Source organism: Ambystoma mexicanum, chromosome 1q (genome assembly GCF_040938575.1).
Source record: "Ambystoma mexicanum isolate Mex_15411 chromosome 1q, UKY_AmexF1_1, whole genome shotgun sequence".
In the NCBI taxonomy this organism is placed as follows: domain Eukaryota; kingdom Metazoa; phylum Chordata; class Amphibia; order Caudata; family Ambystomatidae; genus Ambystoma; species Ambystoma mexicanum.
In genome coordinates this window covers 973,658,052-973,802,230 of record NC_090922.1, presented here as the reverse complement: position 1 = coordinate 973,802,230, position 144,179 = coordinate 973,658,052, and positions in this window count along the sequence as shown.

Below are 144,179 nucleotides of genomic sequence, written 5' to 3'. Positions count from 1 at the left end.
TGTTGGGTGGAAATGCCATATATGGTGTTGTTGTGAAGGCCCGGCCAGACTAGCTGGAGCCTTCCTGGTGATGTATGTTGTGGGTACCTCCTGTGGGTGGGACCTGGGTGAATAGAGTGTGTGACAAATATGCATTCTGTGTTGTGGATGTCTAGTATCTGGTGGTTGACACAATGACTGAGACAGCCCTGCCCGAAACCGGTATGAATGCAGCTTGGAGTGTTGAATGGCTCGGTACTTGTCCCAATACAAATAACTTGTTGTGAGTGTCTGGAGAGAAGTGAATGGCCTGAATACCTTGTGTGCCTGATTGGCTGCCTGCCTGCATGAATGCCCGTAGTCGTGATTGGATGCTTGAGTGTGACCCAGCGGAATGAATGGGAGATCAACAGTATATCTGGGGACCTCTCACTGCTAGGAATCGTGTTCAGAAGCTGAAGTCCACTACGACGAGTAACTGGAGTAACTGACGCTTGACCTTGAAACCCTGCTGGATGAGAAGGAGTGCTGTGGCTCCCCCTCGCAATCTGAAAGCTGCTGTGTTTCCAAGGACTGTCCCAGAGAGGACCTGGTAAGGCGCCCTCTTCCCGAGCTATGAGGGACCATCGTGCACAGCTGATCTTTGCCTACGCTCCCTGGTAGATAGACCTACGACAGGCTGTCGACCCAATACGGGGACTGCTGCGGAACTCCAAGGAGAAGCACTCAGACTGTTGTCCGCCACTGTCGACGACCGCCGTCGCCGACCAGAGCTGCCGTGCTCCTGTTTGCCTAAGAACTTCAATTGATCATCGGACGCTCTTGTCTGCATCGTCACCCGCTTGTCTCCCGCTGGAGAAAGCCGGACCATTGACGCGCCGAGGAGCATCCACCGGTGGGTTTCCCGCCCCCTAACGACCACAGAGACGCCGACGACTCGACGCCCTTGCTGGGCCACAGTTCTTCATTATCTCTTTGCGGTCCAGAACTATCGTCACCGAGGTGCCCCGCACGCCTCTTACCTGCAGGACGCCAATGCTCTGTCGTCGACAAGCACCGCTAGGAACAAAGCTGCAACTTCACGGCCATAGTTCAACCTGTTCACCGTCGGATGTTTGACGACCCGTGACTCCCGCCTTAATGGAAGGGCACTCAAGAAGGGCCGTCGATTCCCTGACACCGAACGCCGAGGTCCTCAACACCTCTCGACGATCCGTGGCTCCTGCCTGAAAGGGAGTCACTCAAGAAGGATCGGTCGACGCATCATCGGAGACCTCTACTCCACCAGGTACATTGGGGGGGTAAAACCTTAATAGGAGGAAGTAAGACTATCGGACAATATATGGACTGGGCTTGTGCTATATATCTTTATTTACAGGTTGCCCAGGTGGGGGGATCTCTACACAGAACTGTGTCTCGGTAACAGGGCCAGCATTCTGCCTATTGTTTCAACCATTTTACGTTCCTGCCTATCTCTATTGCTGGTTTCCTCGTTATTAATCTGTGTGACATTTTAACCGTACAGTTGATGCACTTTAATGAGATTTGATAACATTAGTGGTACCACTTTAGAATTGTATATATTTATCATTATTGACTTCCGAGTACAAAGTGCGTTATTGTGATTGTGTGCATACTTTTGAATATTCATTATATAAAGACTGTGCTTTCAGTAATACAGTGTGTGGACATTCCTTTGTGGGGGTTTGGGGACTACACTGTACTTAAGAACCAGCCCGCATCACCTCCTGAGAAGCTAGGCCTTGATTGCTCGTCCATTGCTACCTTATAAAGAATCTTGGCTGGGGTCTTCTGTGCCTCTCCTCTACCATATAGAGAGCAGAAGTACAGACACCCCCTACCTGTCTTTACATCTATCCACCCAAAATATTGGGTAGTCGCGGCTACCATACATCCACAAACACACAATGTGCTTTTGTGACAGATGCACAGGGTACCACACCTACCCATCGGTTGCAGTGGTGCACACCGAGTGGCTGCTTGATAGCCATGGATAATTACAACAGTACTGTCAACCAATCACAAACTCGAAAACACACACATCATACATACCCAGCTCATTCAAACTACTACAAATTCAAGCTAGGAATGATTTTTCTATAAACAAAGAAAGACTGCAGATATGGCTGGTTCGAAAACTGTGTAGCTGATTTGAGACATACACATAATAGATCCGTCTTAGAAGGTTCTCTTTCGGGTACAAACAGTGTACTTGTTTGCACATTGAGGCCTATAGCTGGGGTATGATCCAACAAACCCAAAGCTACAACCCTTACCAGTCATTGATGTGGGCTACAACGTAGCTGCAGTTATTAATATACGTTTTCAAAAAAATGATATCCAATCTGATCAAAAAGAAAACATAGATGATGAACATACGGTGTAGAGGTGCACTCACACTTTCTTGAGTTACTGATTGCTCCTATAAACGGTGAATTACTTAATTTGATGATGTGATTTAGGTGCTCCTGTGTTAAGTCTCGGCTACATGACCTGTATGACTAATGAAAGAAAAGAAGGTCCACCTCAGAACTGGTGGGCAAACACAGGGCACAAGTTTGTCTGACCGTAGTCAGTGATGACAGTAAAGCTTTTTTGGAAAGATCAATCATTAATTTACAAAACATTCCACATTGATATAGTTCAGATATATGGATTTCAAAATGTGCACATTTTAATTTAAACAGAATGTGCCTCATTACGAGAATGGAGGTAGTCATGGAGCTAGTAGCTCCATGGCTGCCTCCGTTCCGGGCTCCATTACCGGGTTCCTGCAATGGGGACTTATCGGGTTAATCCGACATAGGAGGTCCCGGTAAATCCTCCTTGCAGGAACCCATCCCCATTCCCATTCGAGCGCCCTTAGGGCTCAATGGGAATGGGGAGGGAGGTAATAACAGGCAGATTACATTTGGCCCGTTATTGCCTCCCTCTTCCCCTCGCGGGACCGGGCGTGCGATCCGGGACCTGCGATGGAAGCTCATAATTGGCGCCACTGGAATGAAGGGGGATGGTCCCGTACCGGCCCCTTCATTACGGGAGCGGCAGCCTTATAATGAGGCCCAATGTCTTTAAAAAAAGTACTGTTCATTGGATATACTCAAAATAGACTATTTCAACATTCAATAATCATTGTACAAGGTACTGAAAATTCATTTCATTTGCATTTTCAAAAAAATGTCACTTGTATATTCAGTTTGAAAGAAAAGACGTTGTATGATGCGTTTCGGGACTAGCACCTGATCAGGTACAGTTTTCAACTTAATTCCCTATAAGTAAACAGAGTAAATAGGTTTAAGAATCGAGTCAAATTTCAATGTTGTTTAGTTTATAACTATTGGTCATTTGAGAACCAAGAACTGACCTGTTTCCTTTTAATGTCAACTTGCAACTGGAATTAGTTTTGTAGTGTGTGGTTCACTCTTGTGCTATCTGAGGCCCAATAATGTGTTGGGCTGCATCCTAGTAGAGAAATGTATATTTATCAAAAACCTGTCATGAATCCGATTTTTCAAACCCGTGTGTGAGACACAGTCGCTCAAATTAAGCGCTAGGTCCCACCACACAGTAGTCTCATCTGTATTTCTAAAGAACACAATTCTGGCTACTCACCGTCTTCACAGTGGTTGTTGGCTTAATGTTGGGTGTAGTTTGTGATCCGGCGCTCAGTCTGTGATTTCTTCTCTTTGCCTCCGATGGATTAACAATCTGTGAATTGTTATGTGACAATTATATATTTGAATGGCTGCATCTTTTATGACTGCATGCGGTTTGGTGGGCAGTGATTACTTTAACTGACTTACTTTATGCATGAAGGAGTGGCGATCGGCTGGAGCTGAAAGTTTTCCTTTATCTGTGTCTGCACGAAGTGTACTTATCTTCCGATAATAACCAATATTTCCATCTAACTATGAATGGGCACAGCGACTGTTTTTTCTGGCTTCCACGTTCTGTCACAGTCACTCCCGTGTATTACGTAATGAAGCCGTGGGTGTTCTCCACTAGTAATGCCGTTGTCTAGGCAATGTGAAAGGCTGATGGGTAATTCAGTATCCATTGTATTGCACAGAGCGCCATCTTGAAGTGTAGCTCACATTATTTGCAGTAACACATTAGATGTAGTTTTTCTTCGTTAGCCCAGCGTCAATGGTTTGTGGATCAGCTTAATTTCGTTATGTTTAGTTATGTGACCGTAAATAGTATAAATCAGCAATTCAGATGATCTTCTATAGTTATCAAAAATGCAGGTCTATCTTTGATATAGTTACCCCCAAAACAAGGTGTGGTCTGCTGTTTGTCACATTATGCATTATTAAAAAACCTTTGGGTTTCTTAGTTTGTCGCTCCATGATCAACTAGTGGATTTTTATTCCAAATTCTTGGAAAAAACATGCAAGTTCTTTAATGGAAGCGGGTGTACCATGTTAGAATTATTGATGACAGCTCATATCCCAATCAACGTTCATTCCTTTCGGGTACATGGAGTTCAATTGATCAATCCAAAATAATTCCCATTGTAAAAGTAATTTTGCCATGTTGCCTCCTCTTCTTGACAAGGTTACATGTTCCAAATGATGAATGAGATTCCTTCAAAAAATGTTGCGCTACAGGTGAGCATTCATTCTTTAACCTGATGTTTGACTTGTGTTCAGACCAGCAGGTTTTTGCTTTTCTTGTTGTCATTCCTATGTAAAAGATCCCAGAGGGACATTTGATCGCATAGATGATATTTTTAGTGTCACACGTTGACGTGTGTCGTAGTTTGATTTTATATCCTCTGTCAGGATGATTGATGTATTCCCCTTTTATCAGATTATTTCAGTTGTTGCAGTTATTACATGGGAGAGTCCCCTTATATGTCTGATTGGTTGTCCTTTTAGCTGAAATGTCTGCTTTAATCAAATTGTCTCATATGGATCTGCTCTTGCTGTAACCAAATAGGGGAGGGGTTGGAAACAGTTTTTCCAGTGTTAAGATTTTGCAATGTTTATTGACAATCCTCTTTATTTTGTTGCTCTGATTAGAGTAGGTTGTCACATATACAAGATTTTCTGTTTTGTGGGTTGTCCTCTGCCCCTTTTATTCAGTGTTTTATTGCCCGAGGATGTGCCTTCTCCTACATCATCTGGGTCACTACTATTGTTACTTGTGCTATAGGATGTGTTGCGAAACCTTACTCGTCTGTTGTGTCTTGTCGGTCACAAGACGGCAAAGTAACGGAGGAAGGAGACACAATCAGGGTCGTTTTTTATACCAGGCCCAGAACAGAAACAACTGGGACGACGGATTGAAGCAAACTCGAAGCGGGAATCGCTTCTAATCAACCTATCGAACTACATACCAACAGTAACGGAAGAACAAGTCCTTAATAAAGGACTAGGATATGTCATGACGAAAGAACACGACCCCTTCGAATTCCAAATATAATTTAAAAAGCTGATGAGAAAAATCCATCTGAAGGAGTTCTTTTCTTCAGCCCATGAAACTATCGAGGAAGGACCAAATAACTGTACAGAATTACGTAATCGTTCTACTTTCTACCCGCCCTCCCAGAGTTTCTCTCCTGAATCTCTTGTTTTTGAAAAGAAAGTCATTGCAGAAATCAACTCCCTGGCAGATAAACGACAGAGGCCATTTCACAACCTATCCAATCAGGAACGTAAAGCTCTTGACTCTCTGTCTACTAATCCATCTATCATTATAAAGAAGGCGGATAAAGGTGGAGGCATCGTGATTCTTAACCGCACTGATTACGTTAAAGAATGCGAGAGACAATTGAGTAACACTTCCTACTACTGTTTACTCACACAAGATCCCACCCTTGAACTCCAGCGACTTGTAGCTGACAAACTAGGGAAGGCGAAAGATCGGGAATGGATTTCTAAACAAGAAGCGGATTTCCTTGTCAACAAGAAACCTAGTATTCCCACGTTTTACACCTTACCCAAGGTGCATAAAACCCTTTTGAATCCACCTGGATGCCCGATTGTAGCAGGGATCAACTCAGTCCTGGAACCCCTTTCTACATTTGCTGACCACTACTTGAAAATATACGTACAAAAAATGCAATCTTACCTAAAGGATTCCAGAGATGTCATCAATTGCTATGAAAATCTTAATTTTGACCCCACGACCGATCTACTTATAGGTTTGGATATTGTCTCCCTGTACACGAACATACCACAACAAGCCTCAGTGGATACCATAGAAGAAATACTTCTTACACGAGAAGACAACGTTCCGGTACCCACCTCATTTATCCTATGGTGTGTGGAACTCGCATTAAAACGGAATTACTTCGAGTTTAACGGGAAATTCTATCAACAAATCGAGGGTACAGCTATGGGGGCCACCATGGCTCCTAGCGTGGCTAATCTTTATGTTGAGACATTTGAGAAATCTCATATTTATAACGAGCGTCACCCCTTTAGCAACAACATCACCAAATGGAGTCGCTACATTGACGACATTCTGGTATTATGGAAGGGTACACGGGATGATGCCAACAATTTCTTCACTTGGTTAAATGGTCTTAACCCCCATTTACAATTCACGATGACTTCAAGTAATGATTTCACTCATTTTTTGGACCTTACCATATTCCCCCTCAATGGGGTTTTGAAAATAAAACCTTACCATAAACCGACCGATAAGAACTCCCTACTGGATTATTCTAGTCATCACATTAAACATCTACGTGATAACCTTCCATTTGGCCAATTTCTACGTCTCAAAAGAAATAGTTCTGATAAAGAAACTTACGAAGCTGAAGCTTCCACACTCAGTAAAAAGCTCAGACAGAGAGGCTACCCCAAAAAGCTAATAAAAAAATCAGCCAGAAGGGCATTTAATAATAACCGTGAATCCCTATTAGAACCTAAGACAAGAAAACCTAAAGAGGACCGTATAGTCTGTGTGAACACCTTTACGGACCAGAGTTTTGAAATCACCAACATCATAAAGAGAAACTGGAACATTTTCAGAACTGCTACACAAGCTATGCCTATGCCCATATTCGCTTACACAAGAAGCACCACCATTGGCAATAGAGTCAGTAACAGCAAACACAAATCGGTCCATACTCCGGAACCTAAATTGATCACCCTCTCGGGTCTCCCAGAAGCCACCGGACATTACACCTGCGGCACATGTGGGGTCTGCAAATTAACTGCTAGAACTAAAGAAGTTGATGTTGGCCTATCACAACTCTGGACCCAAAGGAACCTCACTAATTGCAATACAGATTTTGTTGTATATATGATCACCTGTATATGTGGATTGCATTATGTAGGCAAGACTGTTAGATAAGTAAAAACTCGCATCATGGAACATCGGAGCTGTTTGAAGAACAGAACTGAGAATGCTCCACTTGTGAAACACTTCAATCTTCTGAAGCACAAATATGAAGACTTCACATGGACGGTCCTGCTTGCCTTAAAAGGAACGAATAATACAGCACGCGAAAAGAAACTGTTGAAAATGGAACAAAAGATGATCTTTACCCTACATAGTGATGTTACAGGGCTCAATGAATCAATTGACTGGCATAATATCTAGTTTATCGGGCAGGCACTAGTCGTTGTCTTTCTATACCTTTAGTCACAACGCCAAGTACTACACTAATCACTGAGGAGACAAGGGTCTTTCCCACTTCGTTTGGGTCTCTTAGTCGATGGACTTCCCCCCGTGTCCTCCCCTTTTTTGCCTTTTCCGTCTTTATGAGCTTGGATGTATCTTTTTTATGAGCTCTAGTGTACTTGTTATATGGGAGACCTATGCTTATATGCCTGGCATTGCCCAGTGTCCACTTTACACTTCCTTTGACTCCGGTCTAAGATGGCCGCCGTCTTCCCACCTTAGTGACCGTCTCCTGTCTATCTTACTAACATAAAAGAAGGACTATCTACGTTCCCTTGACTACCAGCCAGCATCGGCCGCTTCGTGCTACACAGGACACACTGTGTCGCTCCTACGAAGGCGGTAGACTGGTCCTCCGCTCACCTTCTACATTCGGTAAGCTATCCTGCTATTCTTTCTCTGACTATTCCTTCCCTGTTCCATTACTGCCTAAGGATCGATCGACTATATTACTGATCTTACCTTTATTTATTTACTTATTTTTCAGTGCGGATCGTAGTGATTCGTTCCGGCTCTTACCCCTACGGGTGGACCCTCCCTTTAAGGTATCTCCTCCGTCCACCTTACTATTAACCGGCACGCTGAACACTATGGGGGTGTCTCGTCATGAGCGGTTATAGCTGCCCAACACGATCCCTCACCATTTTTCTAGACATACACTATGGCATTACCTGACTGTCACAGTACGATCACTGCATGGACCTGACATTTTCACGATCTCCACGGGAGATATGTCCTTTTCACCGATAACAGGTTCCTTTCTTTAGGCAGGATTCCCAGTTAACGGCCCTACTCTCACATTCTTCGGAGGTTTGTCTTATGGATATAGACGGGTTGTCCCATTCCTTGTATTTACTGCTGTACTGTGTGTACTTATAGGCTTTTCCAGTGGCAGAATTGTATACTACAGATATTTTTTATCTCTTGTAGGGCCGTAAAGGTCGTCAATCTACACCTACTTTTTTTAGTAGAGAGCCCCCACTGGCACCTTGATAAGTAATTATCTCCCTTGATAGGATGCCTTTTTCATTGATTGAAATTTCCAAAGTATTCAGTTATTTTTGAACTGACCCTTTGATGTCTGTTGTTTTTAACTTTTGCAGGTGCTATGATACTGTAATAGTAATGTTTACCACTCCAATTGTTAAATAGGCTACGTTGTAAAAAGTCCCTCCTGATGAATGTTCCACACTTTTTTCTAGCGGAACAGAAACATGTCGAGACAATTCTCGGGACTTTAAACAGAGACTAAAATCTATGACACACCTATCCAAACCTGGTTGGGTACTATAATATTTGGTTGATAAGTACCCGCAGTGTTTTTTTGTAACACCTTTTTCATCTGGGCATCTCAGCCTGTTACGTATTCCTTGTTGTTGCCTTATATATTAGATGTGACAATTGTTGTATTGTGGACCAATTTATTTAATTGGATGTTTTAAATTTTACGATTTTTTCGTTATTATAAATTGAATCTGTTATTTTTAACCTTGTCTGGTCCCACCTTTGGATTTACTCAGAGTGGTAATGTTAGACACCTCTGGTACCTGCCTGATAACTTTGTCTCTCTATACAGTGACTATTATCCCCCTGGATATAGACAAAGTATACACACATTTTTGATTAGACAGCTGTATACCGGGTTTCCTCTCCTTGTATGTAGTGATTTAGGTACTCCTGTGTTAAGTCTCGGCTACAAGACCTGTATGACTAATGAAAGAAAAGAAGGTCCACCTCAAAACTGGTGGGCAAACACAGGGCACACTTTTGTCTGACCGTAGTCAGTGATGAAAGTAAAGAAATGCTTTTTTTGGAAAGATCAATCATTAATTTACAAACAAAATACACATTGATGTAGTTCAGATATATGGATTTCAAAATGTGCACATTTTAATTTAAACAGAATGTCTTTAAAGAAAAGAAAAAGAAAACATAATCAGTTAGAAAACACACACACTTTAAGAAACACAATGTAATGCACACGTGTTTATGACCCTTGTATCTTGTATACAGTGCATCACATGTACTACATAAGATACAACATTTGTGCATACAACACAGTTATTTTCTTTCCACACACTAATCATTGGGTCATTTGGAAAAAAAACAGCCAACTTGGATTTTTTTTAACAAACGCAAAAGGCTAGGTGTGAGCAGTGTTTGTGCATAATCCACATATTAAAGGTGCTGCCACCAACAATAAGAGACTTGTAACACCTGCAGAAATGCTAGACAGGTTAAAAAAGAAGGCTTTCATATTCTGTGTGCAAATGTGATACTCTCATCTCCTGCAATACCATTATGTTTTGAATATAGGTTGACTTTTCACAGAAGTTAACTGTACAACATCTGGTGTAAATCCATTGGGATCATGAGAACAATAGAGCTAAAACACAATACAAAGATAAACATGGACTAAAATTAATTTACAAAACACCATCAATTGTATTACCTCACATAAAAGTCAAAACAGCTAAAAGTACTGCATAGCTCAAACTGCATTAAAATGACAACACATACAATCAAATAAACCTTGAACATCACTAACATGATTACGAAAGCAAAATGCCTATATGTAAATAGCATTGATTGACAGATCTAATTTTGTAGGTCCATGTTAGTGAAAGTTCAAAAAAAGACATAAATGAATACTTGCCACACAATCAGAGCAGATGAACAAAATGATAATAAACACCATCTGATAGCAGTAATTAATATAACTAACACACACAACACTGCAAATACACCTTCCAACATGGAAATATGTATTAACACTGAGTTCACATCAGCCACTCTCCTGCCATGAGCACAGAGGGAGTTTTGGAATCAAAAGGATAACACTGCATAAAATGGTGGCTTCTATATTTTCCAAAATAAATAGCAAAAAAAGACAACAATATACCAATACAACTACTGAAATTAATGACACATTTTCACTACAGCAAATCCAATCCAAAAATATAACAGTAACAACAACCAATAAGAAACAATGAAACTCGCAGAAATCTGTTTAATCATGGTCATTGTTTGTGCAGGAGCGCAGGAAGAGAGGATGTGATGTTTCTTTTCTTTTTTTTTTAACTCAGGAAGAAACGATGGCCAGGAATGAAGCTTTCCAAAAACCAGGGGGCATGATCTGAACCAAAATTGGGTGAGAGGGATGCAGAAGGCACTGGACGATTCTCAAATGTTCCAACATGTGATAAGCTGGGAGTGACTTCATGAAAGGGGAAGACTGGTAACATTTGACATCATCAGTTATTTGGGTAACATTTTCAGAATCTATATGTGATATACCAGACTGGGCTGGATTCTTGAAAAGAGATATAAGTTCCTCTCAGCCTGAAGAAAGGTTTTTTGGGAGGTTTCTGCTTTGGGCTACTATAGAGTATGTGGATACTCTTGGGCTGACTGAGACCTTAAAACTGGCTGAGCCTTAACAAACTCTGACTTATAAACATGCCTGGTTGCCGGACCTTGAAAGAGATCTAAGGCTTGTCAGAAAGCTGTTGCCAACTCTGTTTGCATCGAGTGAGAAAACTGAGATGACTAATTTGGTGCACTGTTCAGAGCACACACCAAAGACTGAGGCCTTGAAACTTGCGGGGAGATGTTATTAAGCTGACGATATTTGGTTAGCTGGCAGTGCAACAAAGTTCCAAGCATCGGGGTATCTTGGGATCCTGTCAGCTGGAAGGTGGGAGCTGCTACCAAGTGGAGCCCAGACTTCAGACAGGCCAGAAGGAGTGGGTTAACCAAAGTCTCAAGTGGAGTAGATTAAATATTAATAGGGAACACATTAGCTGGAATCTCTTGCAGAGGTAATCTGGCAAGGTATCAAACTGACCCAAATGGCAAAACTCTCTTTAGTTCTAAGTTACAGAGGGATACAAGTAGTTTCCTGAATCAAAATTAGTTATTGGGGTTCTTCTGCTATGCAGGAGAGTCCATATTTTATAATCCCATACTAACATAACTTAAGATAAGGAAAGAGGGTAAGTGGGTATTCAAGCTGTACCTACAGTACATTTTCTTTCATAGCCAATGTGCTGGGTAGGGTGTCTCCCAATCTGTTCCCTAACTTAACAGTAAGTGGGGGTGAGAGCAACTAAGGGTGAATTTGTTTCATGCCGTGTTACAATCATTATTAATGAATGCTAGTGAGGGTTGTTCTAGAACCAAGAGAAAACTGTCAGTGTTGAATTGTATGCTTTGTTTTTCCTTCTCTTCAACATCAGGCACTGATAAAAAATGACATGTTGCTTGTATTTAAACATCACCATGGCAAATGGCTGAAATGTGTGCTTTTTCTTCCTATGAGGTTTAAACCTTTTCATATAAAGAGTAAAATGATGAGCATGTGTGGAGGGCTTATTTTTTCTAGTGTCTGTTCAATTTATGGTATACAGTGTTACACGAATCTGGTATGTGCCAGGAACAATACTAAACCTTCTGGTGCAGAGCCAGAGAGCCCACAATCTAATATAACTGTGGTAACAGAGATCAGAGAAGTGTCTAGAATTAATCTAACAATGCACCTCATTAATATTAATGATATACATTTGCATACAAGGATTCGAAATGCATCCATGTTTTATCTCATAAATATTCATGAGGGGTATCCGAAAAACCTGTTACGATACCAAACAACGCGACCTGAATCTGGTTACCCCTGTTATAAAAGAAAACAGCCTTTGGCCTCGCTCCTCTATTTGGTCAATTAATCCTCAGTGACTAGCAATATCCTCAGAACATATGGTAGTTTTCACTATTTTATTACTGCCAAAGTTAGCATAAAACATTTGGGACTGAATTTGTCATTTGTGGGATATGTTTTTGGCCTCCTGAAAAACCAAAGTTTTGTAAACAATTTCTAGTTGTTAAATCTAATGCACGTGAGCCATAGATTGAACCGTGCAATGACACAAACCCCTGAGAGAAAAGCCACTCTTACTGGAAAAGCCTTTCACAATGTATATTCTGTGATAGCAAAAACAATCAAATTGGGAGAACACGAGCAAAAAAAATAAATCCATATTTTTTGTATCAGTGGCACTTGCACTTTAATTTAGCTGAAACATTTGATATATCTTTATTCTCATTTATTTCCCATTGACAGATTATTTTGAGTAAATGGAAACATAAGGAGTTTGATTTGACGAGCTAAATGACCAAACCAATGGGACAGATGCTGTGCCTTAATTCCCCATTAAATAAGCTTGATTCATTTACTAATGATGTGCACATCCTTTTAAACCTTACAACATTAGATCACAAATGATCAACACCATCATCTGTCTTTTATTTCTACTCACTTCAAATTGCAATTTGCATATTGATAGAAGGAACAGATGGATTCTCAAGCCTATTCTTGGCAAACGAGCATTACAACTGGGCCTTAATCGATTTCATATTGTTTATGTGCGGGTGAGAAACACTATATAATTGTTATAGAATAATCACTATCAGTAACAGGTCAGTCGTGCATTTTTTGACTCCACTTCTTACATTTTCTGGTGCAGTTTCAAAAGTACCTGAGAATAGAACTAATTTCCCATTGTTTCACTTCCTAAAAATGCTTCAAAATAAAACTAATTTTTCATTGTTTAACTTCCTGAAATGACTTCATAATAGACAGTTTAGCATATAATTAAACATCTTTTGTCAGGAATCTGCTTTTCTTACTGCATCAGATGGCATTTGTAAGGGATGTTCAGAAAACTCATAAGTGACATGAAATAAAGCCGATTACATCTGACCAGATTCAATTATTTAAGTGGAACGCTGTTTTGCTCCACCACATTTCAAATGCAGTCTGAATGTTTTTTTCTGTAGCAAGCATGGATACATGGATATTGGCGGAACATCTTTATTGAATCAGGAAATATGACGAACAATAACTTAGTTACATGTACAGAATCAGAGGATGTTCCAACTCGGATCACTTGTGTGGCATGCACCATAGCTTTGAGGGCTCGAATATTTTTAAACATATACCATAAAATAACGAGATTGCCATTGAACTACGTCTATCCTTTTTGAGAATCATGAACATCATATTTGATTGCCAGATCCGTATGAATGAATCAGTCAATGCCAGGAAATGCATGAATTTGCCAGGCCTCACCTGGCGGGCCGGACGGCACCCGTCCACACACTTTGACGGAAGCACCGGCACTGTTGTGCACAGTGACGGTGCTTCTTCCGTCCTCCCCATTCCCATTGAGTCCTAAAGGAAATTCTCTGATTCTGTACATGTAACTGAGTTATTGTTCGTCATATTTCCTGATTCAATAAAGATTTTCCTCCAATATCCATGTATCTATGCTCGCTACAGAAAAAAACATTCAGACTGCATTTGAAATGTGATGGAGCAAAACAGCGTTCCTCTTAAATAATTGAATCTGGTCAGATGTAATCGGCTTTATTTCATGTAACTTATGAGTTTTCTGAACATCCCTTACAAATGCCCTCTGATGCAGAAAGAAAAGCAGATTGAGTCCTATAGGACTGAAATGAGAATGGGAATTTACGAATACTGCCGCCTGACTCACCAGACTGCCGGGGCTGTAATGCCCCGGTTTTTCCAGCAAGTCAGGTGGCGATAAATCATCATGAGTCCGGCGGCAGCCTGCCGGTTTTACCGGCACGACTACCGCTAGACTCGTAATGAGGCCCAATGTTTCTAACCAATCAATAAAGTTTTTTTTTTATCATATTAGAAATGATGTTTAGTATTTAGAAATTAGTGACAACCAGCATCGAGGACAATCCTATGTACACACAATAGGCCTCATTATGACCCAGGCGCTAATGGGTTAACAGCGCCGTAAAAGGCTGCAGCGCTGTTAACCTATTAGCACCTAATTACGAGGTCCCTTTGCGGGACCCGACCTTAACGGCTGGTGTAGACCAGCCGTTAAAGTACCCGACCTTAATAGCTGGTGTAGACCAGCCGTTAAAGTAGGGACCCGCAAAGGGACCTTGGTGCTAATTACGGTGCCGCAATTTGTGGCACCGTACTTAGCGCCTTCCCCATTCCCATTGAGCCCTATGGGGCAAAAATGGGAATGGGGAAGGGCCATGGAGGAAGGGGGAATTACCGCCCCGCCTCCCTTGTAATGGGGTGGTAATTCCCCCTTTCTCCATGGCAGAGTCGGTAATTTACCGTCATGGACCATGGTGCTAATAGCACCATGGTCTTCCGCCAGGGTCGTAATGAGGCCCAATGAAATAGAAAGACAATAATTGATAATTCTTTTAATTTAGAAACACATACAGTGTATGCATGGTGCTCTTGTGCCTACACATCTCTTTGTTCAAATAGGTTTTGTTTCCGCCTATATTAAGTTGATGAACGGTTAAAAAATCCTTCAAAACAAGTTTTTGGAGAAAGTCACTGGCGTTAATAAAGCTACCAAATGCTGATTTATTTGTTTACCAATTTCAGCTACTGCCACAGATCTGTATGAGTGGGAGGGCTAGGCGCTGAAGTGGTGAGAAGATTGAGAGGCCGATTCATGGAATTAATGTGCGCTGAAAATTCCCACGCAAGCGTGCGAAACCGTGCGAATCGCAGTGCAAGTGCGAAAATCGCAGCGAAACCCGCGCACATCGATTCATGGAAGTCTGTGCGTGAGTAAAATCTGGGATGTGCGCTGAAAATCTGCGTGGCGCACGCCGGCGCACAGTTCATCTAACGGCGTGCACTACGGCCACAGCAAAAGCGCACATAGCACGGCACACATAACAAAAGTAGGCGTAACATGGGGCGTGACACGCGGAATGGGGAACAACTTGTGAAAATGTGGGCGGCACGGGGGAAGTACAGGAGGCAAGTGCGCGGAATGCCCACACGCTCGCCTACAACACGTATTCATGGAATCAAATAGGGAAAAACAGCGCACGGGCAAAGACGCGCACAGGCCTAAACACGTCCGCCACACGAAGGCAGGCGGTAGCGTCCCTGCGCATGAAAAAAATGTGCGCCAAAATGTGCGCTAACAAAAAGCACATATATACAGCTCTGATGAATGTCCCATACTGTGGCCCTCTGGGGTTCGCGTGAAGTTTCACACGCGATTGGCCTGGGTAGGTGTAAATCTGGGGTTCGCAGGAAGTTTCACACACGATAGGCCCTGTGCGAGTGGGGTGTGTGTATTTCTGGGGTTTGCGTGAAGTTTCACAAGCGATTGGCCTGGGTACGTGTAAATATGGGGTTCGCGGGAAGTCTCACACGCGATTTCAGCAGGGTACGTTTATTTCGGGTGTGCCGTGGAGTCCTACATGTCAATTGGCACTGTGGCTCCTCCCAGGTGTTCACTCTACACCCTCCACGACCCCTGCAGGCAGCCCACACCACAGGGGACTACCCTGCACCCCTGGTCATGTCCCGCAGGCAGCCCATCCACCATGGGCATGCCCCCCAGGCAAGCCACATGTTAGCTTGCACTACTAATCACCAACGCATGACCCCCTCCACCCTCACCCCCCAGCACTGAGGGGCACCTGTCAGCAGGCCCACACTCATGTCCCCCAGCACCCCCACCCCCAGTAATGCAGGACACCTGCCAGCACAGGGTGGGTGACGTGAGGTCATCCTCCCACTCACTGACCAGGTCGAGTATTATGTGAGGTGGAAACCTGTACCTCCCATACACCTGGTCATCAGGCATCCCAAAAAGGCTTGTTCTGGTGTAAAAATTCTGGCCCTGACTATCCTCCTCCTCCTCCTGCGGTATACCACGGCCACTGCTGCTAGCAACAGTATATTCATCCTGGCGTCTGAGCTTGTTTGTTGTTTGCGTGCACTTTTATGCTGCGCGGGTCGATGTACGCCTACTGGCGTACCTCTTTCCGGATTGGTGTGTCTTTTTTGGCGCACGCTTAATACGTGTTGTAGGCGAGCATGTGGCCGTTCCGCACACTTGCCTCCTGTACTTCCCGGCCCACCCCATTATACACGTACCCCGCTCGCCCAGGCCCAATCACGTGTAAAACTTCCCGCGGGCCCCTGAAATACACATACCCCGCTTGCCCAGGCCCAATCGCGTGTGAAACTTCCCGCACCCCCCTGAAATACACGCACACGCTATTTTTGACACAGCGGGTGTCCGTGTTTGTCACGTACCCCTTTGCACGTCATTTGTCCTAGAGGGCCACAGTATGGGACATTCATCAGAGCTGTATATACGTGCTTTTTGTTAGTGCACATTTTTGTAATGCGCAGGGACGCTACCGCCTGCCTTCGTGTGGCGGACGTATGTTGATGTACATAGTTGACTTTTGCTTTGTGTCATGTGATCACCATTTCACTGCTGGGGGGTGGGGGTGCTGGGGGACATGAGTGGGGGCCTGCTGGCAGGTACCCTGCACTTCTGGGGGGGTGGGTTGCTGGGGGACATGAGTGAGGGCCTGCTGGCAGGTGCCCGCCATGCACTGCTGGGGGGTGCTGGGGGACATGAGTGAGGGCCTGCTGGCAGGTGCCCCTCAGTGCTGGGGGGTGGGGGTGCTGGGGGACATGAGTGGGGGCCTGCTGGCAGGTACCCTGCACTTCTGGGGGGTGGGGGTGCTGGGGGACATGAGTGAGGGCCTGCTGGCAGGTGCCCACCCTGCACTGCTGGGGGGTGCTAGGGGACATGAGTGAGGGCCTGCTGGCAGGTGCCCCTCAGTGCTGGGGGGTGGGGGTGCTGGGGGACATGAGTGGGGGCCTGCAGGCAGGTGCCCTGCACTGCTGGGGGGTGGGGGTGCTGGGGGACATGAGTGGGGGCCTGCTGGCAGGTGCCCTGCACTGCTGGGGTGGGGGTATAAGAGGACATGAGTGGGACATGAGTGGGGGCCTGCTGGCAGGTGTCCTGCAATGCTGGGGGGTGAGGGTGCTGGGGGACATGAGTGGGGGACTGCTGGCAGGTGCCCTGCACTGCTGGTGGGTGGGGGTGCAAGGGGACATGAGTGGGACATGAGTGGGGGCCTGCTGGCAGGTGCCCTGCACTGCTGGGGGGTGGGGGTGCTGGGGGACATGAGTGGGGGTCTGCTGGCAGGTGCCCCTCACTGCTGGGGGGTGTGGGTGCTGGGGGACATGTGTGGGGGCCTGCTGGCAGGTGCCCTGAACTGCTGGGGGGTGGGGGTGCTGGGGGACATGAGTGGGACATGAGTGGGGGCCTGCTGGCAGGTGCCCCTCAGTGCTGGGGGGTGGGGGTGCAAGGGGACATGAGTGGGGGCCTGCTGGCAGAAGCCCTGCACTGCTGGGGGGTGGGGGTGCTGAGGGACATGAGTGGGGGCATGCTGGCAGGTGCCCTGCACTGATGGGGGGTGGGGGTGCAAGGGGACATGAGTGGGACATGAGTGGGGGCCTGCTGGCAGGTGCCCTGCACTGCTGGGGGGTGGGGGTGCAAGGGGACATGAGTGGGACATGAGTGGGGGCCTGCTGGCAGGTGCCCCTCACTGCTGGGAGTTGGGGTGCTGGGGGACATGAGTGGGGGCCTGCTGGCAGGTGCCCTGCACTGCTGGGGGTTGGGGTGCTGGGGGACATGAGTGGGACATGAGTGGGGGCCTGCTGGCAGGTGACCTGCCCTGCCGGGGGGTGGGGGTGCTAGGGGACATGAGTGGGGGCCTGCTGGCAGGTACCCCTCACTGCTGGGGGGTGGGGGTGCTGGAGGACATGAGTGGGACATGAGTGGGGGCCTGCTGGCAGGTGCCCCTCAGTGCTGTGGGATGGGGGTGCTGGGGGACATGAGTGGGGGCCTGCTGGCAGGTACCCTGCATTGCTGGGGGGTGGAGGTGCTGGGGGACATGAGTGGGGGCCTGCTGGCAGGTGCCCCTGACTGCTGGGGGGTGGGGATGCAGGGGGACATGAGTGGGGGCCTGCTGGCAGGTGCCCCTGACTGCTGGGGGGTGGGGGTGCAGGGGGACATGAGTGGGACATGAGTGGGGGCCTGCTGGCAGGTGCCATGCACTGCTGAGGGGTGGGGGTGCAGGGGGACATGTGTGGGGGCCTGCTGGCAGGTGCCCCTCATTGCTGGTAGGTGGGGGTGCTGGGAGACTTGAGTTGGTGATCATATTGCAACGTGACATGTGGCTTGGCTGGGGGTCATGGCCATGGTGGATGGGCTGCCTGCGGGAAATGACCAGGGGTGCAGGATAGTCCCCTGTGGTGTGGGTTATCTGCAGGGGCCATGTTGGGCGTAGAGGGGACACCTGGGGGGACCCACACTGCCAATTCACGTGTAGGACTCCCCGCGCACCCCCGAAATACTCGTTCCCTGCACTGACAGCAAAATTGCGTGTGAAACTTGATGCACAGCCCACTAATACATTACCCAGCCCAATTCCGTGTGAAACTTCCCGCGCACCCCTGAAATAGAAGTACCCAGGCCAATCGCGTGTGACACTTCTCGCGCACCCCTGAAATACACGTACCCAGCCCAATCGCGTGTGAAACTTTACGCGCACCCCTGAAATACACGTACCCAGGCCAATCGTGTGTGAAACATCCCACGCACCCCTGAAATACACGTAGCCAGGCCAATCGCGTGTGAAACTTCCCGCGCACCCCTGAAATACACGTACCCAGGCCCTTTCACGTGTGAAACTTCCCGCGCACCCCTGAAATACACGTACCCAGCCCAATCGCGTGTGAAACTTCACGCGCACCCCCGAAATACATGTACCCAGGCCAATCGCGTATGAAACTTCTCGGGCACCCCTGAAATACACATAGCCAGGCCAATCGCGTGTGAAACTTCCCACGCACCCCTGAAATACACGTATCCAGGCCCTTTCGCCTGTGAAACTTCCCGCGCACCCCTGAGATACATGTACCCAGGCCAATCGCGTGTGACACTTCCCGCGCACCCCTGAAATATACGTACTCAGCCCAATCACGTGTGAAACTTCACGCGCAACCCCAAAATACACGTACCCAGGCCAATCGCGTGTGAAACTTCCCGCGCACCCCTTAAATACACGTACCCAGGCCCTTTCGCGGGTGAAACTTCCTGCGCACCCCAGGAATACACGTACACCACTCGCACAGGGCCCTTTCGTGTGTAAAACTTCACGCGAACCCCAGGAATACACGTACCCCACTTGCACAGGCCCATTCACGTGTGAAACTTCCCGCGCACCCCTGTAATACAAGTACCCTGCTGAAATCGCGTGTGAGACTTCCCGCATACCCCAGTAATACACGTTCCCCGCTTGCCGTTTGCTGTTTGGCAGCCCTTTAAACTGGTCCAGGGTTAGCGCAGCCCTTTGCGCTGAATTGGGAATTTTGATGGCTTTTCCTTGCGCCAGGGTGTTCTTGGGGGCGTAACTGGCGCTGCTGCAGGGTCGCTGCGCCACTCTGCGCCCGGCTGGTTTTGGAGGCTAACATCCATGAATACGCTGCGCGCAGAAATCGATTTTAGCGCTCGCGGCTAGCGCAGACATTCGCACGCGCACACTGTGCGCCAGCCGCGTGCACCACTTTTGTGCGAAATTCTATGAATTACCCTGTGAGTTTTTAGCAGAACTGGTCTATACCACTTTGCAAAACAGACTTTTACAATTCTTGCTCTGCTAGCTCCATTCCGCTGTATAATGAGATTAGCTGCAGCAGTAAATACTGAGCCAGAATCTGTAGAATGCTGGGTAGGTGCTATGGCATTTTCATCGTGTCTGAGTTATCTTCAACAGCGTATGTGTCTTTAAAATAAGGTGGGAGCAACATTTCTTCAAAATATCTACCAGCAACAATGACACTTCACTCTTTCAATGAAATGCAACTCCGCCATTTTTAACGAGGCTCGGCTAACATGTTGCTGCAGCTAGCTTCAAAACAGGTGTCCATTGCACTATACCATCTCTCATGTGGCACACTCAGGTTTACATCAATTGAAAAACTGTGCAGCTGTTTTGTAACAGTATGCTTTCAGAAGATGGCTAGGATCTGAGGGGGGAGTGCCCTGTTGTTTTCGGCTCCTTTGGAGGTCCACACATGTTTAGTTACATTGTTGTTACTTCGGCAATTGGAATAAGCATCCTTTGTGACACCTCTGCTTATCCTTTTTCTCACAAGTGCATCAGACCGATACCAAATATGGACAGATGTTCTGGCTCATAAGGATGTGGATAACGGCATGCTGATACTAAGTTAGGGCCCAGTGCTCTTGGCAGGTCGGGAAAAGCTGTATTGTTGGTGTCACTTTCAAACTACAATCCATCACCAAACATGCTATGCTTTGATTTGAAGTGTTTCTAAATACAGGATCATGGGGCCACTGGCAGCAAACATGTAAGAATATCCAAACCACCAACTTGTTGTCATCCCCTGAATACCAAGCACATTGCTTTGTGAGATTAAGGCACAGCAGTCTAAGAATGTCGTAGGAATGCCATCCCATCAATCTGCTAGAGGCATTCAATGGATAGCCCAAAACCCCCAGTGTACAGAAATATTCTGCAAGCCTTGAAAGCAGCTACCACTAAACAACTCAAGTATGGCACCTCTGTCTCACACCAGATAATCTGCCTTGAGCAACTTCTTGAAAACTGCAGACAGCAAGCCATAGAGGAGACACAAGCTGATGTGGTTGTGCAAATCAGAGATTGAGTACAAGGTTACAGAGGTCCAGTCCTTTGCCCCCAACAAATTCTAAGCTTGAAGATTTCTTCAAGAGCTCAAAAAGAATAATGGATACATCAAAAACACAAATAGAAGCTATACGCTATGGCGGATTGGCCTTCTTGAGGGCTGTGCAAGGCAGAATTCAGTTTGTTATCCACTTTGAGAAATAAGTTGTTCTGCTCTCCTACAAAACCAAACTCAATATATTTGATTACTTTTTTAAGTAGATACCCAACATTAATAAGTACTTTCATATGCAAATGAAAGTGGGCACATCGTGTGCAATGTCAACAAGTTGTGGTTTGTTTTGGATGTCCACAGCATACCAAAGGCGGGAGATTGTCATGTCTTGAGGCAGCAAAATATCTGTTTTGTCTGTTCCATCCTCATGTATTATAGGCTACTGCAGACCATGATGACCCTCAATACCTGATGAATTCAATTTAATGACTTAATCAGGAAGAGATGGAAGTTGGTTAATTGCACCCCCAACTATTTGCTCAAAATTTCTCTTACACCACTAAATCTGTACCCTTTTCCTGAATTTATGCTGTCTCCAGAGTCAGACTGGGCTATACAATTGACTCGGACATCAATGAAAAAGTGTCCAACATTCACAAATGGGAATCAGTTCCTTTTGTGTCACATTATTAAAATAGTAACATAGGCGGAATTTGTGGTTAAAAGTTTCGTATATTGTACATTTGAAAGAATAAAATATCACTGGTCAAAACTACCCACTGCACAGTGAGGTGATTCATTAAAACTGGCCTACTGTGGTGAAAACTGTCCAAAAAAAACGGATACACTCTAACAAGTTGAGTCTACACTTCAGGGATTGACCTATTACCCTCTAGGCCAGTCCGAGCCTGGCTGCCTCTTATCCAAACGGGATTCTGTTGTTTTCTGTTCATATTTCCAATACCGGTTTGCAGTTATCTGGGGTTTCACCCAATAGGGTCTGACTTTTCCCCACCTAGGTCTTTGTGGGTTCCAGCAGACATCTATTTGGCTAAGCCATACATATTAAACAGTCTGATGATTTACAAGGTGCAAGGCTTTAGGTGGGCTTGGTGTAGTCTGATGGAGCGGAACAAGTGTAAATCCTGTTCTTGCTTAGCCATTTGCAGTACCCTACTGCTCTCAAGCTAGGTCTGCACTGTATAGAATTCAAACAAAAATATATGGTTAAATGTATATTTAATATGTGTTCTATGAGAAGCAGTGTTGGGGGCAGTGAAGATCCTCTTTCCTGCTAACAAATACATTTTCTTCAATGCGGTCTCTTCTGACTTTATACCATGTGATTGCTTTAATCATGTAAAGATAATCTTATCCTGATCACATACATTGTCCTTGGTTTATATTTGCTCACTTCCTTTGGAGATTACAACATGCAAACCTCATATTGGTTTTGGTCATTAAAGACTCATGGCATTCTGCATATTTTATGATATGAAATGATATGGGATTTATAACGCGCCTGTACACAAGTGTTTCAAGGCGCAATAAGCAAGGGAGGGGGAACAGCGGGAAGACAGAGACAACGAACTTACTAGGCCAGGTGACAGTGAGATTGAGCAAGTGCATGGGGAGGAGAAAGGGAAAAGTGCGGGTGGGGAGAGGGAGGGGTCAGTGCAGTACATATGATCAATAGTAAAAGAAACGGAATAAATAAAAGCAATAAGTAAAAGGTGCGGACAGCTGGTGGCAAGTGCAAGGGTGAGTGCAGATATCAGGTGTCGAGTGCAGGTAGTGGACTGTAGGGATACAGAAACAGTCCACAAGTGCGGGGGTTGCCAGGGAGGCACTGCAGGTGTGCAACTGGTGGGGGAGGGGAACTGGGCTCGAGATTAGAGGGTGGCCAGGCGACCAGTGCAGTTTCAGTTTCAGCCAGGAGTTCAGCAGGGGCGTCGAGGAGATAAAGCAGAAGCAAATAGGAAGGTGTTGAGGTGCTTCCGGAACCAGAGTTGGTTCTCCTCAAGTTGCAGGGGGGCAGGGAGGCTGCTCCAGAGGGAGACCCCGGCCGTGCCGAAAGTGGAATTGTGATTATCATTGTTTTATGGGACATTTTGGGGGCAGAAATCTCTACAGACTAAACGGATATAATTACACCTTTGAACAAAAGAGCAACTTTTGATATCTGTTTTGCAAGAAACTCACCTAGTCATTGCAGAAGAGATAAAGCTTAAATGCACACAAAAAAGAGTCAGTGCCCCATTGATGAATTTTTAATCTAATTAAGATGGTAGAGGAATTCTCCCTAATTTGGTGATGAATCATGTTCCCATCATAATTTTAAATAGGAATGATCCAAACAACTAAACCCCAGAATTCTGATTTAGGAGGAAGTGTCTAACATTACATGTTAATATGTTTTTATACCTGCCGATTTAAACTAACCCAAGGGAGACGGACTCTAAAGTAGTTCTCTAGAGCAATACGCTTTAGGAAGCAGTTAGGGGTGCAATCAAGGTGCCGGGCATTTGAAACATGTGAAGATTGTCATATCCCACCTATGCCACACTCCTGTACAGATTGTATCTTTATGTTTAAAGCACTTCGCTTCAATACCGACTTCAATTCTTTTGTAATATTGAATATTGCACCTTTTGTCACCCCCTTGAACTCAAGCTAAGATATAAAGATTTTAGTCTATGGGCATTATATCCATTAGAACCTACGGATAAGGAGCTCAAGGAGCTCATACACATTTCCACTCATGAGTTATTTGGTCTTATTGGGAATATAATACACGGTTCCCAACCTAAAGTAATACATACAAACAAGGATTACTGGGACTATTAAATAATATTTGGCTGGAAAGAAGAGGAACAGGGAGCAAGCAGCATGTGTGGAGCAGGGAAATACAATCAAGAAGCTGGGAACTGAGTACACCAAGAGTTAAAGTGAATTAATGTATCCAAACATGAAGAAGATTAGGATAAACTACAACCCTCACCACCACGACCGCAAACAACATATGAAGCTTCTCAATCTGAATGCTAAATGTTAGGGTGGGGTTAATAAAATGGATGCATTACTGACTAACTTTCATCAGGTTGCAAAGCAAAAAATAAGGAATGAGTGGATGGTTAAATCCAATATTGCGATATCTAACACATGTGCCTGTTATTGTCACGACGTCTGAACCATACATATCACTCCAATAGAGGTTAACATTTATGATTTTTTGAGGGTTCTGGAATAGCCAGTACCACACGAGTGTATGCTCCTCACACAAGAATGGCCAGGATCTGTGGAAGAAATCAGGAATGCGATAACGTTGACAGCAAATCTACGTCCCTGGAGTCACATGGTCGGTCTGTGAATGGTTTCAGTTATTTTTATGAGCTCCCTTCTCGTAAACATATACATATGTGCAACCATTTTTAGGGAGGACTGCAGTAGTGGCAATGATCTCAAACTTACTCAAAGCCTGGAAGAGAGACATAACTCACATAAACCATCATCCAATTACTAATAGCAAATGTAAAATATATGACAAAATACTAGCATCTAGACTTGAAAGGGTCCTACCACATTTTTGCTAAGGGGAGACTCTCATGTGAAACTACTAATTGGATGTGCTTTGTCCGCACTAAGGGCACATGCAATAACCAGTAATGGGCAGTTATTGTGGTTTCCTTTGAAAAAGCCAAGAGCAGAGTGCGATTGAAGTATTTAGACATAGGGCCTCATTACACGGTAGGCGGTGAGCCATGGCGCTATTAGCGCCATGGCTCATGCTGGTAAAATACCGGCACCGCCTTGGCGGAAAGGGGATTTACCGCCCCATTCCAAGGTTGGAGGGGCGGTAAATCCCCCTTCCACCATTGCCCTTCCCCATTCCCATTTCTGCCCCATAGGGCTCTATGGGAATGGGGAAGGCGCTAATTACGGCACCGCAATTTTGCGGTGCCGTAATTAGCTCCGAGGTCCCTTAGAGGGTTGGATTTTAACGCCTGCAAAAAGCAGGCGTTAAATCCCCCAACCCGCAAAGGGACCTCGTAGTAAGGCGGTAAGGATTTACCGGTACCGGTAAATCCCTACCGCCATCCGTGTAATGAGGCCCATAGTTTCTGAATCATACAACCTGGGACAATGGAGTCTTTCCACAATATTATGTACTAAAAGACGGGTACCAGTCAGGAATGACCCTTGTTACTCTCGTTTAGTGTTATTTCTCTGGAATCACTGCCAGAACTAGGTCTTGTAAATGTATTCAAACTATTATATCATGAGTTAGAGAAATACAGCTGTTTGCATACGTGGTCAAGGTCATGGCATACGTCAGCAATCTATACAGCCCTCTGCTTCATCTTATGGTGCAATTGAAGCATAACAACAATTATCTAGCAAGCACTGCATGCACACATGACCATGCCTTTTTTCCAGGGGTGCACCAAGTGAGATTTTGGTCATTCTGGAATTGACTAGCTATCAAAGAAAATTAGGTTTTCTGGATATTTGTGTTGCTTTCCAGACAAACAATGAACCTTAATTATCCTTGATAAGAATAATAACTTTTTGGGAAGCTCATACCCGTTATTATTGGGGCTATTACAATAATGGTGTGTCTTGAATTCTGTATATGATAATATTATTGCATATCCGCATAGGCTTATCTTTTGATGAAACTGCAAATTTAGGGCCCTAACATTTTCCCATCTGAAAATAGATGGGAAAAGGGTGGGTCCGAATTTCCGGAACTATCACTAGACATGTGTTCGCAAAACAAAGCTGATGTTCTGCATACTATTATTAGACCCAAAACCTGTGTGCCTGGAAGGCGAGAGAGTACTAACAAACCACCTCTCTTTCATTCTAAGATTATACTCAGATTATCTTTTTGTGGACAGATTTCGATTCGAATGTCTCCTTTTTCTGTAAAGATTCAACTATTTAATTTTACAATGACAGCATCAGGCTCACAAACATTAAACTACCTTTGAAAATAACGGATACATTAAGGTGGCATGCCATTTGTTTGAAACATTTTATATGAGAAAGGAATCAGACCCATTAACTGTTTGGAAATGGGTACTTTTTGATGTTCGAATTTAATTCATATCTTTCACATTTTAAAAATAACGTTTTTACACTATATTCAGTTTAGAACATTGCTGAGTTCAAGAGATTGTGGGCCTCATTATGAGTTTGCTGCTCTCCTGCCGGTACTGCTGCCATGATGCTGTCAAACTGTACTACCGTTGCAGGCACTCAGGACAGCAGAATTACCAGTGGATTATGAGTACTGGCAACAGTTGTAAATTCCCATTTCATGGATCCCATTGGACTCCATGGGATGGAGGTGGATTTACTGTTATTTCCGGTGCTGGTAAAATGTGGTGATGTTTACCCTTATTTTTGTGGTAACTCTGTTGCCCCACCGGCAAACGTGTCATTTTCCAGTGCAGTCATGTGCCGGTAAGCAGAATTACCAGCACGTTATTACTGCACCGGCAAATTTAAAATAAACCCCTCTGTCCTAGTATTAATTAATCCTTCAACCTTAACTGGCAATGGACTGTTCTAGGCAAACTCAGAAGACTACTCCCACTTCCAGTGTTTAGTCCATTAAGACATGCAGGGAGTGTGATCAGTGGCAAATAGCAACCACAGATAAAAGGAAAATGGGTGTGTGCCTGCCCCAAATGGCTTTCAAACCAACTCAACTACTTAAGTCACTTCAAATGGCTGCAAAACCCATGGAAGTGCCTTTAAAATTCTACTCTTTTGGACTCACTTTAATCTGTTTTGAAGTTCTAACTCAACCTAATCTGCCTGTTCCTCAGCAACTTGAAACAGACTACTGCTATCAAACAGCAGTGCGTAATTGGATTCAGTGCCCTAAGCAACCGTCTCAATGCTTCCTCGACATATTGGGAAGCACACAACTCGGCCTTTTCAACACCAACTCACACATTGCCATTTACCTGACTGGACCATCTAAACACAGTTTTACCTGTTGGGAAGTGGACTTGTTAGCATGGCCCTAGTCACATATAAAACCTCACTCTTAACGTTTAAAGAAATATCATTCCATTGTGAACATTGCTGAAAAGCCAATTCATTTCCCGCCATCCCTGTCCTCATAATGACAATGCCAATAGTCTGCATATCTGAGTGTTCCTTTGTGGGGTCGGTTGTTAGTGTTGTAATATTGTGTTGCCTTTTTAGTTGAATTTAAGACTGATTTTCATCGAAATGAGATCAGGCGTTTCTTTTATTTTGGGCCACAGTATTTTTTTGTGTGGATGCTGTGTTACCGGTTCATACTCCTCTTGGCGAGAATAGCCTTGCAGCAGCCCATACTACATTAAAGAGCTGAATGAAATTTACCATTCAGGTTTTGCCTGTTCCACCTTTATGATTGAGGTCCCTGCTGATTTAGTAGTAATGTGCGACTGAGCAGGAGTTTCCACACCACTACTCATCCCTGTACTCCTGTAATCTTTTCATCACACTCTGTCGCTCAGTCTCTTCTTTCCTAGACAGTAAAGCAGGATGCACATTACTGAGAGAAACAGCTTGAGCATCAGATGAGCCCTGAAAGAAAAACACCCAGCTGTGGATGGTGAATCACATATCAGTTGTAGTTTGTCAGCCACCCTACAATGAAAGGAAATGAAGAGTCTCAAAAGTGAAGAGATAACACCAAGTGAATAAGACATAGGCCCTCATTCCAACCCAGGCGTTAAGGGTTTAACGGCGCAGCCGGCGCCGTTAACCCTTAACGCCTGATTTCCACCTTTCAGCAGGCTTTAAGTACCAAGGCGCTAAACGTCCTTGGCGCTAATTACGTCACCGTAATTTACGGTGCCGTAATTAGCGCCTTCCCCACTCCCATTATGCCCTATGGGGCAAAAACGGGAATGGGGAAGGGTAAATGGGGATTGGGGATTTACTGCCCCACTCACCTTGGAATGGGGCGGTAAATCCGCCATCCACCATGGTGTAAACAGAGTTTACACCATGGTGGTAAAGTAGGGAACTTACCACCCGGGTTGGAATGAGGGCCATAGACAAACACATTATACTCAGAGTTGCAAAGCCCAAATAGGTCTCCTCAGTTAATTAGGAAAACTATTTATTTATCCCTTACGTTATGTTGTTACTATTCGCAGTAAAGGGACCTGCTGGATATTTTTGTGAAGGTTTCAAATCAGCACATTGCATAGAGATGGCAGGTGGGTCCAAGCAAATGATATTTGCCAACTACTGGAAGCTGATAATGTTGGAGCTCTAACATCATTGGATTTTTCAGTAGCATCAACAGGGTTGATCATTCATCCTTGCCGGGTCAGCTGCATGTGATGATGATTCAGTGACACAGCCCTAACAGCAGCCAATTTCGATGTCTCTGCATGACCCCCCTCATTCCATTATATGTTATGGAGTACCAGAAGGCTCATCCCAGTCTGTTTTGCCTTTCAGTGTGTTTCGTCATACCCTGGGCTCTCTCCTACCACCTCATGGAGTTCAGTTGTACACATGAACAATCAAGACACATATTCTCCTATGGCTTATTGATAGGTTTCATTATTAAACTCCACCACCATACTGTGCAGAATTCATCTGGGTACAAATGACTGAAAAATTAATAATTAGCTAGACGGTTGGATTTGTGAATTGAATAGATAGAACATTTAGGAGAACAGAAAGGTTTTCACGTATTGCTATTGCAAAGTCAGAGAGCCGTGGTGAATTGGAAGCATGTTCCACAGCGGTGTTTCTCTCATGGAGAATCACCAATCTCCTCTGGTGCTGCAGCATCAGGAGAAATGGTTAAAAGCTGCAAATGTGCTTGTCTAACTAGCCACAAAGGTTGATATGACTGGATTGGTTGCTTCAAAAATTGCCCAGCAATTTCTTACTCTTCGTCCACCTAGAATTGGGCCTTCAAAGTAATCTTTCCTTTCAACTCATTTACAGACCAGCCACATTCAACCCGTCCTTCATAGAAAAACTTGCAGGTGATATAACCAGCATCACAGTGGAACACACATGCCTGATCATACGACAAGACATTGTCATTTGGTTGAAATAGGAGAATGTAAACTCTACTAAATCACTAACCTCCCTCCTAGCCAGGTTGCACCTACAGAACATAGTGAACCCACACAGCCGAGCACACCCTGGATGCAATTGTCTGAAAAAAAGGCACAACTACAAATGCTCACCAGTCTATATCCTCTGGAGCAACCACATAATGATGCTGGTTCTGATGCTTGCCCCAGTGTGAATACCCACAGAAATCTAGCTCCAATTGAGAAGAGAAATTGGAAATCCCACGACCCTTTGAACACAATAATATATTGGAATGCAGAAAAACACCTCTCTCCTAGGCCAACTGGATCCTATAATGGAGATACTCCAACAATGGATCAGAGAAGTACTAGACTCTGTACTAAAAGAAACATTCCATGTCCTCGATGAAGAAAGAGATTCCAAGATGGGTGCCCCCGGGTGTCCTGCCCCTCCGCGAGATATGACGAAAACAAACCAGAAATTATAACAAGCTGTTGGGTGTCCTGACCCACGTTTGGACTATCATGCTGCAACATTTGGTGCTGTGGGCTTAGAAAATCCAAGATGGCCAAAAAGCCCACAAGTGCGCCAGAATCCAGGAGAACCACGCAGTTTGTGCGCACACCAAAATGGTTACCTAACTTGCCACCCACCAGTGTAAAGAAAGATCTTTGTTAACAAAATCCACTGTTACTGATGTCAAAAAGTTGCTGAAATCGTGGCTCATTGGACCACTTTAAAGATTCAACCCTTTTGTGGGGTTCCACATAACCATCTTACTGTAAGGAGCCCCATCAAAACAATGTTAAGCAAGGATTTACTACCATGTAAGAACCATTCCTGTTTAGAATGCATTAATCCAAGAAAGATCCCAAAATTGCATGCAGTACCAACAAAATCCTCAAGGCGGCGCTAGCGGTCTAAACTCTGACAGGAGAACTGAGTGCAGTTGCTGACAAAGGGATTTGACTCAGCTGACTTCAAAGGCTGCATTTTAATAAAAAATTAGCCACCTGCTGTTCCCAGAGGCCTGAAGCCTGGGAAACCCTCTCACCTCTAGAGATTCACAACAGGAGTTAGAATCTCACATGACCTCTTGATTGATAGAAGGCAGACTGGCTGGGAGCCTCCTGGAGACCACACAATAGGCTCTTGCAATTGAATAGGATATGTTGATTTTGACTGTTTCCTGTCAACAAAGGCCTGCCTGCCAGAAGACACATGTGACTGACCCACCCAAGTCTTGGAGGCGGACTCTAACACTCTGAGAACTGAATTGAAAGAAAAATATATATTTTACAGAAACACCGATAACTCTTTGTAATCAAATGACAGAAATGTATAACTTTGAGAGCCTTAATTTAAAAAATGTACCTTCAATTCAAGCCCAAACTCCAATTTGTGTGATGTCCTGGGGGCAAACTAGCAGTTAAGAGGGTATTACTTAAAATGTATGCATGTTAAAAGTCTGATACTTCATCAATCAATGCCTGCATGCCTTGTACACATTTGGGTAAATTTGAGTAAGAATCTGATATTGGTAACCTGACCATAAAGTGAAATATGTTGCCATTTCTGAATGCAAGCTCCCAGGAAGAGCAGATTTGGACAGGGTATACCTCCTGTGATATGTGATGGGTGCATGTAATTTTAAACAAATGTGTACCTGTGCAAATATGTCTTTTGGGTCAAAATATAGATTGTGTGTAATTTGACAGGGGTGGGTTCTCTGTATCATAAACAGACCTCATCATGATGACACTTCATTTCATTCCCCAATCAAGGGGAAGAGGATAAAGTGGCCAATGACAAGTGGAGAGGGGTAGGGCCTAGGAAGCTAGCCTCTCCACCCATTTTCAAAACACATAAAAGCAGACAGACAGGACAGATAGGGACCTTCAAATCCATTTGCTGTGGGACGCTCTGCCGGGAAAATCCATACTTTACCTCCATCAACCTTCAGAGAGCCAACATAGAGACTTCAATCTATCCACCTTCAGAGACCAAGACTTTACTTCAGAATTTGTAGCAGAGAGGTCAACTACAAGCTAAATCCCTCCTTAGCAGGCCTCAAATCATTGCAACTATGACAGCCAGGCGAGCTGTTTGAATTCTTTGCAAGAACCCTTGCCATTTGCCAGAGAGCAGTGTTGTATCCAGAGAGAGACCAGCTGAACCGGAGACCGCTGTATCCGGACCCACAGACCTGATCAGAACCAGAGACCCAGACCAGACCAGCAGAGTAGAGCTGACCCAGATCACTGTGAAGTGCCGAGACCAGACCAGAGTCCAGTCTAAAACCTGACCAGGTCCGTGGCGAGGCCCATTCTATTTCTAAATATATTGTGAGTACCTAGCAGGACTGTGCAGAACCAATCTCTTAGTTAAAATAATATAATTCAATCTATTTTAATCTAACCAGAACTGTCTCCTAGAAGTTGTCACCTGTCATTTGTAAAGCTGTCACCTGTCATTTCTAGTTGCTAGCTGTCACTTGTCACTTTGAACTTTAAAATTTCAAATCTGAAAAACGACCTTTACCATATCGCTCATATCTCTGTGACCGTTTGTCTTAGAGACTTGCAGTAACTTTCCTCCGAAAGATTAGAATCTTGGCTTTTCAACAAACCTAGAACCGCATTCCTATTCCATACACTTTTGCCGCAATCGTGAAAAACGCACTCGCGAATTTGCCGCGATTTGCAAATTTCTCCACGTGTGAAAACAGCAGTTCTTGCTTTCCTTGTTAAAAATTCGTTTGCCTCTTAAGAACCATCCCTGAATCATTGCTAGAGTGAGCCTGGACTAATATTAACTTGATACCACTCACCCTGAACCTCTAGAGGGAATTAAAAGCATTTTAGCATATTTTTCACTTCATTGCCAGCACATATAAAAGCATTTTAGGGCCTGTGTTTCAAACTTCTGTAGTCTAAGCTTGCTGGGGTGAACTGAATTACATTTGATTGCATTTCTGAGAACTGTGTGCTTACCTTCCATTTCCTTGTATTGCATAAAAGGGGGGAGGGGATTGCCAGAGAAAAGTGATTACATTGTTTTGTTGAACTCATATTGAGTATTTTCTGTATTGCATTTCATTCAACATTACATCCATCTGAACTTATATAAAGCATTCTCTACCACCTTATTCTTCTGTTCCTATTCACAAGTGTGCCAGTGCCAGACTATCCATTATTGATTACTGCTCAGATTCAGTGTGATATTCAATGATTAATTTATTATAAAGCGTGATATATATATATATATTGTTTAAATTATCAAATAAACCTTTTAAACTTGCAAAACAGAAGTACTTCTTGGCTCAGCGGGGTCAGGGGGATTCCAAGAGAGGGGTGTTATATAGGGGTAGTCATCCAGAACGCATGAACTGGACATAAAGATATATCAATAAGGGTTTCCATTCAGTATACCAGACTAGGCATTGACTTAGCTGTAGTGTTGAATTGAATCCTCTTACAAATTGGGGGCTCGGGCCGGACGTTTGGGTTAGATCTATCACTTGTGCAGATTAATACAGTGTGCCAGCTGACCAGATACACATATCCGGTAGGATCACCACGCTGTGTTACGCTGTAAAGCACTCCTCAAAGGAACGCTCTAAGAAAAAGGTCTGTTTTGCAAAAATAAAATACTAATTTCTGTAAGTCAGGACAGAGACCAATCTCTAGAATGACGACCTTGGTAGATATGAAAATAGCCAGAGAGCACTTCTTACATAAGTTATTTGTGAGAGGTGAGTGGACTCACCAGGACCAGACGGTCTGGTTGCAAACAATCGCATCCCAGATCACGGAAACAGGGTCAGATATATGGAGAGATCAGGGTCCCTTACATGTGGCCCTGAGTGAACTATACATGGCTCCTAAAGCTAAGGATGAACAAGACAAGATGGTTAGGATAGCGGCATACCTGTACCTATATATGGGAGACATGCAGGATAAATGTACTGAAAGCCGACATCTGGCGAATAAGCGACAGATGGCGTTAGAGAAGGTCCAATCTGACCTGGTCTCTGTGAGCAGAGGCTGCAGGGGAGCCAGGAGTCAGAAAATGATAGTAGGCAGTATATCATTAAAATAAAAGAGGACATGGATATACTGCAACAGGAAAAGACAGACCAGGATACCAGATTTCTGGCTTTGCAGAAGGAACGCCAAGACAGTTTGGACTCCCTACTGCAGAGCCAGAAAAAGCTGGAGCAACAGATCAATTTCAACAGGGCATGCACAGAGCAGGTAGCCACCCTGCAAATCCAACTAGACAGAGAGAAAGAGGAGAGCAATAAACTGATCCTGAAAGACCTGGATACCCAGGCAGAATTTGACCAGGAGCGCCAGAAAGCTGGTGCCTTCCAAAGGCAAAGGGACGACCTGGCGGCACAGATGCAGGCTCTTAGTCAGGAAAGGGATACCTTAGGCCAGGAAGTCTACCACTTAAAAAGGAAAATGGAAGAAAATCACCTGGCCCTCCAGGGACCGGGTGACCTCCAAAAAGAACACCATAACTTGTTAGAGCACACCAGGAAGGTGGAGGATGCTCTGGCAAGAAAGGAGCAGGTCAATAGGGACACAGCTCAGGAGGTAACCCTCCTGCAGCAAAGACTGGCCCAGTGCTCCAGGACCAATCAGGAAACGCAGAGAGAGAATGAGGCTCTCTGCCAGCACAATGATAGGCTCCAACAACAGGTAGCGATGCAAGGGAGACTGATAGAGTCTAGTAAGGCCTTAACTGAGGAACTGAAGGCACAGGCTCTTGCATTGCAACAGGGAGCAGGGGCGGATAGAGACCAGGTTCGCTGGGAAAGGAAAACTCCTGAGCATAACCTCAGGAGCCCTAGCACCAGAGGCCTTTATCTCAGTCCCTGGACTCTGCCACCCCCATGTCCCCTGGCGCACATGAGCACCGGGCCACAGGGATGGCAGATTACTATCCAGCCAGAAGCATGGGGCTCATAGGCCAGTACCACCCAGGAATGGAGGGGCGGGCATCCGGGTATGGGCACCCAAGCACAGTGCAATTTGATGGGGAACCCCAGGAGAGTAGGCCCATTAAGGGCATCCTGAAAACCTCTGCCCCGTTAGGTCAGTGGGGGGGGTACCCATCAAATCCTGGCAGCAAGGAGGGATCTGAAGACTCCTCTGAGTGGTACAGGACACAGGAGACCAGGTCCCCACATTCTGCCAGCCATTCCCAGGCTCGCAGAATCCCAGAAAACCTGGAAGAACGGACGGGAACCTCTGGGAGCAGTGCCTCTGAGTCAGAAGATGAATGGACCAGGGTTACCCGAACCAAAAAGGCCAATAAGACAAAAAGGGCCTTGCTTAAGGACCCCTTAAAGCAGATTAAGGCAATCAGGAGCGTCATCACGCCTTATCATAAGAACGACAAGTACTCTGTTTGGGAACACTTGGAGCTCTATGAGCAAATGATGGAGACTTTTCATTTGAAGGACAGCCAAAGCTGTATCCAATATGTAAAGTGGACATTCTCCCCAGAGTACTCCAGTTTCTTTGCAGGGCTGGAGGACAAAAATCATTCCAGGTGGTCCACCTATAGGGCGGCCATATTAAAACATTTTTTTGTTCACAGAAATCCCCAAGAGGCTCGCAAGGCAGCCTACAATTTGCAGTGTGGGGAGATCAGGCCCCACAAGAGTTTGTGCAAGAACTGAAACGTGCCTTTGCGCAGACCACCAGAAGGGTGCGCACAGACAGCAGAGAATTCGTCAATACATTTTTCCATGCCTTGCCCAAATATATAATGACCCAGCTCGTGAGAGATTTTCATGAGAAAAGATCTTTAGACTGGGTCATTGAACAGGCGACCCGGATCTATGAGGTGCAGAAGCCAATAGAAAATAAAAATAATGCGCCCAAAAACCCCAAAGTCAACAACACCCCTGCTGCTGCCAAGGTGGCAGAGGTAAAGGTCACCCCCGTTTTGGATTTGGAGATGGGGGGGCCTAAAAACCTACCTGCACCTAATAATGCTAGGCCCAGAAGGTCCTCGGGCCAGTCACAGACAGGGAGCCAGGGAGGCAGCCCCACAAAGGGGGTCCCTCGCTCTCCTGATTATGTAAGCCCCCGTTACAAGGGAACCAGACCCATCCTGGGTTATGTGTGGACTCCTCCAGCCCAAGGGGGGGGATCCAGCCAAGCACCTAACCCAGAGAACTTCCCTCCCAACTTCTCACAGGAGGGCAGAAACTCACCAAACCCTGGGCAGAACTTCTTCCCCAGGTATCCACCCAACTTCCAGCCCCAAAATCCTCCACCCTTCTTTCCCCAATTCCCTGAGCCCAGACAACCGAATCCGGGAGAGGGGAGGCCAAGGGTGGAGGGGTACCCAAATCTTGCCAACCCGGGGTACTACCAGAGAAGGGATAGCTACCCTTCCTGGGATCAGCCCAGGGGAGAAAACAGGGCCCCGTATCAGCCTGAGCGGGTTTCCCAGTTAGAGCGCCAGGTTCAGAACATGGCACAAGAGCTGGGTCGCGTGCTAAGGGCTCAGCAGAACCCTCAGATGGGCATGCCGGCACAGAATGCCCCAAACTCTGGACCTGGTGCTCCAGAACAATGACGGGGGCAGCACCCCGATAACTCACCGGTTCCCAGGGAGGAGGCACAAAGGGAAGGGGGGTGTAAAGCCTTGGAGGAAGCTTCCTTCCTCACTTGTAAACAGCCCCTGGAAACCCAGGAACCGGAAACAAAATCTCTTGCCCCTGAAAGTCTGCCTCCTAAGGAGCAGAGGGGGGGGTAGGAGAAACAAAAGACCCAAACAGACTCAGTTTGAGGAGGAAGTACAGATCTTCCAATTTGAGGGAGAGGGATCCTCAGAGGATCCTGGGAAAAGGATCTTCTCCTTCAGAGAGGGGGGAACTCCTCCCAAAGAAAAATGGGTCCCTAGGGATGCAAATCCAGACTGGGGAGAGGTGGAGACTGAGCTACCGCCGCCCACCATCTCATCCCAGAACCAACAGCAAGAAAATCCCCTGGTTCAAACCCATCCTGATGACTGCCTCCAAAAAGGGGGGGGCGGCCCAGAACCAGAGCCAGGGGAACCCACAATGACTCTGATCTCCAGTTGCCAACTTTTTCTTTCAGATTCCCAAGGCTCTCCACAGAATTCTGCCCAAATCTCTTCGCTAGCGATGTCCAAAACCAGAAAGTTAGCCCACCAGTTGTCCAAAAATGTGCACTATCTGTGCCCCCTTGAGGAGAAGGAGGGAAGATATTATGAATATTCATCCTTCATCATTGACAGCAACAATATCATACTCTCCAAAGAGTTAAAAACCCTAAGTTTCTACCTGGACGCCACCATGTCATTTAACAAGCAACTGATTTCCTTAGCCTGCTCCACAGTTTACGCGTGCAAGCTTATCAGAGCGGGTAAGTCATTCCTCTCCTAGCCAGAGCTCTGATCCTCTCCAGACTGGATTATTGTAATGCCCTATATAGTAGCGCCAACAAAGCCAGTATCCAAAAACTCCAAATTCTACAAAATAACGCTCTCAGAGCCGCACTTGGTATTAACAAAAGAGCGCACATGACTGCTATTAGACGCCAGTTTAGCTGGTTATCTACCCACAATACAATGCAACTAAAAATAGCCTCTCTGACACACAAAGCATTACACACTGCCGCCCCCAGCTACCTAATCAATAAACTGTCCAGAAAAACCTCCAGCAGACCCACCAGAGCTGTCAACTCAAACTGCCTGGTGGTACCAAGGTTTAAGTCCTCCAAGATCGGCGGCAACAGTTTCCCTGTGAAGGCCGCTAAACTCTGGCACTCACTGCCAACCGATTTGCGAACCGACCTACCTTATCCTCTCTTCAGAAAGAACCTTATCACCCACCTTAATCTATTGAAGACTAACTCCCGCTCCTTAACTGTTGTACTTTATGACACCCTACCTTGAGTATAACCCTTTGTACAGCTATATGTAAATAAATCTCCTGTACACTCACCATGTATGCATACCTCTATATTCCTGTGCATATTACAATGTAATAACCTGTCGTAATTTATAATTTGTTATGGCCTCCACTATCATTACTTATTTGTATTCTGTGTATCTCCATTGTCTATGTATACTGTTTATCATTATGTAACTTTGTAAGCTTTGCATATCCTTGCTGCGCCCTGCTACCTTCGGGTCCGGTGCGCTTTACAAATTCAATAAACAAACAAACAAACTTGACTATTTGTTTCATGAGGCATTAGGTAGATCAAAACCTCCAAGGTGGGCACCTGGGTCAGGGACTCTAAGTTTATGGGTACCGGGGTCTAGAGGGCACAATGCATGCCTATAACTTGTCTCTGAACTCTGGGAAGCACCCACATTCTTACCTGACTTTACAAGTGTCATTTGTCTCATGCTCTCAAATGATCAGTGAGTAAGGGAAAGTGTCATTTTTGCTGGCCTGACCTTCACCTCACAGAGATGAGCCCAGCTGACCAACATGCTGTGAGAGTGACACCCAAGCGCCAATCAATCCACCATGGTTGGCACCTAAAGATCTATGCGGCACCGACGACTCGACCCAATTGTAATGCAGAATTATGCATTTCCAATAAGATGTCATTTGTGATGATTTTCTCTCTCATAATTTGCTGCCTGTGTAATGTTTGGCAGAGTGGTCTCCGTGCAGCAGAGTTCTCTGTGTGCACAATTTATGTGCACAATTTATCTCATATAAACTTTGTTCTACTTGCAATCTATCTCCTGTTCTCTTTCCCTACTGGGGTGTGTCCATTATTCTGATTTTCGGATATTTTTAGATATTGTGTCGGGGAGTGGGCACCTTCATTTGGTGACCTCAATGTGATATTCCATGATGTCCCTGTACTGCGTTGAGATCTAGGGCTTCCTTGGAAAGGCCGACCCCCACCTACGGCTGACCAGATTCAAACAAAAACACGTACGCAGCGAGGCAGGATTTGTGGATCCCGGCTTTGCGAATACACAACTGCTCGCCAGAGCCGGGCAGGGCTAAGACATGGAAGCCACCCCCGCCTTGTGAATAGACCATGAACGGAGTCTCTTGGAATACCATGGGCACGTGTATATTGATTGCAAGGGGAAGTAAAGGTGTGGAGCAGATTAATTAAGGGGAACATGCAAGGGTTGGGCTGAGTGTGACTGAATGGATTGATTGTTGAGAACAAAGTGCTTTTTCTTTTCCATGGCCATTAGGATTTTATATAAAGCAGTAGAGTGAGAAAATAAGAGGAGATACAGGAACCTAGCTCCAAAAGGGGGTGGAAGGCAGCACGCCATAGCACTGTCCCAACCAGCGCTGGAAATAAGTGAGGAAATGGAATAAAGTAGGAGTCTTGTATATTTAGTAGGTTTGGAAATAAATAGCATTTAGTTTCTATACTGTTCTATAGGAGGAGTGAGGGTGATGTGAGTGTTGAGTGCGGGGAAAGAAAACTGAAGTTTGCGTAAGAGGAGGATCAGCGGCATATGGGTTTATTTTAGAGTGTTTCATGTTCTTCGTTTGTTGTGGTCAATGTAATTATTGGTTTGTCCTGTGGAAATGTTCATTGGTTTATGTGTTATGTAAATAACATGAAAATGGATAGGTTTTGAAAGTAAACAATTGAAAACTGCTTGATACATTAGAGGCTGAAGTGTTATGGTACAGAGAAGAAAGAAGAGAGGGAAAAGACCCTTGACAAATATGGCTCTAGATACGCCACTTACACACATTTGCAAATATCTCCCCTCATATATTGATCGAATAAAAAAATGCTATGGCCAGTGGATAGTCGAAATAAAGGGGGAGAGGTCACCTCATATCTGGCCAGAAGGAGGGTCTTTTGATAGAAGGATATTGGACCATGTAGCGACCTATTTAATGGCGAAGTATAAAGGGATACAGCTTCAAAATAGATGAGAGGTGCTAGATTTATGGAGGATGTTCGAGGAAACGCCCCCTACAAATAAGCAGGAAAAGGAAATAGAGGACTCAGCCGTGCTGAGCGATGAAGAAGGAGAGGCCGGAAAAGAAAGGGAAGAGCCAAAGAAAATATACAATTTGCTTACAAGACCCGTAGAAGGGGTACACAGATCCAGTGGATATGCCAGGGGTCACTGCGCCATTAACTCCGGTCACTGCACCTACTCCTCCATGCATCCCATCTAGAATAACTCCTGCCCCCATAGGGCCCAGCACTCGAGATCTAGAAGTAGTGTTAACATCCACCCAGGCAGAACTAGCCCGATTACTAACACTTTGTGAAATGACACCGCCTTTGTCCAGGGGTGGGCAGTCGCTATTACCACCCATGCCAATAAGTACTGCTGCATTACCCGAGAAAGAATGGAAATCCGGGAATTTCCTTTTCAGAATAGACAGTGTCCCAATAAAAGCAGTATTAGTGAGACGGGAAGGCGTGGTAGAAAGCATGGGAGATGATTCAGTAGCCTGAGAAAGGGATGAGGAATGTTGGAGTGACTTTGATGAGGCTGATGAAGGGGCGTTGGGAGGTGTACCTTCAATACAATGGGCTACCCCACAAATAACAACAGCAGAGGACAGATGGGAAGGAAGGCTCCGAAACAGGTTAGGAAGAATGGCATTGGCAAAAAAGAAAATAGTGAAGGTGAGTAAGGGGAATGTGAGATCAAAATTACAGATGCCCCTCATCCATAAGGGAGCGGGATGACCTCATTATATACTTTGGACACTGATGGACAAGAATAATCTCCTCAAAGCACTCTCATTGCTTTCAGGTGGTGCAGGAAAATGGATATATGCATTTGAAAATAATACAGCGGGAGTGCCATTAGACATTGGGGACATGAAGAGCCTCTTAATATCTGCAGTGGGAGATCAGGCAGACACAATGTGGGTGAAAGTGGGGTTCCCGGGAGTGACCATGGGGAATAACATGCATGACGGGCGTCCTTTAACCATGTGCGGACATGAGTATGGGATGCACTGTGAAGGACCTTCCCTGACACCCCAGATTTACACTCAGTAATACAATGTACCATGGGGGACAAGGAATATGCTGTGCGGTTCATTCTTTGGATGCAGAAGCTGTGGCGGGAGGAGACGGGTATGGCCTGGAACCAAATCCACCTCCCTCTTCTATTTTATCATCAAGCAAGGCCTCCCAAAGGAGGTACAGAAGGTCCTTCATAAAATTGCTGGGATCGAAGCCAAGGGGTGGACAGAAATACAAAGCATTAGAGTACACCATTGCAAGAGGATCAAAGAAAGGGAAAAGAAATAGCTCAGAGGAGATTAGCAGACGAAGCAAAGCTGGTACAGAGCACGTTAGTAAAGGTCACAGCAGTAGTTGCTTCACTGCCCTCGGAATGACAGTTAGAAGAAGGGGAGGGGCAGCTAGTGCTACAGACTAGAATGGCATCTACATGCATCAACAACTGTCATGAGCAATGGGGTGGAGAGGAACGGTACATGGGACCTCAATGGCACGAAAGAAGGGCAAGAGGAAGATGTGGGTATCGAGGACCGCGAAGAGGAGGGGTGGATATGAATATGGAGGGCGAGGACCAAGGGGGGGTGGGCCTGGACCATGCTGGTCGTGTGGGAGATGTGGACACTTTCCTAGGGATTGTCATATCCGACCTGTAGCAAATTACCAAAATACCCAGAGGTACAATAATGAACATTAGTATGGGCACCCACACCCAGTAGACCGTATGGACTGCCCATTGGCCCCTTCACAGAGGATGGGCAGCCCGACAACAGGCCCACATCAGGGTATACTACACAGACCCATCCAACTCAACAAAATCACATTGTACACACACATGCAAACCCATTCGCCACCACAGCTAATGGTGCCAAGCACTTTATCAGGGAACATATGTGCTAAGTGAAAATGTTTTCTCTTGCCCAGGAACAAACACCCACCCAGATTAGGACATCCCACAGAGAGCCTTTGTGTTTCCGGTCCTATCTACTACCTTATGTCCAGACGAGGAACCACTGGTTTCGGCAGAGATGGGAAAAAAACTGTTATGAGCATTGCTGATTGCCCGAGGGGTACTGTGAAAGCCCACGCATTTTCAAAAGAATATTGCATGAGATCTCAGCAATATTGCTGTTCAAAGCACCATCATTCAATACGTTGATGACCTCCTAGTGTGTACTAAAGGGGAAGACATATGCAGGAAAGACTCAGTCAACTTATTAACATTATTGGCCCACAAGGGGTATACAGTAGATCAAAACAAACTCCAATACTGCTTGGCAGAAGTGTTATATCTGGGCCAATTAATATCCAAAGATGGTAAGAGAATAATTCCCAACAGAAAAGCGACAGTACGAGCAAAAGCCAGACCTCACACAGTGAAGGACATGCAAAAGTTCCCTGGCATATGTAATTATTGCAGGGCATGGATCTTAGACTATGCCACATACACACAACCCCTACTGCAAGCTTTAAAGGAAGCACAGAAAGAGAACATAGCAATAGCATGGATGCCTAAAATGCACACTGCTTTCATGACATTAAAATAATTGATATGCACCGCACCCGTCCTCGCCACACCCAATTATGAACAAGAATGTTTTTTGTTCACATATTCAAACAGAACACTGATGACCACAGTATTGACACAAAACATGTCATTGGGCCATAAAGCACTGGCTAAATACAGCACTACCCTTGATTCAGTGATGCAAGGCCATTTCGCGTGTGAACAGGTTCTTGCAGCAGCCACCTTCACCATTGAAAAAAGTTCCACAATTGTGATGGGATGCTCAGTAACATGATTTGTCGTACACTCTCTGTTTGCCATCCTTGAAAGATCGAAGTCTACACTCACCACACAAAGGGCCACTGCCTATGAGATAATTATATCAAGCTCAAACATTCATGTGATATGCTACAAAACAGTGAAAGCAGCCACATTCCTCACAGAGCCATATACATTGTAAGATATGAAATGCATGACTCTGCCACTTAGGAGAGAGAAGGAGACGATATTCCCAAAGCAATTGAGATCCCCTTGAGTGAAGGAGAAATATATTTTGTAGATGGGTCAGCGTCCATTTGTCCAGAGACTGGTGAAAAGCATGTTGATGCAGCAGTAGTGAGTTTCGAGGAAGGGGAATACAAGGTGCTGTTACAGAAGAGATTGCCAATGCATTATTCAGCTCAAGCAGCAGAATTGGTAGTGTTAATTGAAGCACTTCATGCAGCCAAAGGATGTGCAGTGACAATATACACTCAGCATATGTAACCACCACAGTACATGCTGGACTATCAAGATGGAGGAGACAAGGTTTTAGGAGAGCAGATGTTCACCTGTACAACACGCGGGTTTGCTAAATGAATTGATAGAGGCACTTGCAGAACCATTAATAGTAGCCCTCGTAAAATGCCAAGCCCATACTAATAACAAAGACGAAATATGACTAGGAAACATGGCAGCAGATGCTGCTGCAAAACAAGCAGTGCACTTCCAGAAAGACTTAGCAACAGAATGTGTGAAGAAAGAATGAACGGAGGAGCCCAAAGACAGCGGCTATAACTCCCTCCTCACAGCGCAAATAATAGAGCTCCGGAAGAAAGCACCCTAATCAGAAAAAAAAACTATGGGAAAAATGGGGCTGCACGCAGTCACCCACAAACCTCCTATGGAGGCAGGACACAACAGGGAAAGCAGTGATGCCTGCAGAATTGTTGGAAATAGTGTTTGAACAGTTACACTTTCCATTTCCTACATCAAAACAACGCATTGCAGCAGACATCCAGGAGGATTGGTTCATCCCGAACCTCCAGGAATACATTAATAAATTGGCAATTGAGTGCATAACATGCCAAATAATTTGCTCTGGAATAACTCTCAGGTCATTGCGAGGAACATTGCCCCGCCCTATCGTGTAGATATTTCTTAGGTTGAGTTAGAACTGATATTGTCCAATGTGTGGCTGTATTGTGCTTTGCTTTGTTTTGAATAAACCTACACTGATAAGTCTACTGCTACCTGTGTATGAAGAGGGCCTATATAGTCAATGCAAATTTTATGGGCCCTCGGTTCCATGCTTGGTAGACACTAATGCCGTAAATCTGCTATTTGATCAGAGTGTTTTCCCACTGTGCCATTATCAACAGAAGTTGAAAAAGCAATAGGGATTTGGAACACTCTGAAAGTACAGCTACTTGGGTCCATCTGCTGAAAAACATGAATTTCTCCTTAGCCTGTCAGATCCAGTCTATTTACTTTGGAGAGATTTGCTTTGTAAATTAAATAGCACTATCCTTTGTACATTTGTAGACCTGAGTGAGTCTTTTTGAATGTTCCTAGAAAGAATACTGAGGATATTTTAGCAACAAACCAGGTTCTGCTGGACAAAACCGTATTAACTGAGACAGGAGAATTGTCACTCAAATAAATCAATGATGTGCCAGAATCTTTATGATTCATCCATGATAGTTAGGGTACAGCCGTAATGCAAGGAAAGTGAGAATTAATATTGATCATTTCAAGAAGCTTCCAAGGTAAACCTTAAAACCAGAAGCTGGTGAGGGAATTGCCTGTGTTATATAATCCCTCCTAAAACAATATCTTATCATTCCTACATCCAGCATGTGTAGTACTCTGACTTTGCCCATCAAGATGCCTAATCCAGCTACCATATTATCCTGTATGCCACCTACTTTTCAATTTTGTTTTCTGCTTTCCTTTCTGTTCCCGTACACATAGCAAACTTCTGTTTACATTTCTGTATAAAGGAATTCAATGCATGTGGCTGCTCCAAGCGTGCACTGAGTCCCTGTGTTCTAAAGAACTAAAGAACAACTAAGGAAGACCTAGATTATATAACATACCCAGCAAAGTCTGTGTTGGTACAATATACTGATAAGTTATTGTTATTTTCTCGGTCATATCAAACGTACAAATTAGACAAATATGTACTTCTGACCAGCACTTTCTAGAAAAGAAGCAGCATATACAATTTCAAAACCTCAGATAGTTACACAGATAAGAGCATTATTTTATTGTAAACTTTATTTGACAAATAGTCATCAGGTATAAAACATCACCTACAGATAATCAAAATTTAAAACAACATTTTTGTATCAATACATTATAATGAGCTGTTAGTACACTAACAGTTGATATTAACCGATATTTTGCTCTAGAAATGCTATTAGGGCACACCTCCTCAACCATGCCAAATGAATATATATGGAAGTAAAATACACCACTTGCATGCTCAGAGTAGATTTGCAAAAGCTTAAGGCCTCCAACGTTTTGCGGATGTTATGCAAAGGAAACAGGGGTTTAAGGTATATGATTCTCAAGCACTTCAATCCCTAACAGATGGACATACAATGTACATGATTCTCTTCCTGAGGCCCACATAATAAGCAACATGCTCCTATCACCTTTCCCCAGTCAAGGTGAGCCTCCTCACTTTCAGACAACCAGTTCGAAATTCTGTATAAAGTGCTGTGCATACGTGGGGATGATTGTGTCAAGGTAGATGTCATAACCATGAGTATTTTTTTAAAATCAAATATTCTGGTCCATTCCCCAAAGAGATACATAAGCTTGCCATCATATTCCTTACATAATCGGAATAGGCCATTTCATTCTAGAGTTTGACTCTTTCATAAATGTAGCCGGCTCATTGCAGTATCATCGCTGATCCAATGCCACAAGGCATCTCTTAACATGTGCCACCTAGAGAATACCCACCCACCAGCGACATTGCATAGAACAACCCATCTAGGTATTTTGTCAAATCCGGGTTACTCCGTATAAGTAGCCAATAAAAATATCTGGCCGAAACCCTGCGTCTTCCCCAATGGGTCCCAAATTACACTCCATATACACTATAGCACTACTTGTGCTCTGGATTAATAAAAGAATGCTTTTTAAAAACGTGTTTTCAATTATCGATAATGCCCACGGATTAGTGTAGCCCCAGATGTCAGCTCCATGTATGGCTGACACTTTTTACTGCATTTCATATGCTCACTGGGCTGGTGTGACTGCACCCCCCTTGTGGTGATTGCCCCCTTCCCCCATGGCTAAAATACAGACATTCCAGTGCAACAGGGCTGTTTTTAGATCGACAAACACTGCATAAAAACCTTGTGGTGGCTAAAAGTACATGCTTTTGCAGTAATAAGTGCAGTCGAAAACCTCCGATCAAGCATGCTCATACCAGACTGAAATCCTGCTTGGAGGTGACTAAGCAGCCTGTCAGCATCCACCCAATCCTGAATGTGCTTTATAACCGCGTTAGTAAAGATGTTCCCTACAGTGTCAGGAAGGCAGATTTGGCGGTAGTTCGATGGTTTATCCCTACCACAATTCTTATAAATTGGGACAATCTCAGCAGTCTTCCAGGACCCCAGAATATTATTCATGGCTAACATAGCATTGAAAACTCACATTAAAATCAGGGCCCAAACTACAATCTCTCCCTTGAACAAATCTGATGGTACCTTGTCGGGACCTACTGCTTTCCCCCAGACTGCGATCTAATGGCATCCTCTCCTTCCTTCAGAGTAAATAACAGTCTTGTGCCCATTGATCTGATGGCTCTAAAAACCACTCCTATCTACAGTGCTATCATCTCCTCTTTCGTGAGGGTCCTTATAGAGACCCTTAAAAAGCTAGCGCCACATATTTGTGGTTATGCATGCCTGCATTGTAGTGTCGCGTTTCGGATCTTTATCGGTTACATGATTCCAGAATACATTGGAGTATCCCATCTTAATAATCACTAGCATATCATACCATTTATTCCTCAAGTAATTCTTCTTCTTTAGCTCGGTTATGTTCCTATAATTACTATCGACTACTAATTCTGATTCCAAATATAAAAGCAGTGCCATCTTGGCTAGCCTTCAATCACTATCATACCCAGTTTCAACCTTTCTTGTAAGAGCATTATTGGCTGTGGTGGACTATTGTAGAAAATGGATTTTGGGTTCCACAGAAATAATGAAACCATTACAACATCTGAAGCTCTGGAAGCCTTTAATAGCACACACATAAAGCTAACAGAATCCGCTGCGTAGGGTTGCCGAATGATAGGAAGACATTTGCATTAAATTGTAATGAAGGATGTATTTGCCATTGCAGTACTGGCACAAGCACAAGAACATTATTAGATACCTATTGCGAAAAATAGCAAATCATTAGATCATGTATAAATAGATCAAGGGCCTGTAACCTTACTTGTGATCGGTGGATGCCGCCACAATCACAGTGCAGCAATGGGAAAATGTTTTGCCAGGCCCTTGGGATCTCTTTAAGTGATGGCTGCCTCACCCAGTAGTTGTGTTATTATTAAAAAACAAAACACAGTACATATCTAATTCCTGTCCTAACAAATATGAGATTTTGTCGATAAATTCCCCCAATATCATTCTGAATTGATGTCCAGTGTTGAATCCAGCATCCCTGCTCCTTACTACAGATGATGTGAACCTAATGAAACAGGGTCCATGAATTGTTTTCTATCACAGATTTACTTTTAAGTCACAAAATGGATATGAAAGATATTTTGATGGAATTACTTCCTCTCTGATGGTGTACAAGGAGGAGTAGTGGCTAAACCTCCTACTCACGCCTCACTCTTCAGCAAATCATTCATAATCCCAATCATAAAGTAAAAACAGGTACAGCTTGGTAGCTATGTTGCCTTTGTGGTAACATGGGCTAAGAGAAGGCTATAATCTCAGAAGGGGTGTGAATGTTATCAAGTAAGAACCAATATTGCATTAGTACACAGTTACAAAATCAAAGAATGTCCAATCAATGTTTTATACAAGTAAATGCTTTAAATACATAAATCAGTTGTACACTCAACTAGCAAAAACACTATACAATTGTTGTTTTAAGTGAATTCTGCAGTCCAGAGCAGATCCAGCGGCTCTGTCTCTTCTTGGACGATTAGGTATCACAGGTACAGATCAAGCACCTGGATTGTCCGCTTCGTTTGGACTTTCATTTGTGGATAAATGCCAGAGGATAGACACATATCAAAACACAGTTTCTTGCAGAAAGCCCTCCAAAAGAGGGACATATATTGGCTCCCTCTCTTCTGTAATGATGACAGTAGGTAATCCATGCAGTTTTTCTACTTGATGTAACACTACTTCTGCTAGTTGCTTGGCTGATGGTAATCCTTGCAGGGGTATAAAGTGTTTCATTTTGGTTAGATGTCCACAACCACCAACACTGTGTTATATCCTTTAGTTTTTGGGTGTTCCATGAAAAGATACATCCCCCAGGTATGCCTTTGTTTCAGGTAACTGTTAATGGCTGCAGAAGGCCTGCCGGAGGAGATGTTAATGATTTTCTCTGAGCGCACATTTTGACTTATTCTTTGATGTCTGCAACCATGGAGTGCCTTTGCATCAGCTGGTCAGTTCTATTATTCCCAGTTGCCTGCTAATGGGGAATCATGTTTCTCTTTCAGGACAGCAATCTGTATGTCCTTAGTGGACAGATGGAGAATCCCTCCGTGGAACCATAATCCTTGCTACATGAACCCAGGCACTTAGGGAATTGTGGGCAAAACAAGTTTTGATTGTGTGTACTAAGGACTGGTCAGAGGTTACTTCAAACAATTCTCCCACAAAACAGCTGGATGTCAAGACCAGTGGTGTCATCTGCCATTCTTCCTCCGGCATGCTATAGCCTAGACTGGAAAATGTGTCTGCCTTGCTGTTAAATGTCACATACCTTAACATGATGAGAAATTGATATTCTGAAAAAGATTGCATCCAAAATAGCTGCTGTGGTGTTGGGGACATTACTGACGGCAGGAACTGTAGATTCCAATGGTCGATGTAAACGGTTATGTCATGTCTGGCCCCCAGCAGATAGTGATCCCACTTGCAAAAGGTTTGTTTAGTAGCTTATAACTCCTGATTTGACACAGAGTAGTACTTTTCTGCAGGTGTAAACATTTGAGACCAGAAAGCTATCAGGTGGAGTTTGTTGTTACCGCTTGTGCATTGTGAAGCACTGCCCCCATGGTAACACTGGAAGCATCTGTTTCCACTATATACAGCAAGGCAGGGTCGGGATGGCCCAAAACAGGTGCTGTGGTGAATTGCATTTTCAAGGAACTGAAGCCTTTTTCCACTTCCGAGGTCCACACTACATTTTTCCCTTTCTCAGTAGACTGGTTATAGGATGGACTATTTTGAAAAAGCCCTGGATAAAGCGACAATAAAAGTGAGCGAAATCCAGGAAACCTTTGGTTGTCTGGATGGCCGTGGGTGACGTCCAGCATGTTAGTGCCTCAGTCATTTTCAAATTGATTTCAATCCCTTGTGATAAAATGAAACCTAAGAATTCAACCCTTTGGTTGTATGTGCTCTTCCAGGGTGTTGCAGCTCATGGGAATGTCGTCTATGTACACAATCGCACACAAATCCATTAGAGACAACTCTTATTTAGCTTTATTTAGGTACCTGATTTTGTTCTTCTATTGTTAGATGTTGTGTCTTTGTATGCAAACATCAAACACAACTTTGGACTAGCAGTTTGTAAGTATTTCTTGGATGCCAGATCTGTTAGTTAAAAGCAGCATAACCAGATGCTCCTTACTATGCTAGCATTTTGGCTAGAGAATGTTTTTCTCTTTGAAAAGGTATACTGCAGGCACACCTGTGGCACAGTTATGGGGTTGTTAATGGCCCCCACCAATGCAAACCTATACCTGAGTTGGTGGGAACACACTAGAGCATGCTCAGAAGTGTACAATACATATTTGGATCATGTTGTTCAATGGTTTAATTCATTGATGTTGTGATTATCATCTGTAGTGGATCATTGGGCCTTTTAAATGAATATCTTTATGAATTGAATGTTGATTAATAAATAGAACTTAAAGTTAACTTTAACAGCTAGTAAGAGTGAATTGGTTTTTCTAGATATTAGGTTCCAAGTTATAAATAACTAGGTTGTCACTACACTGTTTAGAGAGTTGACATCCTCTAACTCTGTCCTCCATGCAGAAAATAGTCACTGCAAAGCTCTTAAAAGTATAACGTATGATCATTTTTTGAAAAGGACTTTATTGTGAGGCCAAATGTAGAGGTGCTCGCTTTTTTGGCTGGAGGCTCTACTGCCAATAATATTAATGAAGACTTTAAAAGAGCAAAGACCTTGGATAGAGGTCATCTGCTTAAAGTGCATGATAAGAAACATGGTAGCTCAACTTTAAGATGTATTACTACCATGGGCGTAATTTTAGGGTGACGGGGGTGTTTGTCCCCCCCCAACTTTCATGGCACACCATTTTGTCCCCATTCATTTTGCTGGGGCACCTTTTCATCAGATGTCATGTCCCCCCCAACATTTCCAGCAAAGTTACTCCACTGATTACTACCTATAGTAATCAAGAAAAAGTTGGTGGTAATTCCGATTTGGCTAAGATCATTGGAAACCATCCTCAGATCACCTTTTCTAAAGCCCCGCTCTTTAGCTCTTTATCATTTACTTTATTGTTTAATGGACCTAGTGTTTAATATATGTTTAGATATTCACTTCTATTTAGTGAGTTGATATACTAGAGTTAATAACATGTTTTAAAGGACTCACTCTTTGTAATTCAAAGATGTTGGCAAAATATGTTGAAAAATATATTTCTTCATTTGTACAACCGTCGAAAATGGCTGCCATATTTTCAGAAAGCCACTGAGGACTTCCTCATATTCAAACGCAACCAAATGATTGGCTGCGTCATGCCACTTGTGGCTGAGCCCCTGAATGGAGGCAGAAGCCGGCCACTTTACCCAAAGGGCCGCATTCTTAAGGGCCTGTCTGTGGCAACCAGCCCATCACTTCATCTCTCTTTGTCATCCTGATGGAAGGGCTGGAGCCCCTCAGCAGCTGTTATCCACCAGCCCGCCACTACTGCTATGATCCACGATAGCAGGTGGCACTGCTTGATTTCCCCCACGATGATATGCAAAGATCAGCAGCATGGCATGCATCCAGCAAAGCTTCTTTATCAACGAGCTGCCTGCTCTTCTCCTAAAATCACAGCTTTTGAAAAATATATTGGCTGTGTCGTGCCACTTGAGGCCGAGGCCCGACCCGGAGGCGGAAGCTGGCCACTTTAGCCAAAGGGCCACGTTCTTAAGGGCCTGTCTGAGGCTGTCTGCGTATGGACGCACCAAGATCCAAAAAGCCAGCCGTGTAAGTACTCATAACAAGCTCCATCTGTGTCACCACCCCACATTCGGGTGCATGCATTGCATGATCTTATAACAATCATGCCTCCATTACAGATATGTGTAACTGCTAGCGCGTTCAACACCATATTTACTCAACACCTGCTATACTACCCATACCACAACCAAAGATTCCTACATTATCATGTAATATCCCCCTGTCTCTTGCCGGAAAATACTATCAGCTGAAACCATGAAAGAACTACGGTGCAAATACCATCTCCACCACTACTCCCGAAACTCTCGCCCCAACAAGGCAGCCACACGGATCTTTATATGTACGTACCTGTTCCATCGTATCATAATGCACTGTGATGATTACATGTACAATCTTGCAATAAATGCTCTGTCTTGATATTCTGCTTGATTATTGCCATTTTTATCATGCCCTCGATGATCATTTCTCACATGTACTGCAATTATGCTCTGAAATAACGATCCTGCTCACCACACACAGCAGTATCCGTGTTTACCTACCTTCAAAAATGTTGTTACTTGTTTGCCTACCATAACGGCATTCTGACATATTTACTAATGTATCTATTACCATATTGATGTTACTATAGATCCTTAGCTCAGGCATCACCTTATTGTCACAGTTACCAGTAGTTCCTGCCACTGATCCCTCCATTGACCAACCAACCATAAACAGCCATCTTGTTGCCCGTGCCATCAGTCAAGGCCAGCACACTCCTGACTACCGGAGTTTACTAGACCTTCCTGCCTCACTCTACTTATTCAGACAATCAGACTGCAGCAGCGCACCAGCTGACCTTCTCCCTGCCTCTGCTACTGACACACTTATCCTCACCAGATCCGATTGGAACCACTTAATCCACTGCTAATTGGGCTATCCGAGGTAGCTACCATATGAGTAATTTGTCATAGGGCACATCCACGCTATCCCAGTCTACCTATATCCTCTCCAGGATGCATGCACCAGTCAGCCTACTGTTAATAGACAGCCAGCTCCTCACCAAACCCAAGTCATGCCAGGCTGGTTAATGCTCATGATGTTTCCTTTATGCATTGTACCTTATGACCTGCCATGTACAGGTTCTCACTTCCTGACCTATAACAATGGCCTTCTCAGAGCAGTGTGCCCCCATCATCACCCTATCCCCTGCCCTACTCCCTTCCCTCCACATACTAGTACCTCCCCCCCATCATCACTAGGCACCCACATTGACGCCAGTAATGGCCAAAAGCTTAACACCACCCCTATGCTAGGCATTCTCACTGCTAAAAACTCACCCAAAAGAAGCTCCTACCCGGCCCAAGGTGCAACCAGATGCGGCAGACTTAAGTCACAGACTCACTCCACCCTACCCCATACAGACTTAGACTACACTAAATGTATGCAACCTAAACTGATCCCTTTACCGGGCAGTATCAGAACCCAACGGCACAGGGTGCAGATTATAAATTGCTCTAGCATAAATGCCCCTGCCACTAACACCACTAGAGATACCACAAATACACCAGCTTACCAAGCCAAATCGCCTAAAGGAATACCACAACCATTACTCAACAACAGACCACCCCTCATGATGTCGTCAATTCATGTTTAACACCTACAGTCCAGACTCTACCCCCTAGTCAACTCAAAGCAGCTTTTATCAATGCACGTTCTATAGCGGCTCATGCCTCAGAAATACACATTCACATTATTGAGCAGCAACTAGATCTACTCACAGTGACAGAAACTTGGCCCCACCAAGTTCTAGACCAATACTTACCATTGCCATTCCTCCAGAGTACACCATCCTTAGGACTGACAGAACTAAGTCAGTAGGTGGGGGAGTAGCCATTATTGCTAAAACCCAACTTAAAGTAAGAGTTGCCCCATTGATAACCCAGATGGGTACGACATGATACTAGCTAAACTAGCTACTAACCAAAAAACCACTATTAATAAAGTAACTATATACAGATCGCCCAATACCAATTGACAGCCTGAATTAGATACACCATTATTACTAACACCACTCATCAAACCGAAAACAAAATGCATAATCCTTTGCCCACCTGAATCTTGGCTTTAATGATGCCCAAGATCACAAAGCAGAAGCCTTAAGCAATGCTCTGAAAGACATGTCATTCACACAACTTGTGAACGCACCTACCTATGTTAAAAGGAGGACGCTGGATTGCATACTACCTCTCAATACTACAGTATCCATAGATACCATCAACCCACTACTCTGGACAGATCACCATAGTGTTATATGCAATGAGCCTGACCCACCTAAATCCATCACGCTGGATTCCTATGTAACCAGGAATATTCACAAACTCTCCGCTGAAAACCTTAACCCAATTCTAAAAAATACCCTCACAGACAAGATGATTATCAATGATAATCTGTGCTCCCTGGCAGATATTTACCATAACTGCCTCACAAACACAACAGATACTGTAGCACCTTGTGTCAGTAAAAGTAGATGAACGGATAAAAAATCCTCTTTCTGGTTTAATGATGAACTAGTATCACTCGGGTGAAGTAAACGTTCGCTCAAACATCTCTATAACAAAATCCGAACCCTAGAGGCCGCTGACGCCTTGAACACTGCAAACAAAACATACAAATCAGCCATCATTGCACATAAAGCGGGTGCACTTAACACCAGGATTAGCAATGCTTCCTCAGACTCAAAAGAGTTGTTCTCTATCCTCAAGGAGTTGCAACATCCTATCCCAATCATCATCCCTGTTCAACCGAGTAAAGAATGGTGCACCACTATTCAAGATGCCCTTGCCACCAAAATCAAACTTCTACAAAATAAAATCATCATATTGATACATATATATATTGTATTTTATTTCTATCGCGCTCATACACAAGTGTTTCAGAGCGCGACAAGGCAAGGGAAGGGGAACAGGGGAAAACAAAAACAACAATCTTACTTGGTCCAGTGACATTGAGAACGCGCAATTGCAGGGTAGAGGGGGAAGGGGGAGAAGTGCATGGAAGGGGGAACAAAAGGAGAGTGCGGAGCGAGAAGGAAAAAACAAAAATAATAATAAAATAATAAATAAAACGGCAACAAACATTGGGAGTGCAGCCAGCAAGTGGCAAGTGCTGGGTTTATGGCAGCAGGCACGGTAGGTATGAAAGTGCAAGAGGAAAAGGGGAGGGCTGTATGGGTACAGATACAGACCCCAGAGAAAGGGGTGGCCCGGAGGCTGTGCGTGAGGGTGGCAAGATGAGCAGGCACCTGGGCCCGGAGGACAGAGGGTGGCCAGGTGCATGGTGCCGATGGAGAGTAGAATCAACAGGGGAGAGGAGAAGAGAGGAGAAGGCAGAGCAAAGAGGAAGGTTTTGAGGTGCTTCCGGAACCGAAGATGGTTCTCCTCATCAAAAGAAAAGTACTATCTGAAAAACACACAATTTCTAACCCACTACTAAGCCCATAGGATGCATCACTCCAACATTCCAATTCTCCTCAGTCTCCCAAGAAGTAGTGCTCAATACCATAGTCAAATAGAAAGCATCTAATTGCATAGGGGACAACTTCCCAGCACATTTAGTCAAATTATGTGGCCCCACCCTCACCCCTATTATCACCAATTTTGTTAACTCTTCTTTCAATTCTAATTTGGTCCCAGCAGCATCAAAGAAGCTTGGGTCACGTCTTTATTAAAAAAGCCCATACTGGATCCACTAGTTCCTACTAATTACCGGCCCATGACAACGGGCACCTTCCTTCTCAAAATTATCGATAAAATAGCATACAACCAAATACAAACCCACCTTGAACCGAACAACGTCTTGGGAGCTAGACAATCTGGGTTAGGCCCAACCACAGTACTGAGACAGCACTCACCGATTTGAAAATCCAAATAGATGCGATCAGAGATTCAGGAAGAATGGCGATACTGCTGCTGCTGGACTTATCAGCAGGTTTCGACCTTGTAGACCATGACAAACTATGTGAAACACTAACAAAAGACATGAATTTCTCCAACAACGCCACACTCTGGATTAAATCATTTTTAGCTGAACGAACATCCAGAGTTGCCATTGGGAATGATGCCGCTGATCCCATAGCAGTCACCGTAGGAGTCCCCCAGGGTTCATGGCTTTCCCCTACCCTCTGTAATGCCTATACAAAACTCCTATTCTCAGCACTAAACGATATGGGTGTCATCTACACACACTTTGCAGATGACACCCAGATCCTCATCCTCATCACTGGGGACTACACCCAAAACACCCAGACCATCAACAAAGTTTACGTCATCATTTTCAGGCTTAATTTACTTGCTATCTACCCACTGGTGCCCTCCGCTCTCAAGGAGCCTGCCAACTGTTGATACCCCGCTTTAGATTTGCTCGCAAAGGTGGCCATGTGTTCTCATTAGCAGCGGCTAAGGAATGGAATAATCTGCCTCTACCCTTGCGCGAGACTATTGACCATCTTACTTTCCGGCGCAACCTGAAAACGTTACTGTTTTAATTTAAGTTCCTGGCCCCTTGCTGGATCTTTTCTCCACCTCTCCTAGCACCATGATACCTACGGTGGGCATGTGATCTATACATTTCAATAACATACCATAACATAACATAACATTCAAAACTGGATGGCAATGAACAGCCTGTGCCTCAACGATGAGAATAGGGAGGTCCTCAGTGTGGGTTCCCAAACAAGATTAGGTACCCTCCACCCATACTACTCACATATCAATATTGATGGTACCCTGATCCCAGTACTTAAGCAAGTCAAATCTCTAGGGGTATATATAGATGCCAATCTCACCATGAACAAACATATCTCAGCCCTCTCATCCTCCACAGCATACAACGCCAAACTCATCAGCCTAAACTGCCAATTCCCCACACCCACCAACTGTATTACATTGGCCAGAGCTTTGATTCTAACCAAGCTCGACTACTGTAATGCCCTTCTACTAAGAACTTCCAAAACTAATATCAGTAAGTTACAACTACTGTAGAATAAAGCCCTTAGAGCGGCACTAGGTATGAAGGAATCAGAACACATCTCCAACATCAGGCAAGAAAACCACTGGCTGCCTATCAAAGCCAGAATAATGTTCAAAGTTTTATGTGTTGTACATAAATTTCTCATGAATAAAGCCCCTAGTTACCTCAACACTATTAAGAAAATGATTTCCAGCAGGACCCTCAGATCCAATAACCAGGTTCTTTTGGAAATCCTGCAATACAAACACAACAGAGCAGGAGAGAATAGTTTCAGAGTCCTCGCCCCTACTCACTGGAATGCCTTACCACTTAGTATCAAAAACGAGGATTCAAAAAAGCTTTGTAAACTTGGCTGTTCAACCAATATTGATATATTATGATATGCTGCCAGATCCCAACTAATATTGGCACTAGGGTGCTTTCGACCTGTCGATCTGTAACAATAAATGATTGTCCTACATTCTTTTATGTATGTTAACTTTGTACTATGTTGTAATGAGAGTCGCCAGGCGAAATGGCATTTGTTTTCCATTTGACTGTAACACTGTATAAGAAACATTATTAGCTGTCTGTGACCACGCCATGAAACCCATGGGTCTGGACATGTAACAAATGTAATACATAAATAAATAAATACATACATAGATAAATAAATATTGTACTTTGACAGCAGGGATGTTTTTGGTGTCTATGAGCATGTTTTTGTGACATAATTTCCAAGAAGCCCTATGTCCTTATTTTTTTTTACGGTGGTGAGCCAATCGAGTTTGTTAAGAATAGCCTGAGGAAGTCCTGTGATGGGATGGAATGCGTGGCTGTATTTTTTACCTTTTTAGGTTTGTTCCTCTGCTGATAAGTTGCCCCCTGTCTTCTTATGCATTTTGGATGTTAACTCATTATCTTGCACTAAATGCTGTCAAAACTGAGGTTCTTTTCTTTTCTGCTGACACTTTCCCTTCTCCCATATCTTCTTCCTTTAATTCGTTTCCCTCATCTCAGTTTCCTATTTCCTCTAATGCTCACAATCTGGCACTCTATCTTGATTCTGCTTTATCCTTTAAGCACCATATTTTCTTTACTTCACGCACCTGCCTCTTCCAGTTATATAATATTCGGAAAGCTTGTGCCGTTCTGACTGAAGCCTCTAAACTCTTGGGACCTGATTCACAGAAGCGTTTTATATTGGTGTAATCCCAAAGGAAAACAATCTGTGAATCATGCCCTTAATATCTTCTTTCATTTTCTCACTACTTTTCTGCTCTCTTTGGCGTTCCACTTACTCGATTTGCTCCTCTGAAATCTGTTTTTAATGCTTCTATTTGTCTTCTGTATCTTCTTTCTTTTCATGACTCCATTTCATCTTCTCGTTCTACTCTTGGTTGGTTATCTTTCCAATCTCAACTTAAATTTAACCTTCTTTGTTTTGCATTCAAATCTCGTCATGGTCTTGCACCTAACTGCCTCTCTTCTTTGGTTTCCTTTTTCACACCCCCCCCATTCTCTTTGCTCATCTTCTCAATTTCTTCTGGTAGTTCCATGTCGTTCTTGAGCTCAATCAGGTTTTCACTCTTTTATCCTCTTGGCTCGCCTACACTTGAATGCTCTTCCTTATTCTCTTCACTCCATTTCTGTTTATTCTTTATTTCGTAAATCATTAAAATCTCATTTGCTTCCCCTTTTTTTTATATGACAGATTGCTTTTATTAATATACATTGTTATTGTATTTTTTTCATTCCCTGCACATTGCTCTGGGTTAAGGCGCTATACAAATCACAAATAAATACAAATACATTAAAAAAGTCAGCAATTTTAAAATGAACTCTTTTGTGATGTCATCTTTGATGTCCTGGGTGTTAGTGTTAGCAGTGCACGGTGGCGCGAGTTATGGTTGCTTATGTTACCATAACTGCCGAATTTCAGGGGTTTTTCGGTTTTACTTTGAACCATAACGTCCCTTTAACAAAGTTTTTCACTGAATTTCATAGGTTTTTAGTAGCGCAACTTAACCATAACGTCCCTTTAACAAAGTTTTTTTACTGAATTTCATAGGTTTTTAGTAGCGCAACTTAACCATAACGTCCCTTTAACAAAGTTTTTTCATTGAATTTCATAGGTTTTTAGTAGCACAATTTAACCATAATATCCCTGACTTCATATACATGTAACATAGAACATACTAACCCCCTCGTAGTGATTTTCATGTCCGCGGACATATCGAAAATCTGAGCGTGGTGAATGTAAATTTAAATAGTGTGCCCCATTTCCCCTTTGAAGTTGGCTCTGAAAAGAGACGTTTTTTTTGTTTTTTTTATAGATGCTTGACAGACACCTGTTATTTTGTATTTTTTTTCTTGTTTTTTTTTCTTATTTTACTCCTAAAATCTTCACAAAACCTTCTCCAAAGCAACCCTTACATTCCAAAATAGAAAGGCATTTCCCGTAAAAGATAAAGAAATGCCATCTTCTTTAAAATGAACAGCATTACTGGCATCAATATTCTCATTATTACAGAAGAACATACCAGCTCTAAGCATGAAGGGACACATGCCTCGGTTGATGACACACCTAGCAATGTTTTGCTGAGGACAAAAAACTGAACTATTGTCCCATATTGCCCTAGGTAGTAATCCAGAAAAAATACTTTTGCATTTGGAAGGATCTTCATTACGGCTTGAACCAAGCGTTCCAAATCAGCCAACAAAGTAGGGGCACTGACGTTGCCCAAATGGAAAGCACCATAGTGCAAAACTACCACATGCGGACTGTTCATTGTGGCCATATCCTCACAAACTTGTACAATTCCCTATACATTGCAATCAGGCACAGTGCTCCACACCACCTCCACTCCTTTCACATCAAAGTTCTTTGCAACATGCCTGCATTGAGCGTACTGTTGTAAACCATACACAAACATATCTCCAAGCACCATCACCCTGACTTTCTCTACTTCTGCCATCTTCACCACACACAGTCTCTTTTAACACAAATCCACAACCTCGACATCTGATTGGCTGATCCGTACAGCCTTCTTTCCATGTTGGATTTCCTGGAAAAACCTGGATGTAGCACGCCCTGTCCACGAACAGCAGCGGTGTCCGCGGACGGCGTCCCCTTTACTCTCTGTGCCATTCCTTCATTGCATACAGCTAAGCAATCACACAATACGAATAACGTCCTCAGAACACCCCCATTTTGTAAATTTTCAAACATTTCAGGACAATTATCATTTAATTATTGAACATAATAACATTACAAATATTATACTTTCATCTTGTACTCTGCACACAATGCTATGTTTCTCCATTAGTAGCTAAGTATACTAGATAGAATCCCATAATACAATGCTATTTATATCAATGCATCGTTCAAAGCACTAATAACGGTATGATATTTATTGCAATATCCTTGACACTTTTTTCGCAACATTATAGTAAAAATCCCTAGTACACAAATTCCATGAAAAGTACATACACATGTGATGTCATCAGTGATTTCATCAATGACATTTGCGATGTCATCTTTGATGTCCTGGGTGTTAGTCTTAGCAGTGCACGGTGGTGGGGCGAGTTATTTTTCATAGCTTACCATAACTTGTGATTTTCAGGGGTCTTTCGGCTGTACTTAGAACCATGACGTCCCTTAAACAAACTTTTTTTGATATCACGCAAACAATATACAAACATGGCGTGCAAAAACCAACTTCTCACAGATGGCTTTACACAGAATGTTGCAAAGTATGAATTTATGCTTGTTCACAGTTAAGGTCAGCTACTTCCATTTTTTTCTCAGGCCTCGGAGAGGCTCACGAAGCAGACTATAAGGTTGTATTGTGTTTTGACCTTGACAGACAGAGATTGTGATGAAAGACTTCTCTTGAAGGTAAGAGAAGATAAGAATGACATTTCTGAAACGAAACCACTTTTATATATTATATCACTATGAGAAAGATCGTTCGCACACGTGGAGTCGTATTTTGGGACTGCACTACTCGTAGTCAATGGAAATTGCAATTGTACTGTAAGTAACCCTTTAGATTATTTTATACCAAATATAATTACAATAGCGTAGCATTAAAGACCGCTCAAGTTGAACTTGTTCATTGAAAGTGGCATAATGTTTTCTACCGTGCACTATCACCGCCGAATTGATCCCCTGTCGTTTATAGATGGTCAAGCGCTCTACTCGCTGTGCCACTTCACTGTAGCCTGTCAAGTGGCACAGCGAGTACACAGCGAGTACAACGCTCGCTTTGACATCCGTGTACAGCTTGCTAACGCAAGTTCGAATCCCGGCAAGGCCAAACTCAGCCTTTCATCCTTCCCTGGTCGATAAATGAGCACCACACACCATGGTTTATAATAAGCACCGCTTAGATACCTCACGGTTCTTAGCGCTATATGAATGGGAAAATATTATTATTTTATTATTAACATACTCCGTTGCACTATCTTCGATAGCAAATAGTTTCACGCCCTTATAAATAAAATGATGATTTTTAATGAAGATCGGCTGGTGAGACTAATTTATGTTTTTTAAAACAGGTATGTGGCCCAATTTTGCCTATGTCACGATTTACAGACTCCAGCGGATGGGGTCTTCAACTGCCAGGTGCAGGTCCAAATATGCAACTTCATGACCCTCACCATTTTATGGGACAATCCCCAAGGACCAATATGCCCTTACGCAGTACTAGCGGCTACACACAACAAAGCAACAAATAGGGTGGTCTAATGGCTCGTTGTTGGAGCAACCTTCCGATTATCAGAGCGACCATTTACTACTTTTATCATAAACCAACAGCCTATCTACCGCAAAGGAACAACGCGTGGCTCAAAATAAACTTTTGCTGATCGACAGAGAGACAATAGAAAATCGCTGAATATTCACTAAACATTTCATGTGAAATAAATGTACTTTACCAAATGTACAATCCTGCTGTTTACTTTTAAACCACAGTTTCATATTCCGATTTGTGGCGCACTGAGTTGTAAGCTGATCTAACACCCTCTGTACCGCAAAGGAACATTGCGTACCTCAACATGAACTTTTGCGGATCGACAACAAAGACAAATGCAAATTGCTGACTATTCTCTAAACATTTGATGTCAAATAAATGTACTTTACAAAATTTACAATCTTGCTGTTTGCTTTTAAATCACAGTTTCATATTCCGAATTGTGGCTCGCTGTGTTGTGACATATATGTTTTGTCTTCCGGGTTCTGTGTAAAGTCACTTAGGACTGCAGAGGACTGGGCGCGTTTGATGACGCACCCTGTAACGTCACGGAGAGAGGCGGGGAATATGAATACTTTGATAATATCAGGCTTAGGGGCGGGAGATATGATTTAGTGTCGCAAAAGCAAGTCAGCCAGGTCAATAGCGCCAGTCGTAGGATTATCACATAATGTCGGCACACACCAGCCGGATTTATCGTTTCTTTAGTGGACAAAAAGTCGGTTGACGCCCATAGGAAATTGTACTATTAGCGGACAAAAGGAGTGGTCTTAAAACACTTTCACCCTGACAACGAACAATACAAACAACGTTCTCAGAACACCCCCATTTTGTGTAATTGCAACCATTTCGGGACATATTCAACTAGACAGATTACAATACGGACAGCGTCCTGAGGACACCCCAAGTTTGTGTATTTACGAACAATTAATTACACCGCGAGTGTTCATAGCTCATTTTTACCTTCCTTGCGAACAAAAATGACACATACTCTGTCCTCTAAACACCCCACCATTTAGTTTATTTACAAAATGTCAGAACAGCCCTGTTCTCCGCGGACAAATCGAACGCAGCAAAAATGTCTAGCACATAAAAAAACAAAACATTGAACCTATCTCATACTCCCCCACCCTCCCCAAACACTCTTACAAACCAACACACGGTACTAAATAAAAAATTTTATCCACGTTTCATCGCGCTGTACGCGGTCGATGGCGAATACAAGATGGCGGGCGCCACAGAAAATCTGACGCGCTCCACGCCCCTCGCCGCCCAATCAACGAACACGTCACATGTCCGTGGACATGACGCAAGGCCATGGGCCAATCAGGGTGCTGTCCGCGGAGCGAACAGGGAAGTCTGTCCGCGAAGCCAACACAGATATCGCTAATTTTTTTGCCTTACATTTTTGGTCATTTTATAAAAAACTACTGGACGGATTTACACCAAATTTGCAAAATTTGCCCAGCTCCTGCCACAAATTTGGTGTAAATCCGTCCAGCGGTTTGGCCTGTGGCTGTGCGCAAAGTTTTTTCCCATTATGTCTATAGGTTTTTGGAACCCCCCTATACATTTCCCCCCCGGACGAATCCTCACCAAACTTTGCAAAAAAAATCATAGTGGGCCATATACTTTTTTTGCAAAGTTTGGTGAGGATTCGTCAAGAGGGAGCGAAGTTATAAGCCACCCAAAAAATGCTCTTCCTATGGAAACACCAACTTAACCATAACTACATGGATGCTACCACGTCCATGTAATATATATACATATTCAATGAAAAAACTTTGTTAAAGGGACGTTATGGTTCCAAGTAAAACAGAAAACCCCCTGAAATTTGCCAGCTATAGTAAGCTAAGCAACCATAACTTGCGCCACCACCGTGCACTGCTAAGACTAACACCCACGACATCAAAGATGTCATTTGTGATGTCATCATGGATGTCGTGGGTGTTAGTCTTAGCAGTGCACGGTGGTGGCGCGAGTTATGGTTGCTTAGCTTACCATAACTGGCGAATTTCAGGGGTTTTTCGGTTTTACTTGGAACCATAGCGTCCCTTTAACAAAGTCTTTTCATTGAATTTCATAGGTTTTTAGTAGCACAACTTAACAATAATAACTCTGACTTTATGTACAAGTAACATAGAACATACTGAACCCCCTCTACTGAATTTGATGTCCGCAAACTCTTTTAATGTCCGCAGACATATGCGGACAACAGCACCATTACCCAAAAAGTCTGGGGGTATGTTTAATTGTTATATCATAACATATGAACATTTTACAAATTCACAAACCAGCACACATACACATTATTGTAACCCATATAAATAACACACTAACCATTCATTTAAATGCAATGTTCTAAAATGGAATATACCAAAAGAAGAAAGATAGTCTTTGAACATGATTACATCACAGAAACTCCACAACTAACAGCAACAGCAGATCTACAGGTCACTCAGAACACACCTTACCAGAAGCTAGTAAGTGTACTGCATTTTACTCATATATTTGTAAACTTTCTGTATTAGATACAAAAGAAATGATATCATGTTTTTTTTTTCTCACAGCAATGTCTAGTACTCTGGAGTGACTAGAGGAGCATTTCCCACGTGAGGAAATGTCAGTAGATAGTGAACCTAATGGTAGACACTTTACCATATAAACCAATTCATAAATATTATTTTATATACATAAATAAATGTATTTAACATATATATATTTTTTGTACAGACCATACAAAAATTGAAAATACTAAAGAAAAGGCAGTATTGGATAAGACTCTTCAGCACATAGAAGAAAAAATTGACCTACTATTTGGCAAGGATCACTTGAAACAAACAACTACATACCATTGCCCCACATGTACCTGTCCCCCCTCATCATATCCCACTCAATTATCCCCAAACCCTCTCCATGAACCAAAACGTTTTGATGAGACTTCCATCCCTTCTTCACCTCATATAAATCCTATTGAAACCCCAATTCTCCTGTTTTTGTTTCAGTTTCTGCCTCACCTTCTCTGTCATAAATTTAACATCCATGTAAAATAAAGTAAAATTATTATATTGTGTCCTAATTCATTTCTTGTCTTTTTTTAAAAAGCAGTTCAGGTGTCCGCGGACAGCGCGGGTGTCCGGAATGTCCATAAAGAAACGAAAATGGGAGCGTCCTAAGGAAACTATATCTGTCCGTAATGTTTACATGCAAGTTAAACTGTTCTAAGAACACACGCGGTGTCCTGAAATGTTCGTAAAGAAACAAAATGGGGGTGTCCTGAGGACACTATGCCTGTCCGTATTGTTCACAGGCAAGTTGAAACTGTTCTAAGAACACAGGCTGTGTCCCGAAATGTTCGTAAATAAACAAAATGGGGGTGTCCTGAGGACACTATACCTCCCCTTACTGTTCGTAGACAGGTTGAAACTGTTCTAAGAACACATCAAGTGTCCTGGGATGTTCGTAAATAAACAAAATGGGGGTGTCCTGAGGATGCTATGCCTGTCCATATTGTTTGCAGGCAAGTTGAAACTGTTCTAAGAACAAACGCCTGTCCGTAACTGTTTGTTTCACTTGTGACACATTTTTAATCACTTCAGGACCTGAACAGTGTCCGTAGAACACCAACGCGCATGCGCAAAATAGTTTCAGTGAATTTGGTGTCCTGCAGACGCCCGCTCCCTTCGCGAACATGTTCGCGAACCTATCATGTGACCGCGCCCACGATGAGCGTATGTTCTGATTGCGGCACTGTTCGTGTCCCCGAACAATTTAAAACTACATTTTCAAGTAATCTACAATATTTTTCAATAAAAACTCACCATAGAACAAGTCCCACATAGTAATCCTGAGTTTCTACATACTTTTTGTGACTTTTTGAACCCTTTTTTTCTGTTCGATCTGCCCGCGGACAGCGTGCATGTCCTCAAACCACCCACAAGCACCCCTATAAAAGACCACGCCCTCAAGCTCATTCTCATCGTGTTTCTGGCTATCCTATAGAACACAGCAAATTTTGCTGCCAATTAGCAGATTTTCACCTCCAAGCTGATGGCTTCCATGGCTCCACTCACGCCACCTGGTGCTGCATCTGCCTCAGCACCACCCCCACCCCCTCGACCTCCACAAGGGCCTGAAGAGGGGAACAGGATTGAGGATGCACAGGAGGATGAAGAGGATGACGAGAATGAGGTAGTGGAAGTCCCTACTAAGGGCACTCGGCGTGAGTCTTGGGTGTGGCGGTTATTTACCATTTGTGGTAATGGTCCTAAGGCGCGTGCGAACCAAGTCACCTGCAACGAGTGCAAAATGGTACTCAGTCGTGGGAGGCCTGGTTCATACAGCTTTGGGACAACTACCATGAAGCGACACCTAAAGTCATTCCACACTGGAGCCATTCGCAAGGTTGTACCTTGCGTGGAGCGTAGCAGGTTTACTTCCTCTACTTCATCCTCTGTTTCTGATCCTGTCACCACAAGGAACACTCCTGTGGGACAGCGTATTCCTAAAGCTGCCTCACAGCCCATACGCAATACTGATAACCCTTACCTTTCGAGGGTCACAGTTGTGTGTATGTACAGCGACGCAGTAATGTGCAGGGGGTAGAGACTTCGTAGTGCTTTTGAGGCTATGCTCTCAGAGCACGAGAAGATCTGGTCACTACCCAAGTAAAACCCACTCTACATCTTCCTCTCTCAGCTCGACCTTTCTTATCCCTGTGGTTGGTGTCCCCCCTTACCCTCCTTTCCCCTCCTCTCCTAGTGTGTTGTGTATAAAACAACAAAATAAATGTAAAACAACAAAAATTAAAATAAGGCTCTTTTCAGAGCCGCCTTTCACAGTTAAAAAATAGAAGTGAAAATAAATGAAGCAGGGCCCTGTGTATTTTTTAGAAGTCCACGGACAGTCCGCGGACATCTAAAATTTTGGGGTGCTGCCCTATCATAACCATTGCAGTTTTATCTGGGAGGAAGTGGTGGCTCTGAAAAGAGCCTTTTGGTGGTGTTTGTTTGTGTTTGAAAAATTTGAAATGCTCAACACCTACTACAAAATAGATGCTGTAATTCCAAAAAAGGTTGCAGTGCATTTTGTACATTTCTCAGAAAAATCTGATTGCCAGCATAAGTAAGATGGACTCCATCTCTGCGAAAAATGTATGTACTACGAAACAGAATATTTTCATTGTGAAAAGAGGACATGCCAAAATCTCTTAGAAAGGCACAAACAGCCTTATTGACATTGCACCTTGCTTTCTCCATTTGTGGACCAAATGAAGAAGAACAAGGCCACATTTGTCTCTGCGCAATCCGTGAAAAAATTACTTGAAAATTTGGAAACATGTCCATGACCTTCCCAGGTCCTTCTTTCATTGCAAATTGCAAAGAAATTCCAGACGCATGTCCTAAACTTTTCCATCCACAATGAATTACAATTATGTCTGGATGTTGCTCTGTCTCCAAAGTAGCACAGAGAGGTAGCAAGTTGAACCACTTCATTCCACGAAATCCATGCTAGTGCACTTCCACATGTGGGAATCCAAGATCTACAGCTACTCCACAACTTTCTGCATGCACCTTCAACCAATGTATTCACGAGTCTCCCAAAATCCAAACAATCTGTTTTCTGAAACACACAGCCATAGCTATCTGTTCTTCTCTCAGCAAAAAGAGTATCTGAGAAACTCTCTCTTGGCACAACACACCCACTAAACTTTCCTGACCAATCCGTTTCTCTGCTCATTCTCATTTGCATGGCTCCCCAACTCAAAATCCCCGGATGTAACACCTGATGTCCACGGACTACTGCCATGTCCGTGGACATATTGTAACATGGACAGTCCTTCTACCATTTCCATTTCACTTTCTGTGCCATTCCCTCATTGGATATAGCTAAGAAGTCACATGAACATCCACCAATCACATCCAAGACCTCTACATCTAACTGCATCCTCTTAGATCAGCACTTCAAATGTACTGTTAATCTCTCTGGGTACAAGTGTCATATCATTGGAAAGCACCTTCTACCAGAAATACTGTACAAGTCTCCAAGATTTCTACTTGCAGCTGCATGCATATCCATATGCATGAACACAAACTACACGTATGCATATTTTCTTATATATCCATCTAAACAGATTAACTGACTTTTAGCTTGTATAATCTATAAAATAAATGTACTGTCATTTTTTCCATCTCCTAAAATCAACTGTCACTTCCAAACCTATCTGCTATTTAATTTCTTTTTACACACACATTTTTAAAGCATGTTGAACTAGCATATTTAAAGTACAATATGAAGAGTTAACATACTCAAACAAAATTGCATGCACACAATTTTCAAATATCAAACAACAATACTTGTATAAAAGCATAAACATTTATTTACTTATATTTATATACTGCGCAAGCAGCCCATGGCATTGAGGCGCTGTTACTTACAAGAGCTTAGTTACAGAAATAGTGGTATTCAGTGGTACATTATGAATTCCACAAGGCATACAAATGATATTTTGGTTGGTACAGTTAGTCATTACAATACAGTTTATGCATTAAGAACATATGATATGTATTCAACTAGTGCGACGCATCTTATGTGAATAAGATAGTTTTCATGATTTTGAGGAAGGCACTGAGGATCAATGTCAATTAAAAAAATCAATTTCTAAATTAAAAACAGTGCTATATACAAAGAAAATTACTAATTTGTTTCCGTTACAATTGCAGTGAAGACCATTCTCCTGAAAATAAGCAGCTGAATTCGAAGTACAAAGAACAACTAAGAAGAAACCAGCTAATTTCAGAAAAAAGTAAGTTGAATACCACCATATTATTTGTACTATTATTCAAACACACTGTAAGGTTAATTCATGCTATTTCTGTGCCTAAAAATAGAGATTGTGCACCATTCTGTCTACAAACCCCAATTTCTTAAACAGAGATTTACAGGCAGAATGGCACACAATTTCATATTTTTCGACACACAAATGACCCAACTCAGCCCCTAGAATTTTGATATTATAGAACAAACAACTGTTTTAATTGTATACCATTAGATTTACTATTTCTACTTCTCCACACCACTATCTTACGTTCTACTGTCATCTGAACCCCAGTTTAGTAGCACATAAATTCAAGAATACCCATCCCAACTAGTTGTAGTTGCCCAATGCACAATCACACACCATTACATACATCTTTATCATCTTACTCAGACACTCATGCACACAGCGCACATACATTAAGAACACCCCAACCCATACCTTCTTTATTTTTTTCAACAGACCCTAAAGAAAGCCTTCCAAAAATCAAGTCCGTAGAAAGCAATTGAGAAGCAGAGCAAATGAAAATAGAAGTGTCCAAAACAAGCATCCATCTGTAGCAGAATTTAACAAGTTAAAACAAAACAGCTAATACAGTCATTTAGCAAAACAAAACAAGCTTCAACTACAGAAACGTTGCCTCCTCTATCAAAATGTAAAACAAACCACAAAACAATTAACAAAAAATCAGCTACCACTACAGATGAAACTGCTCCTATAAATCTTGATATAGTGCAAAGTAAGCATTCCAAAAAAAGTATTTTAGCAAAAATGTTCCATCACAGAGTCCTTTAAAATCATATAAAAACAGGAGAGAAATCAGGCTCAACCCTTAAAACCTATCGTAGGAAATTAATTTTAGAAGCGTTGATAGACAGTGCAATCCTTCTCAAAAGAAAGTTATTTATTTTTGTGTTAAACAAAATGAAACCACTAACAAAACTAATGACTAAATTGCAAAAAAGACTTCTCAATAAACGAAATGTCAACAGAAATAACTTCTTAAGTATCTGTGGAGGTGAATGGAGTCACACTACAAGCACAGAACCATACTTTAATGAAGAAGCATACAAACAAAAGCAAACACATACAATTGCCATACATAGCAGTGGACGAGGTTATGAAAAAGTTAATAATACCATAATGGAACAAGAAATACTGCTTACAAAAATATCCCCAGAAAACTTAGAATTACCTCTCCATTCAACTGAATCAGAATGTCTAGTAAACAAATGGCCATGCATGTCAATGTGTAACATTCCCAAAAAATCTTTCAATTCTTTACGCCTATTCCTCAATCATTATGTGAAAGGCAAAGACAAAATCAAAATGAAACTACTGCAAAATATGGATACCTGTCCAGTGCGCACGTACACAGGACTACAAGGACATTCATTGGCCTGCATTTCAGGTCCTACTTGCAAAACCACCTTCCATTATATCAAAATGATATCAACACCTCATTCAACTATAAGAAATCTAGTCTATAAACTGTACTATGCTAAAAGTCCTGCTTTAGCACTAGCCAATTTAAATAACATTCGTCTACATGGTACAGCAAGAGACCTACTTGAAGAAATCGACTATATCCAGAAAAAATATTTTGGAAGTGAAAGCCACTTACAGAATGAAATAGCTTTAAAGCAAATTAGCAACAATTCTATGCATGGCAACCTTCTACTACACACATACAAAAAAGAAATACTGACATTTAAAAGTACATCTTCTGAAGTACCAAACCATGTGTGTGTATGTTGCTGTAGAACTTTTTATAAAAGTAAGACAAAAACTGTAGACCTAACATACAAAATAGAAGACAATGAAGATTCCAAATGGTTTGAATTAGCTCTCTACCTTATAGCAGAAAACAAATACGAAATAACTGACACCTTAATACTTTGCAGTTACTGCACTACAAAACTTGACAACAATCAAACTCCTTCACGTGCTATCACAAATAATTTGGAATTATTTCCACTACCAAAACACCTACAACAACTCAATTTATATGAGAGCATCATAATTCAAACAGTGCACCCATTTCAAGCAATAATACGCCTTCAACCAAAAACAGCAAAATTACCTCCCTCTGAATTAGTGAAAGGTATTCGGGCAAAAGAAGTGTATTTACCATTAGATCTAAAAGAAAATTTGCACACTCTAGGAGTGCAACGTCCAATGGAGCAATCTTTAATTATCTTAGTAAATGGAGTACCTACAAAAGACAAAAACATTTGGCAACAACTGGTAGATTTACATAAAGTTAGACAAGCCTTGCAATATCTAAAAGACAATAATGAATACTACAAAGAAATATTGAAGAAAACTTGAAGGATACCCCTGAAATAATTCAAGAGACACAAGAAGCTGGTCAATTTGAGCTCCTAGATCCTGCTTCAATATCCAATACTTTAGACCACTATACAATTCACCCATTGCACTCTAATGACACCGTAAAAGATGCACTAGAAACGTACAAAATGCATCAAACAAAAGGATCACCAATCAACATATGGGAAAAAAGTATAGAAGCACGTGCTTTTCCTCTACTCTTTCCTACTGGCAAAAGAAGGAAGGTACGATGATAGACCTATTCAAATAACAGTATCAGAATACTGGTCATTACGGATGTATTCTGAAGATTCCAGATTTAGACAAAATTTGGAATACATATTCCACCTACTCTTTGAAAGTGAACTAGCAACTTTATGTTACGGAGTTGCACACACATTAAAATCAGGATCCCACTTTCAAAATATGTCAGCTACACAATTATTTCAAAAAGTGCAACAAAAAGATGAGGTTTTACAATCAAATATTACAAATCTATTAGCAAATATACGTGTTATTAAGGAGTACTGGTTTCGACGTCATGGAGGTGTACGTTGTATGATAAGAAACCTTGGCCCACCCACTTGGTTTGCTACATTAAGTTGTGCAGAATATGCATGGGAAGATTTACATGATTTCCTACGCATATCAAATAAAAACAAAACAAACATAGATATTCTAACACCTGGAGAACTTTGTTCTTTGGATCCTGTTAATGTTTCAAGATATTTTTACCATCGCTTCATTGCTATGCTACACTTTATTTGTTTTGAAACTGCTCCTCCCCTCGGAGAAGTGCAACACTTCTTTTGGAGAAAGGAATACCAAGCTAGAGGAGCACCACATGTCCACATGCTTTTATGGATTAAAGATGCTCCTAAATTTGGTCAAGACAGTGATGCCACTGTTTTACAGTTTATTGAAAAATATGTCACTTGTGAAATTCCATCAGAAGCAACAAATAATTATCTTCATGTACACATTTTACAATTTCAAAGACACAAATGTGGCAAATATTGTTGTTGCAAATACAAAAACAAAGGGAAATACTACACAAAATGCTGCTTTGGTTTCCCTGGACCGGTTACAAAACAGGTCAAGTGAACATCTTCATGTCTTCATTTAGACATAGTGTTAAAGGTAAATCACCTAAAAACACATGTTACATAAAAAGAACAGAAGAAGAAAAATATATCATTGATTACAATGCAATCATTGCCCACTTATGGAATGCAAATGTAGATGTGCAGTACATTGCAGACAATTCCACTGCAGTTGCACGATATGTTACAGCATACTTAACAAAAACAGAAAAAACAGAGCTCCAAGACCTCTGGAATGACCTGTCATCAGACAAAACACTGTCTCAGAAATTATACAGCTTGGGCATAAAAATGCTCTCCCATAGAGAATGTGGCTCCTATGAAGCAGCAGATCGTTTAACTGGTACTGCTTTGTATGGAAAATCTGAAAACATAGTATGGCTAAGTCTTGGTCCTGCTAAATCTAGAAAAAGAGTTCTAAAATCATACAAAGATATAGAAATAATAGCCAAACATGATCCCAACAGCCAAGACATTTAAAAAAAAACAATGTACTGCACACATACTACCCAACCAGAAGTAACACTTTGGAAACCATGTGTCTATACTACATAGCCCAAAACCTCACATGCACAAATAATATAAAACCCGAAGAAAAAAACGGTAAATACAGAGTGACAAATTGTGAATGCAGCTTAGTAAAACTCACCGAACAAAATTTAATGAATCATATTAAATTGTCATTAAAGACTCCTCAACATAAAGAACTATATTACATGTCCCTGCTACAACTCTTTAAACCATGGAGAAAAGAAGAAGAAATACAAGATAACTATGACTCATATGAAGACGCTTTCAAAGCAAATGAAAGCACTATAACTGATGTAAACTTTACACAGTGCGAAACAATGTTGCACAATGAACAGCCACACGAAGAAGAACTCCAGGCCCAACTAGATAACGACACTCCTGAAAGTAGTCAACCTTCTGTAACAGTAAGCCAAGAACCACTAATATCAAATGAGGCAGAATTAGCTATGACAGAAGTAGAAAACACCATGTGTCAGTATGAAGATAAAGAAGACTTAACTATACTACAATCAAAACTAAACAATGAGCAATGTAGCATTTTTCAAGAAGTAACAAAAGAAATTGCACATGGTGTACAACATGAAAACAAAGAATGCACCTGTCAAAATTACAAACCTATACTACTGTACGTCAGTGGTGAAGCTGGTTTTGGGAAAACATTCTTGATCAAAATCATCAGTAAGTTCCTTCAACAATTGACAAACAACAAACTGTCAGCTGTTGTCACTGCCCCCACAGGTTTATCTGCCTACAACATAGGCGGTGTCACTTTACACCAATTACGTCTCCTGACAGTAGAACACCAAAACAAATTAGACTATTACAAACTTTCTACAGAAGCTGCAATGGAACTACACAGAGTATTGAAACAAATAAAAATACTACTAATATATGAAGTGAGCATGGTCTCCAACCTAATGTTGGCTTGATTCACCTCAGATTACAAGAAGTACTCAAAACAAACTACGAAGAGCTCTTTGTAGGAAAACACATTATTGTTTTCGGAGATCTTCTTCAATTGACACCAGTGAAAGGTGAGCCTATTTTTAAAACCTTAGGACACAAACTCTGCTGTAAAAATGTTGGCAGCGTAGGAAATGTCAACCTTTGGCAACATTTCCAATACAGAGAATTAACAGAAAACATGTGGCAAATGCAGATCTCACTTATGCCAACATCTTAAAAAGTATTAGAGTTGGTATACTATCTCAAGAAGCACAATCAATATTGAAAACCTGGCACATTCATGCACTTTATGGCGATAATGCATATGCTACAGATGTTATGGAACAATAAGCCCACAAAAATGTCAATTGTATGGCCTTAATGCCAACTCTTGCAAGCTGTTTCAAATTCAATGAAACAATGTTAAAAAAAGAAATGCAACCAATATTGGAAATTAGCGCCACAGACAAACTAGACGTGCATGGTTTGACACTACCCATGTGTGAACAAGCCACAACAAGACTAAACAGTTTAGCAAATTCAATCTCCAACACAGCTGGATTGGAAAAAATATTACAATTATCCTGAAATTGCATAGTAATGCTTAAATGTAACCTTAACATGGACAAAGGGCTAGTTAATGGAGCACTGGGTACAGTTGTTGGCTTTCAAACATACCCACTTGACAACAACATTCAGTGTGTCAATATTCTCTTTGACAAACATTCAGAAGTAAAAAGGATAGGATTCTCAACAGCTCGATTCCTTCTCTTCAAAGACATGTATGTATGCAGAGAACAATTTTCCAATTTTCTCTAACTCTTGCATACGCAGTCACCATTCATAAATCACAAGGTCTTACCCTAGACAAAGCATTAATAGACATTGGTAACACAGTCTTTAAAGAAGGCATGAGCTACGTAGCACTATCACGCTTACGTACACTTGACAGTCTATTTCTAATCAACTTTGATGCAAGTAAAGTAAACACTGATATTCCTTGCATTTTAGAATACAATACACTTCGTTCACTATACACCCCCCATCTAAAAACATATCCTGTTCCACAAAAAGTAAAACGTTGTAAAAGAAAACGAAATCAAACAGAAATACAACAGGATATCACTGCAAATCCTCCAAAGAGAGAAAAAGAAACGAATACTTCATCAAGTACCACAAGCAAAAAAGAACCAATTAGGGAAAGTAAACCAGGTACTTCGTCAAAGAAGGAACACAAACTCAAAAAAATTCACTCAGATACAGAATTACCTGGTCCATTTAAACTCTCAAATATATTTGGTGTAAGTTGCTATGCAAATGTAGCAATGAATATTCTGTTTCAATTGTCACCAATTGTTGACAACATATACTTACACAGTACAGACCAATTGTGTTTGCAAATGTTAGTACTTCATAGAAATGCAACAAACAATTATAATAAAACATATGGAGGCCGATTCGTTGCGTTGCATAGCGTTGCGTCAACGGGGCATGCAAGGTGACCTGCAGTGTTTTCGTGAAGGCACTGCAAGTCATCTCGGATGCATCATTGACTGCGTTGACCTACTGGGACGGGTCACCAAGACTGGATTCCTCCGTCTGCTAGACCGACTTCCAACCCCCTCCTCACCTGAACCCCGTATGTGCCAGTCGTCCTGCATGCCATCTTCCCACCCATGTATCACCTGGGTACCCTGTTGACCTGATTATCACCCTGCGGCCAGGCTGGTGGAGGACACATCCCTGCCACAGTCGGGAGTCGGACGTCCAGCAGGGGTGGCCACCACAACAACTGCACCCCAGCCGGAGGAGGACGTGCAGGCAGCAAGAGCCAGGGCTCAGGCACAGGCACAGCAGCAGCAGCAACAAGGTGGGAGCCATGATGGCTCGGGGCCTTCAACATCCGAGGGGCAGGCATTGGCCAGAGGGCAGGAGGACCCAGGATTGGAAGTGTCTTCCATGTGGCAGCGGATGGGCCAAGCCATAGATGCGGAGCGGCGGCGGGCAGAAGAGGCACGGCTCACAATGGTCAGGGCGGAGAACTCCATGCAGAGGGAACTGAGAGGGGCCGAGTACCTCGAGGCAATTCGCAGGGAGATGGAGGTCAACATGGCACCGTCCCTGCGAACCCTCTGGGCTATGGAAGAGGACCGCCTCCAGGACATTGAGCAGGAGTTTAATGATGCCCTTGCCCGGGAAATCAGAAAGTGAGCCGTCGGACTAGCCCGCCGCCATTGTATATAGTTTTTAGTGTTAGGTTTCATTTTTGTTTTCCTTTGATTTGGGGTGTTTGGTCTATGCCCCACACATTTGTATATAGTTCTTTTCTTAGGTAGCTTTTTGGATACGTTTAATTTCTTTCGTTGGGCTCATGGACCCTGGATGAACTCGGTGTACATAGTTGAACAGTGGATCATGTGAGGATTTTATTTTATTTTATCACCATGGATCAATGGATTTTTCAATTTACGTTTCCTTTGGATTTCATTTGGTGGACCGTGAGATTGGACACATGTTTGGATTGGTTCTTCATATGTTTTTTTATTCTGTTTCAGACATACATTTCATTTCATCGTTTGAAATATGTTTTATGCTTTCATTTCATTTAATTCATTTTGTTCATAATACATGTTTGTTTCTTACTTCCATGTGTAGTATTGGCTCATTGGGTTACTGCATGTGAAAAAGTAGATTTAGACAATCACTTGCACCCAGTGTGTGTGTGTGTGAGGGACATGTTTTGATGTACATAGTTGACTTTCGGTTTGTGTCATGGAATAACCATTTGAGTGTGGGGTGGAACGGGGACTTGATTGCCTCTCAAGACTGGGGTATTGTTAAAGTCCAAAAGAAGCATGGAGGAGGCTGCTCAGATGATTCTTAAGGCATCAGAAGAGATGAGTCCCATGATGTCCACACTATCGCAGTTGAAAGCACAAGTAAATCTATTGGTGCCCCCACACTGGTTGGTCAATGTTATGTTATCTTGCATTTGTATAGTGCCTCCTGCCATAGATTATTGTGTTGCAGTGCTTTGCCTGTCAGAGAGGCAAAGGAGGAGTATGATACAACATTCAGTGATTGTTTGAAGGAGCAAAGTCAGGTAGATAGTTGGGATGTGGGCACGCAATGTAACTAAATTATTGGCTAGATCCACTCTATGGTCGCTGCACCATTAATCTGCAAATCACTAGTAGGTCAGCTGCTGGCTGGAAAAGATACACAATCTGACAAGCAACTGTTGAAATCAACCAAGCATTCTAATGTTGTATTTGAGTAGCTTGCAATGGGGCTACTAACAAAAGCTTAGCAAGTACATAATGGGAAAATGCGTTGCTTGAATGCCCAATTGTCCCCAATTTAAAACTTTCATTTGCCTTGTTGGTACATGCAAATTTTGTGTGCAAATTATTGGTTGAAACTGTTCCATGCACATTGTCCTTGTGAAGAACTTCCCATCTTCTGCTAATTTGCCCAGTTGAAAAGTATACACAAATAGCCAAGAAAATGGAAGAACATGCCCATGTCTGTGTCCTGGTTAAAAAACTTCTATACCTTTGCTCAGCTGGCAAGTGCATAATGGGAAAATAGGTGGCATGCATGTTCACATTTTTCTTTCAAGAAGTAACAAAAGAAATTGCACATGGTGTACAACATGAAAACAAAGAATGCACCTGTCAAATTACAAACCTATACTACTGTACGTCAGTGGTGAAGCTGGTTCTGGGAAAACATTCTTAATCAAAATCATCAGTAAGTTCCTTCAACAATTGACAAACAACAAACTGTCAGCTGTTGTCACTGCCCCCACAGGTTTATCTGCCTACAACATAGGCGGTGTCACTTTACACCAATTACTACTCCTGACAGTAGAACACCAAAACAAATTAGACTATTACAAACTTTCTACAGAAGCTGCAATGGAACTACACAGAGTATTGAAACAAATATAAATACTACTAATATATGAAGTGAGCATGGTCTCCAACCTAATGTTTGCTTGATTCACCTCAGATTACAAGAAGTACTCAAAACAAACTACGAAGAGCTCTTTGTAGGAAAACACATTATTGTTTTCGGAGATCTTCTTCAATTGACACCAGTGAAAGGTGAGCCTATTTTTAAAACCTTAGGACACAAACTCTGCTGTAAAAATGTTGGCAGCGTAGGAAATGTCAACCTTTGGCAACATTTCCAATACAGAGAATTAACAGAAAACATGTGGCAAATGCAGATCTCACTTATGCCAACATCTTAAAAAGTATTAGAGTTGGTATACTATCTCAAGAAGCACAATCAATATTGAAAACCTGGCACATTCATGCACTTTATGGCGATAATGCATGTGCTACAGATGTTATGGAACAATAAGCCCACAAAAATGTCAATTGTATGGCCTTAATGCCAACTCTTGCAAGCTGTTTCAAATTCAATGAAACAATGTTAAAAAAAGAAATGCAACCAATATTGGAAATTAGCACCACAGACAAACTAGACATGCATGGTTTGACACTACCCATGTGTGAACAAGCCAAAACAAGACTAAATAGTTTAGAAAATTCAATCTCCAACACAGCTGGATTGGAAACAATATTACAATTATCCTTAAATTGCATAGTAATGCTTAAATGTAACCTTGACATGGACCAAGGGCTAGTTAATGGAGCACTGGGTACAGTTGTTGGCTTTCAAACATACCCACTTGACAACAGCATTCAGTTTGTCAATATTCTCTTTGACAAACATTCAGAAGTAAAAAGGATAGGATTCCCAACAGCTCGATTCCTTCTCTTCAAAGACATGTATGTATGCAGAGAACAATTTTCCAATTTTCTCTAACTCTTGCATACGCAGTCACCATTCATAAATCACAAGGTCTTACCCTAGACAAAGCATTAATAGACATTGGTAACACAGTCTTTAAAGAAGGCATGAGCTACGTAGCACTATCACGCTTACGTACACTTGACGGTCTATTTCTAATCAACTTTGATGCAAGTAAAGTAAACACTGATATTCCTTGCATTTTAGAATACAATACACTTTGTTCACTATACACCCCCGTCTAAAAACATATCCTGTTCCACAAAAAGTAAAACGTTGTAAAAGAAAACGAAATCAAACAGAAATACAACAGGATATCACTGCAAATCCTCCAAAGAGAGAAAAAGAAATGAATACTTCAGCAAGTACCACAAGCAAAAAAGAACCAATTAGGGAAAGTAAACCAGGTACTTCGTCAAAGAAGGAACACAAACTCAAAAAAATTCACTCAGATACAGAATTACCTGGTCCATTTAAACTCTCAAATATATTTGGTGTAAGTTGCTATGCAAATGTAGCAATGAATATTCTGTTTCAATTGTCACCAATTGTTGACAACATATACTTACACAGTACAGACCAATTGTGTTTGCAAATGTTAGTACTTCATAGAAATGCAACAAACAATTATAATAAAACATATGGGGGCCGATTTGTTGCGTTGCATAGTGTTGCGTCAACGGGGCATGCAAGGTGACCTGCAGTGTTTTCGTGAAGGCACTGCAAGTCATCTCGGATGCATCATTGACTGTGTTGACCTACTGGGACGGGTCACCAGGACTGGATTCCTCCGTCTGCTGGACCGACTTCCAACCCCCTCCTCACCTGAAACCCCCATGTGCCAGTCGTCCTGCATGCCATCTTCCCACCCATGTATCACCTGGGTACCCTGTTGACCTGCTTGTCACCCTGCGGCCAGGCTGGTGGAGGACACATCCCTGCCACAGTCGGGAGTCGGACGTCCAGCAGGGGTGGCCACCACAACAACTGCACCCCAGCCGGAGGAGGACGTGCAGGCAGCAAGAGCCAGGGCTCAGGCACAGGCACAGCAGCAGCAGCAACAAGGTGGGAGCCATGATGGCTCGGGGCCTTCAACATCCGAGGGGCAGGCATTGGCCAGAGGGCAGGAGGACCCAGGATTGGAAGTGTCTTCCATGTGACAGCGGATGGGCCAAGCCATAGATGCGGAGTGGCGGCGGGCAGAAGAGGCACGGCTCACAATGGTCAGGGCGGAGAACTCCATGCAGAGGGAACTGAGAGGGGCCGAGTACCTCGAGGCAATTCGCAGGGAGATGGAGGTCAACATGGCACCGTCCCTGCGAACCCTCTGGGCTATGGAAGAGGACCGCCTCCAGGACATTGAGCAGGAGTTTAATGATGCCCTTGCCCGGGAAATCAGAAAGTGAGCCGTCGGACTAGCCCGCCGCCATTGTATATAGTTTTTAGTGTTAGGTTTCATTTTTGTTTTCCTTTGATTTGTGGTGTTTGGTCTATGCCCCACACATTTGTATATAGTTCTTTTCTTAGGTAGTTTTTTGGATACATTTAATTTCTTTCGTTGGGCTCATGGACCCTGGATGAACTCGGTGTACATAGTTGAACAGTGGATCATGTGAGGATTTTATTTTATTTTATCACCATGGATCAATGGATTTTTCAATTTACGTTTCCTTTGGATTTCATTTGGTGGACCGTGAGATTGGACACATGTTTGGATTGGTTCTTCATATGTTTTTTTATTCTGTTTCAGACATACATTTCATTTCATCGTTTGAAATATGTTTTATGCTTTCATTTCATTTAATTCATTTTGTTCATAATACATGTTTGTTTCTTACTTCCATGTGTAGTATTGGCTCATTGGGTTACTGCATGTGAAAAAGTAGATTTAGACAATCACTTGCACCCAGTGTGTGTGTGTGTGAGGGACATGTTTTGATGTACATAGTTGACTTTCGGTTTGTGTCATGGAATAACCATTTGAGTGTGGGGTGGAACGGGGACTTGATTGCCTCTCAAGACTGGGGTATTGTTAAAGTCCAAAAGAAGCATGGAGGAGGCTGCTCAGATGATTCTTAAGGCATCAGAAGAGATGAGTCCCATGATGTCCACACTAGTGCAGTTGAAAGCACAAGTAAATCTATTGGTGCCCCCACACTGGTTGGTCAATGTTATGTTATCTTGCATTTGTATAGTGCCTCCTGCCATAGATTATTGTGTTGCAGTGCTTTGCCTGTCAGAGAGGCAAAGGAGGAGTATGATACAACATTCAGTGATTGTTTGAAGGAGCAAAGTCAGGTAGATAGTTGGGATGTGGGCACGCAATGTAACTAAATTATTGGCTAGATCCACTCTATGGTCGCTGCACCATTAATCTGCAAATCACTAGTAGGTCAGCTGCTGGCTGGAAAAGGTACACAATCTGACAAGCAACTGTTGAAATCAACCAAGCATTCTAATGTTGTATTTGAGTAGCTTGCAATGGGGCTATTAACAAAAGCTTAGCAAGTACATAATGGGAAAATGTGTTGCTTGAATGCCCAATTGTCCCCAATTTAAAACTTTCATTTGCCTTGTTGGTGCATGCAAATTTTGTGTGCAAATTATTGGTTGAAACTGTTCCATGCACATTGTCCTTGTGAAGAACTTCCCATCTTCTGCTAATTTGCCCAGTTGAAAAGTATACACAAATAGCCAAGAAAATGGAAGAACATGCCCATGTTTGTGTCCTGGTTAAAAAACTTCTATACCTTTGCTTAGCTGGCAAATGCATAATGGGAAAATAGGTGGCATGCATGTTCACATTTTCTTTATTAAATAATTCGCATATGCCAATGTTTGAACTAGTTAGGTTTGTGTTTGATGACAACACATACAATTGTCAGAAATCTTGCCTACTCGATGTAGTGTCCCGGCAGAAATAAATACTTTTTCTGGTACTTTGCCATCTGACATGCGGATAATGGGCAAATAAAGCAACTGCATGACGAATTGTCCATCATAAAATAATGTGCATTTGAGATCCAGGAAAGTTACTGTTAGACCAAACTTTCTGACAAATATCAAAGTAAAATACCCAGCACGTTCTGCAAAGTGGTTTTCAAATGCTCCAAGTAGTGACCAATGTTATTGGTTCATCATGCCTAAAAATGCACCACTTCCCACTACATTTTCTCTGAAGATCAAAGAAAGAGCCCCCAAATCCTTCAGTAAAATATTTTTCTATTCCTAATCATGTTTTGACCAATGTAACAGGTGTGGCGGACCAGAAGGAGCACACAGACATGCTGAGGGCATTTCCAATGTGTGTTTCTTAAAGAAGAGAATGATGCCTATCTTTCCCTATGACTATGGAAGGTGCTCAGCAGTTGGCAGTGAATGTCCAAGTGGAATAGGCCTGCTGTCCAAAACTAGCCCTTACAGACCCTACAACAATTCTAAACAACCTAAGGTCAGAAGAATGACTCCCTTCTCCCGAGGATTGCTTCTTGCAGTTGTTTTCTTTCATTCTCTTGTTAATATACAATTTTCAAATAGTCTCTCATTACTTTCTTTATCAATTCACGCAGTTCTCTGAAGCTATTGTTAGCTTTTCTCTCTTCTTTAGACATGTCTTTAACCTTTGTTAAATCTTTGGATCTCGGTTAATGAGCTTTGAGTAACCTTGCAAAGTTTATTTCCCTGTGTGGCTCTTGCTCTCTGGACAATAGTTCAGCTCTTTACAGCCTTGTCTCTTTTGTACATTATTTATCTTAGGGGTTTCTCTGTTTTTCAGTTCACTGTGTTTTCTCTCTGTTATATTCCACTCTTTCATAGTTGATTAATGGGATAGATCCCCTCTTCCCAGCATAGTGATCCCCAAGGACTATTGGCTTGCCTTTCAGGGTCTTCAGCGATTCTCTTTCTGACATTAATACAGTTCAAGTTCATTAGCTTTTGTTTCAGGTATTCTTCACTTAGGATGAGTATCTATGATTACACCCTTTTGGCTTGTTTTCCTGTTCTCCACGTTACCTTCTGCGGGGCCCGTATTGGCTTGGCACCTTCTCTTTTGTGCCTCTGCCTGGTCAGTTTGGTTTTGCTGCCGTAGTCCTCTTCTTGTGGTTCTCTTTCTCCTTCCCTGAGTCTCGGTACCTCCACGGGTAACCAGACTGTTTGCTGCAGTATCTGCTTGTTGGTGTCAGCGTAGTTGGTTGGGTAGTCTACCCACCACAACCTCCTTGTGGTCGCGCCACCACCAAAGTTGGGGCTTCCTTCACCCCAGTTTTATCCCTTCTCATCTCCTTCTGCCATTCTGTGGGCTCCTTGTCTCTATTTCACTCTGCTTCCGGCAGGTGTTACATATACAGGGGCCTCCCATGCCTGCGTGTGCGTTCCTCTCTCTCTTCTCTTCGTTCAGAGTGTACTCCTTCTTCAATGTACTTGTCCCAGTTAATTGGAGGTCCTCATTTAAAGGGGCAATTTTCTTTTCCTCCTTATAATATTGTAAGTCTCAGGTGCTGAAATAATTTGGCATTTAGATAGTCCCATGTATGCCATCGTGTGAAATGGTTTAGAGAGTTCCTCACAGGAACAGGAGTCCTTTTCCCCTAAGGGGGAGTCTCTCCCAGTGAGGTACCACTTGCCTCTACCCTTAGACAGGGCATTGAAGAGTGGGCTCACCTCCTTGGCCTCAACTCATTCTTTAATAAAGATAAAGCAGTATTTCGCACACAATTTCACAGGAGGCACACCTCCACCCCTAAACCTTAGTGAAGTGATCTTTAAATCTTAACAGGTTTTGAGCAGTGTTACTGGTTTTGTGTTGTTACAACCAATTGCCACAATAGATCTGAACATTCCTAAGCGGAGAATCATAAAATCCACCTGTAATTTTTGTTTTAAATGCTCCAACTCATGACCAGTTTTACTGTCCAAACATGCTTAATTAAAATACATTTGCCACTACATGTCCTGAATATTTCCTATGGGAATACGCTGAGCACTCTGTAATGTTTCTTAACCGCAGCCATGTTTTTGAGCACTTTTACTGGCCTTAAGCCACTACCAATATCCGGCTTGCCACTTCATTTCCTAAACATTCCTTGTAAACACCAACTTAAGGCCAAATGAAGTTAAAGGCCATTGTACATTTCCAGAACCAGAATTTCACTTGGTCTAGATTGCTGTTAATTCCTGCACATTAATATAATCTCCAAACAGTATTATGTTTCTTTAAGGTATCATTTGTGTTGCAATAATTTTTCCACCAACAAAACGCTGGTATGTCCCATCGAACAATGGATGTTGCTCACTGTTTCATTTGATAAACACATTTGACCCCTCATCTAGATTCTAAATGTGTCAATTGTATTTCTCTATTGACACTTCTTCTTTGTTCAGGACCATGGATAATAGCAAAAATGCCATTAATGAAGGATTTTTCTCATGATGATCTGCAAAATATAATGCTAAAAGATAATTCATAGCCCTATTTTTAAGGCCTGTTAAAAATGCAAGATTCCTGCATGTATTTATTGTGAATGGTACCATGTTACTCTATAACAGTTTTAGATTTATATGGACTACCACAAAAGAAAGTCTTGCAAATGACAATCCTTGCAAACATGTCACTTTTTAATGACATTGTGCAGCTTACTGTGTGTGAGCTCTGTATTTCACAATGCCAAAATGAGGCTTTGTGCTGGAATCTAATACGGCGCTTCCCCTAAACGCTGTCTGTTTCTAACTTGCCTGCGCCTGGAATCTTTGAATGCGGACCTCGCTGCCAGGCCACGGCCACCCTGGAAGTACGGGGATAAAAGCACACGCTGGAGCCACCCATGTGCTTTGTGCTGGAATCTAATACAGCGCTTCCCCTAAACGCTGTGTGTTTCTAACTTGCCTGTGCCTTGAATCTTTGAATGCAGACCTCGCCGCCAGGCCACACCCACCCCGGAAGTACGAGGATAAAAGCACATGCTGGAGCCACCCAGGTGCTTTGTGCTGGAATCTAAAACGGCGCTTCCCCTAAACGCTGTGTGTTTCTAACTTGCCTGTGCCTAGAATCTTTGAATGCGGACCTCGCCGCCAGGCCACGCCGACCCCGGAAGTACGGGGATAAAAACACACGTTGGTGCCCTTGTGGCGTTAAGCCCGCAGTGGAGACAAGGGCACAGTAGTGCTGTTAGGCTGTTGGGCATGTTGAGACGTGCAAACTCCTTTAAGTTCCTGCTCCTGTGCCCATAAACTTGTGTATGGACAAACTTTAAGCAAGCGGATTGGAACAGAAGTAAGGAAACCAGCTGTTTTACTCCTTCATAAAAAAGGTCTTCCTGGTTGGGGGGGAGAGTCGGACTAAGGCCGCTCCTTAAGCTGTCGGGCGTTCCCAAACCAGGTGGATATCTGGAACTGTTTTTTTCGGTCAATATTGGTTACACTCTAAATTAACAATCTGACCTTTTTTTGTCTTATGTCTTTAATTTTAAGAATTAATGGACTTATTTAACTTTGATAGGTGTGTGTTTTTGTGATAGTGACTTTGCTCACTTTTAATTTTTGATAGTAATAGTCCTTTTATGGTTTTTAATTCTGATAATTTGTGTTCCACGTTTTTACAGATTGCTCCTCTTAAGGTGATATTGTTGAAAGACCTCCTGACTTAATTCTAATTTATTGTTTTGGGACTGCGAAGATATCTTCTCCCCTATTACTTTTAGTTTATGACGTATTTTACGAATGCTAATTTCTGCAGGTCAGAGGCTCTTTTTTTGCACAAGCACACTTGCACTTTAGTTATACACCACCTAGGTTAGGTGGGTTATTAATTTTTGGTTTAAGCCACGGTGTGCCCTATTGGGCTGTTTTTCCCTGTAGGCTGCGAGGTGGTTCCTCTCTCTCCTCAGGGGTATATAAAACTCCTGCATTTACCTCCTCAATTTTTAGTGGACGGTTTTGCCTCCCCTTCCTAGCATCATGATTTTGAGTCCCTGCTCACATAACCTTAGATCTAAGAAGGGGAAAACATCTATGCCAACACCTATTTTAAAATTAGGTACTCAGAAGTTGGGTAAAGTAAAACAAAACAAAAAAGGAGGGAAGAAAGAGCAAACTTGAGGGATTAAAAGTGTATTAGAGCAACCTAAGATACTTAGTTTTTTAACCATCAAAGAAAAAGTGAATGTATCTGAAACTGTACAACTCCAACCTCCCCCTTCCAATAGCTCGATGATTGACAACAACTCTTTGCTGAAATTAGTACATAATTTCAGGCGTCAATCTATGGTAACGGGAATTGATTTGGATATCTCTGGGGTCGACGAAATTGATATGAATAATGTTATTGGAATAAATCTGTCTGCCACTCCTGACTTGAATCAATTTGCACAAATAGAAGACATACTTAATGAAGGGGAGGTCTCTTGGAATTCACCTGGAAACTCTGTTGAGAACTCATCAAATAGCGAAAGGAGTGGTGTAGGTGAAAACTCACTTAAAGTGGGAGAGAAATGTGATGCTCTGACTACCATGATGGATGTCCTCTTGACCATTTGCACTAAGCTGCTTAAAGATCAGAGTGACACCAAATCTTTAGTACAACAGACTATTGATAACACTAGATCCCTCGGGATAATGGTAGAGGAATATTGAGGAAATGATCCACATTGGGATAAAAAACACCTCAAGGAGTCAAATGACGCTCTAGGAGACTTGAGCAAGTTGGTTCTGGCCACGTAAAAAGAAAATGAGAAAGATGATGCTCAGTTAAAAACACACTCTGGTGAGCCTCCTATCTCAAGGGGAAGACTGGCTGAAGTAATTAATTCAAGTGATAGTTCTGTGGAAATAATGGTATCCCAAGGTTTAAAGAGACATACTAAACGTAAAAGGAAAAATAAGAGACCCAATCGAAATAGGGTGGCGACGGCCAAGGTCAAATCTAATAAGAGTGCCAAAAAGAATTCCTTGGCACTTGCCACTCCTGTTCCTTTAGACTTTGAATGTGTGGAAGTGGGGAACCACTATGAGATTATTGAATGTCAGCGGAAGTTGGACGAAGGAAATAAAGTGGTAATCCAAAATAAGCGTCTAGATAATTGGTTAAAGGGCAATGAACATGTGTCTGATGAAATTGAACCAGAGGACGTAGTGCCTATGGGAAATAATTTTAAATATGTCACTATCGCCTCTTACAAAATAGCCACAAAAAAGGAGAGGGAAATATACATTAAGGAGATGGAATGTCTGGCTATGCATAGTAGTACTAACATTAGAATGACTAACTTTACTGGATTGAAAGGAAAACCCCAGGTTATAGTGGGGAAAAGTATCAAGATCATTGAAAAATCCACCACTGATGAAAGCCCTTTTTTAAATCGGGCTTGGATATTGAACAAATTGTCATTGATACCGCAGCTACAAAATATTAATACAGGGGATATCGATTCCATCATTTTGCCCAAAACTGGAAGATGGGAAGATTGGGTTACTGTTCAATTCAGATCTGCGGTTTTTGTTGACCTTATACGGGAGTACTCTAATGGAGTATGGGGTAATAATTATGAAATAGTGATATGTCATTCCTCTATCCATAAAGATTCTAAAGATAAAAAAAGGGATTTGGGGATGATCTCCCCGACTCATAATGAGACAGATGTAAGGAAATAGAAGTCTCTGGAAGGGAAACTCATTTATTCCATGCTGAGATGAGACATGCAATACTGAATTTACCCTCTTCTCTTGGAATAGTAGGGGCTTTAATTCCCTACTTCATAAGGATGGCATTCAATTGTTGTTAGAGAGTGATATATTTGCCCTACAAGAAACTTGGGTCACGGGGGAAATTTTACTGGACGGATATAATATATGGAATAAAGCTGCCACTAAAGATGAAAAGTGCCGACCGTTTAGAGGTTTATGTATTGGGGTGAAAAATCATTTTTCTTATACACTTTATGAGAGTCATGGGAACCTTCCCTATGTTATGTGTGCAGCAATAGATAGGGGAAGCCTATCAGGGAAATTGCTTCTCATTAGCATCTACTCCCATCCAGGGGGGATAACATTTGGGAGATTGGGGAGATCCTAAAATCAACCATCGAAGACTGGAAATTGGAATCCCCTGATTCTGAAATTTGCATAGTACGGGATTTTAACGCCTACTGTGAATCCGCCAAAAGCGAGATGGATAGGTGCAAGGAACTTTTGGATGAAACGCTCATTACTGTATCATTGGAAACACAGGATTACTGTTTGGTTGGGGAGTCGAATCCCCAAACCTTACAGGGACTCTGATGGATGAACCTGATGTCTTGTTTGGGGCTAAATTATTTGGAACCTAACATAGGGTCTGGTAATAGGGAAACCTGGACAAATGGGAAGGTTGGGTATAGGTTAGACTATAAGTTTGTGAACAAAAATCTAAGTCACTCTAGTATCTCTTTTGAACATGTAGACACCCCTCTGAGTGACCATACACCCCTTATGAGCAAATTCACCAATGGCCCAAAAATACAGAGATGGGAAGTAGGTAAAGTGATGAATATCCAATTTATGGCAGGTGGAAACAGGATCACTTGGTCTGATAAAAATCTAGCCTTTTTCAATGGGTTGTTTGATCGACTCAATGTTGATGGCCAGGACATTGCCCTAAATGGCCTAAATTAGATCACTAACCTGTTGGGTCTAATACGTAGATCGAATAGTAATATCATTTTGAAAAATACTAATGGTAAAAATCACTCCCATAAATTTGACCAAGTGATTCAGGATAGGAAAAAAGAAATGAAGCGTGATATCTGGGAATTTAAGGAGTTATGTGACTTAGACGATGAAGAGAGAATTAAGAGATCTAGAAACATTAAGACTCACTATAAAAATTCGGTAAAGGATTATAAATATAATATCAATAACGCAAATTGGAGGTGTATATATATGCTATGCAAAACCCATGATTTAAAAAAGTTTTGGTACCTATGCCGCCAATTCTTGATGGGTGAAGTTAATAGAGAACATAATGACGTGGGACAGGAGTCTTGGAAGCAGTATATTACTCATCTCTTCTTCAAGACAAGTCACATCTCTGCTATCCCTACCTGTAAAAACCTATGTGGCATTTATAAGTTCCCCTTTGGTATTTGGACATCCTTAAAGTTATCTCAAAAATGAAATCTTCACGTGCCCCTGGCCAGGATGGGCTGGCCAATATTGTTATAAAACAAAATTCTAAGAAATGGGCAGTGCTCTTCCTCCAGCTATTTAATGGTATATGGGAAACATGTATTATATCAGATAGTTGGAGGAAAGCAATAGTTATCCCAATTTTTAAAAAAGGGGACAGAAAACTGCCGGATAAATATAGATTACTAGCAATGGCTGATAGCAGCTATAAGGTCTTTTGTTCCCTGCTAGTAGACAGACTGAATTTCTGGATGGAGGAGAAGTGTCTCCTCTCTGCCCAACAAACAGGTTTCAGAAAAGAATACAGTACTTTAGATAATCTGACCATGTTGAAACACATCAGAGCTGGTTCTAAGGATAAGGGGGAAAAATTATATGTGTGCTTCATAGATTATTCGAAAGCTTTTGACTGTGTCAATAGGGGCCTATGGTGGGAAAAATTGAGGGAAAAAAAGATCTGTCCAAAAATTCTCTATTTTTTGGAAGAAATGTATAGGGAGACCACAGTGTCCATCTGTTTGGGAAAAAGAGGGATGCTATCATCCGAGATCAGCACCAATACAGGCCTCAAGCAGGGATGTGTTACGTCACCAATACTGTATAATTTGTACTTTTCAGATATGTGGGAGAGTTTTACTGCCTTAAACAATTTTCCTCCCAGTGTGGGGGGGAAAGCAATATGTGGACTTATGTATGCAGATGATACTATCCTTATGGATACAACTCCGGTAGGATTGCAAAGAATGTTGAATAGCCTGTTCTCTTACTCTGAGGCAAACAACCTTAATATTAATATAAATAAGAACAAGAATATGGTATGTGGAGCAACAAAGAAAGAGAAGAAAAAATGTACCTCTAGATGGCACATCAACTTTATTAAATTGGAAGTTGTTGAGGCCTACCCATATCTTGGGATGCCCATTCAGAGCAACCCCTGCATACAATTTTTCCAAGAGGCGGTAAACTTAAAAATGTTAAAGAAATGGATTGTTATATGGAAATATATGGCTAGTAAAGGAGGTCACTCCATCGAAGGCTTTCTTGAGGTATATAAGAGCTGCATTATCCCTGGTATTATGTATGCTCTTGAAACAGTTGAGAGCAAATATCTGAGAAAACTTGATCAACTTGAAGGGAAGCAATCAGATGCAAACTGGGGCTCACTTCCCTTTTGACCCTGTGGAAAATTGGATGTTGTAAACTTTACTTCAGAATAATATCAGGGGATGGGGAGGAAGGAAATCTGTTTGATCTTATAGGAAAAAATAAAAGTGAAGGCAGGTTCAAGAATACTTATACTGTAAGTCTACAAAATACAGTACTAACCTTCCTTGAAGCTTTAGGTTATAAGGATCCAACGGTGAAAGACAACATTGTATTCATTTTGAAAAGTCTTAAGGAAAAAGCTTGTATTTGGGATTTGTGTGAAAACCAATCCTACCTCTATACTAAGCCACAATACGTTAGTTATGCTCTCCAAGGTCTTAAACCTACTATTCCAAGAGAATATTTGCTAAAAACTGGTAATAGGGCTTTAAGAAGATTTATTTTGCAAGTACGCCTGAATACCTTCCCTTGTAATGAAGTAACCGGGGCATGGACAAACACCCCCCGTGCAGAAAGATTGTGCAGGCACTGCAAAATAGAGGTGGAGACTGCAAGACATATTCTTAACATTTGTACTAAATTAAAGCAATGGTACTTCAAAGGGTATGTACATATAGTTGGGGATCCCCAAATGATTGAATCTGACCAATTTTGGTCAGTTATTTTTGATGGAGAGATAAAGGTTTATACTGGGGCAGCTTTTTATATTTGGAAGCGAGCAATCTGTTAATGAATTTTATGATGTATTTTTAGATTGGAAAAAAATTGTCTGTAACATGTTTGTCAAATGGTTTTATGACTGAAATGTAATTGTTCCCGTTGATATATTTTTTCTGTAGTGTAAAAGGTTTTAATTAACCAAATTGCACTTTGAACTAATTTTAAAAAAATGAGATATCATGGTTATGATATGATATATGACATGATATGACAGTGATCTTCTGGGGGAAAGTGAGAAAAGCAAGTATACCTCTGAGCAGTTGCAGCTGGTAGTGTGACTTCTTAGAGATGTCAAAGATGTTAAGAGAGAAGGAGAAGGTGGAGTTGAAGATGACACCAATGTTCTTCGCCTCACAGGAAGATGTGGGTAGAGGGCCCAGGGTGGGTGGCCAGAGTGAAAGAGGGAAAATGGGATCATGGGTCCCAATGAGAAGGATCTCAGTCTTACTGGCATTAAAGCAGAGATCGTTGGAAGGACACCATTTCTGAATCACAGATAGACAGTCAGGTGTGAGCAAGAGAGTAGAGAAGGCTGAGAAAGCCTGAAGAATAGCTGAGTCTCATCCGCAAAATGATGAAAGTTAGAACAGAAGGTAGAGATGAGGTGGGACAGAGCTGGCAAGTAATGATTGAAGAGCCAGGGTGAGAGGTTAGAACCCTGGGGAACACCACACATAGTGAGAGAGATGGTAGAGAGAAAGGACCCAAGTTCGAAATGGGAGGGTCGATCAGAGAGAAAGGTGGTCAACCAGGCTAGAGCCTGACCCGTGATACCCAGGTTGTCATGGAGATGATTGATCAGGATGGCATGTTGACCATATCGAAAGAAGAGAATAGATCAAGGGGAATGAGGGCAGAAGGAAGGTTAGAGTCGAGATTAAGGAGAAAGTCTTCATGGGTGTTCAGTAGAGCAGTTTCTGTGCTTCTGGTTGCTCTAAAGCCAGACTGGTTGTCATGCAGACAACCAAGAGATTCAGTATAGAGAGTAAGCTGAGAGATGCCCAGCCAGCTTTTCCAGGAGTTTTCCCAGGAAAGGAGTGATAAAGATCAGGCAGTTTTTTGCCAGAGAGGAAGGAACGCCAGAAGGCTTTTTGAGGAGGGGGTGCACAAGGGAGTGATTTAGGGGGAAGGGATGGTTCCAGTGGCAATAGAGTGATTGCAGCAATCAGCCAAGGCTGGAGCAAGGGTGTCAATGTGGTTTTTGATGGTTCTGGAGGAGCAGGGGAGCACCTGCTTTGATGAGACTTTCATAGATCGGACTTGACTAGAAACTTTGTTGGCAGTGAACAAGGGGAAGGAGGAAAAAGGAGGAGGAGGGACGGCTGCAGAGTGGCCGGTGGTGGTAGAGGAAGAGGATGAGGAGAGAGTGGACAGGATGTCCTGATCTTTTGTGGTGAAGTGAGAAGCCAGTGCCATGCCAAGCGCCTGGGAGGGAGCAGGAGAGGTGGAGACTGCAGCAGAATTGGCCAGGGCCTTGCAGGTTTTGAAAGTTTTGCCGAGTTGTTAGAAACCGCAAATATGTGGGCTTGGATGCCTTTGGAGCAGGCGGCAGACAACTTTGTTGGAGGATGAGCCTGATGCCCTCCACATCCTCTCAGCACCCTAAACTTGCATTGAAGGGTGGCGAGGTTGGAATCATACCAAGAGTTGAACTTGGATGTGGGCTTCAGACGGATTCTCATAACAGGAGCAAGGACATCAAGAGTGTTAGAGATTGAGAGATGCAGGTTGGAGAGGGCTGTGTCAGAGTGGGAGCCGCAGCGAAAGTAGCAGTGAAAGCCTCCACTGACACATGCGTCATGGGCCAGATGACCGAGAAAGTGGCTGGCAGTGCTAGGGTCAGCTTTACCTGGGGACAGAGAATGACAGGTGAAAGGGGAGAAGTAGTCAGTCCAAGAGAGAAAAGTGATGAGAAGGGGGTGTCTGACAAGATAGGAACATCTAGGGTGTGCCTGGCAGAGTGTGTCGCGCCAGAGGGAAGAATAGAGAGAGAGAGAGTGTCACAGAGATTGTGAAAGAGACCAGAAGAGGGGCTAGAAGCATCCATGTTTATGTTGATGTCTCTGAGGACGAGAAGTTGAGAGGTAGAGGCAAGGAGGGACGATGAGAGAGAGGCCCACTCTGCGAGTAAAAGGGCAACCTGGACAGATGGCCTGTAGATCTTGACCACAGTAACAGAGAGGCCAGGAGAGAGAGAGAGCCTGCAGACTAGGCATTCATAGGAGGAGTTGGCCTGTGCTGGAATGGAAGATAGCATAGGGGCAATGCGCTGGTCTTGTAAGCAAGACCATGCAAAGCATGCAAAGCAAAAGAGGTTTGAATCCCGGATCCGCGCTTAAAAATCAAACTCAAGTCTGGTATTAAGTGCATCAAAAACCCGGAAGTACAGAGAAGTACGCTGTTTGCTGTGGGAGACTCGTTGTCTGCGGCTCGGTTCGGGGACTCGAGGGTTGGAGGATACGTTTGAACGTGTGGAGGAAGTCTTTAAAGGATACACCGCGGCTGCCTGGACCAAGTAGTTATACTTTTCAGCCATTTGAAACAGTATCTGTGATAAGCTGAATCTATATATACACGGATTGACCGTGTTTCATCCTGCCTTCTGTTTCCCCTATTAGGATCTACCTGATTGGCTCTTCTAACAAGGGACTGCCTCTGAACCGCCCCGCCTATGTATTGATATTCCGAGTGCGTAGCGCACCTGCGCACGCACCCGGAAGTACAGAGAAGTACGCTGTTTGCTGTTTGTCGCTGGGAGCGATGAGCAGATTAGCCTATTGTTGTACTGCGAGTAATTCCTCAATATAACAATGATTTCATCTGCAAGTAAGCGGGTGTGTAACAGATAGTTTTGGCTGGGAGAGTAATTTGTGTTTGAGGTGATGGGATTAATCAGAGCATTTATCTCCCGTTCTACTCTTGTGACTGTCCCGTGCTTTGAAGTAATATGAAAAGAAAGACTCTAGACACTAATCGTGACGCTGCTATGCTCACCAACACTATAAAAACAAGGAGGATGAGCATCGCTCAAGCGGTTGCACTACCACTCCCTGATTCCTCTGACTCTGATGAGGGTTTAGTGGTGTATGCGCAAAATACATCAAAGCTAATTGTTGAGGATGCTGGGGAGAATGAGCTACCGGAATCCTCACAATCCTTATTCAATGAGGATAGAAGACAGTCCGCGATGCCCTGTGGGTTTAGTAAAGATAATCTCGGCATGTCATTTTTGGACACACCTCCGATATTTCTATCAGGGGTGATAACCCTGTTAGGATTATTGGAGCACTTCGATTCCTCAACCCAGAATACAACCTCCTTAGGAACAAATAAGGTGATGATCGATGAGGAGGACTCAAAAAAACAAAACAAAAAAAAAAATAGAAAGCTGGTATGAGTGACATAAAAGAAATAGATATTGACAACCAACAGCTATATAATGAAGTAAAAGCTCAGACATGGTATTTAAAAGAAATCTTGAATGCTTTAATAGCGTGGCCCGAGACCCTAGCGGACACATTTTCAGAATTGCTTGTTCCACCATTGGTTCAAGGCGGCATGGAAGCGAAGTTGGTTTCCACACTGAACCTAAAAGTGAAGCAAACTTTGCAGAATGATAAGCCAAAAAAGCTCAACCCTAATGAAAAATCCACTGAGGATTGTGGGAGTCACAATGTCACTGGGCCTTTTTGCTTACCTGCTAACATTAGCGAGAAAGCTGTAAGCGGGACGCCAGTAGCTGATATAAATATAGTATGAAGCCTTGCTTCTGATATACAGATATCCACTTTGGATACTCCTCCCATAAAGGTTGCTGAAATATTTAATGTAAAAATATCAACAAAAAAACACTGAAAAAAATGAAGAAGAAACACGTGCAGTCACAGAAGGCCCTGAATGTTTCATCAAGAAAGTTCCTGAGGGAGCCTAGTCTACGAGTAACAGAAATTCATCCCATAGAGGTGGAGGAGGTCATCTTAGTTGTAGAGTCTCCCAGAAAGCAGAAATCAAGCATTTACCCCGATCATGCACACTTGCCTGCTGATAAAGAGAACTTTAACAATGAAGTCATGCCGTCTGGGTATTGTGATGTTGAGTCAAATCTCTCTGATGTTTTTGAGGAATAAAAGAGTTACAGACAGAATTGACTCTAATCTAAAAAATCTGGAAATGGGGATGTTAGATATATTCGACCTTTTTAAGAATCCGGATGCTCCCTTACGTATAAAAATCCCTTCAAGGGAGGAAGCTGGGCATTCCATTAGCTCACTTTTGAGAGAAAGGTCCTGTCCTCCTGATAGTTCACATATGTTGTCTAAAGGCACAAATCAGGAAACTGATGGATCCACTATTCAAAATGTGGGCTCCAGGAACAATGCAATGGCCAGCGTTATACAAGTTCCCCTGGGGATAGATAGTACCAACAAAGGGCTATCCCAAGATATTAATAAGATCAAGGGTTTAATGCCAAGTGGTTTGTCCTGCACTGAAACAAAGTGTGATTCAAAAAAGGATTCTGTACAAGTTACATCAGATAGCTTTGTAACTGAGGAATGTGTACGGAGGATCATAAAAGATCTATTTAATAAAAAAGACGTAGATGTAGCAGGCGGAATAACCAGAACATCACCTGTGAAGGCTGCTTTCGAAAATAAGATGGGAACAAAAATGGGATTTCAGACGGACACTTATAGATCAGGGGGTGAGAGTACACAAGACAAATCAGAAGAGACGGGGAGGTGGTACTCGCAACTTGGGAATGGCAATAGGCGTGTCAAGGAAAGGTCTATGCAAAAATCTCATATTCCAGGGGATTCTATCTGTATACTGCGTCAACCGCATTTTCCGGAGGTACCAAGCCTCATTTTACATTATGTATTTGAGGATCGTTAAGCCCCAACCTTGAACAGACCTGACGACATACAGCTGGTAGATTACATTCATCCCAATAGGATTGATTTTGTGCGGTTGGTGATTCAGTCACCCCTAGTACGTGCCCTGATCCTGAAGGAAGCCGGTTCATTGCAAAAGAGGGGTTTTGATGTTTATAACTATCAAGAACATGTATCTGTGGAATATCTGAAAAAGAATGAGTTGACGGTACAAAATTTCGACTCATGTGTTAATAGTGTTGAGAGTGTTTGACAGCTTCTGGACGCCATGCTTCTTTCTGATATGAAAGAATGGCGTACGAAGGCGGTGCCCCCCAAAGGATCTATAGAGCAACTCAAAAACATGGGTAAGCCCCTTTAGTGAAGGTGGCCACTTCAAGCTGATCTAGTGGAATTCCAGGGGGCACATGCACCTTGCTATGAACAAAAAATTGTGCAAGAAAACTTTGATTTTGTGTTAGTACAGGAATCCTGGGCTTGTGGTCAGCTGTTTTGGGATAGTTATGTTGTTCTATGTCTTCCTGGTTCTTGTGGGCCAAGAGGATGCCCCAAGGGTGGCCTGGCACTGGCTTTTCAAAATTCTAACCTGATTGAAAAACTATCAGAAAAACAACTGTACACCTCATGTCAAGTTGTTACCTTTTATCTAAATACACAAAATGGAAGAGTGGGATTAATGGTCATCAATGTCTATTGGAACAACGCTCGGTATGATGATCAAAAATTGGCAAAGTTGTTAGATGAATTAAATGTTTTGATTGAGGAATGGTTAGCCTCTACATCTGGTGGTCACATTATAATTGCTGGCGATCTGAATGCAGATTGCAATTTATCAAATATAGAGATAGATTGGTGTTTAATGGATAAGGGCTCGAGTGGTTTGAAAAAGGGCTGCAAACGTTATAGAGGTGCTCTCTGGCGCAATTTCTTATGAGCCAGGGGAATGGAGATGATGTTCAATGATAAATGTACATGGTCTGCACAAGGTGGGTCGACAATTATAGATTATATATTTGTAAGTGATAGGTTGGTTAAGGACTCTGAAATTCTGCTTGTCCAACCTATGGCTGCAAGTGACCATGCTATGATATCAACTAATTTGAATTTAAAGAAGAAAGCTTACAATGGCAATGAGAACTGGGTACCCTTAATTGTAAATGTGAAGGGAAACAGGGTGAAATGGAATACCCTGAAGTCAATCAAATTTAACAACATGGTGTGGCATGATTATGAGAAAAAATCATTAGAACAAAAAAAAGTAACATGCTCCATAGCTGCATTCGATGACCTACTCGCCTATAGGTTGGACCTATTTCAGAATTCAAGCAATGCCTTAGTTTATAAAAAAAAGATGCATAAACATATTTTTGACTTAGAGGTTAAAGAACATAGAGCCTTGTTGCATAAGAATTTATGTGTTATAAAGAAACTTGATTTGCTAACAGATGAGTACAAAAAACTAGCAAGAATATGTTGCCAAGCGTATAAAAATTGGATGATTCAGCATCGAGCCAATCTTGAACAGAAAGACGCGGAAGCTATGCTTGGAGCTATGAAGGAGAAGAACTCTAGAAATTATTGGTCTCTCATCAATAGCACTGAAGCATCACAAGTGCAGTTAATCACGAATCCGATTGGGGAACTAGTATGGTGCAATTTTTTGGAGAATTTATATGCCCTCTCTACTAATGCCACAGCGGTAGTGGATTATACAGAACATAAATGGTGTCTTGACGTTTCAGTGGTAAAATTAAGATGAATGATCCCAAAGCTAAAACCCTCTGCCACTCCTGGTCCAAATAACTTGACATGCTCTATATTGAAGCAGAGTGTCGAGTTATGGGCCAGGATATTGCATTTAATTTTTAGCGATGTACTCTAGACACAAACCATGCCTGATTCCTGGAAAGTCTCTTATGTGATACTTATATTTAAAAAAGGCAATCGTCTATGTCCTAACAACTATAGACCGATATCACTAATTAATATAGAAGCCAAGATTTTTAAATCGATAATACTGGAAAATTGGTTGCAATGGATGGAAGAGAATGAAATCCTTGATGTGAGGCAATTCGGGTTTCAAAAAGGATTGGGGACTGATGCGGGTGCTCTTTTGGTATCTATATTGCAAAGCCAAGCAAAGAAATCCGACCATGGGCCTCTTTATGCTGCTTCTATGGACTTATCTGCAGTATTTGACATGGTTGATAGACCAACATTATGTCAAAGGCTTGATACATTGAAAATTGACAGAGGGTTGTTAGCAATGATTATCCATCTTTATTCGAACACAATTCTAAAGGTTAGGCTTAACAATGAAGGGTTGATGTCCAGAGAAATTAAAGCGATGAATGGACTAAAGCAAGGCTGGCCTTGGCGGCCATTTTATTTAATCTTTATGTTTCTGGCACAAATGTAAAAATTGCGTCTTCTGGGATGCTAACTCCAAAAACTGGTCGATTTGCAGAGAATTGGGTAGCCTATGCTGACGATTTCTTGTTGTTAGATCGCACAAAAATAGGCTTACAAAGGTTAATTGATGTGTTTGCATTTTTCGCTAAAGAACTAAAACTAAAAATTAATCCCACAAAAACAGTTGTTATTAATTTGGGTCAAAATAACAAATCAAGCCCTAATCCAGTATGGTTTGTTGAAGGGACCAAGATAAGGCTACAGAAAGCTTTCAAATATCTAGGGTATTCCTTTGCTAGCAGTATGAGACTAAATTTTGCAAAAAAAAGTCTAGAATCCAAAGCGAAAGTGGCGGGCAATCAGTTGAAGGCACTCAAAACGAAATTTGGTAAATTCACAATGTCAGGATGCAGAGATTTTTATCTGGTAAAGGTTATTCCAAGGCTAACTTATGGTTTAGAATTTTACCCGATAAAAATGATTCTGTATCTAAAAAGAATTGAAGCACTTATTTGGAAAAAAGTATTGCGCTTTATACCAAAATGCACACCAGTAGAAATTATAAGGTACAAATATGTCCTGGGTTCGCTTGAAAGTATAGTGGAATGTAAAAGAGTTATGTTGTATAGAAACTGTACGCTGGCAGGGTCGAATTCACTGTACAACATACTAAGGGAGGGTGATACTGTGAAATATATGACTGACTTACAATCAGATGTATAAAACACTTTGCTAAAGATTGGAGCTTCTATGCACTGTCTTTTAGAGAAACCAGCAAAGATTCAAATATTGATAAAGGCATTTGATTAGGCCGCCAATAATGCTGTGATCATGAATTCGAAGCTATATAATCAAGTTGTCTCCGTGTGGAAGTGGTTCCCTATACTTGAACCTTATTTGAAAATATCCGTCAAGGAAATTTCGTAATAGTGTGATTCAGGTTCAATGTTTTTTTTTTTTTTGAAAATTTGGTTTTATTGGAATTTTACAGTTATGACATAATTCAAAAAATAATGCAAACATATATATGTATCAAAGTGAGGTCACAACTTTCCCCTCCCCCCCACCTCCCACACCTACTCCCCCCCTTATCCCACACCTTGGTTTAATGGTAGATAACAACAACAGAGTCCAGCACATCGTCTGAGGATACATTGCGAGCATAGGGTTGCTTCCGAGAGAGAAACGGTGCTCAAAAAATAAGGTTCAACATATAAGAGTCACATGTCTTGTAACAATCGATCTCCTCCGACTCCAAAGGGGTTGCCCCAATCGTGTTGTTCGCATCAGGAGAACCGCCTGAGATGGTTACTCATGCCTCAGGCTGTTTTCCCGTATTTGTCAAAAAATGGCAGCCATAGGGCCTCGATGTTAGATTTGGATTCATCGATCAGGTGGGTCAAGTACTCCATGTCGTAGATTGCTTGTGTTTTCGTTACCCACTCCCCCTCCCCCGGAGGTCGGGGTGATTTCCATTTCTGGGCCCAGCAGCATCTAGCCGCGACTAGCATCACCTGCAACATGTGGTCGTGTTTTACCTTGGGGCCCCCTTCGACCTCAATACCGAACAACACCAGCCAGGGGGACAGAGTTCTCACCAATCCGTCCACTCCCCTTATCCATGACAGGACCTCACTCCAATAGGTTTGTGCCACCTGGCACTTCCACCACATATGGACATAGTCTCCCTTTTCAACATGGCATTTCCAGCAGTGGGGGCTGTAGCCTTTTCTCATTCTGGCTATCCTTTGTGGGGGGTAGTGCCATCTGTGTATCAACTTCAGAGCCTGGTGGTGGTAGTGGGGTGCAGTTGTGGAACGGTGTGCCTGCTTACAGATTTTGGTCCATCTCTTTTCTGTTATAGGGGTGCCCAGGTCCTTCCCCCATTGTACTTGGGAAGATGGGGGGTCCCATGGGGTAGAGAACAGCAAGAAGCTATAAAGCTTATGAGGAATTTCTCAAAATCGGTTAGGTCCCGTCTAAGTGTGTCTCCCCATCTGCTCTCGGTAAGGGCACCCTTGAGCTGTAGATATCGAAAGAGGGAAAGGTCAGGGAGGCCCAGGGCGTCCTTCAAGTCACCTAGAGAAATAAACACCCCATCCACCCAGAGCTGTCCGGCCCTACAGAGGCCCACCTCATACCATTGCTGGAAGGCCAGTGGTTCGTTGATCCCTTCCCAAAGTGGTGGGGCCCAGATGCAGCTCAAAGGTGAGGGCCACGTTGTGAGCCATCTCAGGTAACCCTCTTCCTTCCAAATGGACCACAGCACTCCCAACACTGGGTGTTTCAGAACCCTTCTTGGGATAGATGTCTTGGGGACCCATAGCCATTCGTCCAATGTGACTGGCGAGAAGAGTGTGTTATCTAACGTTATCCATTGTTTCTTTGGGCCAGTCATCAGGTGGTCAACAAGGATGCGCAGTTGTGACACCTTATAATAGGTGTCAAGATCGGGAAAACCCACCCCACCCTCATCTTTGGGTCTTGTGAGAGTGTCGTAAGCAATTCTATGGGATTTACCGGCCCATAGATAACGGAGAAGGGCCCGTTTGCTCTCCAGGAGGAATGGGTTTGGTATCTGGGTTGGCAGCATTTGAAACAGGTACAAGATTTGGGGAGGATTACCATTTTGTTGAGGCGAGCCATCCATGAGAGGCCGGATTTCGACCAGCATCCCAGGTCGTGTTTGATCGACTTCCATAGGGGCGGATAGTTTACTTTGAAGAGATCCCCTAGGTCTGATGGAATTTGGATCCCCAGGTGGGAGAATCCCTCTGTACGTTTTCCAAACGGAAGGTTGTCGATATATTGTCACTCGGTCTCGTTGAGCTGGCCTGCCGGGAATGCCACTGACTTATCTACATTGACCCTGTAGCCTGCCAGGGAACCATATCGGTCCAGACTGTTCAACACCTCCGGAAAAGATTGGGATGGTTTAGAGAGGTACATGAGGACATCGTCGGCAAACAGGGTTATTTTGTAATCGGTTCCCCCCATCTTGACACCCTGGATCTGGTCGTTAGTCCTGATTGCTATGGCCCAAGGTTCCATCACCAGTGCGTATAAGAGGGGGGCAATGTGCATCCATGTCTTGTGCCTCTCTCTAAAGGAAAGGACTCCGACTCTCTTCCATTGACCAGCACTTTAGCGGAAGGGCGGGAGTAGAGGGCCGTCCCCATCCCCGCCACCTGGGACCCATCCCCAAGGACGATAGAACCCCCTCAAACGCATTCTCCGCATCTAGAGACAGGAGAAGGGCACCATCAGATTTCACTCCATTTGAGCTCAATATGTGCAGGGTTTTGCGCATACTATCCGCTCCTTGTCTATTTACTACGAAGCCTACCTGATCGGGGTGGATCAGCTGGGGGAGACACCGTTCTAGCCGTGTCGCCAGGATCCTGGTAAAGATCTGGGCGTCTGTGTTCAGGAGCGAGATGGGCCTGTATGAGCCACACTCCGCTGGATCTCTGCCCGGCTTAGGGATAACTGTGATTATGGCATGCAGGAATGTTGGTGGAATGGTTTCTAAGGTCTTGATGTGGCTAAATAATTTGGTCAGCGGTTGGGTTAGTTCGGACTGGAATTGTTTATAGAAATCCGCTGTGTACCCATCTTCCCCCGGGGTCTTGCCTATTTTAAGCTTTTTGATGGCCTCCTCCACCTCCTCCTCCGTTATCTCCTTGTCCAGTGTCTCTCTCTCTAGGTCTTTGAACTTGGGTAGGGGGTGGTCATTAAGATATTTTTGAAATTTCCTCCAGTGATTCACCCTCTTGTTTGGTGTAGAGGGCCCTATAAAAGGCCACAAATGATTCTGCTATATGTTCAGTTTTTATCTGGGTGTCACCCGCACATCCTTGACCTTTTCTATGTGTCTGTCTGCCCTATTTCCCCTCAGTCTGTGTGCCAGAAGAGTCCCAACCCTGTCGCCCCTCTCGTAGTATCTCTGCTTCGTGTATCTCATTTTTTTAACTACCTCTCCAATTAGGATTGTATTCAGAGCCTGTCTCTTCTCTCTCATTTCACTCAGGAGGTTTTCGCGGTCCATGTTTCCCTTGGTGAGCTGTGCCCTCATGGCCCGCAGGTCTTCCCAGAGTCTGGATTCTATCAGGGCCCTCTCTAGCTTGTTGCTTGCACCCTCTGCAATGAGGAGACCCTTGAAGGTGGCCTTCGCTGCCTCCCAGACTGAGACCATTGGGACATCCCCTGTGTCGTTCGATAGGAAGAAGGCCTTCATTTCGCTCCTAATTCCCTAAACACCTGTCCCTCATGAGGGTATCGTTACAGCGCCACCTACGTGATTTCACGGTGGCTTGCAAACGCCATTCCATAACGAGGAGCTCATAATCTGACCAGGTCACAGGCTCGACCGTAGGGTCCCCAACCTCTCCCCCTGCCTCCTCCGAGACCAGCAGTAAGTCAATTCTAGTGTAAGTTTGGTGGGGAGGGGACAAGAACGTGTAATCCCCAAGGGCCTGCCAGCATTTGCGCCATACATCAACCCAGTAGTATTCTTGTAGGAGGTCCCTCAAAGCGAGATTATCTTTTGTGGGGGCTCTTGGTCCCGTCCCTTTGGCCGACCACCAGTCCAGATGAGGGTCTGTAATGAGATTGATGTCTCCGCCCAGGATTGTGGCTCCCTCGGCCCACCAGTCCATGACCCCAAAGACCCTGCGAATAAACTTGACTTGGCCGGCGTTGGGTGCGTATATTGTGGCTAGTGAGACTTGTGTACCCTGGGCTAACCCCTTGATCGCCAGGAATCTGCCTCCAAAGCCCCTCTTCGTCTCCACATCGGTGAGATGCAGCGATTTACCCAAGAGGATACCCACTCCCTCCTTCTTAGAGGATTTGTGCGAGGCCCAGAAGTTTCTGCCTATCTCCTTTCTCTTAATTGTTGATTCGGCCCCCCTTCTATAGTGGGTTTCTTGTAGGAAGAGGGCAAGTAATTTCTGTTTGCAGAATAAGTTACTTGTGAGAGACCGCTTGTTCTTCGAGTTGAGACCCTTAACGTTGAGCGTACCGATCCGACCTTCAACCATGGTCATCGCTATCCTTGCCCTGTGAAACCTCAGTGAGTGCCCCCGTTATCATGTGTTGGCTTGGACACCAGAACCATGGCGTGGCGTTCCCTATTTCTTTCCCCTCCCCCATTCCCTCCCCCCTCCCTGGTTCCCCATTTCCCTTACCCATTTTGGTAGGCGTCCATCTCCATCGCCCGACAGACATCGGGTTTAGTCAACGAACCACCAGGGCCGCTGCCTGGACCCCGAGAGATAAACAGTGTGCAGCGTATCCTCCAACTTTTACCCTTAGGAACATTCAACAGCTTTAGTCGGGGTCCAATCACTCAACAAGACCTCCCCTGCCCCCGTCCACTCAACTCCCGCCATGTGTCTCATAAGGGCTGGGTCCAACCATGAACTAGCTTCCAATGTGGGTTAGAGGCATCTATGAAGGCCTCGGGGGATGCAGCTGGCCATCTTCCGACGACCGAGAACAACCCCCCTCCGTGTTTCAAACAGGTGGGATCCGAAACCTTCAGCCCTCAATTTCGGCCTAAGCCTCGCCAACCGTGGCAACATCACAACACAACATAAATCGCCCCCAAACATGAGGGGCCCCGTGAGGACCCTACGGTCAGATGCAATGCAACACAACAACATAACAACATCACATTTCTTTAACTTTCCCCCCTTCCCTCTCAGACACTCGAATCCACAGCGCGTGCTTTGGCATCCGCAGAAGTGGAACAAATGCTTCTCCTCAATTTGCCGGGGCGGGCGAGCAAGTGAACCCCAACCGATCAGCACTGCGTTCCATTTCTTCTCCCCTCTATCCCGTAATCATGTGGGTCCTCCACGTCCCTGCGAGGGGTGTCTGGTTTTCCTGAATTTCCGGGTGCCCTTCACTTTGTGTTTCCCCTGGCTGTGGTCAGGGCCCCGTGGGGCCCGACTTGGATCTCTGTCGGGTCCAACGATCTCCCCCGAGGGCCCCGGAGGGTCCCGGATCAGTTCGTCGATGCCTGTTTGGATGTCTTCTTCTGTAACAAGCTGAACGTTTTCCCCTTGCCACTCAAAGGATAGGTAGAATGGGTGCCCCCAGCGGTACCGGACCCCCTTTTCCAGGAGCCACCTGGTGATCGGGCCACATGTTTTCCTCATTTGTAGCGTGAGAGCGGACAGGTCCTGGTATATTGCCACCCTGGAGTTGTCAAATTGTATCTCTCTCAGGGTTCTGGCTCTTTCAAGTATTTTTGCTTTGTCCCTGTAATAGTGGAACTTCGCAAGCACTGAGCGTGGGCCCCTACCGTCTCTGCCAGCTCGGTGAACCCTGTCAATCAGGATGGTTTCACCGGAGTCGGTTCCCAGGACAATCCTAATGATCTCCTGCACTTTGCCCTCCAGGCCGGTCTGGGTCTCCCCCTCCACCTCCGACAAGCCGATGAATCGCAGGTTGCATCTCCGTTCATGATTTTCCATACCGTCCACTTTGAAATGGAGCTCTCCCTCACGCCGCTGCATCTCCTTGAACCTCGCCTCCATCTGAGCCTCCAAGAAGACGGTGGATGCCTGATTGTTCTCCACCCCCTCCATTCTATCCTCCAACATGGAGACCTTGGTGGTGAGGTCGGCCAGCTTGGCACCCATGTCCGTTCTCATCCCCCTGATTTCGTCTAGGATTGTCTGGATGTTGCTCTGCATAGTGTTCATGTCGGGGGTCGGTATGGGCAGTGAGTTGGTCTCCATCTCAGGGAATGAATTGCCATCTCGCCAGGGTTCCTTTCCAACTCATGTGGTGTCTCCCCCTCTAGGTCTTTGTAGTTCCTCAAGATCTCCCCCTGGGGCTCGGGGAGACGGTCCCCTCGATAATGTGTGGCGGTTGGGACGGACACCAACCCCCCGACAGCCACTACTCATGGTTGCTCCGATGTGGGGCCGGTGGGTGCCTTCAAAGGTCGCAGAGGGGCCCAGGCGCGCTCCCACGTCGGCCCGGGCCTGTTCGGTGCAGGCCTCTAAGAGTTGTGTCGCAGCAGCAGCCGGGGGGGGTCCTTATGTAATGGTTGCGAAGATGTTCCCCAGCGCCTGGGGGGGTGAGGAGAGGAAGGAGCCCGGGCACGCTCCAGCGACGGCCCGGGTCGAAATACACGGATGTGTGTGCAGAGGGCCGGGGTCCGGCCGTGGAGGCCCAACGCGTACGAACATCCAAAGCCGCTGCAGCGGGAGCTGAAGGTGGGCTCGTCTGAGGAGGCCCCCACGGGCGAGGGCCCCGGTTACAGAGGGACTCCCACGGCTTTCAGTGGTGCCTGCAGAGGTGCAGGGTGTCAATTCCTCAGATTGATCCCGGCAAGATGCTCATCCCCGGAGAGGAGGAGCCCGGCCGCAGAGCTTCACCTCGTGCGTGGCACGGGCCCGGAGGGGGTAGAGGAAGCACGGACGGTCCAAGTCAAATATCTCGGGGACCCGGGAACCCCCAAGGCTCGGGAAGGTATCTCCGGAATCCCCAGGAGTTCCCCCACCTGGATTCGGCCTTTATAGGAGGATAACGTTCCTTTTATCGCAGTTTACTCCACAAATCTCTCGGGGCTTCAGGGGAGCCGAGCGATCAGGTGGCCATCTTGCCCGCGCCCCCTGGTGGCCTCCTCGTTCAATGTTTTAAATACTAATGAAATTAGCCATATTAGAAAACTAAATATTGAGAATAAGAAATCATGTAGATTCTGTGAACATGCTGAGGTGGTGGAAACATGGGTACATTTGTTATTAGTTTGCCCCATGTTGTTAAGCGAAAGGTGTGCTTTTTTCTGAATTTGTGTATGATACCGCTAATGTTTCCAGGGAATTGTGGTTTGAAATGCTGCATGGTACCAATATCGCACTGAAGTGCAAAGTGGTTGATTTTCTAATGATTGTCTGTAAGGTACATTCAATTAGGTTCATCTCTGATCAACTGACGAAAGATCCTGTTCATAGAAAGTTTGTATTCCCAACAAGTAAAGAAGGGGGCGCAAGCAGCCTAGTTTGTTCTCTTTGTGTGAAATGTAATCGTGGTGAGTCTGCGATTAGATTGTGATACACTATGAAATCCGAGACTACCGAAAGGTGATTTTTTTTTGGACATTCAAATGTGAAAGGCATGTTCGGAGTGAAATGTTCGAGGATGTACTTAGGAGTGTAAATGTGATGAAAATGTTTTAATCTGTTGTTTTAAGATTCGTCTATTTATGAAATGTTTTGTAAAGGTTTAAATAAACCAAATACAAATGATAATAAATAAATAAATAAATAAATAAATAAATAAATACATAAATAAAAGACAGAAGCAGGGATCCTCTCTGGGAAGACCAGGCTACTACACCTGCTGGACTCATGGTTCTGCGTTCAGAGAGGCGCTTGTAGCCATCAGGTAGGAGAGATTCATTAAAAAAGATGACCGATCCTGATAAAATCCCCTCCTGGGGTACATGGTCCTTACACAGATCCAATGGTGAATAAAACCCCATCAAGTAACCTATCTGCCAACAATATTCTACCATTTTCCTCTCTATGGACACTTTCAACAATTGCATTCACCCCCTTGAGAATCAGAATGAATACACCTCTAGATTTCAAAAAATAATTATTCAAAGGCCTTGCAAATATTTTTTACTCTTCCATCAAATCTGATCTTGGTCCATTAAGTGTGTTTCTTGTAATAAAACCACATTATCTCTAGCTCTCCAAAATGTTCTCATCACCTTCTTTCACTTTTGGAGAAATTCAGACCTTTCACATTCCAGGAGACAAAGGCAAGTGGTCTCATTTATAATCCAAGCAATCTATATTCGCATCCAGTAACCATTCGGTTATCGTTCTCTGCACAACAAAGTGCATCCCGAACCTGTCACGAATTTGTACATCCTGTTTCTAATAATAATTTCTAATTGAGTACAAAAGAAAGTCAGGACTCACCACATGCATACACCAAACTGACAAAGAAAAAACACAATTTAACGTCACAAATTGATATTAATAACATTACAAACTGCATCAATATAAACATCCAAGTTAGAAGTTTAAAACACAGCAACAGAAAGCACCATTCTATACATGCCCCTCAGAACTCCAAGTCTCCACTCTGAGTAATCATTTAACAGATCAACCATCCCAATACAACACCTGCACCAATTTAAACAAACCCACCCTACCACTACCAGACAATCTAGTTTTAAATTCTCAACAGGACACTTCAAAAAATATAAAGAAAACCACTCCATCCCATATGTAACCCAAAGTTCCATATGCAGTTCTGATCGGTAGTTCTAAAACCAAATAATACTACCCATCCCACCCTTTAGTCCCACCGAAACGTCCCATGAAATGCCCTAGGAATTCTTATATTGAATGTTGTACATTATTTGTGCCAAATATGTATAAGTGGCCGATACACACATGAAACAGCACATCAGCATCATGGATACAAGTGTTATTGCATATCTACAACTAGTCCAAATCAATATCAAGAGTGAAAGTCCACATAAACAGTGTATGACCAACAGCAGTGCCTCACCTGGCAACAAAGTCTCAGTAACTGACAGGGCCAACATTAAGGAGCTTTATGGACTACAAGTGCCTGCAAACCTCACCGAACTAGGGAGAGAAGGCCATGCTATGGTCCGATGCTCTCAAGCAGAAGCAGCAACTGAAACACTTGTACACATTGACGATTGCAATACTGGCTGTTTGTTATTTTTCCTTTCGCACATGCAGGTTGATGAGAATGTTGTAAGAATTGCATAGGGGGTTGTCCTGATGTTATCTCCCACTCATCACCCAGAAGCCTTTTCTAACCGATTGTGCACTAAATAAGGAGACCAAGATGATTCAGACCCTGATCCCCTGCAGTATACTATCTTATATTTGTAGAATATCTTGCCCAAACATACCAACAGCTTGAAAACATTGAGTTCCCAGCGCTGGCCATATTAAGAGATTCCTCAGTAAGAAAGGTTTTGGAGGAGGTCTTTGCTTTAGCTATTAGTGATTATTTAGTTCACAGAGCTTGAGGGTACTGACAAATACTAACAAAGTAATGCTTTTCTTTGTGAATTTCGGGCGGCCAACTTTATCACTAGGCTGCAAGTATCAAGCAGCTATGAAAGAAACAATAAAGAACATTATTATCATGGTATGTTTATTGATCCCCGGTGGCGTTATGGGAATTGTATTCTGGCAACTATACCTGGCAGTTAGTACTACTGCTGTACCCTCTTCTAACATTACCCTGACCAAGGCAGGAGGAACGACTATGTCAGTTGGAAGAGAAGACACTGCTGATAAGGTAAGGAGATGTAAGCATAGTGTTGACACAGAAATGAAGGGAGTTGACATGTATCCAACTGACACAGCACGAGTTCCAAAAACATGTGGTACAAAGACATGGCCAAAGTAGGTAAGGCAACCATCAGGGAGAGCTGTTATGTCTGTTCTTTAATCTTTTTAATCCCCTATGCCAAGAGTGCTTCTAGAACATTTGTAGCAACTGAAATACCCACAGCAAGTCAGCAAGAGCACAATGCCTAATGTACCTCACAATGGTACCAATGCGAGGAAGCTTCCAAGGGAAGACAGCAACATTGAGATGGATGTCCAAGAGGACTTTTCCATATGAAGATAATTACATAAAGACACTAGTCATGATGAACAATTACTGGCAGCTGGATGAAGGATTTCTGTACATAACTGACAGACCAGAGAAAAAAGAAACAAATACTATCACACTGAAGGAGTTGCCTTGTCCCTGGACAAGAGTAACAGAGATAGGGGGAGCCAGGATGTTGGGAAAGGCCACATATATTAGTGTATGGAGGATTATATACTAATGAAGCCTGGCCGGACGGAGTGGTGGGAAGCAAGGCACTGACATTAGAACAGTGAGTAGTGAAAAAGGTGCATGAAGAAAATAACAAATGCCTGAAGGAATGGGATACGAGTGTAAACTTGCTGACATGGATGGAGAACAAACCTGGACTGATGTCAATAATTCCCCTGAAGACACCAGCCCTGTGCTTTCAAAGCAATGGTGATGCTGAAGTTGGGAGCTGATGGTAACACTGAACTCTACAGTGAATGGGTTCAACACCATAAAAGAAGAGCTTGTGCAATAAGGTTGATGACGCTCCAGAATAGATATGTTCTGGACCTCCTTGCAGCAATGAAAGGAGGAGTTTGTGCAAAGATAGGGAGTTCATGTTGCACAATCATACCAGCTAAATGACGAAGATAACAGAACTCTCTCAGATACAGTTGAACAGTTGGCACAGATGTATGAAAAAATGGAGGATGAAGCACGAGGAGCAGGGAAAGACCAGACCTGGCTAGCATATATTTGGTCAATGATGCCATCGTGGCTGTCAGATGGATTGAAGGTGACACCTGGAGCACTTGTGCTGGGAGCAGCATCACTGTGTGGGGTAAATATATGCATTTGAAGATGCAAGAAAACAGCAGAGGAGGCTACTGGAATGCAGATTCTGATGGATGTAAACATAGGAGGAACAAGAGATTAGACTGTTTCAGAATGAGACTAGCTACGAATGAAGATTACACAGTGTGAACTATTTCAACAAAGGAGATTTCAATTGACAGTATTGATTAAAGAACCAAGAAGCCACGTCACTGATGTTGCTAGAGACACCACAACATAGCAGCTTTAGTCAGGAAGAACACGTGCCATCCGCACATCGGGACACAAATTTGAATTTGAATTTTGAGGCATTTATAAACGCACACACAACAAATTAAATCATATCCTGATGCAGATGGAACGAAACAGAAAAACAAGGGGCCAAGAGGACTAACTGAATCATATTGAATACAACACAAACTAAAGAGTAATCCAGGATTTTAATTTTATTTAAAAAGGTAGGTTTTGAGACCTGCTATAAAACTCATAAAGGAGTTAGCTTGTCTCAGGTGTAACAGGAGACTATTCCACAATCTGGGTCCGGTCACTGAGAAGCATCGATCTCCTCTAGAGCTGCACTTCATCCTAGGAATTACAAGGAGGAGTTGATCCTCTGACCTAAGGGTGCAGGTGGGTTGGTATTGTTTCAATTTGTGTATCAGATATACTGGTGCCATCTCATGCAGGCATCTATAGACCAGGCAACCAGTCTTAACTTAAATCCAATCTTCCAATTTCAACCAATGTAGTGATCGGCGGAGAAATGATATGTGAGTGTTTTTGTCTACGTCAAAAACCAATCTCACTCCAGCATTTTGTGCTTTCTGAAGACGATGGATTTGATTACTCGGTGCTCCAGTCGGACGTCTTTTGCAATAGTCAAGATTTGAATTGACCAACACCCCCATCACCGCCACCACCGCCAGATCTGCTCTAGGCACATAGGGTAGAGCTTGGCGCAAAAGGCTAATGTTATACAATACAGACTGGACCTTGGCTGAGACCTGTGCATTACATCCCAGGTCACTCTGCCAAATACAGCCCAAATTCTTTACCTTGGTGGAATAATTGAGGCTGGCTCCCAGAAACTGAGGAGGAGGGGGACATTTTCCTCCATCAAGAAGATCTTTGGGTCCAAACAAAATCACCTGCGTTTTCTTTGGGTTCAATTGCAGCCAGCTTTCTTCCATCCATGTGCCTATCTCCTCTAGACATCTGCTAATCAGGGCAAGAGCATCCTCTACATCATCGATCCTGATGTACAGCTGAGTATCATCAGCGTAGGAGTGAAATCTGAGATGGTATTTTTCCAGGATATTCATCAAGGCACGAAGAAAGATATTGAACAACAGTGGGGAGAGAGTCGATCCCTGTGGCACACCAGAGCACTGGAGGAGGTTTGCTGAAAGAAATCCACCGACCCGGACACTTTGTTGACGATCAGTGAGAAAGGATGTAAACCACTGAAGTGCCCCAGGGTCCACGTTAACCAGATCATTTAAGCGATCTAGCAGGATGCTGTGGTCCACCGTATCAATTGCGGCTGAGAGATCAAGCATTACAAGCAGGGAGAGTTTCCCTGCATCCCCTGCAGTGTATGTCTGCAACATACCATCCCAGACCACCACCAGTGCAGTCTCTGTCCCATGTAATGGACGGAAACCAGACTGCAGAGGATGGAGTAAGCAGTGTTCTTCAACAAAATCCTGTAGCTGTTTAGGAACTACTTTCTCTAGGATTTTGCCAGGCCAGGGGAGACTCATGATAGGGTGATAATTGCCATAATCTTCCAGGTCCAGTTGAGGCTTTTTCAGCAAAGGAGTAACAATTGAAATTTTCAAAGCATCCGGGACTAATCCCTGGGCAAGTGAAAGGTTGACAAACTTAGTCATAAAAGATGTAAGTTCCAGACAAATTTGGTTAGCAACCAAAGCTGGCAATGGAAAGAAACAATTGTTTGTGGTTTTAGCTCAGATAAGAGTGTTGTAATATCCTCAGCTGATACTTGCCTAAAACTGAACTGGATTATTGGTACTGCATGTTCTATAGTTTGACTGACAACCTCAAATTCCAGGATTTTATTTCGATTTCTATAGGACCTAATATTTTTTTGAATATTCAGAATTTTGTCTTTGAAAAAAGTATTTAAGCCATTAGCATGATTCACAGATGAGGCCTTCACTGGTGCATATGTATTCAGATTAACACAATCAGCGATGGTTTTAAATATTTTTTGAGGATGATTTATTGCAGTTGAGATATTAGCCGATAAAAAAGTGACTTAGCTGTAAACAATGCCTTTTTATAGTTGATTAAAGCTATATTTGACAGATTAAGGTGTTCAATTAATTTTGAACGATACCATCTGTTTTCATGGTATTTGTGTTCTTTCTTTAGCTCCAGAAGCTCTCTGGTGAACCAGGGTTTCGAAACTTTCTTGGAGACCATATTTTTCATAGGTGCATATTCAGTGCAGATAAGGCGCATAGCTTGAGTACCTTCTTGAAAAATGGTATTACAGTTGTTAAACTGAATACAGTTAGTCAGTGCTGTGCTAAATTCCAAGACAGGTATGGCATCCAAGTCTTTTTTTTTTCTGCATCTGTTTATTACTTACGGAGACTTGGGAGGGGGCCTTGTACTGATCTGTCTTGATGTGAAACAGCCTGAGATAATGGTCTGTCCAGTGAATAGGGAGGGTATCAGCCAAACTGATCCCTTTTCATCTTGCTAGCACTAGATCAAGACAATGAACTTTTATATGGGAGGGGTTAGCCGACAATGACAAAACCTCATGTTGGCCTAAGACTTCATATAATAGTCTGGAGTCAGGTTTTGTTAAATCGTCTAACCATATATTAAGGTCACCAAAGCACAGAAGTTCCTTATATTTACTGCCTGTAAAATTAAGAAAGTCATCTAAACCCTTCATAAAGAGTGTAGCTGACCCAGGAGGCATGCAGATTAATACAATTTGGACAGAGTGCTTAGGATTCAAAGAAAAGGACAGAGTGCCAATCTCTGAGGAATTATCCCAATCTACGCACCTCAAGTAGTCAAATATTTGATAGGCGCAGTAAATAATGGCTATCCCTCCACCTATTTTACTTGCCCTATTAATATACTGAATAGAGTAGCTCTCGGGAACCAATTTGTGAAAAGTTGAATGAGAAGTATCTATAAACCAAGTTTCAGAAATGAAAAACACATCCAGCCTGTGGGCCTCAATTAAAAGACAGGTCTCTTCTGCATGCACAATGGCTGATCTGGTATTCAATAGTCCTGCTGATATCGACAGCTGATTAATTCTGTGCATCAATATACTGCCACTCACCACTTTGCATTTTTCAATTCCTAAAGCACGTATTTTGGAAAGGGCGTTCATAGAAAGCGACCCCCTATCTGCACTTGAATCCAGAAGTGAGTCTCGAGAATACCTAACATATGGCATATTTAAGAGATCCATAAAACCAACCAGCCCCAGAAAGGTGGCTAGATACAAAATTGAAGAAAATTTCAGCAGCATTGAGTGCCGACTGTTAGGCAGAATCCTGTGCAGTGCCCTTAGGGACCACTACCCACAATTAAGACTACAGGTGGCAATACAAGTTTTACATTTGGTACAAGACTGTACTACTATGTTAAAGTGGTTGCAGTAGCGGAGCAGCCAGGATTATCTCAAGAGTATCTGAGCAGTAGCAGAGATTACACAAAGGGACCACAATTACTGTGACTCAAGCAAACACTGACTCAAGGTTTCAGGTAGAAAAATATAAGTACATTTATTTTTAAACCATTTGTTATAAACGCAACACTTCTACTAATTCAAAACCACACGTAAAATATACTACAACCAACCAATTCACTTTGGTACACTCTAACTCAAGGTAAATACCCTGTGTTTTAACAGACCGGTGTTGCGAAACAAGAGGCGTTACCGGGAATACACTTGCAATCACTTTTTGACACTAATGACAGTTCGGTCTTACTAAAGAAATGCGTATCCGTGGCAAGAATTGTTACCGGGGCAAAAACACACTTAGCACATGGGTTAACCAGAGAGAGCTGGGGGCAAAAATCATAGGCAATACTTTTGTCAAGGCAGACAGAATCAGAGAACATTATTTGATGGAAATTCAAGATTCAATAGGCCGGTGCCAGTGTCAAGTGGAACCGGGTTCCTGTTGTCGAGGATCACATAGTCGGACAGTTCGAGATTCAACGTTGCCAGGAGTACTTAGATATTGTCAACAGAGGAAGAAAAAGTTATAAGAAGGAGGGAAGACAAGGGCAAGCCTTGAAGATGTAGAAAAGGGATTCACCCTAATTCCTCAAGCAGAACATAGTACCTTATTCAATAGAGAAGGTGGTGTCCTGGCAGTTGTTCCTGTTGGTTTTCCGCAGACCCACGTTTCCTGGAACTTTGGTGCGAAGGAGGAAGTCTGGAGGGGTCTGCACCACACAGGGATGAAGCCGGCAGCAGCGATGATGAATAAAAGGTGTGCTCCTTAAAAACAGGAGAGGCTCTTCAGATGGATATCCGGACCACTACAGCAGTGTGCAGTGATTTCGACCAAGAAGAGGATCCTCTGACTGTGGAAGATGAGCTGGTTATCCTCACCAAGCTCAAGGAATCTGGACTGGATCTTCTCTGGTCTTCGAAGGGTCTATAGCTCAGGACTTCAGCAGGGCTTCACTGGGACGGGGAAGTTGCAGCAGCCATCTTCTTCTCCGCTTCTCTTCGGTTCCTTGTAGTTCCAGTGGTGACTCTGACTTCTAGCCCCAGAGACCTGCCTTTTATGCGAAAATTCCCCATTCACCCAGCCTGGCCATCAATCCCGCAGCAGGGGGGTTGTCCAGCCCGGACAACCACCTCAGCCAATCATGGCAAAGTGCGATTTGGGTTTCCTAGGATACCCTGTGCAGGGGGTGACTACACCCCTCCCCCACATTCAGCCCACCTAGACACCCAGGTGCCTGGAGGAGGGCTTCTGAGTAGAAGCCCGCCAAAAGACAGTGAACAAAGAAGGCAAACCTGATTTGCCGCGCAAAGTAAAACACAAGAAGGACTTTAACAAAAAGAAATTGAGAATAAACCCGACCGGAGCCAAAAGAAAAAGTATTTGGTCAAGTGGGTTTAAGTTTGAGGCTAATATAATAGCCTGAAACAATACCACGTTTATCTAATATAATCGCGGTAGGACATTTAGCGTAGATATCACTGCAACCAGCCTAGTCTAAATGTTAAAAGAGCAAAGCAATGCTCTAGGAGGTACAGATACAAAGGGATACAAAGTAACCCTTTCCAGTACTCCATGGAAGATGGGGTGCACTGGATCTGTGGTAAAATGACTAAGTAAAGTTAATGGCAACTTTACCCTTTTCTGGGGACTGTAGTCAGCCCCAGAAATGTAGTCGGTGGGAAGTCTAAAAGACAACCCTGTGGCACTGCACTGAAGGTGCTGTTTAACACACAAAATAAGGGGACTGCTGAAGTGGTGTACTCCAGAGTCCACAATCATTAAAAACAGGTAAAAGACACATGGCAAAACCTGAGAAGGAGTGGGGGAAAAGCTCACACTCTTACCAAGTGAACAAAATAAACTCCATAAGTCCAGCAAAGCTGCTGGGGGACTCACTAGGTGAGGGAAATTAGCCATAAATGAGAATTCTCCCTAACACCGACCGCACTGACCGAACAGGCCAAATAGGCTTTGTGTCAGCGCTTTGCGCTGACGCGTGCCAATTAAGGCCTGGGTCACGTAAATGTTGTGTCAATCGAAGGTGCGCCGGCAGTGGGGATGTTGGGAAGTGAAGTGCCGCAGCCACACGCAGGGTGCTTTGGCTAAGTTCAGAATTCTTTTCTTGAAAGTCTAAAGTTGCTGGCAACAACACAGGAACAAATAATTTAAAATATAGCATTTGATGCTATTTAATCTCAAAATTACCATTTATTTTCTCAAAACAACCACAGTACTAAAGTGAACATTAGTCTAATATATGCTGTGACTTGAGAGATTACTTCACTATTAAAACTTATTTTGAGCGTCCTGTAACGATTAACACATAAAACATTCAACAACTCGCAAAACAAACAGCGTACCCGCATTCAGCCAAGACCAAAAGCGGGACGCTGAACACACACCTGAATACATGCAGAACACATACGTAATAGTTTTATAAGTTAGAGGACAGATACATGCACATACTGCCTTTCCTTTTCTTATTTTGATATTAGCTTAATCGCAGCAATGCAGAAACCGCAAGAAGCTAAGAGAACCCGAGTAAAGCTTGCAGATGCTTATATGCAAATAACCTTATGAAGCTGCAGGAGCACCTATGGGAGCTGACAGAACCATGTATAACTAACATATGGAGACTAGAATAATTCAACCATGTTGAAGCCATGCTATGGCTTAGGAAAATCGCAGTAGGCCACAAGCATTTCAGTAAGAGCTGAGCTAAGCTGAATTCAGACTGAACAGGAGAGCAAACATGTGAGACAGAGCCAGCTGCCAAAGCCATAATACACAAGTGAAATTCAATTCCCTGAACTACATTACCAAAAGCTGCTGTAAATGTGAATAATTCCTCATAATTCAGAGTAATTCAGAGCCACAAAAGCTCCAAACCGTGGTCTCCGAACACGTGACCTGGCCGACTCAGATAATGAATCGACACCAGAAGCTGGGAAAGAGTCATTCTCACGCCGCCAGGCAGAAGCTTGTAAAAAAGATGTTACAACTTGAGACAAGTGTTGCATGATGTAAACGGGCACTCAAACTATGGTGGTACACACAAGTTACAATGCAGACACATAGTTCTTTTTACCTTGAGAAGGTACACCTAGAGCTTGGAATCATTTTGGGTCCCAGGCCTGGGGATGTCAGTTCTAGCCAACCACAGCTCAGTATCCTAGGAGAGGGTAGGAATGGGCAAGAACCAATTGTAAAACCATCACACTGCAACATTGTTTAGTGCTTATTTGGGTAAGGACCAGGCCAACCACTTGACATACGAGAGCCAGTAGACTAGTATATATAGGGTCTGCTATATGGGGACTATCACTCAACACCCAATCGCAGATGGCGATAGGTTTTCTGGAAAGGGGCCCATGTTGTGACATCATTGTGATGCAATGTAGAAACAAAACTGGCCTGCGAGCCAGGAGATGTGAGTGGTTCTTGGATTATTTCGATACTCGTACTGATCCCTGTTGGTTTTGGCTGTAATAAACCGCAGTTGGAACTTGCTGTCTGGTTGGGTCTGCATTCCTTTTTGGGGAAGGTGTGGGCCTTCCGTGAGTCCACAAACTCCTAGTAGCCCTCGAACCTACCTGGGTGTTTGTCCCCAACAGACCCATATCACAGCAGCCACAATTGTTCCCTCTCTGAAGGCTTCAATTGGACCAATATAATGTGACAAATTTTGTTTTTAAGGAGTATATAAACTGTTTTATGGATGTGGTGCAAAGTGGTGGTAAGTGGCAATTGGCAGCATAGTACTCTATTTTACTCTGCTGACTTAGCGTGTGCCTGCGATTTATTGGATTGACTTTGAATTATGGCATGTGGAATTGAAATAAGGATCGTTCCACTTTAAATCTGCCGGGGACGCTGTGCGGGTCAGAAGTTGTCCACCCCCTCCTTCAACTGCTTAAAACCACTTTTTACACGTGAAGCGGTGCAAAGTGGTGATAAGGGGCAGTTAGCGGGGAGGGGCTTTGGCAACGGCTTCAAACGATCGTCCTCCCTCTGCAGAAACCACAGCAATTGTCTAGGAAACTATTGATTGTCCTTCACGTTTGGAAACAACTGTAAGTACTGTATGGTGTGAAGAGAGCTCTGCAGAGCTTCCCCCTGCATGGCTGCATAAGATTGATTCTAGCATATGCACCCTCCTGCTTGAGTTTGGATAAGGTCACAAGCATTTGGGAGACTGTTGGGCTTGGCCCTTTGATCCCTGTGGCAAGGCAGCGTTATAATGATCATGGTATAGCACTGATCTAGAATTGCATAGCTTCTGGCTGATTCGAGTTCCAACTACTCTCAGTTAATTAAGGAATCTCTAGCCCCAATTTGAGGCTAGGCTGAGACTATTAATCACAGTGGATTTAAACCATATTAAAAGCTAAACGTCCTAAGTGATATACACTAGGAATGAAAACTAGATAGCTGGCTACAGCTGCTGGTCCCACGGGGAGATAAGGTGTGAAACAAACGGTGTGGACACGTCTGATCACACCAGGGGCCTGCTCTGTAATCAGGGCAGTTCGACCAGAGGGCCATTAGGGCAGAGACCACATTTGACCAGATGTAAGTGGAAAAAGCCAGCTGCCATCATGGGAAGTTGGCAACTAAAAGCAGAAAGTTATACTCTGATGGATTAACACTCCCCTTTCAGGTGTGTACCGGTTCCAACCCCCCCGATCTTGGGAATAAAAATTAGACAAGTCCCAATAGGGTACTGGAAGAGGAGCGCAATTCGGTGGAGACAAATGCTGAGGATGGTGAAGGGGAAAGTGGTGTTGTCCCCACTGAGCTAGTTGAGAGCTGATCGACCTGTAGGTGAAAAGGTGGACATAAACAGTACCCCGGTGGGTAGACTAGGCACCTCCTCAGGGCTGTCTCTCTTGAGTATGCAGGCAGAAGAGCCCGAAAGTGTGATTAGTGAGAGTGCAGGGGAGAAGCCAGAACTCAGAAATTGATGCCCAACTGGCCTGAGATCTCACAGAACTAACAGAAAAAATCTCCACCCAAAATAGAAGCTTAGCCTCCATTCAGAATATGCTTTCTGAAATTGAGGCTAACATGACATTAGAGGATCTGATCTCAAATCCTCCTTTGTATGCGGAAGCGAGTGCGACCCAAAGTCAGTGTCATAAGGAAATCAATGATGGTGACCAGTGTGAAAATAATGACCAGGTATTGCCTACAATTCAACTTGCTCAGCAGGGTTTAGAGTATCCTGACAACATAATACCCAGTATCCTGGCCATGAATGACTCGATTAATTCTTCGGACTCTAGCCAGGATGAGTGTAATCGGGGCAACCACAGTGGGGAGGGTTTGTCTCCAACATCAAGCATGGACGCATCTGAACTGCAAAGAACCATCTTGGCTTCTCTCTCATTTTCCCTGACCCCATTTTCTAAACTTTATGAGGCCATTATTGATACCATGAGAGACAAGGGAATGTTGATTGCAATGCTGCAGGCATAACAAGCGATATTGGAAAACATAGCACCCAAAGTAGAATTCGGGTTGGATAAAGAAGTGGAAACATCCACCCAATCGCAGAATCGGTTGTACGATTTAGCACAAAGCAAGTCCTCTGATAATTCCACCTTAATAGAGGCGATCCTCGAAGATTGTAGATGGATGAGGTCTATGTGGAAATCAGAGCAGAGAAGAGACCCTCTCCCTCTAGCAAAGGTGTCCTCCCTAAGAATAAAAGGCCCAAAGTCGTATCTGCAACAGAGGGACCAACTCTTGTTAACCAGGAAAAGAAAAATGAAGCTAATATTGTTTCAATATTTATGGGCAAGGATGTTGCGGGGCAGAAAGGCGAAAGAGAGAAACAACTGTCAAAGGAAAATAAGAAAACTAAAAAACAACCACACCTGAAGAAAAACAGACCTAATGGATGAAGGGCCTATCTTTGTAATTTAAGAACCAGTTAGTCAGTCTCCCAAGAGAGCTAGAAAGGAATTGGCAATGCCTGTGGAGAGGACTCCCACAGTAAAATGATAAGTATGTTTCTTTTGGGGAAGAGTTCATCCAAAGAAGATTCCCTGGAAGTGGGGGACGATACGTGTCTCAGTGATTTTGTTGAAATCATTGAGCAAGACAGAGAGGAATTGAATAATCTTTAGAATTCAGAATCGGTCGAAATTGAGAGATTGGTGGGCCACGTTACGGATGGGCCAGGCTTGGAGGTGGAGATGAGAGTGGTCCCTCCAAACCCAATGAAAATCTTAGGGGAGGAAGTCTTCATTACCATGGAACAGAAGTGAAAGAAGCTGAATCAATCAAAAACTACTGTACAGCCGAAAAGTCGGTCAAAATCAGAAAGTCCCTCCATTAAGCCGGACTAAAAAAAAATGGGAAGTTATGAAAATCCACCTAAATAGGAGCAATGTCATGAATATGTTCCAACATATTCCCAGCTTGTGATTTCTTTCCTCTGATGACATCAGGGTCGTGGAATTTGTATCAGAACAAACAACTGATTGGGTCGTTCTCCACCTAGCCTTGTTGGAAATAAAGGCTGCAATTCTGGAACAGAGCAAGAAATTATTGCCCCTCAGCTACGATATGAGAGATTACCAAGGGCCTGGTCTCCTTTTAGGCTAACCTGCAAAACGGAATAACCAAAGGGATCGTCAAGGAGAAATGTTTTCTGATAAAGTTGCCTCACAAACAAGATTTGAGAGGCCTTGTTTTTCTAGATCTGCTGACATATTAAGGCCTTCAACCAAGACACCCCCTTCTCATTTGGAAACTCAGGGAAAAATAGAAGTTAACAAAGTAAGGCCAAAAATGGTCGCTGATGGAAAATCTGACAATACCTGCTCCCCGACAAGGAAACCTGGGATGCCACTAGCTTTGAATAACATTGACAGTGAATAACTGTCAGAAACATGGTAAAACAGGTCAGGTGGATGGGTGTGAAAATTGGGAGTGGTTGGTGGATGCTCTAGCCCCGAGGAGTAAGAAATAGATCATCCATAAAGAGGATGTCCAGGTGACTTGGTTTGCATCTTGGAATACAAGGGGCTTTAAGCCCCTGTTTACGGATGAAATGAAGACCCTAAGTAAGTATGACATTATTTGCCTGCAAGAGACTTGGCTTAGGAAGGCCCCTCCATGGAATGGCTATGGTGTTTTCCTGAACCCTGCTAGCAAGGGAGTCTTGGGAAGACCCTTCTCGGGGCTGCTAACCCTGATAAAAGTGGATTTGAAATTCTGATCCTGGCAGAGTGGGAAGAAGCCTTGGTGATTATTTGTGGAGATCTTAATATACATTTGGATGAAGATTGGCTCCAACAAAAGAGCGGGAGCAGGAAGGAAGGGCCCTGATGTGGCTTTAGGAAATAAGCTTCTGGATTCTATAGGAAAGCTCTTTGCCTCAATCCTCCTGTGGGACCTGACAGAATGGCAGAATGGGCACCCAAGTCAGGAACGTTGGACCCCCATCAAACGGGCTTTGTAAAGGGGGTGGGAATAACTTTAAATCACTTCGCAATTGGAATTCTAAAACTGAGAGCGCTAGAGTCAGGGGCCTGTATCCATATTGCCTTCTTGGACTTGGAGCAGGCCTTTGACTGCGTGAACAGGGCAAAGTTGTGGGGTAAATAAAAAAAATTGAACTGCCCAGTGGATCTTTTTGCAGCGATTTGCATTCTTTATACTAATATCTTGGTTCAAGTGAGATTGGCAGCCATAGGAATGCTTTCAAGAAAAACTTTGATGTGGAGAGGACTGAAGCAGGACTGCACACTTGTCCCACTTTTGTTCAACCTGTACATCTCCGATTTGGAGGAATCGCAGGAAGAGGTGAGGGCTTTTCCGCCATCCACCAAAAATAAATGGAACATCCATGTTCTGGGTTTTGTATGTGGATGATATTGTATTTATGGATCTAACAGCAATTGGTTTGCAGAGGAGAATAAAGTGTTTCCTCCAATTCTTAGAAGCTAATGATATGAAAATCAATGTCTGCAAATCTAAAATCCTAAATATGATGTCCGCCCATAGGTGCCAGCGAAGAGATCAAGTTTGGTGGAATGGCGAGGAGAAAATAGAAGTGGTGGATACTATGTTCTATTTGGGGGTTACCATTAATATGAACTGTGACGATGGAACCCATTATGACTCGATCAACGACCAAATGATTAGCAGCCGAGGGCTCGAGAATCCTCCACAAGTACTTTACATTTTCCCTTACACCTCCCTTACACCTCTTATGTCACTCAATCATCAGAAGGTAGTGCCCATCTTAACCTATGTTGAGTATGCCCTGGAAGAACTGGGTGTTATTCGAGGATTTGTTTTGGAGGAGGTGCCTAAGGCTGCCCAACACCCTCCCAATGCCGGTGATAAGACAAGAACTCAGACTCCAATCTTTGGAGGGAATTGCACTATAGAAAACCATAGTCTTATACCGGAAGTGTAGACTGGTGGAAGGTGGCTCGCCCTTTGACATTTTTGACCTGATGGAAAATACCACAGACCCATCTTTGAGGAACTGGTGGGAAAAGATTGAAGGAATAATGGGGGAATGAGAATTGGATGAGAAAAAGCTACTTTATAATCCCATGAGAATTAAAAGCAAAAATTACAAGAGCAGACTGGATCGAAATGGTCTGCTTAAGGAATTTAGATCCCCTGAAACCCAGATGGGAAATTGAAAAAAAGGGCCTGGACCAACCTCCCCAATATTTGCAGAAATTCCCTTTGGCACACTATAGAGACCTGTTGCTGAGGGTGAGATAAAACATTAACGATATAAGGGAGGTGGAATTAGAAAGAAAACTAATCCTACAGGAGGAATCATACTGCCGACATTGCGGCTCGGCTGGAATAGTGGAATCACTTAACCATTGAGTAACCTCCTGTACAGCCCTGTTGAGTTTACTAGTCAAACACCTTAAAAAACATCAAGCGAATAGCCACACTGAATTATATCAGCAATGGTGGGAGTGGATGTTGATGGGGGAGAGAATAAGCCTTTGCCTGAAAGTGTTGCAATACATAGAAGTGGTATTAAACCTTTGAAAACAGCTGAAGGGTAGGCCAACACTGCCTTAAAGCATTTCTTTCCTTCAGGTGGGGGACTTTCTGTTGGTCATCCATTTAAGGGTCATCAAGAGTTCTTATGCCACCCCCGGCATTCTAGACTGGTAAATTCTGAAAATAAGAATGAAGTTAAGTTTAAAGGTTATTAGACTGTATCAAGGTTTTTAGACTGTATCATTGTGTTTGTTTTTAAATGAGGCATTCGATGTGGAAACTTAACCATCTTCTTTTATGATTTAATGATTTAAAGTTGTTGTTTGATGACTAGAAGGGATTAATGTGAATGGATACAATGGCTTAGTTGTACTTTGTGTGTGAAAAAGTTGAACCAAACAATTTTGTAAATCAGCAGAAGAAGTTTTCACCTGGGGCTTTAGAAGAGTCTCCCCAAATTTCTCTGCCATACAGGAGAAGATAAACACTTCAAAGAGGGAGCAAGACCATTCCCTCACACATCACAGAGGAACATTTGGGATGAGCTGCTGCATGGACAAGAAGTGCCTCCTACTTCACTGTTAACAGGATCCTGCTCAATGGAGGTGCAGGTGCCTGAAAGTGCTTTCTACCAAATGTCCTGGCTTGGGAAAGAAGAAGAAGAATTTACCATGGCTCTGGAAACCATAAATGGGCTATCGCTGTAACCAAGAAGTCAAGGTGCAACTTTAGGCCTTATTCCCATCTCAAACCACATTTGAGCTCTACTGATCTCTTTCACGTCATTGTTGAACCCCCTCGAGCTGCCTATTGCACTTACCATGTTTTCAAACTTCTTCAAACTACTGAACCACTGATTGAGCCATCAATTTCAAGTCGATCGCTGATGCACAACCACATTACATCGCTTGGACCACATCGACTGACTGGACCACTTTGAGGTGTGTGTTTGGCTGTTGCCTGCTTGTTCTTCATATTATTAAATACTATCACATCCTACAGGATTGCATCACATTGCTGGATCATGTCAGTGTCAGCTCAATGAATTGAGAGCACTTCAATTGTCACATTGCATTTTCATCTCAAGAAGCCCAGCTCGATACTATCGAGCCACTTAAGAAGAACGGGATAGTATTTGCATTCATTCTGACCTGTGGCCTGGTTATATGGTCCCAAGTGACAATTTAAGAACCGACTCTATACAATTTCAAAGAATTTCCTTAAACTTAAACATTGCTGCAGTTAAAGTAGGTAGTTAAAAAATGTAAAAAGGACACATGTTTCGACCTCGGAAGAGGAGTCATGGCTCTAAAAAGTTCTTAAAAATGTAATCACCCAACAAATACCCAAAAAAGAAAAAAGTCAACGATCTAAATTATCTGGGAAACAAAAAAAGGTTTTCAATGCAAGGCTAACCTCCCAATGCTCATTTAATGGTAGCATATTTCACAATTTCAGTGCCTAAATTGCGATTGTCTTCCCCATTTCTGATATGTAAATCTTAGGATGATCAATAATCCAGCAGATCCTGATCTAAGTTTACACAAGCACAGCCACATATATTATGCATCCATTGTTTTACACTATACATTACATTCTCCTACGAAACCTTCATCACACCCAGTGAAAATGTGTGTAAAAAAATATCACTCAAAAACAAAGTCACATTTAAAAAAAAAACATCTATGGGTCACTGTGTATATTTTCTTTCCACTGTCCCTTAGCCCCAACATGTTTCTATTCCCTATGATTTGGAACATTCTTCATGGGGGAATAGATTGTATTTTCAACTTAATGGATATGTTCATACATGCTGCTTCAAGCTTGCACGTGGCATGTAGCTTGAATTGCCCTGTAAAAAGGATTGAGTTATTACTATCTGAATGTCACATGCACCAAAAATTCATAAAGGGAAGATTCCACCGCCTAGACGTCCCATAATCTCTGAAACAGTTCAATTATTGAACCACTGTCTCAATATGCAGATTATTTTATTAAACAAAAGATCCCAGAAATGCAGCCTTACATAAAGAACACTCCCATGCCAGCTACATGATTGAAGGGCTTACCTTTGACCACACAAAGGAGGCATTCATTTGTATGGACACAGAGGTGCTCTATACCAATGTTCAACAACAACTGATTTTAGAGATTGCTGCAGAACATGTGGAATCTAATTTCACTGATGTTTATTTTCTTTCCACTGTCCCTTAGCCCCAACAGGTTTCTATTCACTATGATTTGGAACTTTCATCATGGGGGAATAGATTGTATTTTCAACTTAATGGATATGTTCATACATGCTGCTCCAAGCTTTCATGTGGCATGCAGATTGAATAGCCCTGTAATAAATATTGAGTTATTATTATCTGAATGTCACATGCACCAAAAATTCATAAAGAGAAGATTCCACCTCCAGAACATCCCATAGTCTCTGAGAACAGTTCGATTCTTGAACCACTATCTCAATATGCAGATTATTTTTTAAACAGAAGATACCAGAGATTCAACCTTACACAAAGAACAGCTCCCATGCTATCTCCATGATTGAAGGGCTTAGCTTTGACCAAACAAAGGAGGCATTCATGTGTATGGACACAGAGGTGCTTTATACTAATGTTTCACAACAACACATTTTAGAGATTGCTGCAGAACATGTACAATCTAATTTAACTGATTTAAATCTGGATCATAAGGAATGTATCCGTTGGTGTACAGAAATGGCATTAACAAAAAAGATTTTGCTTCCAGAACATTGTGTACCATCAGGTTGAGGGAACAGCAATGGGCTTCGCCATGGCCCCAATCTAGTGAAGTTACATGTAAACCATTTTGAAGAAACTCACAACTTTTCCATAAACAATCAATTCCACTGACACATTAAATTGTGCAAGTGTTATATAGATGATTTGTTGGTGATTTGTGAAGGCCCCAGGGAAAATAAATCTCTCTTTTCATAACTAGGCTTAACAATGTGGATCCCAAATTACATTTCACCCACACTATGTAAGTATTTCAGAAATTGCATTACTGGATATTTCCAGGAAATTATTTTTTATACATATTCGACATGAGGGATTAAGTACACATTTGAATTGGAATGTCCTATAAGCCTACATATTGATGTAATGTTCTTATATGTACGTTTGGCCGTTTACAGGCAACCACATTTTGAATGTATTAGAATTCAGCCTGGCACTTCTAAGGGCGACACCATTAGATGGCATTGCAATAGTATTAGGGGTTCATCAATTGGACCTCAGCTGAGAAGGTGAAATAGTCCAAAACTTGCTTATGCAGTCACTAGTTAACTTCCTAATCTGTGTGTACATTGACAGATCAGAATCAAACACAATACCAATTTATGAAATATTTTGAATGGTATAGGGCCAGGGCCTACCAATGAAGACCAAGAGTTACTGTACAAAGTGTGGGCCACATGATGCATACATGTGATATCAAATAGATCATTATTTATCTGCCAAGCAGTGCTGTTTTTGCAGATGAGAATATCAGTTATCTGAGCATTACATTGCAACTGGTCACCATTCATTCAAACTACTTCCTGTTACATTCAGTGATTTTTCTTCTGAACAAGCAAGATGTAGGATCAGCTGGGTGTCATCTGCAAACATATAAAAAACGAGAAGGAGGTGGACTTCGACATGCTAGTTGGAGACCGTGGTCTGCACCGAGGACAATATATTGCTTATAACAGGCTGATGTGGATAGTAAAAGATACTTGGGCAAACACAGTGATGGAAGGTCATCCTGACATGGCCATAGAAAAAATATATGATATGATGGATGGGGGCTATGAGGTCTCCCCACTCTATGAACTGCTCATGTCCAGGGTGGGTAAGGAGGTGTTCCAGCTAAGGAGGGACTGGGAGGAGGAAGATGGGGAACCTGTGGGAGACAGGTTGCGGGTAAGAACTCAGAGGTATCACAAAAGGGTGTCTAGAAATGCGAGATTGCAGCATATTCAGTTATATATCACCAACAGGGCATACATGACTCTTCAGAGGATAGCACGTTTCAAGAATGCAGGGGCACAAACATGTCCTAAGCGTGGAGAAGTAAATGCGGGAATGGTACATATGTTCTGGGCTTGCCCTGAAATAAGAGGAGATTTTGGGGGAATGTGGCCCACCGGTTAAATGAGAAAGGGATTAAACTAGAAGTGGAATCTTTGTGGGCGTGCATGGTAGGAGGGTTTCCCAGGCCACGCAAGATGAAACATGCGTGTAAACTTAAGGACTTGGCCTACATACGGGGCAGGCGCAGAATCGCCATGGGCTGGAAAGCTATTAATAGACCGAAGATAGAAGTGTGGTGGTGTGACCTGCAGAGATGGGTGGAAGCTGAGACAATGGTGTGGAGTGAGGCAATTAACGGGGGAGAGGAGGACCTGGGAGAGTCATTGACTGCTTGGAGGCACCGAGTGGCTACATTGTTTGAGTCAGCCCGGACAGGCTCTGGGAAGATTACACCTCAACAGGCGCAGATTTGAGTACACCCTTAGAGAATGTGGAAGAGAAAGGTGTAAAGGAGTAAGCTCAGGTGGGGGGGAGTAACAGTGCAGGGATGGTCATGTAATTATAAGCATTGTACCCAAGACTGTTGTTTATGGTTTGGTTTATTTTGGTTGTTTATGTTGTTAAAATTAAAATCAATAAAACAAATTTAAAAAAAATACACCAAATGTCATAATGTATTGTTTAAATAGCAGAGCATCTAGGGATGATCTCTGTAGTACTCTGCAAGTAATAGATCTATGTGATGATTTAAATGGTGGAAGGGTCACAGTTTGAATCGGATTAGTCAGAGGGATGTAATTCACTCCGAGACCTTGCCTTCTAGGTCTACTTGAAAAAGGTGCCCCAATAGGATATAAAGATCTTCATTATCAAAGGCCACTGAAAGGTTTAATTGGATGACACCGCCCCTGTGTCCAGTATCCATCCATCTTTTAGCACCTAGATGCCCTAGGACCTTAGTTTTGCGATGTATACATTTTATAATAATAATTATAATAATGATAATAATAATAATATTCTGTTATAATCCAATGCTATCACCATCACCAATTCTTCATTTTTCCCACTGAAAAATCCTTCAATTCTCTCATGCAGCCATTCATGGAGCTCTAAAGAAAACGTAACTTGGAAGTTATCACAGAATCCTATATTTAATAAGGATAAGGGAGCTGTGAGGGACCATCATTTTCCAGATCCACAGGATCCAGGGTCGATATTTAAGCCAAGGAGCTTCTGTTGGGAGTCTAGCCATAGGTACATCAGCAGTTGACAATCATACTTTGGGCACTGATAGCATATGCATTTTAAGCGGTAGTCTCTGTTACTTTTTGGAAAGAATCAAACATTATAACCGGTGCAGAGCCACAATCATCTGTATCTCAAAGATTATCCAGGTCACCTTGTGGAGCTATAGAAGTAAGATGTGATTTAATTGCTACAATATTTTCTTAAACATGCGTACCAACACTTCCCAGAGTCCTGCTTTGTATCAAAAGTATGCATTTTCTGTGGCTTTCTTTACAGTGATGAATCGAGTAATTGTAAGATTTCCTGGTTCATCTACAGAATTAATAGCATTAAAGGTATAGCTGCGTATGCTCTACATCCTAGGCAACTCAGTGAAATTAGTAGATGTAAGGTTTAAAATATCCAGTATAGGGAGTTCATTTCAGACATGCAGAGGACAGAGTTACTCAAGTCTAACATGTGCATTGTGCACTGTGTGTAGCACGTGTCTGAGGCACCTTCTATGTGCACCAGTGAGTTCAGCCATTTTCCATAGTCCATGGATAATAAGGCACTTTTGGCCCACGCAGCTTCATACACAAACACACATACATGATGTAGCCACTACTTCTGTGACATCACTTCAGTGAGTTCAATAGTTCATAATAGCACTATACAAGCATAACACTGTACAAGAGCGAACCCATCTATTGTGTAAGTATTTGTAAGATTGATATTTTTGTCAGCTGATGGCAAAGAGTGTGTGCTGCTTGCAGCCAGCAACAACCTACTTTCTGTATACCATGTGTCCAGTAAAATCGTACTCTGGTTCCTTTGAACATCCATAGGCACTAACGGCTCTGACCTTTGCATGTACTGTATACACACGCTTTCATCAAAAGGAAACCTTATTACCTGCTACTGGACCAACCATTAATTCTGACCCCAAGGAACTCTTGGTTGAAGGTGTGATCAAGACATATCTTAAAGATAAATAAATACATGAATCCACCACTGTATTCTTTGCATTTGGAGTTTGTTTCTGTGTTGCTTTGTTTGGGCCAAACTATGTCCTTCCGTGTTTCTACAAATGATCTATAAGAAAACAGGGACATATGTTATCCATATTGTCATGTCGACATGATGTTTGTCTTACGTGCGGGTCATATATTTTGAAATGCTGGATAGAAGAATGTGAAACAATGGGGGTAATTCATAGTCTGCACCAGCCGCGTGTGCCAAAATCCATTTTGATGCACAGCGTATTCATGGATACTAACATCCACAATCAGCCGTGGTGCAGAGTGGTGCAACAACCCTTCAGCAGCACCAGTTAGGCCACCAAACCAGCCCTGTGCGCCAAAAACATTGCACAAATCCCGTACATGGCGCAAAGGCCAGTGGACCAGCATACAGCCCCCCAACCACGAAAATGCGCTAAGAACACCACACAGCCCTCACGCACCAGCAAAATTGTGTGTAAAACTCCCTGCGCACGCCCAGAATACGCATACCCCGCTAGCGCCAGCGAAATCGCGTATAAAACTCCCTGCACACCCGTCAGAATATGCGTACCCCACTCACGCCAGTGAAATCGCATGTAAAACTCTCTGCACACCGCTCGGAATATGCATACCCCGCTTGCGCCAGTGGAATTGCGTGTAAAACTCCCCGCACACCCCTCAGATTATGCGTACCCCGCTCGCGCCAGCAAAATCGTGTGGAAAAAGTCCCCCCTTTGGTGTGGGCAGCCTGTGGGGCATGGACTGGGGTGAAGGGCTGCCTGCGGGGCATGCCCAGGGGTGAAGGTCTGCCTGCGGGGCATACCCAGGGGTGATGGGCTGCCAGCAGGGCATGCTCAGGGGTGAAAGGCTGCCTGCGGTCATAGGGAGGGTGGATGGTCTGCTTGTGTGTATACTGGGGGTGTACGGGGAGTTTTACATGCAATTTTGTTGGCGCAAGCAGGGTACGCATATTCCTAGGGGTGTGGAGGGAGTTTTACACGTGATTTTGCTGGCGCGAGCGGCGTACGCATATTCCAAGGAGTGCACAGGGAGATGAACACGTGAATTTGCTGGTGCAGGCAGGGTACGCATATTCTGGCTGTGTGCGGGAAGTTTTACATGCGATTTCACTGGCGCGAGCGGGGTACGCATATTCTGGGGGTTCTCAGGGAGTTTTACATCTGATTTTGCTGGCGCAAGCGGGGTATGCATATTCTGGGGGTGCGCGGGGAGGTTTACATGCAATTTGGCAGTGTGGGCCCTCCTGGGTGTGGCCCTCCCCCCACCTCATGGCCAGCAGGAAGCCCATCACCCCTGGCCATGCCCTGCAGGCAGCCCATCGCCCCTGGGCATGCCCCGCAGTCAGCCCTTCACCCCTGGGCATGCCCCACAGGCAGCCCACATGTCAAAATACACTTGGGAGCCCCCAATCATGTCCCCCTCACCCCACATTGACAGGCACCTGCCAGCAGGCCCCGACTCATTCCCCCCCAACTGACAGGCACCTGCCAGCAGCCCCGACTCATGCCCCCCACCCCCTGCCCCCCACTGACGGGCACCTGCCAGCATGCCCCGACACATGCCTCCCACCCCCCATTGACGGGCACCTGCCAGCAGGCCCCAACTCATGTTCCCCCCACCGACCCCCCCATTGATGGGCACCTGCCAGCAGGCCCCAACTCATGCCACCCCCAGTGATGGGCACCTGCCAGCAGGCCACGACTCATGTCCCCCCAACCCCATTGACGGGCACCTGCCAGCAGGCCCTGACTCATGCCCCCCCCAACCTCCATTGACGGGCACCTGACAGCAAGCCCCAACTCATGCCCCCCATCCACCCACCCCCCATTGACGGGCACCTGCCAGCAGGCCCCGACTCATGCCCTCCCCACCCATCCCCCATTGACGGGCACCTGCCAGCAGGCTCTGACTCATGCCCCCCCCACCCAGCCCTCATTGATGGGCAACGGCCAGCAGGCCCTGACTCATGTCCCACCACCCACCCCCCATTGACGGGCACCTGCCAGCCGGCCCCTACTCATGCTCCCCAACCACCCACCTCCCATTGATGGGCACCTGCCAGCAGGCCCGACTCATGCCCCCCAACCACCGCCCATTCACGGGCACCTGCTAGCAGGCCTCAACTCAAGCCCCCCCACCCAACACGTCTATACAATCCAGAGCCATGGCCCTTATGGCCACCCAAATCTCACGCCACCCCAGTCCAAACAACCAACCAAGCATTCCATCCACTCCACATAGAATTCCCCATGTCATGATAGAAAACAAATAACCAGCATGCCAATGAATACATGTCCCTCAGACCAACACAATGGCGACACATGACTGAGAAAACACAAATTGTGACATGCACAAAACGCATGCGAGAAGACCACACATGTAACGTAGATAAAAATAATGTATTAAATCCTAAACTAAATGAATAAAACAAAAGCACACAATAAGAAAATGATAAAATCAAAGTCCGGAACTCCCAATATGATTAAAAGAAATGAATGTTGTAACCAATAAAATCCAAAGTAAAATGGCTCCAATGGGTCCGTCCATTAAACAAAATCCAAAGTAAAAAAAAAGCAAAGTATTCCACCATGGGTAAAAAAAAGAAATCAGTCAATCCAGGTCCATAACTATATACACAAGAACATCCAAGGGTCCATGAGCCCAACAATCCAAAGGAAACCAAACAAAATCCTACCTAATAAATAACTATATACAAAAAGGCGGGGCATAGTCCATGCGCCCCAAAGGAAAAAAGAAAACAAAAAGTAAACCTACACCTACATAACTATTTACAAAGGCGGCAGGATAGTCCGACAGCTCACTCATTGATGTCCCGGGCCAGGGCATCATCGAACTCCAATTCAATGTCCCAGAGGTGGGCCTCATCCCTGGCCTCGAGGTCTTGCAGGGATGCAGCCATGGCCTCCTCCAACTCCCTGCGAGTTGCCTTGAGGCACGCAGTCCGCCTCAATGCCCGGCGCATGGAGTTCTCCGCCCTGACGATTGTCAGCCGTGCCCTCTCCGCCCGCCGCCACTCCACATCTATCTGCCGGCCCAACCGCTGCCACACGGAAGACACTCCCAATCCTGCCGACGGCCGATGTCTACCCCTATGATTTTGATGGCCCTGAGCCATGATCGCTCCCACCCTGAGCCATGCACGTGCCCTGACTGTTGATGCCTCCTCTTGCTGGGGTCCTGTTGGTGGGGTGGCCACCCCTGCTGGACCTCCTGCTGGACCTCTGACTCCGACTGTGGCAGGGATGTGTCCTCCACCAGCCTGGCTGCTGGCTCAGGGGCAGCTCCACAGGGTGTCCAGGTGATACTTGGGCTGGAAGATGGCACAGAGGATGACTGGCGCATAGGGGGCTCAGTTGAGGAGGGGGTCGCAAGAAGTTCCATCAAACGGATTAACCCAGTGCCGATGAACTGTCCTAGTAGGTCGACATGGCCAAAGAGGTATTTGAAATGACATATATTGTCCAGACGAGAACCCTGCACGGCATCCCGAATACCACGTAGGTGCAGCGCCATCCCATCTAGGACAGGCTCAATACGGTCATGGATTGCAACATCCGCAGGGAGAGGAAGGCCAGTTGTTGTATGCGCATCCCCTCCCTGAAAACGGGTATGGACAGAGGCATCCCTGTTGGTGCCGGATGATGCAGTCACAGGATCGGGGACAGGGTTACACACAGGCACCTCCACGGCAGCCTGTGCTGCCTCCTGTCCCTGCACCTGGACTGCACCACTAGCTCCAGTGGAATCCCCCTCCAGGACCCATGCATGGGCATTCCGTGGCTTCCTCCTCAGCCAAACCCCCCACCAACCTGGATGACTCCGTGCCATCTTCCTCCATAGGCCCCTCTGGGGGCTCAGCTGCCCCTACTGCTGCCGAGGCGTCCACCTCCAAACACCGCATCTTGGACCTTCCATCAGCAGCTGTGGCCATGGGCACTGCACCAGACTCCTCACTCCCTGAAGAGATGACTACCCGGGAGGGGAGCTGAGCCTTGCGTCTCCGGCTAGCGGTGGGAACCCTGCCACTGTGCTCCACAGCACCGTCTCCGCCCTCTTCATTAGTCAACGCTGCAGACATGGAGAGACAGAACACAGGCATCATGGCACTGTACAATGGTCGTATACACACATGACAGTTGCACATGAGTGGCAGTGTCAAACTTCACAGACGGCATCACACTCCCCAACACACATATCATTTGAACCCACACACATGCACAAAATGACAGGAATGGTGCAGCAGGCAGCAGCATCCATACACACACAACAGCATGAACATCCAATGGTCAACCTGACGTCACAAGCAACATGGGGAGTGCCAAACACATGCACACACGCCACCAGACAGAGATGCATCTGTAGATCTCCACCACCTGTCACAGTGCAATCACTGGCAACTATGTCACATCTGCCAATCGACTTCCTACATGTCTGTGTCACATGCATCCATGGCGTATCACAGTCGCACACACGCAAATGTATACCCTGCACATACATGAAGATGGAACCAGCATCCATGTGTCACACCCCAACCATGGCATAGTACATACACAGAAATGCTAACATGTGCGCGCCTCCACATGCATTTCTGCATCATGCTTTGTAACACATACACCATTGATGTGCATCACACATGACTGGACTCACATGCAGTAGGCTCATGTCCCTGCACATACACATCCATACATAGGCCTTTCCAGACAAATGTCCAAGCTGCACACTCCTGGCACACCTCAACATGCACTGCGTCCAATCAGTACACATGGACACTTACCGCTCGACTCTGGACAGGTCTGCCTCTTGAGGACCTGGCGGTGAAGCGCTGGGCGTATGTGTTCCAGAATCCTCATCTGGTCGTTGGTAAGGTGGACCCCGCAACCCACCGCATCCGCTATGTCCAAGAGGCGCCGGGCCTTCCTGATGGTCCTGGACCTGAAGTCCTCCCAGCGCTTATGGACGTGTGGTAGGTCGCGGGTTGCCACCCCCTCCGTGTTGATGACAACCACAATGTCCATCCAGATCCTCCTCCGTCCATACTTGTTGGCGTGTGTTCTTCTGAAGAGGGCATCATAATGCACCAGTACTTGCTCCACCAGGATGCCAACCTCTCCTGCGTTGAAGCTGGCAGCCCTCTGCCTCTCTGGCTGGGGGTTGCCAGTGATCTCAGATGGTGTTTCCCGACATGGCAACCCCCGAAGCAAGTGTGGGTGGGCTACTGGGTCCTGGTGCAGGGCTGTGGAGCGATAGAACCGGAGTCAGGAGTCTTCTGTTCCAGCAGGGGTGGTCACAGCAACTGGACCCCTGCAGATGGCTGACGTGCAGGCACCAAAGAGAAGGGCACGTGGCCAGCAGGTAGGCAGCAACAGATGGCTGGTGGGAGTTAGCTTGGGGCTCTGTGGGGCAGGAAAATGGCCTTCTGGGCAGGAGCATGGTCTTCCGTGTGTTGTCGCGTGGCCAGCTTGATACGGAGTGATTTTGCATGTGAAGAAACAGCACGTCAGCATGCAATTCGAGGAAAGGCCCTTAGCGCGTAAGCGCATATATGACGTAACATGCGCAGGCGTTTCCCTCGGCACGGGTGCATACTGATTGAGCATGTGAAAAAACAGCACGTCCGCGTGTTAAAGCGTGTAAGTGATGTGACGAGCTTAGGCGTTACCCTCAGCACGGGTTAAAGGTGAGCGGGGCCAGCAGTTCGCTGTACATGCTTTTCGTGGAGACCGACGCGTGTGTTGCTACTTCTGGTTGTTTTACGCGCCATCACTACTTCACAGCAGATCAAGGACGTATCTCTTCTTTTGGCGGGGGTATTGGCTATGTGTGTTTTTCATTACCACGCTGAGCGTTGTGTAACCCGTCACTTTATCACTGGGGTCACATACAGCCTTGCAGGTGCACAGGGGTGCTGTTAACATCTAGTACCCCACCCCCTTCACCCCAATTGCCCAGGACAATTATTGTGTACACCTTCCATTGGCATTACTACACCTGTGCCATGGTTGGAAGGCCACAAAAGGTGAGGGTTGCCTCAGCTGGGTGTCCTCCATGTGGCGGGCATGGTCAGGAATGTGGCCGGGGTGACCAGGGAGTAGGGGGACTCCAGGGTGTCCAGGGTGGTTGCAGAGGGGAAGAGGCAGGGGTGGGCCACTTTGGCAGGATGTTCTGACAAGTGTTGGTGCAGTCATGCCACCACCCCCTGTGGTTCCGGGAGGAACATGTCCCTGGGGCAGTATTGTCATCTGCTGCCCCGAGCAGCTGGGTGTTGGCAACTGCATGGGCAGATGCAGCAACACCACCCAGGCTGTGATTCTGCTATCCAGGCCAGTCTCGGTCAATGACCATGGCACAGCAGATGTTGCTGTGCAGGGTCCAGTCAAGGGTACCCAGCAGCCACTGACGCAAAGTCAGGGCTTCAGTCCTAGTTCCACCTGCCACTCCATCGGTTCAATCCACCAGCACCACTGCCCCTACTGATCAGGGCGGCATTTGCCAGTCAGGGTCCAGATCACTGCCCAAGAGGAGGAATGTTGCACCTGCACCCCAGACACAATTCCAGGCCTCCGGCACATCGAGGAAGAAGCCTTTCTGCAAGCAGGAACTGGACTTCCTTGTGGGCTACGTGTCGGGATATGCTAGTGGGCCCAAATTGTCACACTACGGCTGCCCAGCATTTGTACCACTGGAAGCATGTTGCAGAGTGTGTCAGTGCATTCAGACATGAGGTGCGCACAGCTCAGGAGTGCAAAAAGCATTGGGATGACCTCCGACGCTGTGCTAAGATAAAGCGTGCCTCCAATTATGCCATGACTCAGGTGACCGGCAGTGAGCCACCACCTGAAGAGGAAGATCTAACTACGCACAAGTTGATTGTTGCAGAGTTCATACTGGCAGAATTGTACGAAGGAGTGGGAGAGTTGCTGGATTTTGATGCCCTGTCCAGTGAGTGTTATTGCATGTTTGTCCTGCCCATGTTGGTTTGCTTGTGTGATGTGTTGTGCTTGACTGCCACTACATGCTATGTGTACATGGTTCTCACGTGCGAGTCATGCAATGATTCACTGATGCGTGCCTGCTGTGCAGTATGCTGGACATGTAGAGCAGACTGGGACTGTCCTCATCACCACTCTTGCACCCTACTCGCATGCTAGTCACGCGGCATGTTTCAGCTCACTGGCCCTTCTTCATGTAGCCTGGGGTGTCTTTCCACTCAGCACTCGGACTATGTCATCGCATGACTGACGTGCATGTGTGTTCTGCCTGCATGCGGGTACTCCACGTAGGCATGCTCCCTTGCTCCTCCACCCTCCTGCATCCCAATTTCACCATGACACTGGTGGGTATCATGTTGGACTACCGCAATGGCCTGTTCAACGCTCCTGTGTACATGCACACTTCTCCCTGCCAACCAGCCAGACACATACTGTGGGGTACATCCTTTGTCCTTGATGCAGGGTGTCTCACTCGGACTGTGCAGATGGCAGATGCTCCGCAGGGACATGAGTGGCCATTCATGCTCCATGTGCATTCCATGCATGCCCCTATGTGTCCTTGGCAGGATGATCATTGCAGTACGTGTCCAGGATGACATACATTTAATGGCATTTGATCATCCATTCCATGCCCACTCTGGGTCAGTCCTGCATCACGCACATGTTTAGGGTGTCATAGTCTGTGTGGGGCACAGGCCTCACCCTATTTCAGGCCCCCTGACTCTGTTCAATTGGTGTAGTGCCTTCTGCACAAATGGGTGTACTACTGAGGGTTCATCATGTGTCCTGCTTACTGTCCCATGCTCAACTGCTGTGTTGTCAGTTGACTCTGATGATGCAATTGACGCTAGTCAACACTGTCTGCCAATCCACAGTTCTCTGGTAAACCTTTCACTGCCATGTAATGCCTCCCTGCATTTTCACTAAGGTGGGGGGTTGCCTGTAGCCAAGCAACCCATTGCATGCACATTGCACATGATGCCTGAACTTGCCCTTACACTGCCTTCATGTTTATTGTTTGACATCATAATGTACTTGTTGATGTAGATAGTCGGTAATGTAGACATGTTCTGCACTGCACCAACCCACTTCTGAGCCATGTTACACCGTTATACATGCCTACTCACTGCTGCAATGTCAAAGTGACCTGGCATGTATGGTCAGATTGTCATCCCTTCACTATCATGAAAGGCACGGGCGCAGGTGCATGCTGTGACACATGTACTCAGTATTGGAACACCCTAGTGGGTGTTTAGCAAAGTTGATTGGTCAATCTTCGCCCTATACCAACTGGTATAGGCCACAGATTGATTATAGCCTGCCAATAGGGTTGTAATGGAGCTGCCTTCACGTTTGTATGTGTACACTTTCACATACATCGAAGCAAGCTGTGTTGCAGCTGCTTGCTTTGCTGAATAGGTTGCTGTTCATAATCACCAAACGGGTGTATGTGAACACGGGTGTTCTTGAACACGTTCACATGTACATATGCAAACAGCTTCAACGTTGTGTAGTGCAACATTGCAGCTACTCACTTATGTGTGTGTGAAGGTGTTTATTTACACAGGTGTTCTCTGCAGCTTTTTTGTTGAATGACTAAAATGTAGTAGATTAACGTTAATGCTACTGCGATTTCAGCATTCTGCCCATTATGTTCAACTGCCACAATCCTGAAGGGTCACTTTGGTGCAGTATGTATACGCCCAGGCCCACTTATCTAATCTGGTGGGGCCTGGCCATGATGATTTGACACACTGAATAATGTTTTAGGGCACAATCAATGCACAATGTGCTCAATCAGGCCCTGATGGGTGTTCTGGAGGGTTCATGGCCGGCAGCTCGGACCATACTCGGCGTCATGCTCCCTCATGACTGGTTGCAGGTCCTTGCTTTGCTAGGGACATTCACTATGTCTACATGGACCATGACGCCTGGTACGGGCCGAACTGCAGATGGATGAAGCTATATTGGTGATGATGGTTTAGTGATGCATGTGTACATGCATTTTACGTGTGTCATGGTGTGTTTGGATTCACTTGCAGCTCTGGCCATTTTGCAGGTCAGACATGCTTATGGCATTTATCTAATCTAAGTTATTTCTGCCTGTGACATATGCCTGACAGAGGTGGTGTGTGATGGAGGTGATATACTACATTCTGTACATGTGTAGGCTTTGCTATTTACACACATTCATTTCTGCTTTTGGGATGTTGGCTGTTGATGTTATGTCTATGTGTGTGTGGGTTGTATGCTTCTGACATGTGTACTCATGTGTACTCATGTTTGTTTTTTCCACATTACAGATGATGATGCAATGGAAGAAGAGGATGTGGATGCCAATCCTGACACAGGGTTGATATCACATTAGCAACCCACCACAAGTGGGGGGCTGGGGTGCTAGGCCATGAGAACCCATTTGTGCACCAGGCCATCCTGTCCAGGGCTGGCAATGAGTCTAGCTCAGATGATCACTCTGACAACGTTGAGTTGGATGCGCGTCATATGCATTTGTCGATGGTGAGTGATTCTGATGTGGACGATCTTCTGTCCGGGACACTTGCACTGAGGGTCCAGACGGTGTTGGAACCTCCACCTGTGGTGGATAGGGACGGATGGTCATACTCCACACCAGTTGCTGATGTGCCTGGGGCATCACGTCAACAGACGGATGTAGTCCTACAGCCGTGGGCGGTGCCAATCCAGTGAGGACCACAGCTCCTTGGGCCCCGCGGGTGTCATGCCCGGCAACGCAGTGGCCGTGTGCCACCAGGGTATACTGAGTGGGAGAAATCCATGTGTGCCAATTCCGAATGACAGGGGACAGCTAAAGATAAGATCGCTCAGAGCATGGAACATGTGGCCCAATCCATGCTCCCTCTGCTAGGCAGGTGGAGCTCCAGTAGCGGGCAGCACAGTCCACGGCCCGCTCACTCAGGCTGGGCATTGCAGCCTCAGACAGGGCAAGCCGGTCTGAAATGGTGTCTCTGCGTCAAGCACTTACTGCCCGCGCAGAGGCACACAGGGAGGCCCTGAGGGATGACCATCAATTACTCAGATCTACTCTGGGTGTGCTCAACATGTCCCAGAGGCAGCAGACACAGGAGAGGTTGGAACAGCTTGAGAATACCATCTCGGCTGAGCTACGTGCATGCCGGGAGGTGCTACAGCTGTCATGTGAGGCCATGCAGGAAGAATTCTGTGTTACACATGCTACCTTGCAAGAGGAAGCACGCGTAACACGTGAGGTGCTGCATGCTGACCTACATGTCATCGGCGCACAGGACCAGGCTTACCAGTCCTGCAGACTTGCTGTCGATGAGGGGCAAGCTGCGCATAGGCGTGGTCAGGATACTGTGCCACATCCACCTTTTGTTTTCCATCCAGAGGGTGACTCAGACGACAACTTATCTCCCACACCGGCCGGGCCGTGCAGGCATTGAGCCCATGGAGGTTTTTTTCTTTTTTAATCTCAACATCATCGCATGTACCTCCCCCCTCCTGGGTGTCTTCCCCCCCCCGGTTCGTATGTGACCATTTTTTATTTTATTAGCTAGTTTAATTAGTTAATATAGTTCAACATTGTTTGTCTATTGTGCATTTATGTGACGGTGTGGTGCTTTATGGCTTTTGAAAGCATTCCACTGTCTGTTCCAGCTGAGCCCATTCAAGCTTGTCTCGTGTATGTGTTTGCGGCTTGGGGTCCTGACACATATGTCACTCCTGCTTCCCCTATCCATGGGCTCGCAAGGATGGTTCGGTGTGACAAATATTTACACAAGGGCATTGGATTTTCGTCATATCTGTGGCCTGTCTGCTGCTGTACTACTTGTGTTAACACCCCTAGAGAGGATTATGTATGTTTTCTCCACGTCATGTCTGCATTCAATATTGGTGAGTACATTATTGACCTGTTAATGTATTGTTGTTAATTGTGATGTATGTTAATTTCTTGCCTGGATACATGCTTGATGCACTTCATGCTGTAGACGGTAGCCTGCTCCCTTTAGCTGTCAAAGTCACATTGATGGTGGGAGGGGGCCGGGTGGTGACAATGTCAAATTGGTACATGTTGAGTTCTGCCCCTGGGGATTGTGGCAAAGGAGGATGCATTAGGAATGTTGACCCAAGAGGCACAACTCACGGTCCAGTCCTCACCTGAGATGTCTGCCTATACTACTAGTACACTCTGTTCTGTTTGGACGGCATGTTGTGTCTGTCTTCCTTCTTGGACTTTGATGCTGCCTGACGGCACGGTTTTCCTACTGGACTACGTCTCCTTTACTTGTTTTTCACACTCTGGTGCTTTTAGTCCCTGTTCTTCTTCCTGCTACTGTCCTTGTTGCAGATATGTCTGCCCATCTATCGGGCAGTTATTTCCATGTACTCTTACACTGCCTCGGTCTGCCTCAGTAAACTTCTGTTCAACAGCAGCTCTCTGTCGTTCCTCCTGTCTTTCATCTATTACATCCATGCCTTTATGTTGACTGTTGGCTTTCACCAATGCTATTCAACTGTTGTGGCTCTTAACTTGCTGTCAGTGGTTTCCGACTATCTTGCATTCTCTGTGCTGTGCCTTTCCAGACTTGTGCTGTCTCTGCCTTTCTTTGTTCACGCTATCAAGGATTGATTGGATTTCAGCTCAACCGTCCAGTTGTGCCAGTCTCTTGGTTATTTTCTACTCAAGTTCCAGCTCTACCTGTCAGGGTACAGAACCTGGGGTTGTGTGGGAGGAGGTCAGATGTAGGTCTCAGACATGGCCCAGTAAAAAGCAGCATGACGACACACACACAGAACACTTTTGAGCCTTATTAAAGGCTTTTATGCCCTTTCTGCAGGAAAAGGAGCCCCCAGACTACCTTTCCCAGCAGACACTGGGCCAAGAACTACAAAACCCTGGCCACGCTGGATGGGGCACACGACAGAAGCAGACGTGTTTCCAGGAGCTCCGAGCAAGGGGAGCAGCACGAGGGGCCAGCCCCCGCTGACCTTCCTCCAGCCCCTTGCACATGTAAGTTATGTAGCGCAAGTGCTGGGGAGCTTAGCCAGGCGTTGGGGAAGATGGGCACAGTACAGCTAAGCCGCGCTGAGGAGCTCATGCAAAGAAGCTTTCCAAGTTGTCCCCACAAACTAATATAGCTCAAGGGGGGACACCCAGTGACGCACATACTTGAGTGCAGTGCATATCATTAGCATATGCAATTAGCCACGTACGCTGCCTATAGAAAGACGTGGCTGGCAGAACGCAACTTGTACTGAAGTCGCACCTCACCACACGCATCTAGCAGAAGATCCAAGGCACATTCTATCATGTGTGATTCTTAACACATGGTCTTTCATTTAACGCGGGGCCACGTGCGGCTACCTTACCACATTAACAGTGTATAAACCATCACGGAGCAAGCAAAACTATACGAACGAAACAGCAGACAAGAGTGCTTGTTTGGGGAGGAGTCACTAAGTTTGAGGCATGAATGGTGTTATGTGTGTGTGGGGTAAACACACACAGAATAGTAACTCACACTCTCTTTGCAGCATTGAACTGATCCTGTTACCGGACCTGAGAGTGTGCAGGCAGGAGGCCAGCATTCACCCCAGAGATAAGTCTCTCTTTTGCTCACCTTTGAGCCATTTTGTACAATGTGCATGATTTTTCTTCTGATTGAGTATGTGTAATAGTCAATAGTTGTATTTTGTATTTTCACTTTTTTCCCTTGCCCATCCACCTCCCCTCTCCTGGCCCTCTTTCCGGTTATCCCAAATACCAATGCCTATCCAACCAACGGATGCCTAACCCTCTTTGCCCACCGGGGTCTCGGAGGTCTGTGTAAGTTTTACCTTGCAGGAGCCCAGACCGTGGAGGGGGTGGTTGGTTCTCACCACTCATGCGCCTGGAGACCAGAGCTGTGACACTACCCATCATTTGTTGCATCCACATTGATTATTGTGTACTGAAATTGCTACCCATCCTGTTGAACCATTGTTCAACTGTGCTACCTTGGTAGTTATTTTATCATTCTGCTTGGACATGTGCTTGGCCATATTCAGCGACTTCAAGTCATCTACTGGAGGCTCTTCCAGGGTTTATTGGTGGCTACAGGCGTTTACCCTGGTTTGGGGGTTTGGCTCCTTGGAGTTCTCTGCAATTTGGTATTTTTACCAGTCAAGATGGCCTCTGAGGGGGCTCTACCCTATTTACATGAAAGTTAGAACAAGGAAACCATGGGTAGGGGGATCCTGAAGCCAGGTAGACTAGAAGGAAGAAGCCAACGGACCCCAGACACAGTTCTTCTTAAGGTCATGGTGATGAGTAAATGAGGGAGGGCCTTTTGTTGTCAGACAGTACCCTTGGGCTACAGTGTTTGGGCACTCCCTGACATTCTCATTGTGGGGTACTATGTACATGATGTGTTCTGCTGGTCAATGGCTGTTCCTGTGTTGGGTTTACTTTTCAGGGGATTGCTGTGGTTTGACATACTGGGGTGTACACATGGCCAATGTTCACATGTGATGTGTACAGGACACTGAGGGTCACTTTATTTCACATGCATGTATTGCGTGCATGTCCCTACTGACACACACACTTACACAATGCTCCACCACGCATACAACCACCCTTCCATGCCCACACTTGCACACAGATTGCCTTCTCTGGCATGCTGTGTCCCTACAGCGCATGATCACTTACCATTTGGGGATTGTGTACATGTGTCAGTAGGTCATGTTTGTTGTTTGTCCTTTTTATATGATGCTCAAGATGTACACCCAACACAATGGCTGCTCAATGTGCTGTGTGCTGAGCGGTGTGTTGCAGGAGACACACACAGCACACGGGTTTGGGATTTGCAGATTTGGATTAGCCAATGTGCATACCAACAGGCATTCTGTCTTTTGTTGATGGTACTGCTGGTGGCATGCATTTGTGTATGACGTTGCATGTGTGGGAGGTTATTGGTCAGTCATTTCATCTGATTCCATGTTAGGTGTGATTGTCTCAGGCCTCTTTCCATTTATCAAGTCTCACTTTGTATCTAATGGGTCATGTGATGTGCTTATGGTTTGCTCTTTTGCTGTTGCATGCCATGTCATGGTCTGGCTGACAAGGGTGATGGGGGTTGGGAGGGTCTGGATGACATACCACTTATTGTCATTGCCTGTTTTGCAGGGAGGTGGTGTGATATACACCGTGCATGTGTTCGTTTTGGTCACACAGGATTGGTTATGTTTAGGTAGCTAGGGATGCACACAATGTAGCACTTCCGTGGCAACATTCTCAGGGTGGTAAGGTTGTGACAGTTGACTGTCTCTTTGTCATCATCGATTGTCACCTGGTATGTGCCAGGCCTGTGTGCACTCCGCAGGGGTGGAAGTTTAGGTGAAAAATGTGGCCACAAGCTGGGTCCGGGCTGCCTCGCCATGTGCCCTTTCCCCTCCCATGAGCAGCGCCTGTGCCTGTCGTTGGGGATGTGGGGGCACCATGTCCACCAGTATGCCCTGCCGTGTTGCAACATTGTGCAGGACACATGCTGCCACAATGATCCTGCACACTAATGGGGCGCATATAGTAGCTGCCTGCCAGAGCAGTCAAGGGAGCGGAAGCGTGACTTGAGCACTCCGAATGTGTGCTCCACTATGCCCCTGGTTGCAATATGGGCAGCATTGTATCTTACCTGGGGTGGTGTGGTGGGGTTCCGTATTGGCATCATCATGTGGTTGCTCAGAGGGTAGGCAGCATTGTCCCCTGGGGAGGTGAGGATGGTTTTAATTAGTTGGGTTTCTGTATTTGTCTGTGTGTGACATGCATGCATGTGCACAGACATTTGTACTCACCAATGAGCCATGTGTCACCATGCTTCCCAGCTTCCAGGTCCCGCCTCAGGGTGGACATTCTGTATATGAAACTGTCATAGGTAGACCCAGGATAGTTTGCATATACAGAGGTGATGATTCCATGGGCATCGCATACAACCTGTATGTTGATGGAATGCCAGTGCTTGCGGTTTTGATAGATGTGCTCAGTGGCTCTAGGTAGACGTAGTGCCACAGGGGTGCAATCTATGGTACCGAGCACTTTGGGGAAGTGTGCTCCCCTGTAAAAATCCTGGACCACGGCCTGCCTTTCTGCAGGTGTTCTGGGCATGTATATGTGCCTGAGAACTGAGGGGCCGCAGTCATGATTGCCAACACGTGGTGTAGGCAGCATGACTGCGTGGCCTGATAGACACCCCCAAATATGGCAGTTGTCTGCTGAAATGACCCAGTGGTCAAAAAATGCAGGACATTGAGAACCTTTTCCAAGGGACTCAGTGCTTGGGAGCACAAGGTGGGTGATGTGAGGTCATCCTCCCACTCAGTGACCAGGTCTAGTATGATACGAGGCAGAAACCTATACCTGCCATAGACCTCGTCATCAGGCATCCCAAAAAGGCTGGTCCTGGGCAAAAAAAATGCGAGCCTGGCTATTCTCCTCCTCCTGCGGTGTCCCACGATCAGTGCTGCGAGAAATGGGACATTCATCATAGCTGTACATACATGTTTGTTGTTTGCGTGCACTTTTATACTGCACAGGGACTCTTCCGCCTGCCTTCGTGTGGCATACATGTTTATGCCTGTGCGTGTCTTTTGGCGTGTGCGAGTTTCCCGTGTTCGCTTCCATGAATACATGTTGTTTGCGCGCATGTTGGCATTCCGTGTATTTCCCAGCAGTACTTCCCCAGTTACGCCTTCATTTTCACGCATTGTTCCCCATTCCGCGTGTTCCGCCCCCTTTTTGGTGTGTGCGGTACATGTTGTGCACTTTCACTGTGTGCGTCGCACCCGGCGTTCAAGATGTTGTAGTGACGTGAGTCAGCCGCAGATTTGGTGCACATCCTGGGAAAAACATGCGCAGAACCTTCCATGAATCGCATGCGTGCGAGTGCGCTTGATTTTTCACACTTGCGCCAGCTTGCGCCACTAATTTCGGCGCACATTTGTTCAATGAATCGCCCCCATTGTGTCTGAATACAGATTTCCGGGTGGTCATTTACTAGTTCACTCTAGGTAGCTAGACAGTTTGTTATTGACAGAGTATTTCATAGTTATTGTCTCACCATTTTGGCCTGGGTCCGACTACCACCGTTTAAAAATGAAACCTGGAATTGCATTTTAAAGTCCACGGTGTTTTTACTCTTTTCTGACTTTCTCAAAATATGTGCTGAACATATGCTATAAATCATAGACAATCGTTGTGTTCGCTGTTCGTACACTTGTTCAAATGACAACCAGAAGATTGAAAAACACATTTAATACGATTTGGTTTTCCCTAAGAGTGTTCCATCAGCATGCATTGGTATTTGTTATCTGGTTTAAACCTCTCGAATGTAATGGATTGGATCAAAGCCTTTGTTGTCATTTTAATCTCTTAAAAACAATGTCAAGCAGATATAGAAAAAGATTAGGCTGCCTAGTTTATCTCGTGTCCTGTATCCTCCTGTGTTAAACTGTGTTTTGCTACAACTGTCGAGGGAATACAACTCATAACTTTTAAAACGATTATTCTCAGAATGTTTATATGTCTACTTTCTGATGTGAAACATAACATATTTCCAAATCATGGGATAAAACTCATCCAGTATGACAGGATCAGAGGGCGTACCGGCCATAACAAGAGATGCCCTATCAGAGCTTGAATGCTCCTGCTTCCCGGAAGGGATTTGCACAATGTCAGAGGTCTACAAGCTAACTTAATGAATACAATGTTTACACGGGTCCTCTCCAGTCGCACTTTAATTCGCAGTTTGGAATACATTATTATGTTACACACACACATACAGGGATGCTACTCCAAATCGCTTTCAGCATACAGGAAATGTTTACAGAGAGTGTAAAACAATTTTGGAAATCGTTCTGAGAAGAGTTTGGGCGCAACAGACTTCAATTTACGAAGGAAGTGACTCCAGGGACTTGCTTTACAAAGACAGAGTTTCTGCATTGTAAAATTATTTTGTAAATCAGGACGTACATGTATTCTTGATACAAAAATACTGAAAAAACAAAATCCTTACAGAAACTAAGTGCTTCCATGAGCTCAAAACATTGAACTATGGAAGCTATTGAATTCTTCTTTACATATGAAAGAGAATTACATTGCTGCAACATCCATGCTTGAGAGGTGAGTGACTGTTCCAGCTAGCACGAAAGTCCTTCAGTTAGCTGTTGCTGATATTTGTTTGTAAACACTTATGGACATTAGTGTCATGGTACAGATGTTTAGTGAATCTACTTGAGACATCTGTGTATACATTATAGGGCCTGCGGTAGCGGCACTGTAGCTATGGTCAAGTTGCTCAATTCATAGAAAGAGCACCTTTTGGGCAGCTTATAACTTTGGCACCTTTCGACATATTCTCACCAAACGTTGCTAACAAATTATATTATACCCGGCAGAACGATTTTGGGAAGCTTGGTTTGGTTTCCTCCAAGGGGAGCTAACTTATAGGAGGGGCCCAAAATGTGTGGAAATCCTCATAAATCCTCAAAATTGTGGTCATTCAAACAGCCCACACCGCTGCAGGAATTTTCACAAAATGTGTGCCATGAGTGACGGCTTGGTCCTGAAAGGGTCCTTTTTTTAATTTGGTGTAAATTAACCCTTTCCAGTACTCTATGGAAGATAGTTTGTACTGGGTCT